The 141,331-nt window shown below is 40.6% G+C and overlaps 10 protein-coding genes across 13 annotated transcripts in view; 4 read left to right on the forward strand and 6 right to left on the reverse strand.

Moving 5' to 3' along the window:
* The first annotated feature begins 1,068 nt into the window (after nt 1-1,068).
* On the forward strand, nt 1,069-40,579 carry c1qtnf4 (C1q and TNF related 4). The gene is made up of 3 exons (XM_047581244.1): nt 1,069-1,219; nt 33,261-33,622; nt 35,170-40,579. The coding sequence occupies exons 2-3, from the start codon at nt 33,266-33,268 to the stop codon at nt 35,983-35,985; spliced, it is 1,173 nt and encodes a 390-aa protein (XP_047437200.1). The 5' UTR covers nt 1,069-1,219; nt 33,261-33,265; the 3' UTR covers nt 35,986-40,579.
* Nucleotides 40,580-42,588: 2,009 nt separating this feature from the next.
* On the reverse strand, nt 42,589-46,092 carry ndufs3 (NADH:ubiquinone oxidoreductase core subunit S3). Its single transcript, XM_047581464.1, has 7 exons — nt 45,991-46,092; nt 45,416-45,481; nt 45,192-45,289; nt 44,849-44,998; nt 43,454-43,579; nt 43,221-43,340; nt 42,589-42,848 (listed from the first exon to the last, which is right to left on the reverse strand). The coding sequence occupies exons 1-7, from the start codon at nt 46,043-46,045 to the stop codon at nt 42,678-42,680; spliced, it is 786 nt and encodes a 261-aa protein (XP_047437420.1). The 5' UTR covers nt 46,046-46,092; the 3' UTR covers nt 42,589-42,677.
* A 416-nt stretch (nt 46,093-46,508) lies between these two features.
* Nucleotides 46,509-50,504, reverse strand: ptpmt1 (protein tyrosine phosphatase mitochondrial 1). Its single transcript, XM_047581465.1, has 4 exons — nt 50,184-50,504; nt 48,701-48,781; nt 48,312-48,503; nt 46,509-47,427 (listed from the first exon to the last, which is right to left on the reverse strand). The coding sequence occupies exons 1-4, from the start codon at nt 50,328-50,330 to the stop codon at nt 47,299-47,301; spliced, it is 549 nt and encodes a 182-aa protein (XP_047437421.1). The 5' UTR covers nt 50,331-50,504; the 3' UTR covers nt 46,509-47,298.
* A 1,499-nt stretch (nt 50,505-52,003) lies between these two features.
* prc1b (protein regulator of cytokinesis 1b) lies at nt 52,004-60,848 on the reverse strand. 4 transcript variants are annotated; one of them, XM_047581388.1, is made up of 15 exons: nt 60,564-60,848; nt 60,189-60,321; nt 58,785-58,907; nt 57,938-58,171; nt 57,570-57,740; nt 57,321-57,470; nt 57,086-57,233; nt 56,867-57,003; nt 56,445-56,540; nt 55,938-56,084; nt 55,731-55,841; nt 55,515-55,628; nt 54,293-54,395; nt 54,049-54,083; nt 52,004-52,772 (listed from the first exon to the last, which is right to left on the reverse strand). In XM_047581388.1, exons 1-14 carry the CDS (start codon nt 60,572-60,574, stop codon nt 54,064-54,066), a joined length of 1,698 nt encoding a protein of 565 aa, XP_047437344.1. In that variant the 5' UTR covers nt 60,575-60,848; the 3' UTR covers nt 52,004-52,772; nt 54,049-54,063. The 4 variants fall into 4 exon arrangements, with proteins under 4 accessions (XP_047437344.1, XP_047437341.1, XP_047437343.1 ...); XM_047581385.1 differs by having other exon boundaries at nt 54,216-54,395; XM_047581387.1 differs by lacking the exon at nt 54,049-54,083.
* A 126-nt stretch (nt 60,849-60,974) lies between these two features.
* On the reverse strand, nt 60,975-73,265 carry vps33b (VPS33B late endosome and lysosome associated). The gene is made up of 24 exons (XM_047581383.1): nt 73,212-73,265; nt 72,768-72,916; nt 71,584-71,664; nt 71,424-71,485; nt 71,285-71,334; nt 70,753-70,820; nt 70,606-70,651; nt 70,419-70,513; nt 69,253-69,357; nt 68,676-68,766; nt 68,505-68,582; nt 67,112-67,185; nt 66,959-67,045; nt 65,975-66,065; nt 65,818-65,892; nt 65,398-65,462; nt 65,271-65,325; nt 65,133-65,179; nt 64,503-64,635; nt 64,317-64,390; nt 63,286-63,387; nt 63,094-63,169; nt 62,159-62,278; nt 60,975-61,248 (listed from the first exon to the last, which is right to left on the reverse strand). The coding sequence occupies exons 2-24, from the start codon at nt 72,864-72,866 to the stop codon at nt 61,169-61,171; spliced, it is 1,854 nt and encodes a 617-aa protein (XP_047437339.1). The 5' UTR covers nt 72,867-72,916; nt 73,212-73,265; the 3' UTR covers nt 60,975-61,168.
* A 1,749-nt stretch (nt 73,266-75,014) lies between these two features.
* hddc3 (HD domain containing 3) lies at nt 75,015-77,107 on the forward strand. The gene is made up of 4 exons (XM_047581052.1): nt 75,015-75,233; nt 76,166-76,221; nt 76,319-76,559; nt 76,717-77,107. The coding sequence occupies exons 1-4, from the start codon at nt 75,122-75,124 to the stop codon at nt 76,845-76,847; spliced, it is 540 nt and encodes a 179-aa protein (XP_047437008.1). The 5' UTR covers nt 75,015-75,121; the 3' UTR covers nt 76,848-77,107.
* A 161-nt stretch (nt 77,108-77,268) lies between these two features.
* Nucleotides 77,269-81,537, forward strand: mfap1 (microfibril associated protein 1). Its single transcript, XM_047581051.1, has 8 exons — nt 77,269-77,471; nt 78,349-78,565; nt 78,651-78,789; nt 78,885-79,072; nt 79,161-79,430; nt 79,540-79,699; nt 80,232-80,321; nt 81,029-81,537. Exons 1-8 carry the CDS (start codon nt 77,390-77,392, stop codon nt 81,206-81,208), a joined length of 1,326 nt encoding a protein of 441 aa, XP_047437007.1. The 5' UTR covers nt 77,269-77,389; the 3' UTR covers nt 81,209-81,537.
* Nucleotides 81,538-81,548: 11 nt separating this feature from the next.
* hypk (huntingtin interacting protein K) lies at nt 81,549-84,697 on the reverse strand. Its single transcript, XM_047581054.1, has 4 exons — nt 84,496-84,697; nt 83,221-83,276; nt 83,037-83,088; nt 81,549-81,785 (listed from the first exon to the last, which is right to left on the reverse strand). Exons 1-4 carry the CDS (start codon nt 84,655-84,657, stop codon nt 81,690-81,692), a joined length of 366 nt encoding a protein of 121 aa, XP_047437010.1. The 5' UTR covers nt 84,658-84,697; the 3' UTR covers nt 81,549-81,689.
* Nucleotides 84,698-91,451: 6,754 nt separating this feature from the next.
* On the forward strand, nt 91,452-115,765 carry serinc4 (serine incorporator 4). The gene is made up of 11 exons (XM_047580586.1): nt 91,452-91,921; nt 98,595-98,762; nt 101,626-101,804; nt 103,047-103,126; nt 103,391-103,484; nt 106,241-106,452; nt 106,886-106,981; nt 111,045-111,171; nt 111,252-111,364; nt 113,376-113,529; nt 113,600-115,765. The coding sequence occupies exons 1-11, from the start codon at nt 91,802-91,804 to the stop codon at nt 113,805-113,807; spliced, it is 1,551 nt and encodes a 516-aa protein (XP_047436542.1). The 5' UTR covers nt 91,452-91,801; the 3' UTR covers nt 113,808-115,765.
* Nucleotides 115,766-117,696: 1,931 nt separating this feature from the next.
* The window catches only part of adamtsl5 (ADAMTS like 5), a 39,484-nt gene continuing 15,849 nt past the window's right edge, over nt 117,697-141,331 (reverse strand). The window contains exons 3-14 of the mRNA XM_047580779.1: nt 137,925-138,097; nt 136,691-136,751; nt 136,036-136,141; nt 134,601-134,728; nt 131,785-131,834; nt 130,793-130,947; nt 125,341-125,427; nt 123,877-124,040; nt 122,034-122,259; nt 119,915-120,031; nt 118,812-118,883; nt 117,697-118,738 (exon numbers count right to left, since the gene is read on the reverse strand). Coding sequence (XP_047436735.1) covers nt 118,398-118,738; nt 118,812-118,883; nt 119,915-120,031; nt 122,034-122,259; nt 123,877-124,040; nt 125,341-125,427; nt 130,793-130,947; nt 131,785-131,834; nt 134,601-134,728; nt 136,036-136,141; nt 136,691-136,751; nt 137,925-138,097 — 1,680 coding nt within the window. The 3' untranslated portion in view covers nt 117,697-118,397. The remainder of the gene's footprint in view (nt 118,739-118,811; nt 118,884-119,914; nt 120,032-122,033; nt 122,260-123,876; nt 124,041-125,340; nt 125,428-130,792; nt 130,948-131,784; nt 131,835-134,600; nt 134,729-136,035; nt 136,142-136,690; nt 136,752-137,924; nt 138,098-141,331) is intronic.

The following is a 141,331-nucleotide window of genomic DNA, read 5'->3' on the forward strand; positions in this document are numbered from 1 at the left end:
CTGCGTGAAGTATGAAAATATCTTGTAAACAGAACAGTGTTGTCCGGAGCCCTTTTGGTGGCTTCACGCTCCATTACCTTCCCTGGTCGGAGCGAGACGCGCGGCGCCACTCGTGACATTAGATCTGTTTAGCCTCATTGCCTGGTCCACGCCGGCCACGGCACGGATAAAAATGTGAATTAAAAAAAAAATAAAGAGCACGCCAGCTCTGCCCTGGAAGCGTCCGGGAAGGAAGCCGGGATGCGTCGGAGCGCGGCAGCCAGCCAGCCGCTGGCCAAGAAAAAAACCAAAAGGCACATGAGGGATTTAGTCAAGTGCTCATTTAAATATGAGTGAGCAACAGACTGTGGAATTTGAATGAGATTATAAAGGGAGACGGGGGGTAGGATGAATTTCAATTTGAGAGCATTACATGTATTCTCTTTCTGTCTCCTCAAACTCCCCCTCCCCGCCTCACACCCCCCCTTCCCAGAGGTGAGATAATGACTCCCAACAATGAGCGGGAGGGAGGAAGTTGGCAGCGCTGTCGCCACATAGCGAAGCCCTACGGTTATTATGGCACGTCTGTTCCTCTTATTTATCTGTGAACACGCACACACACACGGAGAGGAAGACACCAGTAAACACAGGTGGATGCACACACACACACACACACACACACACACACACACACATTTACACACACCGTGGTTTAAGTTAACAGAGCATCATATCTGAGTGCATCCCTCCAGCGCACTGCAGTGGTACGCATTGCACCTCTAAAACCTCCTTATCAGATCTCAGCCTGCGTAGAATACATATATACACACAGTGTGTTGGTGTGTGTTTGTTTGTGTGGGAAGGTGTGTGAGGGGGAGGTGGGGGTGGGGGTGGGGGTGGAGGTGGGGGTGGGGGTGGGGGTTGCCGACTAATGCTTCTTCAAAGACAACATCAGCAGCAGCAGGTTGAGGGAAGACACTGGAGGAGGGAGAAGAGAGGAAAAACAGAGTGAAGGGGGGAAAAAGAGCAAAGAGGGTGAGGGAGGGAGGGAGGGAGGGAGAGCAGATTGAGAGAAATAGAGGGGAGGGTGGGCAGAGATAGAGAGAGAGAGAGTGTGTGTGTGAGAGAGAGCGTAAAGGAGGAGGGGAGGTTTATTCCAACAGCGCTGGTGAGACAGAAGTTTCATCTCTGCACCTCAACACGCAGCCTGGACAGATCCACCGTGCGAGCACACAAACAGGTGAGACATCTCTTCTTCCTCCTCCTCCTCCTTCTTCTCCTCCTCCTCTTTTACCCTTTGTGCATCCACAAATATAAAATGCCCGGCATGCAGGTGTGAAGGTGAACGCCGTGTGAGAGCGAAGAACTTGGTGGCTGTAGGTGTCAGCCTCAAGTTGGGAGTGTGCAGGCATCTCTGGAGGGTTCTGATGTGTCCTGAGGGAAGGACGTCAAAACACAAACAGTTCAGAATGAGCTAAAAAAAAAAAAAGATTTTTATTCCAGAAACACAAAGAAGGGTTGTAAAGTGAAGTGTGCGATGTTCATTTATCCTCTTCCTTAAGTGTTGCATGCTGGTTGTGTGTGCGTGCGTTCAGCAGTCGTGCCGCGTCTGAGCATCATGAATTATTTATCTGCAATGATCTCCAGAAACGGGCGATACCTCAACAGGGACACAGAGAGAGAGGATCGCATACGCTGCGATGAAGTCACCGGGTTAATACCGTATTGTGATAGCGCGGCCGGTGCAACGCGCGGAGCAGATGGAAACGACCTGCATCTTTCATACGTTCGGCTCAGCTCAGCCACACTTGCTTTTGTCTTGTTGTGAACCTCGGTGCCACGGTGGGCTGCAGCGTGCCAGAAACAGTGTGGAGATCCTATGGTTTATTTATCTGTCATTATCCGTGGCGGAGATACCCGAGAGGAATGTGTGTGTGTGGCGGCGGGAGGCTGTGAATGTGAGGCAGAGGTGATGAGACGTCTCTTATCTGGAGATGTTTTTTTCCTTTTCTCCGCAGTAAAGATACAGTATCTAAATCCACATCAGTGTTAAACGTGGCCACCGCGGGCTACACACTCATCCTCTGGGACGGAGAACGGAAAGTGTGTGTGTGCTCATTACACATTTTGGGAGTTGCATACGCTCGTGTTATTTACAGTGTGTGTGTGTGTTTGTGTGTTTGTGTGCGCATGCAGCTGCCTCTGCCCTCCGCTGTTGAAGGCTGATGTCGTGAGAGCAAAGAAAGAAAGAAAGAAAGCGAGAGTTCTGTGAACGAATACTCCACCAAAACTAACCTCTGTGAGCTGGAAAGTTTTCAGCTGTTGCATGCTTGGCATTTACTTGTAGAGCACTTTAATCGATTCAAATGTTGATCCAGAATCAAAAATCTTTGTTGAAACTTTTTTGTTTCTTTGCCAGTCAAACACAGACCTGTGATTTGTCTCCAGTGCATCTTGCTTTTTGTGCGTTTGTTGCTCATGATCAGTACCGCTGGAACAAACATTTAGATTGTCGATAACGTCTTGGAGCCTAAAAACACCTTAAACAAGTAGTAAAAACAGAGAGGAACACACTAAGAGCCAGATGACAAAACATGCTCACTGTGTGCTCTGGCTGCCTGCTGGTGCTGATCAATCCCAGTCATCGATCAGAGCGTTTCCATGACCACAGTAGTAAATAAACATTTAACTGTGCTCACAGCACTGAAGAAAGGAAGGACGGAAACGGGGCAGATGCAGCCTTGGATTGTCGTCACGCCGAAGGTTTCCTGGAGAGCAGTTTGGAAGATTCCAGCTGTCCCCATCTTGGCATCGACTGACTCCACAAAGCTCCAAACTAATAGACTGTGAAGGTTCTCAGTCATCCAAAAAATGCTGAGAGGAAGGCAACTGGACTTGGAGAGTTTCTTGCAGCAACACAATGATGTTATTGCTCCACCCCTCGTCCCTGTAGCCCCCGACGTCTCGTAACAACAACAACATCAGGCTACAGGCTTGTGATGTGCTGCATCAGATATTGACCTTTGTTGATTGGCTTAGTCCAATATATACTGTAATCTGGAATGTATATTTTTATATGGGTTGGTGTGCATGCTCCGCCTCTTCTTCTTCTTTTTTTTTGGCTGTAGCAGAAACAGCACCATGCATAGGGCTGGGTATTTGTCAGTCTTTCTACAACTAGATATGGTTTTACAGTGGATCTATCTTTAAGGAGAAATTCTCAACACGACGCCAAGGAAAAAAGATTGTTTTGTAAAAGGTGTGCTTCCAGTCCCCAAAGGTATGGATCCATTCATGACAATCGGCCTAAACGTGTAAAACTTATGCAGCTTCACCCAAAAATCGCATTCATGTGGACGTGGCCTTAAGGCTCATTTAAAGTGCTGCAGGACTTAAACGCTGGTGCAAACCTTTTTTACTTGTGTGCTCATCACTCTGGCTCACTCACTTTTCAACAATAGCGACTGAAACGTTTGTTGAAATTTCGGTGAAATTTCGCCGAAGACGAGTCATACAAATGTTTGTAGCCCCAAACCTCCTCACTTCACCTTTCCTTGATGTGTTCCGTCTTCATTCATGTCCAAAACAATCAATTAGAAAATTGCAGAGACGGAGAAGCCATAAATACCAAAGCCTTAAACACGCTACTACCAAGTGGACCAATCACAGCTGTTGTGGTTTGCATCGCTTCAGTGCATAGTTACATTTCTGGGGAGGGACACGTCAGGCTGCAGCGTAGCACCGGTTCTGCATACGGTCTGGGCTGTTCGGCAAGAATATGACTTCTGAATTTCAACAAAATAACTAATCAATAACTAATATATTTCAGATGACAGAAAAACTAAATAACTGTTGTTACATATACCAGGGGCTAAAAGTCTGCCTCATAATATGGACGTTTATGGAGATTGACTCGCTGTTGGAGCGAGCATCTAGTGGACATTAGAGGAACTGCAGGTTTCTTACACTTTTCGGCATCATTCGTTTTTAATTCTTTTATTGATATTTATATAAAAATTACCCAGAAGTGTGAAATTTTATTTTTCTGAAATGAACAGTGGCTCGAGCCGGTTCTTCAGAAAGTGAGGGGGAAAAAATCTAAAATAGCATGCACTGCCTCTGGTCACTGCAAGACCAGCTTGTCCAAATCTCATCAAAAAAAAACAAAAAACACTGCATCTGCTCAAGAAAGCAAGAAAAAGTGGAGAAGAATTCTTGGCAATTTACATTCAAGCTGAAGTCCCAATACCTTAGTCAGTCAGTCCCTCTCGTGCCGTAGCTGTAATTCTTTTGTAGTTCTCTTAGTTCTTCATTCCAGCTGTGACAGGTTTTACTTTCCCCAAGGGAGCTTGTTTAGATGATAATTTTCAAAACTTTTTCCATTTCATACAGCAATAATTTCTGATTCTGCTTTGTCTTTACTAACCAGAAGAAAACAGTCCTACCTGCAGGTTACACAGCAGAAAATGTGTTCCAGATGCCTCAGAGTAAATCAGATAATAAGAGTAATAAATGCTTAGCAGTGCACACCAGATGTTACTGAGTCATGAGCAGCAATGAGATTCTTTCATTCTTTAGCGTGATGTGGTGCAGACCAGCTACACCTGTTCCACCATTTTGATTTTCAAAAATTCATGTCTGAACATTGCTGTGCAAAGAGAGAATTGCAAATAATGAAATCCCAACGTCTTCAAACGAGTTCTTGCTAATTAGCGAAGTTACAGCTCGTTAAGAATTAATCCACTGAAATGACTGCTATCATATTTTTACACCAACCACAATCTAGTTATGAGGATAGAAGTTTAAATGAAGCAGAACAGTAATTGGCGACAAACTTATCGTCCCCCATGTGAGGACGCAGGGTCTCAGGAGGTTAAAACACCGGGTGCATCTCTATTTACTTGAATAAATCGAATCCATGAAGTTGATTTTTTTCGTATAAATGGCGGTGAGCCATGTTTAAAGAGAGCAAAAATTGAATTTCCTCATCGTTTAGCACCACACCGAAAGCTTGCTGGTATTCAGAACAAGTGAGACTTCAGAGTGAGACAGGAGCAGCTAATTATGTGAGCGACCTTCTCAAAGTCAGCTGGGGTTAGCAGCGGTTTGATCTTTGAAATACTTAGGAGCTGCAGAGAGAATCACTGCGAAAAGACTTTTGAAGAGCGAGACTATATTTAATCCATGCACACAGCAGCGCCGTGTTGACCATTTGGGCATTTATGGCCGGTGCAGTCAATAAAACAGGCAGGATGTTTTTATTTTAGCTAAGGCGGTTTATGCAGCACCAGAATACCCAGGTGGAGGTCTTCCCACTCTGTTCTTGCAGCTTGTGAAAGTGCAATACGGCGTCGTCCCACACGAACAGAATGAAACCAATCACCCGAGATTATCGACCGACCGCAGGTGAGCGCATCGCGGAACAGTGAACACAGAGAGCGTGAGTACAAAGAATGGTGTGAGGAGGAGGAGGAGAAGAAGGAGAAGAAGATGCAGTCAGATTATTTTAAACTTCACGCCTCAAGGTCTGGATCGCTGCGCGTGTCTGTCATAAACAAGTCACAGAAATAAAGCTCTGAGCAGAGGAGACGGTGACAGTTCTGCAGCAGAGGACGTCTTTGTGTCATCACCTGCTAATCCCTCTGTTGATGCACTAATCTGTCTATTGCAACACCCTGAAGATCACTCACGCCGATCATTCCTCAAACCTCAACGTTTCAATCAACGTCCCACAACTTAAAGTTGAACCTCTCGCTCATTTTCTCTCATCTGTCTCGGTAAATGGTGCTGAGTATTTCTGTTCCCTTTCTTTCCCAGAAGAATTGGAAGCGGAGTGAGAAATGTGTGATTTTTTCTGACGAGAGGACGGATTTCATTTGTCTTAGTTGTTGAAATGCACGAGGGATTGAATCCTCCTTGAATGTGGCGATGCTCCAGGTGTGGAATAACCTTAACCCCAGCCTCCTAACAGGCTGGGATGACAAACAAAGGCTTCTTCTTCTTCTTCTTCTTCTTCTCCACATCCTCATTGTGACATATGTGCAGATAAATCCGCAGCTACCGTGGTTTCATTTCGGTCAGGGACGAGTGCAAATTATGTAAAATTCAATGTGAGCAGAGTTAGAATGATGCAGATTCTGTGTGTTTTCAGAATCTGTCTCGCGATAAGTGCTGCATTCACACGATTAGTCACAAGTATGAGAACAAGACCCAGATTCTCTCAGGGATAACAGCCAGGCAGATTATAAACATGGTGCGACTGCATAAAGAGCCACTGGAAAAAATAATTAAAGGGAAGCGTGAGGGGAATGTTTGCACAGTTGTTGTTGTGCAGGTTGTGCACGAGTGTTTCACTCGTTTTGTCTTCCCATCAACGTCTTCTCAACTATTTAGCATATTCTGTACCCTTCTTTGCAGAATTCATGGGCTAGTAGACCACATTTATATAAAATGATGCAACATAAAGACAAATTTGATAGGAAGGTTGAATAGGATCTAAAGAAGAAGGCAGAGACTATATTGCGTTGACTGGGGAAAGCTGATCAGGAAAGGAGACAGAGGAGGTGAGTGTTGGAGTCATGACTGGTTGATGAGGTGATGAGGTGATAAAGTAGGTGAAAGGACAGAGAAGACATGTAGCCTGGTGTAATAAGTTACCAGTGTCGTAACAAGACATTTGTGTTTGATGACAGAGAAAGAAAAATATGCTTCAGCATCACCTGGACTGTTCTACATCCAATCAGAAGCATCTGTTCTAGCAAATTCAACCCCATGGTGCCAAGATGGCGTGTTTAACGTCACTGTTAAGGCTCATTTAAAGAACTAGACGGTGTAACCTATGTACATAGCTAAAGAAGCCTAAACCTCCTATTATTCTTCTGTCCATCACCATATAAAGCCCTGCTGAAATTATTTAATTGGTCTGGCAGATTCTTGCAGGATCATAATCAGTTACTAGTCTTTCTTAGGTATCCTCCATAAAACAAAGTGCTCTGAAGTCGCAAACTATGGACTTGCGTACTTGGTATTTTAGGCTTTACAAGTCCCATTCTGAAATATAGACCCTGGAGGACGGGAGGAATTGGAGCGGTGAAATGCGTTCTGGGATACCTACCTGTAACAAGTCCACGAGGTTACCTACTGATGCATTCTCAATAAAACGGATGGAGCAGTTGCACATCTGGATATTTAGACTCTACTTGGTCAGATGCAAGATTTGAACTGAGAAACTGTTTCTCCGTCAGGGACTGAAGACTTTTCACTGGTAAGGACTCGTTTTGTGGGCCGGGACAGTTTGGGCTCGTTTTTTCCAGCCTAGAGAGTGGAGACAGATAGGTGAACTGGGGCTAGGACAGGAAAAAGATTCACTCAATAACAGGACAAAGAATAGAAACTGGAGGGGAATAACTAAACACCGAGATCACTGTTTGTCCAAAGAGGCCTTCTGGGACGGCAGTGTTGATCGATTCCAGACTGAAGCGTCTTCATTTTAGCTGGACTGTCATAAAAATGTATTTACCGTCGGGGCTCAGAAAATAACAGGCAGAACTCATAAACAAAACTCCAGATCACCTTCACTGTTGTTTTCACAAGCAAAACAACACTTGGTGAGGACAAAGCAGACAGGAGAGAGCAGGGGAAGGCTGGGAACAAGGTGAGTGGTGAAGCAGGTCAAAGGGTTAAGGCATGAGTCAGTGGTCAGAAAACACACTGAGGGTATGGAAAAGCTTGAGAGAAGCAGGGTGGATTAATACTGTGGAGATGATTAGGGTGTGGAAACACGTGAGCAGGTGGGTGCAGTTTATCGTCTGTACTTCTGTTCTTGTAAAAATACAGTCGACATTTCAGGATGTGTAGTTTCCTGTGAAAAAATAAATAAATTATTGCCTTAATCCAACTTTAACTGGACAAATTAAGCACATGTAAACACGTTATTCGGACTAAAATCAGAGCTCTCCTTATCTGATTAAGACGCCCAGATAACGTGTATTGGAAATTGATTTTCTCCGGCGTGTATAAGCCTTAATTGGACTTTAACTGGACAACGCGTGTGCTCATGCTCCACAGTGTAGAAGAACCACCTGAGGGATAGCGCCATCTTATCTGCACCAGAAGTAGCACCAGATTAAAAACTGTACTATTTTGTTGATCTGTTGATCTGTTGTTGTCTGATTAACTCCTTCTGATCAGGTGGCATGAGGCAGTTTTACTCTTATTCTAGTTGAACACCAGTGTCCATGTAAATATGACAATTGTGAGCAATTGTGCGGATGCATTTCCTTCAGAGTAATACCTTAACTTTAATTCAACCTTGCAGAGCTGCAGTGGACTCCTGATCTTGTTTTTCTGTGGTTTTCAAGGTCTTTCCATCTCTGGAGAGCAGCCTGGTGATGAAAAAACTACTGATTCAGTCCGTCATCCTGGAGATTCAATAAACTCAATACTTGGTTTTGACGATTCAGTGTTTAAAAACCTGCAGGCTCATGAACTTAACGCCTCCAATTAACTTATTCTACTTCATTTAAACCCGTTGTCTTTGTTAGTGGACATTTTAGTCTGCCATCTGGTGGTAGCAAAGGGTCAGTACACTAGTCAGTAAAAACATGATTCATGGATTCATTCTACAGACGATCACAGGACAAAAGTGGATGAGGAACAAAACCCCATCAAGTTCTATGGTTAACATGTATTTATTTATCGTTATTAACATTTCTAGTTTGACATGACTCACAAATTTAATAAATTTCATCAATAGCTACGAGCTACAACCTTGTTAAGTAGCAAGTAGTTGTATGAGGACATTGGGACTTCATTGTTTGCAGTTCTGGTTTTGCTAAGTCATGTTCAGGTATTAAAATGCACAGTTTTTGTATTTTGTCACATATTGGGTGACATTATTATAATATAGATAAAGAAATAATCCCCATGTCCACATATGAGGACATTGTTTTTATTAAAAACGACTACTTCCTGTTGAAAGATGATGCTGATACAAATGATGATGATACAAAAGCTCAGGTCTCAGGAAGTTAATGAGAAACAGAAATAAGAAATTAAAAAAATAAATTAATGTCTTAATAGTGATAAAATTGTGTTTTTAAAAAATAGAGATGTTTCCAATCATAAATCTTGTTTTGCTGCACTGGGAACATTTCAGTTAACGTTTCATTTAAGTCAATAATTCATCTGCTTTTTGTTTTGTTTTGTTATGTTTTGGTTGATTATCCACCAAGAAATGACAGAATCCAGTGATAAAAACAGGCCAGATAATTCGCTAATGGATGTTTTTTAAATCTTACTTGTGTTTTAATCCAAGCATTTGTGCACGGTCCCCACAATCACTCACATAATGAGCAGGCAGCAGTTAGTTAGTCATCCAAGTCTGCTGCCTTGCTCTTGTATCATCTGTCAGTGGTGGATCGAACCCTGCCGCGTTTGCTGGAAAGACCGATACTCTCCCATCCTGTCTCCAGTTGTGGGAGGTTGAATTGACAGGACTGAAAGAGCAGCGTCCCTGCTCCAGGTTTCCTTTATTCTCACTCTGTGACAGGAGAAAGAAGACATTTACAGGGCAGGATTAGACTTCTTAGAGATGGGCCCCTTCGCCTGACAATTCTGGCTTACACCTCAAATCATATTTTTTTTTTCCTTTCATATTCTTTCCGTTTGTCATTCTGTGTTTCTCTCCATCACTGCCATGCAGCCGGTCCCCAGGCTGGTCCATGTGTCTACAGTTGAGCAGGCAGCTGACGGCACGGTGACAAGTGCTGAGGATGAGAAGCTGCGAGGGAGGGGAGGGGGGGGGGGGGGGGGGGGGGGGGGGGGGAAGAGAGAGGAAGAGGGACTAATGAGGGGGACAGCAGCAGCAGGGGTCTGTCACTGCACCTCTAGATAACAGCCCCCCTGACTCTCTTTGATATCCATCCCAAGTGACCAGGTCGCTACATCAGCTTGTAGCAGTGAAAAGGGGGTAGAGGTGCTTATTAGCCACCTCGGCTCTGTTTTTTTTTTTTTTCTTCCTTTTGTGCACTTGTAAAGGGAGGGAGGAGGAGGGAGGAGGAGGAGGAGGAGGAGGGGAAGCAGTGGAAGCTGTTGTCAAACCACAAATGGGTAAAAACAGAAAAGCAGAACTGAAAAAAAAAAATTCAATGTTGAGAAACGGTGAGAGGATGAACTCGTTTATTGCAAAAGATTATAAAACACGCTCACGTTCTCCCCTCAGCCCCATTCCACCTCCAACTGTTTTTATGAAAAATGCAGGATAGGGAACATGAGGAGCTGCAGGAGGATGCAGCAGGAAGACAGAGAGAGATATGATGTAGAAAATACCAAAACAACAACACTTGTGACCCACGATCCAACCCATTTATTTTAATAATGTGCACAGATATATTAACAATACGGCCTTGATAGATATTTCATTAAATTAAATAAAATGACAAAAAATATAATTGATTGTGTGGAATCTTTTGAATGTGATTTAAATAAATGTGTTAAATACAGAACACATAATAAACAATAATAATAATAATGATAAAAATGGCCAAAATTAAGAATTATTATTTATATGTCTTGGTGCGTTTACACTATGATCGACAAAAGCTATAACTTGTTCAGTGGCAGCAGTTAAATTGTCACCAGCTCTGTTTTCATTACAGTTTTTCTCTAAATAAAAGCAGCATTAAAGAAATTTCGAAGTTCAATTGCGCTTTGATTGTTATTTCTACTTTGTTTGTTTCTCGACTATTCTGGCATCCTGGGGCTGCTGTTGACCATTTTTGGATGTAACTGGTACAAGGACAAGTTAGTTAGTACCTTGCAGTTGTCCACCCAGTAGTAATTCGAAAAGCGTGCTTTCCTGCCAATATGGCGGCGTTGTAATTGCTGGTGCATCGTGACGTCATCTACCGGAGCTCTATAATCATTGTATATGTAGCATTAGATCATTTTGACAGTGTCACTGTAAAAGCAAATGGGTTGTAGCTTCTTCTTGCTTCCCGGCTCAATACAGATGTGAAAAGTTATTTCCTTTCATATACCTGCAGAAGGTTTGTAGCCTGGAAAATTGCTGTCGAGTCTCTCTGTTGGGAAGTGATGATGATCTGGCAAACATCTGCCCGACCAATCAAGTTGTTTGGGAGGAGCTTTATGCAACGATGGACAGAAAAGTGTCCATCCAAATGCCCAAATGCGTTGTCCAGTTAAAGTCTGATTAAGACGTATACATGTTGGAGAAAATCGATTTCCAATCGTATTATCTGGACGTCTTAATCAGATAAGGAGAACTATGACTTTAGTTGGAATAACGTGTTTACATGCACTTAAATGTCCAGTTAAAGTCGGATTAAGGCAATAATTAGTTTTATTTTTTCACGTGCATGTAAATGTACAGACTGCATATTTTTTTAATCCTTCTATTATTTTTGGGGTCAATTTGACCACATTCAATTTTTAATGTATCTAAATATATGATTAACATAATTTTTTTGCGTCATATTTATTGACTTTTCCTAATTTAATGGCGACATTGACCCAGACACTGCCCCCAAAATAATATATATTATTATCCCTGATAATAGTTTTTCACAATAAATGCTATAGATAACAAGAGTATGAACTTAGAAATGATATAAAGCGTCTCTTTCCAATTTTAAGTGAGATTTTATGATGGTCTGCGGGGATTTGTTTTATTTAAAGAGTTATTTTAGTAGTCAACAAATATAAAATACCTGAGGTAAACATTTTTTTAAATCATTTTGTGGAGGTTTAAATTGTTGCGGTCAAATTGATCCCAAGGATAAAAAGTGTAGATTTGAAGGTAATAAGAGGGTTAATGTCGGTGTGATGTGTCCAGGCTTTAACAGTAACCACTGCTCCAGTTGTGTTAACTTGAATATTTTATTGAATAAAACAGTTAAACATTTGAAATGGTGAGTCAGTTTTCACATTATATGAGCGGTTTGAATCCAGACAGCTGTACTGGCTGTCGTCTTGTTGCACAGGTCTCAGTCTTTCACTCTCTGGTTTTAGATCTCACACCTCGACTGTAACACATGACAGAGCATCTCACAGCGAACAAAGTGTCCTGATTGTCTTGGATGCCGGTTGTATAGACCGGAGCGGTGCAACGTGCCAACAGAAAATGGAACATCTAATTATTATTATTTTATTTTTTTTTTTAAACAGATCCCAGGCTGAAATCCCAGTCGTCTTTTATGAAATCTGTTTAAGGATGAGGGTTTTTAGTCAGCACAGAGAACTCAGTCCTAGTTTCTGCAGTTTGTCACAGATAAAACTTCGTATAAAACTTCTCTTTGGGAAAAAAAGGCCTATTAAGTGTGCTATAAAAGCATTTATAAATAAACTTTAAGGGCTACAAAGGGTGTTTTGACTCAGATTTGGACACCAGGTGGACGCCGTCACTTCTCTCGCCCAGGAACCTCTGATTCCTCCTGGCTCGCCATCACACATCTGATAATATGAGCTGTGCAGGAGCCAGCAAGGGACGTATCCTCTAAAGACATTTCTCTACAATAGAAATCTTTGCTCCATCTGCACCAAAGGGCGTAATCACTCAGGATCATCCTGGATTTCATGCATCCACTTTCCTAAGGCTGCACTGCACGCCCTAATAATGGGGCATCATCACAAGACCAGACTGAGCACTTTGATGTCTACCATCAGTCCAAGTGCACATTCTGATATTGACTTCTTGTCAAGGGTGTGAACTTTCATATTCACTCTCGCTCAGAAGGCCCTGCTTTGATTTGGCCGGCCCAGCAGGTAGGACCGTGACTGAGGTCGGCCTCCTGAAGCCTTTTGTGGGAAACGGAGCAGGTCTTATTGATCCTGACGGAAACAGTCATACGCTGTTCGAGCACATGCAAACATGAGCGACATTAATTCTGTCATCAGATTGATTAGAGGAAGCAGAAAGATGAAAAGTAGGAGTTTTGTTCCACTTCTAATGAGCCCTGGGAGGCTTTTTGACTTGGAATCAGTCATCCGGCACCTCTGAGAGAAGCAGGTAAAACACGCATTGATTTATATTCTTCTTTAAAGCGGCTGCGCTCGATAGATGTGAAAGGGCACTGAAGTCTGTCGGGAGGCTATGTGCTTAATATGCGAGTCCCACAGTGTGCTGCACTGTATTGACTTTTTTTTAGCCAAGCAGTGGTTAAAAAAAAAAAAAAAAAAAAAACACATCATTATGAACCAGTCAAATAAAGACTTGTTCATCTCAAACTAAACTTCTCTAGTGTCTCTGTAAATGTCAGTAGAGTTGAAATGTTTGTGAATGAACCGAATTTATTAACCGGCTCTTTAAATCATTTCTCTTCATTTAACGACTCTGTTTAAAACGGATGCAAACATAAGCTTCTCTCCAATAGAAAACACGTTGGTGAGATGTCTAAGTTTGAGTGATTCTGATCCAAATCTTCTCCCCAGTGAAGTATCTCCCTGATAAAGCGAGTTATCCTCAAGCTGGCATCATAAAAAGAAATAATTATCAGAATCAGGCAGTTCTATGAGAGGAATGGATCCACAGGTTTCTGATTCCCTTCAAAGAGCTGTAAATCCTATCTCTAAAAAGTTGATCCACTAGGAACAATGAAAGTCAGTATGAAAATATGTGAAACCCCTGCTCTAGACATATTTTACTTGCTTTGTTGAATCTGGTCATCTGGTGGTGGATGTGGTGCTAGAGATCAGTCAGGAAATTCATCCTCTGTGCACCATAAATACTTTCTACCAAATTATATGACCAAACTACTGAAGTCTTCCAACTGTTGAGATATTTTGAGACATTAACTGTAATACCAGGCAAAGAATGACGTGTAGCTGCACAATTTATCTGACTTACTATCACATGCGTTTTCTGTTTACAGCTGGTTTAGATCATGTTAGTGCTGCAAAAATAAGACCAAATGGTGCATTTCTTGGAACATTTTTCTTAGTTTTTCTTCTTCATGCTACAACTGACGCCAAAAAACCTGACGCCACTCATGAAGATTTGTTGAGTAGTTTGGGAAATCAGGAGGAAGCGGCAGGAACTTGGAGGAAAACGAGCAGATGTTGAAGTTGTACCATCTCATTTTATTCTGCAGGGGGCGATATTCTCAAAACTTCAAACAATTTCCAACAGCACTGGTAAAAATCGCCAAAGAAGAAGAAAGAAAGCGTTAATAAACAAGAAGGAATGGATAAAGAAACTAGGGGTGGGCGATACTGGGAATTTTATTATCGATCTGATGCCGAGTAAATACAGGGCTAGTATCGCCGATATCGATACCGATACTTTTTACTTGAAATGTCATGATCATTGAATAACTTTTAGTTAGTTGATTATGATAAAATACAGAACAAATAATTAAATATTTCCTATTTTACTACACACAATTGTTTTAGAAAGAAGTAATGTAAGTAATGTGTGTAAAATAAGAAAAAGGAACAATGTAACAAAAATATGAATATAACAATGCAAACAACACAACAACAGTGGAAAATACAGTCAGTAACAAAGTCAGTTGAGCAAAATAAGGAAACAAAAGCAAGAATGTAATAATAAATATAAAAATTGCTCAGAGAGCAATAATTTTAGTAACAGCATCAGCACCAGTTGTGTGATTCTGCTGTGATTCTAGGATCTGAGTATCAAACGTTTTACTACAGGTGAGGATGGAGAAGCTCCACGGACTTGGAGAGAAGCTGCATGAACTCTGCGAGGAGGAATTAACTGGACGTATAGAAGAGAAACTGGAACAAAAGTATCAATCTCACCAAAGCGATACTAACCTTGGTATCGAGACTATGAATATTTAGGTGGATACTCCCAGCCCTAAAAGAAACGTTTCATTTGAACGACAAGTTCAGCTTCAAAGGTTTGACGCTTTGTTCTCGTCCAGAGAACAAAGTTTTCTGCATTAACTATTGATGTGAAATGAGACGTGAACTGAACGGAGCTGAGATGTTAATTCAAATGATACAAACCTGAAAAATATCCCTGACAGGTGCATTTAAAACGGGTGTGAAGAGGTGCAATTAATTTGTGTTTTACCTGCGTTTACTATTAAAATTATGCACTTAATCAAAATGTTTTAAATCCACTCAAAGGCCATTTTTTTTATATCGGTGTTCAAACAGGGAGAAATCCACTCCACCTCTGTGTTTTCACCCACAGCTGCAGAAACCTCTCTCTCTGGTTACTGTTGCTATCACAACACTCTCAGTTTAACTGTATAATATGGATCAAGGTCAGATGAGAAATTGCTGAAATGCATTCTGTAAAATAATCACAAACCCATGCAGAGGTGGGCGGGTGGGCGGCTGAGGGGAGGAACGAGGCTGAACTCGCAGTGAGCTGTGTCTTTTTTATCTGAACGTGGAATATGTGGTGTGCACTGAGACGAGTTTCTGCTTTTAAGCTGAGCCCAGATCTGGTGGAACCGTGTAGAAACTGAAGCTCTTTATCATGTTTGCACAAATGCCAAAAAATCATAAATGTTTTGACATATTTGTTGACATATAAGTTGATGAGATGAAAACCTTTTTTTTTGTTCTGCAGTGGGGTAATTGCAGTAATTGCAACAGCAAACATAGGGGTAGAAAGAGTGGACTGTGTAAAAGATAAATATTAAGATAAAATAGAATAGAATTTAAAAAAATACATCACTATAGTTTATTAAGACATGTGTCTCTAGTTGCCTGATGAATAAAAGTCTTGCTTTCTGTTGACCTACCATCACTTCAAGCTTTAAATTGTCAAGGTTTTATGCAAACATTAAAACATTTTCTCTCTAACATGTACATACTGACATAAAACACACAAACAAAGCACTTATTTCTTAATGAACTTTTACCATACGACTTATTACAAGATTTATGTTGTGATAACTGAATTAAATAACTTACTTACTGGTCTAAATACAGATAAACAAGCAATTTGCAAACATAGTGGAATTCAGTGTTGCTACGCTAACAGTTAGCATCTGCCCTTGATGAGACGGGTTTATTTTGGGGTCAGAAAATCAAAGAATGATTCCCCTTGAGAAGTCAGACCAGCTTCCACACCAGCACATCTTTTGTTGGTCTGGAGTCTCTCCGTTGAGAACTGATTATTCTCATGCAGAGATCTGCTGGGCCAATCAACATCAACACAAATACCGAGTCCAAAAGTTTCCCAGCAGATCACTGAACTGTCTCAGGATGGTGAATGTTGTTCCCTTCTATAATCAGTGGTTTTAATGTTGTGGCTGATCGGTGTATCTGCAATGGCATACCACCAATTTGCATATGCATAGCGGTCTATGTCTTTCTTTCTTTTTTTTTTGTGAAAGCGACGCTGGAATGCTGCAGCTGAAATGTATATATATATATATATATATATATATATATACAGTGGGGGAAATAAGTATTTGATCCCCTGCTGAATTTGTAAGTTTGCCCACTTCCATAGAAATGATCAGACTCTGGTTTTTATGGTTGTTTACTGGTTATGGGTATAGACAGAATATCAATCGAAAATGCATAAAAAACACACAATCTAAAAGTTATAAATTGTTATGTATTTTATTAAGGGAAATAAGTATTTGATCCCAACAATTCACTTAGAATTCAGGCTCCTACAGATTGGCTGGTGCGCATGTGGCACACAGCTGTGCTCAGTCAACTAATTACCAATACTCCTGATCTTAACTCGTCATGTATATAAAGCACACCTGCTCTAAGAATCAGTTTCTTACATTCCAACTTCTGGGGACAGGGACAAGATTGTAGACCTGCACAAGGCTGGTATAGGTTACAAAACCATCAGCAAAAGGCTTGGTGAGAAGGTGACAACTATTGGTGCCATTATTCGCAAGTGGAAGACCCATAAAAGGACCATCAACTGTCCTCGGTCTGGAGCTCCAGCAAAATCTCGCCTCATGGAGTGAGGATGATGATGAGAAAGGTGAGGGAGCAGCCTAAAACAACACGGCAGGAGCTTGTTAATGATCTGGAAGCAGTTGGGACCTCCGTCACCAAGAAAACAGTTGGCAACACACTGCGCCGTTATGGATTGAACTCTTGCAGTGCCCGCAAGGTCCCCCTGCTCAAGAAGGCACATGTACAGGCCCGCCTTAAGTTTGCCAGTGAACATCTAAATGACTCAGAGAAGGCTTGGGAGAAAGTGCTGTGGTCTGACGAAACCAAAGTTGAGCTATTTGGCATTAACTCGACCCGCCGTGTTTGGAGGATGAAAAAACGTGAGTATGACCCAAAGAACACCATACCCACGGTTAAGCATGGAGGTGGAAACATCATGTTTTGGGGCTGTTTTTCAGCAAAGGGTACAGGGCAACTTCACCGCATTATGGGGCCAATGAATGCAGCCATGTACTGTAACATCTTGGACAAAAACCTTCTTTCCTCAGCAAGAACACTGAAGATGCCTCGTGGGTGGGTTTTCCAACATGACAATGACCCAAAACATACTGCCAGGACAACAAAGGAGTGGCTCAAGAAGAAGCATATTAAGGTCATGGAGTGGCCTAGTCAGTCTCCAGACCTTAACCCGATCGAAAACCTGTGGAGGGAGCTGAAGCTCCGAGTTTCCAAGAGGCAGCCAAGAAACTTGAAGGATTTAGAGACTGTCTGTAAAGATGAATGGGCCAAAATCCCTCCTGCGCTGTGTGCAAACCTGGTGACCAACTACAAGAAACGTCTCATCGCTGTGCTTGCCAACAAAGGTTTCTCTACAAAGTACTGACTTGTGTTGTGCTTGGGGATCAAATACTTATTTCCCTTAATAAAATACATAACAATTTATAACTTTTAGATTGTGTGTTTTTTATGCATTTTCGACTGATATTCTGTCTATACCCATAACCAGTAAACAACCATAAAAACCAGAGTCTGATCATTTCTATGGAAGTGGGCAAACTTACAAATTCAGCAGGGGATCAAATACTTATTTCCCCCACTGTATATAAATATATATTCATCATTTTGACCAACTTATTGTTTTCTACAGTGTTATTGTTAAAAACCTTAGAGGCCTTAGAGATGAAAGGCTTCCAATCATCCTCACGGCCGTTTTATTTTAGACCCAACGAAAAACAATGTCACTGTCGATTCCAAGACAGAAAACACTTCATCTCAGATTTAAAAGCTGAAGGATTTTGCTTCGAGGAAAAGATGGAAGACGATTCAGAGAATTGTAAGTTTTCGTGGCCGCGTATCGCTGATTATTCGTGTGGTTCAACGAGCATCCACTCTGCTTAAGACAAAGCGTCAGAGCCGGTGATTATTTCCTCATCGGGATCAAGCTGCTCTCCTCTCGTTTGGCGTCTGTGTGGCTTTCGGGGGCTGCGTGCTGCCGTTCCAGCCGGAGTCATTTTCAAAGGCGCTTTTTACTCGGATGGCAGTGGGAGAGGAGGATTCAGCAGCCTTCATCACTGGCCCCCCTTTATGTTGTGAGGATAGGCACTAGGTGGGGGAGCGTGAAGGGAGGGAGGGAGGGAGGGGGAAGCTGGCCTTGAGCTGGAGCTTCACAATAGACGTTTGTCCGAACTCATAAAGCAAAAGATGTTTCATCCTTTGAGAGCGAGCAAACACGGACACAAATGGAATCTAACGCCTTCAGTTCATGTTTCTGAGCGTGAACACAGGGATCTAATTCAAACATGGTGGCTCACTGCACTCAATTTTATTTTATTGACACTCAGCCTTTGGTCAATTAAAGAGTGTTTCACATTTCTGGATACAAATTTATACAATAAAAAGGTATATTCAAAAGGGACATTTAATCCCTTTTCATCCCCTTCAACCCTTTTCAATCTTTATACTATGGACAAACTCATCATGACGTCGCACATTGGATGCTGAACTTTGAAAATGAAGCCTGAAGTGGGCGGAGCCTGCGGTCGCCATGTTGGATGAGCTTTACGCTTGGACGTTGAGACCCGCCCACCCGATTCTCCGCTACGTGCTAGCTCAGGCTAACACCTGTCACTCACAGCAGGAACGCCCCTAATTATTCAGAATTTTAAATCTTAATAAAAAAAATTAATAGAATTCATCAATTGTCACGAATAGAGAAATGAACTATTGAGACCAAAATCGTTTTTGTAAAAGGCTTTAAACATGTTTAATAATGCTGTAACGTGGGGCTTTTTAACATGGGGGTCTATGGGGATTTTCTCCTTTGTGGAGCCTCTAGTGGCCACTCGATGAACTGCAGTTTTTTGTATTTCCACATAGGCTTCATTACTCAGACCTGGAGGTTACCGCCTGCTTTCAACCTTTCCTCTTGACCATTTTCATCCCATCTGCTCATCAGTTTTACATCCTGTCTCCTCCACCCCCTTTTCATCCCATTCCATCCGTGTCTATACCAATTATTCAAACTGAGGAATAGATATAAAGGGGTAGGAATTAAAAAAAAGTTTACTTCTTCCTATCCCTTCTTTTAACGGACCCCCTGTTGAAGACCTGTCGTTTAGGGAGCAATAGTCAGTCTGCGGTAAAGTCAGGGCTGTGACACACCCAGCAGAGGTTGTCAGTGAACTATTGTTTGTCATGAGTCTGACCTCGTCAACGGCTTTTTGTTCCACTTGAACGTGTTGAACCAGTGGCGGAGATTCTTCAGTCCGAGAGTTCACTCTGATTGGTTGTTCAGTTTTATCAAACCAGCGAACCAGCGAAACCAGATGAGGAACTCCTCATTTTTCATCTTCAGCTCATCTGCAGATATTTTCCTGATGACATCCTGAATGAATAAACCATAGACCATCTGCTCAGCGTGACTCAGGAGAGGCCAGATCTTTGTGCACAGCGGCCTGTATCTCTCCCTGTAGACTCCCAGGTGGTTTTAGTTTGACACTGTCGTGTGTTCAAGTGCAATTTCCGTGGCTCAGACGCAGGAGATGCTGCAGTCAGTCATTCGTTTTGGTGTTTCTGGGTCCTTAGCTTAAGTGTAAAGACGGCGGCACTTCCAGGATAGAACTCGCTCCAAAATGAAAAGATAATACAGATTTTTATCTATTTTTTGGTGCTTTTTACTTTGTGTGAGTGTGTCTGTATGTCTGGGCTTGATCTGACTTCATGCTCCATGTCTAAACATCTAAAGTGCTTAAAACATTTACGCAGTTCTGTATGTAATATTCTTCGAATCCCAATGGTGCATGAAAAAAATAAAATGAAAACAGAATCTTGTGCTTCATTTTATTTGTTCCTGTGCAGCTGAAAGTGAAGCACTGATGCAATATGATGAAAAAACAAGTGTGGATGTACCGGCTCCGCTACGTGTTTCTGGATTTTTTTCATACAGTTGTAGTTTCACATGCTGCAAGAGCATAGATGACAAAATGACTGCACAGGATCATGCAATCTGAACACACATAATCAGATGACATCACTGAACAACTAGTACACATAGAGGAGTGAAATGAACCCATTGAAATGAACATACAATGTGTGTACAAACTGATCTAACAGTGAGATTAAAGAGGTGTTTATGGAACCGTGGCATCTTTATCTCCTTGCCCCCCAGTATTTACGCTCAGCTAGGCCAAGTGTCCCCTGCGTTTAGCTCCATAATTACCGCACAATCATGAAATTTTAATCAACCTTTCTCATCTAACTATTCCTTTAAGGCAGCCCCAGCTGAATCGCCCCTTTGTATGTAAATGAAAGAGCATAAAAGTAGAGCCACGATTGTGTGTGTCCGCCCCTCGTGCAACGTGAGATGAGAGCGTCTTTGTTATTTTGGCTTCGGCGCAGGCTGCCTATACAATGCAACAATAGTTCTCTGTGAGGCTTTGATCTGATGAGGGAGGAAGGAGCGGTGGTGGTGGTGGTGGTGGTGGTGGTGGGAGTGGGGGGGTGAGATGTTCACGATGAGATTGAAAGAGCTACTTCAGGAACAGGTTTTATTTTCACTCAACCAAAGAGGCGGTGGGAGAAACTGAAGCGTGCTGTTTTCTAGAGTGATAAATGGACTGTTACTGGCTCCGCGTTCACCAAACATTTGAGCAACATTAGAGCACGGGCTGGTTCAGGCGATTAAACGTCAACCTTCAACCCCTCACGTAGCATGTAGGTGTGCAGCCACACAGCAAAAGGAATCCATGAGTCCACTACAGCTCGAGTCAACATTTGAGTTTTAAATAGTGGACAAATTAAGAGGAAAGTTGTTACGAATTCATATTTTATAGCTTATATATCTTACAAACCATATGTATTTTTCTTTTTCTAAATCTTTTTTATTCCTTTATATGTATATAGGTACGCAAACACATATACATACTGTCCACTCTTATTACTCGTAAATGGAAATGTTCACTCTGAACCAAACAATTAACCTGAGACCCTGCGTCCTCAAATGGGGACATTAGGTTTTAGGTTTGTGGCAGCTCAAACTGTTTGATTTAGACCTGTTGTCCACATAAGTGGACGCTTTAGTCTGCCATCTAGTGGTAGCAAAGGATCAGTACGACTAGTCGGCATAAGAAGATTGTTTAGTGTTTCAGCGGATTCGCTCTGCAGCGGATAACGAGACAAATGTGAACGAGGTTCAAAACGTCATCAAAATTTATGGTTGTAACTAAGATTTAACAAGATTTATCAGTAGTAATGAGCTACAACGTCATTAATTAGCAAGTACTAGTTTAAGGACATTGGGAATGTATTGTTTATAAGCCTGTTTTTGCACAGAAATGTTCAGATATTGAAATATATAGTTTCATATTTTATTATTAGTATATTATTATTTTTATTATTAGTTACACATTGAAGACATTGCTGTTTTTTTTTCCAATAATTACTTCCTGTTCAAAGATGATGTTTGGTTTTTATGCTTCTTACGTCCAAATCCCAAATGACTTTTGAAATTAAAAATGCACTGCAAACAAAAGCTCGGGTGACAGGAGGTTAATGTGGCACAAAAGCAAAACAATGATCTAAAATAGGATAAAAGGCTCCTCAGAGCTGCAACATAAAAATCAGTTTAATCGCTGTTAATATTTAATGTTTGGCGAAGAACTGGAAGCAGAATCGTCCCTCAACTCCAATCATCAGCCGGCGGATGACGGTTAAAACGCACTCCTGCGACATTCAGATGGTGACGCTGCAGCTTGCGCTCTGCAGCCGGAGGAAGTAGGAGGACGTATTAACAGGTTCAGAGCAGACTTAAAGGTAATATAAACTAGTAATCCTCAGCCAGCTGGTGAGAGCTGGAGAGTGGCTGTTTTGCTTCAGTCTGGGGGCTAATGTGTTTGTTATCACCTAGAGCAGATGGCCCAGCATGGAAGACACACACACACACACACACACACACACACACACACACACATGCACGACCACAAAATCATCTTAGTGCAAATAATACATGCACACGCCAACACAAAGATAAAAATACACACGGCACAAAAACACCTCTCGCAGAAACAACAAATGTTCTGTAAACTACTGAAAATGGTTCATTTCACACTAAAACCATATCTCCAAGCAAACATCTGGGAGTGAGTATTAAAATCTAACTCCTACTACGAATATGATAACTATTAAACTAACAGAAAATGACATATGTCACAGTAGTGTCACCTCAGTTGTGTAATAAACGTGTTTGTTCACCTACTTCACGGGATTCAAGACAGATCGAAGCAGCAGTTTATATCTTTAAAACGAGTCCTGTTTAGATGCTACTTCATCTTAAAATGAGTCGATGTGCACCAGTGTCCTCCTCGTTTTGTCCTTGTATACAGTGCATGATGAATGTAACTATCCTCATGCTGATCGTACAGGCGGCCATGATGTTTACAACACGCGCCGACACTGAGTGAATGAAAGATACCGAGGTTCTCAGTCATTCGGGTCGGGTCGGGTCAGGGGAGGTGACCATCTGCTGGATTTGTAGTCAGGGCAGCAGAGCTGAAGGAACACGAGCAGAATGATGCACTGAGAGTTTGTCTTTGTTCTTAGAGATAGAAAACCTTTCATCAAGACCTTTTAGACCTTGACTTGAATTTTGCTGTTTTAACAGAAGGCTCTCAGTCATCCAGGTCATGATATATTCAAAAAATAAATAAAGCTAAAGAATTGAAACTGGACTTGTAGAGTTTCATCCAAGTCTGAAAGACTGGTGGGGAATAGGAACATCAGTGAGTCGTGTTCAGAATAAACCTACATATCTATGGTCTGTTAAAGGAGCCATATTATGCAAAATTCACTTTATAAAGCTGTTCTAACAGTAATATGTGTCTCCATAGCCCATGTATGAGGCTCCAGATGTGAAAAAAGTCCCTCACGAGTTCGCTCCACTTTTTAGTAAATCTGTGCTCAAACAGGCAGATCTGAGATTTTTCCTTCTTGACGTCATGTGGGGAAATAAACTGGCTTTGACCCAACCCATGGTCATAAATCTGCTGTATCTTCTACCTGAGAAGGGCGTGGATGGGCGTGGCCAGACACAGCTCATTAGCATTTAAAGGTACAGACACAGAATCAGCCTGTTCTCAGTGGAACTCACTAAAGCCACTTTCTGACTCGATGAAATTCAGGACCAAGGCTGAATTTGGGGTAATACACTTTCAAAAAAATGATGTTGAACCCATGACAGATATATGAAAATGGTTGAAATAAGTATAATATGGGACCTTTAACCTCCTGTGATCCTGCGTCCTCATAGGGGGACGTTAAGTTTTTGGTTTGTGGCAGTTTCTTATTTTGCTTCATTTGAACTTTTATCCTCATAACTAGATACTAGTTGGTGTAAAAACATGATAGCGGTCACATAATAAAAGTATAATATGACACAAATTCTATCAATAGTAACAAGCTATAGCTTCTCTAATTAGCAAGTACTTGATTGTGAACGTTGGGACTTCATTCATAACCGTGTAAATACACCCAGCATGATCCAACACAGATCCAAAGGTTTGTGGTAAAATGGATGATATTTATCTTAATATTGGCAGGTTAATATGTGGACATTGAAGGAGAAAAGTGGAGCGTTGCTGTGTTGGGTTTGAAGTTCAGTAGTTCAGGTGCCAGTTAGCGAAACGTCAAACGTGGATTCAAAGATAAAACCAAGATCAGGACGTTACCACACCTGCAAAACATCAAAGTTAAAGATGCAGAAACCGAGATTCTTCTCATCTTAAATCTACACACCAGCACTAATCACCTCCAAAAAACATATATATAAATTTATTTCTATATTCAAGAAAGTGTCAATATCTTCTACTGTGGCCCATTTTTCTGCAGGAGCAGAGAGGCAGGAATGATTAATTATCAGAACAAATTAAGTTATTTTGAGACGAGCTAAATAACCAAGTTTGACAAGATGATTTATCTGAGACGGGAAAGAGGAGTTTAATCACCTTAAAACAAGATGTCAAGGATTTCTTTTGCGATGCATAGTCACACATGAGCAGAGGAAACACGCATATACCTGAAGATTATGTGTGTGTAAAGTACACCAATCAGCCACAACATTATGACCACTGAGAGGTGTCTGAAAATAACATTCGTCTTCATCGTTCCTTAGTCTTCTTTCTTTTCTCCCTCCATCTCAATCATCAGTTATTGATCAGTCCCCAGAGGAGGAGGAGGAGGAGGAGAAATCAGTCCTTCTCCTCCTTCATCTATTTATAGACGTGGGGCTGATCTCAGGGAGAGTCTCCCCCTGAAGCACCGATGTAACGGACACTGAGGGGTGATGCTTGATTTGACAACGAAGCAGTGAAACAGTGTGTAAGCGAATGGACCTGCCAATGTCCAGCCAGTCAAGACACTCACACTGACCCGCAAGAGTGTTTTTAAAATACAGTCGGACTTAAAAAATATTGATGGAGCTTTGGGACACTTTGAAAATCTGCTGTATAAACTCAAAAATGCATGAAGGTCAGTCTAAAAATAAGGATGGTTTTGAAATCCTCGACAGGCTGACCTTTCAGAGACAAAAGGGAAGAGGGGGGGTGTTGAACTGACGCATTTCTGCCGGCCTGAAAACACAAATAACCAGCGGTGTGTGTCTCTGCTGGACCCTCTGTCTCTTTCCCTAGAAGGGCACATCAATCCTCCAAGCCTGAGCTGACTGACTCAGAATGTCAAACACTGTTTGAATCACAGTCACGGAGATTTTGTAGATACCGGAGATCAGATGAGAGCGTTTCGTGGCTGAAATAATTATGCAGCTCCGGGCTGAGGGTGTTGAGTCTGATACTGGACAAACTGTATACTTCAAACCATTATATGTCTTTGAATTTTTTTATTTTATTTTATTTTATTTTCTGGTTCATTATTTTCTATTTTATTTTCTTTTCTATTTTTATTTTATTTTCTATTCTTTTATTTTATTTCATTTATTTATTTTAACTTCAGCCCCAGACAAGACCGATTTAAATTACATTCAAGGCAAATGTTTTCAGTAAAGCTGCAGCACTTCTTCTAATTTACATGCTTAATGCACATTCAGATCAATGTGCAGGTCCAGGGGCGCAGAAAAATCAATAACATGGACATATGAAGACTTTTTTTTCAGTGTTGTGAATGAAAAAATGAAAAAATGTCATTTTCATGGATAAAATCAAGGGTCACTTTGTTGCCCTTCTGTGGTAAAACTAAGTTAGGTTATATATTGATTCCATGATTTATTTATTTTATGCTTTAATTTCAGAGTAAAATGAGACATTTCAACAAAAAAGGAGTGTTGTAAAACTTTTGCCCGGTATATACTGAGATTTTTTTTTTTATTTTTCCGCACAACTGAAATGATGGAATTTCAAGCTCTTAACAACCATCATATTTTATTGAAATGAGAAGTTTATTTAAACCACAAGGCTGATTATATTCTATATTTTAGAACGTGAACTAAAATGAGGCCTGTTATAGATATTGTTTCATTGTGCTTGTAATTCGGTGATTAATCCAAAAGTTATTAGGTTTTATGTAGGATCTCTGTAACTTCACTCCCTCAGTCTGCATACGTGAACGTACTGTACTGCAAATAAAAAGCAATATGCATTTCTAAATGGGTTAAACTCTGAAACTGTGCAGGACGCACAACTAATTAGTGAAATGTTTTTAGTTTTTCTACTTTGCATGCTTTAATTCGGCTCCACTCTTCTCCGCTCGGGTCGGCTCGGCTCTATTGCTGCTCTCCCGTGGGTGCTCATTACCGAACGGGCTTGTTTGATCTGTTCTCTCATTGCTGTTTGAACCTGAAGCTCCACTCTGTCTCTGTGACGAGTTAAAAGTGCTGCCATTACCCAGATAAACAAACACTGCTCCTTAATGCAAGCTGCCATCGTACACGAACCAGCTTAACTGCTGCAATGCCAGTTTTGTACATTTCTTTTTTTTAATTATTATTTTTTTTAACACTATAGAGAAAAAAAAATTACGATGCATGACAGAAAACGTGAGCTGGTGCTTCAGCAGTTCTTGCTCTTGCAGAACGGATTCCTCCCCCTGCTGCAGCGGGACCGGTAATCAGACACAAACGATCAGTTGTGCCCCAGCGCCCTAAGTACGATTAACGGCTATAATTAGTTTCCATTTAAAGAGGTCGATTTAGCATAAACATACGAGAGGAACATTTAGTTACGACAGTAAATAACTCCGAGGCCTCTGCAGCAACACAGTGAAACTGGAAAACTAGAGCTGCAGAGGACAATAAAGATACAGAACACACGACATGAGGTGACATGGCTGGATATTTATAGTAAATAATACAACAACCAAGAAAAATCCCAACAGGAAGCAACAGTCTGACATGTTTTCAGCTGCCAGAATTATTCCTGAAGGTAACACCAGTGCCTCAAAGTGCAGGTTTTAACTGTTGTTTTCTGAAGCTAACTCAGACGTGAAGAAGGAGAATGACATGAGGCCGACTCAATAATCAATTGTTTTTAATAATCTGCTTGTAATTTTGATCCTTTTCTTTCTGTTTGTCTTCATTTTCTGTTTGAACGAGGGCTGGACGATACCGGGAATATGGGTATCGATCCGATACCAAGTAAATACCGGACGAATATCGCAGATACTGATACTTTTTCTTGAAACGTTATACTTGATATTTCACTTGTCATCATTGAATAACTTCATAACTTCATCTCTAGTTAGTTGATTATGATAACAATTAAATAATTCCCCTTTTAGTACACACAGTTATTTTAGAAAAGTCATTAGTGCAAAATAAGAAAAAGGAACAATGTAACAAAAATATGAATATAACAATGTAAACCACACAACAACAGTGGAAAATAAAGTCAGTTATAAAGTTGGTTGAGTAAATAAGGAAACAAAAGCAACAATGTTATAATAAATATAAAAGTTACTCAGTGAGTGAAACGTTGCCTCATTAATTTTCCACCAAAGTAGTGAGTCTGTATCCAGTGTAATTATCTTTTCGTCCAAGTACAGACACATTTCACTAACAGCATCAGCACCAGTTGTGTGATGCTGCTGTGATTCTAGGATCTTATTATCCACCTTTTACTACAGGTGAGGATGGAGAAGCTCCACAGACTTGGAGAGAAGCTGCATGAACTCTGTGACAAGTAATACGCTGGACGTATAGAAGAGAAACTGGAACAAAAGTATCGATCTCATCATGCTAGTATCGATCCGATACAGATACTGACCTTGGTCGCTATTTAGATAGATATTCCCAGCCCTACTTTTAACTGTGTAACTGTATTTTGTATTTGCTACTGCCTCTCATGGTCAGGACTCTTTGAAAAAGCGGCTCTTAACCTGAACAGTAACCGTCCTGGTTAAATAACAGATCTGACAAAAAATAATAATAATTAATAAATAAATAGTTTAGAGATGAAACATGAATATCAATATGCAAGGTGAATGTTTTTTGGTTCGACTCCAAGAGCGACACTGAGCTGAATTCCTGCATCAAGTCCTTTAACAGTTTACTGATTAGAAAACTCTATTTGGGAAATAAAGGGACAATGCACATTAATGCACATTAATCAACACTACAGTGTACATGTAAATATGCCAGATTATATATAATACTAGTTTCCAGTGATGGGAAAGTTACTTCAAAAATGTAATGCATTACTTATCACTTGTGACTGTAATGCTAACAACAGAACAATATAATGGAGCAGTTATGGCTCATGGTTTAATACATATTGTCATAGAGATCCTGTAAATTTAGGTGCATTCATTTTGAAATGAATATTGCTAGAAGTTACTACTAAATATTGTAACTGAACACCTAAAGAAAGCTGCACCACGCTACATGTTTCCTTAAATTACTTTTCTTTACTGTCTCGTGAGGTGCAGAGATCTGCAGTCATCTTCTCCACAGTCAGCTGTTCTCTAGCACTTTTCCAGGTTCTGTGTCTGTTTTGAAGTTTCCAGTTTTATTTTGTCAGGTTTCCCATCTGTCGTGTCTCCTTGTGCTTTGTCATGTCTGTCTGTCGCATGTTTTGTGTTTCCTGTTTTATTTTGTCAAAGTTTCCAGGTTTCCTGTCTTGTGCCTCGTTGTCTCTTGATTATTTATTGGTTTCACCTGTGTTGATTGTCCTGATCTGTTTCACCTGTGTCTTGTCAGCCCTGAGCCTCTTGTGTATATAAAGCTCTGCCTTTCCCTTTGTTTCTGGTTGCATCTTTAATGTTAGATCCATGTTGCCACGTCTTGTTCCATGTTATCATGTTACTTTGCCACGTTTGATGATTCATTTTGATTTTGGATTTTCCTGCCTTTCCTGTTTAAAAAGAACGACACATCACATGTGAGAAATGTTTTAATGAACCAAAAGAAAGAGATAAAAAGTTAAAGAAAGTTAATAGTGATATAGAAGGAATCACATGATGATGTCTTCAGACGGCCCTTAAAGGTTTCCCTTATAGAGGCAGGTAGGCTGTTCCACACCAAACTTCCTTTATAAAACATCACATTCTGACCAAACGAGGTTCTTTAAACAGAACCTCGGAACATACAGCTCAACAGAACATACAGAACAGAACATACAGCTCTGCTGGACTGAGTAGTTGACGCAGTTGTGTCCTATTGAAAATTAACTTAAATGTTAAACTTTGGGGTTTGGATCAAATGTTGGATATTTAGAATCAGAAAAAAATGTATTTATCCCTGAGGGGCGAAGAGCAGCACATACAAAATAAAGAGCAAGAGAAAAAAATCGCAAAGTTAGTGGAGAAAAGCAGCATATTGTGTGCAATGACAGGCTGCTGCCAGTAACACAAGAGTGAAATGAATTGTGGCAAATAATATAAAAAGCAATACATAAAAAATGTAAAACAGCAGATGACAATAAATACAGAATAAAGTGACATTATAATTAAAAGTGACATTGTGATATTGCACATGCAATAAGTTATTGTAACAGTCTTAGAGTTCAGGAGGAGAACAACACAGGGAACAAAGGTTGTTCTCCTCCTCTGGGTCTTAGAGGCTGGACAGCGGAACATGCAACCAGATGACAGCAGCTCAGATGCTGGGAACAGAGTTTGCACTGAGTCACTGGGAATTCGACGCTTAGCCTGCTGTTCGTACACAGAGCTCAGGTGGTGAGCAGGAAGTCCAGTAACTTAGAGCACACCTTCACCTGTCCTGTACAGTTACGGAGTGATACCAGCAGCACACGGAGAAAGCTAAAACACTTTCAGTGTAGTAGTAGTAGTGTTGTCCTGTCTGAATCCATAGCTGGGCGTGCATCTCCCCAAAACATTTTACTGCCACATAAACCCAAATGCTCTGATTGACTCTGCAGATCTTTGCAGGAACATAATCGGTTCCCAACGGAGAGACTCCAGACAAACTTTACACCACAAACAATTTGGAGATCGGAAGTTATTTGTGTTGTTTCTCTGCTGGCTGTAAAATAAATTGCCCCACTAGGGGATAATAAAGTTTACTAAGTCTAAGTTGGTCTGTGCTCCATTCTACCATTCAACAGCACGAAGATGCAGCAGTGACACATGTTGGTGCATAAAATGATTCAGATTAGATTCAAATAAAGGTGCGAGAATAAAACAGAATCTACTTTACGACAACATCGGCTGTAGGGACGACGGCGTGGGTCTAACGATCCACCGCCGTGGCCCGGATTGATTATCTCGGCAGCCATTAGACGGATGGTGTGAAAATTGGCACAGACGTTAATGAGAGGATTAATGAGAGGACAGGGAAGAGGTGGCTCATACGAGGCCGTTTAACGATGTCAGGTCTCACGTGGCAGCGGGGACAGAAAGAAAAATAGCATTTAAAAATCATGTCATCGTGCTCCATTGTTCGCGTCCGAGCTCCCGGCTCCTTTCTCACCTCGGCTCATGGGAACCGGTAATAGTGTGAAGTGGGTGTGAATGCTTGTCGGGTTCAGAATGCGACAGAATTTGACTAAAAGGCGTGTGTGGAGAAAATCACTTTCTGATTATAATCGACCATCTGAATAGAAGTCCTGGAGAAATGCACTGGCAGCTCAAACTTTCCTCTAGTATCTCCAACCGACTTTAACTTTTGATTTTAAGTTGATGCAGAGGCTACATCGAAAATACACACACCTACACAGACCCTGGTGTGGAGGAACTTGCCTGGACTCAACCTGATAGAACATCTGTGGGATGAATTAGATGAAGCCTCCTCATCCAACATCACTGTCTTATTTTTATTAGTTTATTGAATTGCTTTATTTATTTTTCTGGTTCTATATAATCTTGGTATTATTGTAATTTCTGTACATGCCTTTATTTTATGAATATGTTGGACAAAATCCTGTGTGCTGTGACAGTTGGTGTGAACATGCGTCCAAGGAAAATTTAATAAAGATAATTTTGAAAGAAAAAATTATTTTGGAAGAAAGAAAGAATTGGGACAATGCACATTAATCAAATGCACAAATGTTAAATTTCAGCCAGACAGGTACACAACACAGACACCAGGGGCCTGCAAAGCATCCAGTATTTGTATTTGTTTTAGTTACGCTTCTAATTTAGGATATGAAAGTGTCAAAATAAGTATTTTTTAATTATCCATCATAATAATTATGGATGTAGATGCAGCACTGGTTGGTGTTTTGTATTAAATGCAGCTAGTAGAGGGGATTCAGGTTGACTTGAAGGGGCAGAACATGACTATTTTGAATGTAATGATGATTTGGTTCTTGTGGGAGATAATAGGGGCGACTCAGTAGATGGGGAAGTTAGAGGTTCGATCCCCAGAATGTGCCACATAGGGAAATGTCTTTAAGCAAGACACAGAACCTCCGTGACTGCAAAGCGCTTTGACTACCAATAGGTAGAAAAGTGCTATATAAAAGCAAAACCATTTACCAATAGACAATAGTCCACTAAAATGTCAATTTATCAGTTGAATTAAAATTTATAAAAAATAATTGCATCATGCACTAAACTCAGTGTGCAAATGTTAGCGAGCTAACCATTAAAAACCTGCCTTTAATCATCACCGTACATTTAGCTCAGAGGGTCACGGTGCTCCAGCACGTTAGCGTGGCCGTTAGCGTGGCTGTGGACTCTTGCTTTCTGATTAAGTATCTTAATAAGCAGTTCCATAATACACCATGTCTCATGTATTTCATAAATGACATAACAAGGCTGATGAACTGCAGTGAAAAACCGCGGCATCATCAGAACACGGAGGCCGCTCCTGTGGGTCTCTGAACATGATAAACTGTGTCCTTTTGTTTCCACGGCGCTTTGAAAACGCTGACAGCTCCACCTGTGTGTGTGTGTGTGTGTGTGTGTGTGTCTACTTCCTGTTGGTTCATTAGAGGAGGACAACAAGACAATGAGAGACCTTGTCTCCGCTGATAAAAGACACACAGGGATAGCCTGTGCGCTTTGTCTTGCAGGTTGTTTATTGACGCCCGTTGTTCTGATGTGCAAATGTGCGTTTGCTGTAATATGTGAGACATGTGTTGAGGGTCTGTGTGGTTTATTTAATTTGTTTTATGGCCAAAATTCAACTTTTAATCACGTTTCTTTGCATTATTGAAAAAAATATATGTTTAAAAAACTATTAAAATATAGTATAAAATGTGATATATTACTTAAAATAAGTACAATAATCTGCCAATAGTTCAGGTAATTATGACTATATAACATTTTTTAATCAGGCAAATATATCAAATAAATGTTTAGACAAAAATAAAGGTAGATTCATATCAATACCACTAACATTTTTATCTTATAATGTATGTATAGTAAATGCTAGTGCCATCATTTTCAAATAAGGTTATATGTTAGGTAACATATCTTAAGACCAGGACAACTATCGACTAATGTAATAATAATCTGTCCCCAATGCAGCGTTTTGTCAACCCGTCCATCCACCCTTAACTCCTCCCTATACCAACTTTTTGCCAGATTCCTCTTGTCGCATGTCTTCGCACTCTTCCCACATTTTCTGTCTTTGCTGCAAAACTCCAGAAAAAGGTAAACAAATAAATATGCGCATAATTCATATTTCACGTCTACCTCCCTGTGGTCGTTTTGCATCTCTTTGTGGCATTAATGCACGCCTTTTATCGCTGCTTTGTGTTTGTTTTTATATCATTTGATCCGATCACTTGGGCCTTTGAGTCTATGTCTGGGTTGACCCGTTCATTAATATTAAAAATAACCTTTCTGGGACAGTGAGAGAAGCTCATTAGTCGTCTCTTTGTGTCTCTTCTGTGATTCTCTTGCAGCTGTTGCTTTGTAATTCATCTTTAGTCCTTGCATCTATTTTTCATTGGTTTGTGTCTTTTTTTTTTGATCACTTGATTGACTTTGCATTAGCTTCAAACATATCTGGCCTTGGGCCGCCCTCTCTTCTTGTGTCTCTGGGAACTGTGCCCGTTAATTTTCAGATCAAACCAACAACAATCAACAGGAAAAACTAGAGAAACTTTTCTACTAAAAAAACCCAAAACAAAATGTGATGTGTCTCCAAACATAATGATCTGTAATGAGGATTGTTAGTGCGTGAAATAATGTATTTCACGGGACAGTGATTCTGCAGTGTGGAAATTAATGAAACTATTAGTACAGAAGCTACAATCACCGGGAAACAAAACTAATAAACAGAGTCCTCAGGCAGCCACGAGATGGTGGAACTAATGCCGAATCATGTGGAGTGAAATTTATTAAATCGTCTTCAGATGCTGCATCATAAGAGAAAACGCAGGCAGCCATGCTGGATCTGTTCCAGTTTGCCTGGTGATCCGTGCTGCATCTCCTTAAAGGTCATATCACACTAAAACTGTTCCATCAAACCCATTTCTGTCTCTTTTTTTTCTCAAACTTCTCTGCAGACGCGATGCTGCTCCCATCGAGCGTGCTGATTGGCCTGCTGTGCCTGAGTCACGCAGCCGGCGTGGCGGGCTTCGCCCGTCTGCTGGACGACGTCGAGCTCCGCTCAGCTTTCTCCGTGGCGCGCACCAACAGCATGGAGGGCGGCCCGAAGATGACGGTGACCTTTGACACCGTCTACGTCAACATCGGAGGGGATTTTGACACCAAGGCCGGTTTGTTTCGCTGTCGCATCCCCGGGGCCTACTACTTCTCCTTCACGGTGGGAAAGTTTCCGCATAAGGACCTGTCCGTGATGCTGATGAAGAACAGGAACGAGGTGCAGGCCATAGTGTATGAGGAGAACGCTGGAGAGGAGAGGAAGGTGAGTCCCAGGCGTCTGAAACACTGCTCTGAAACGTACATGTCACTTTTGTCCAAGCCAATGTTTTCAAATCCTGAGATGTTGGACATGATATAATGAAGAAAACTGTCTGGCTCCATCTCTGTATTTGAAACAAGTGGCATTGAGCTCCCCCTCTACCTCGTCCTCAAAGCAGATTGGAGGATTTAAGGATGTACAGTAGGTCTACTGTGCAAAAGATTTAGGCAGGTGTGGGGAAAATGCTGTAAACTGAGAATGCTTTTATAAATATAAATACTGATTTTTATCAAATTACAAAGTCACATCAATATTTGGAGTTACTACCCTTTGCCTTCAAACCAGCATCAATCCTTATACACTTGCACAAAGTCAGGGATTTTGTAGGATTGTAACCTCAGTGGTCACTCAACGAACCTTGACCGACTGCAGCAGGTGAAAAACACATCAAGCTTATTTGAAATGTCCAGCAGAGACATCACCTCAGAACTGTCAGAAACCAGTGGCACCCAGTTTCACCATCTACTGTCTGGAGAAGTCTGGACACAGGTGGTCTTCATGAAGGAAATTGCAGCCAAAAATCCATCCCTCTGAAATGGAAACAAGACCAAGAGACTCAGCTATGTATGAAAACATAGGAGCTGGGCTCAGAAACATGGCAGCAGGTGATCTGGACTGATGAGTCAACATGTGAGATATCTGTAGCAGAAGTCAGTTTGTTCACAGAAGGGCTGGAGAGAGCTACAATAATGAGTGTCTGCAGGCAACAGTGAAGCATGGTGGAGGCTCCTGGAAAGTCTGGGGCTGCATTTCTGCAAATGGAGCTGGAGATTAGGTCGGGATTAATGGTCCTCAATGCTGAGAAATACAGACAGATACTTATCCATCATCAGTATCATCAGGGAGGAGGATGATTGGTCCCAAATTTATTCTGCAGCAGGACAAAGAGCCCAAACATCCAGCCTAGGTCACTAAGAACTATCTTCAGAGTAAAGAAGAACAAGAAGTCCTGGAAGTGTTGGCATGGTCCCCCCAGAGCCCCGATCTTAACATCATGTAGTGAGTCTGGGATTATATGAAGAGAGAGAAGGATTTAAGGAAGATCTCTGGTTAGTTCTCCAAGATGTTTGGAACAACCTACCAGCCGAGTTCCTTCAAAAACTGTGTCCAAGTAGAAGAACTGATGCTGCCTGGAAGGCAAAGGGTGGTCACACCAGATATTGATTTGATTTAGATTTCTCTTCTGTTCACTGCATTTTGTGAACTCATCAAAATAAACTATTAAGCATTCTTAGTTTACAGCATTTTTCCACAGCTGCCTAAAACCTTTGCACAGCACTGTATATTTATTCTCTAAAGAGTTCACGGTGTCTCTTACAGAGAGGGTGTTTGTGTTGAGGTGGGGAATGAAAGCAGAACAGAGGGGATTATTCCCCTTGAACGAAGAGCAGCGCGAGGCAGATGACTGGATTATGCGTCCGTGCCTGATGTAAAACAGGCCGCGATATGACTGCGTGGCTGGGATAATAAAGTCTTGCCTCAATCCTCAGGTGCAGAGCCAGAGTGTGATGCTGCAGCTGGAGTTTGGTGACACCGTCTGGCTCCGTCTCCATGGCGACCCCCGCTACGCGCTCTACAGCAACACCGGACACTACACCACCTTCAACGGCTACCTCGTCTACCCCGACGTCTACGGCTACCAGACGCACCACCATCAGGACCACCCCGCCTACAGCTCCCAGCAGCCCCAGCAGGACGCCGGCCTCCTGCAGGGCGCTAACCAGGCCACGGAGCAGGTCAAGCCTGCGACAAAGGACACGGTGAAGGAGCAGGAGCTGCAGCAGAGAGAAGACGACGAAGAGGATGAGGACGAGGAGGAAGAGGATGACCAGAGGTCCGCCTTCTCCGTGGGTCGCACCCAAAGCATCGTGGGAGTGAACCAAGCGGGGCTGCCGCAGCACCAGCCGGTCAGCTTCGACACGGCGTTCGTAAACATCGGCGAGGACTTCAACGTGACGGAGGGCGTGTTCAACTGCCGCGTCCCGGGCGCGTACTACTTCTCCTTCAACGTGGGCAAGCTGCCCCAGAAGACGCTGTCCGTCAAGCTCATGAAGAACCGCCTGGAGGTGCAGGCGATGATCTACGACGACAGCCAGGGCGAGAAGGCTCTGCAGAGCCAGAGCCTGATGCTGTCGCTGAAGCCAGGAGACACCGTCTGGCTCTACTCCCACCAGAGAGACGGGTTCGGAGCCTACAGCAACCACGCCAAGTACATCACCTTCACCGGCTTCCTGGTTTACCCGGACTTCCCCGCCGCCTCAACCGCCGTCACCAGCAGCCAACCACACGCAGACAAGAAGCCATAGCTGCAGCGCGCCGGCTACGGACTGAACGTTGTGACTGGAATTCATGCAAGACGGAGACGTCTGAAAGTCGAACAGGAAGCGCTGGGCAGTTTCTGAGTCACACTGAATGCTGCTTCGTGGATGTCTTCCCTCTTTATATGAATTCCTTCACAAAGTCACGAGGACCTTGGACTTGGAGTGTAAAAGAAAATCTCTTCAATTTTCAGCAAATGGCTTCCCAGGATGTGACTCCATCACACTCAAATGTGAACGTTTCACCTCGTAATGACACATCGGTCTTTACCTACTCACCTCAAGGCCCCCGTTTAAGTTGTTACCTGTAATGCCTTTTCTACAGCTCAAAAAATAATACCTGTGTCTGCTTATAGTGCATTTAATGATCAACGCACCTCAGCCCCCAGGAGATGCACAGGACGTGAGCGAACAAAGACTGAGAATTTATTTATTGTTATTATCACGACAACAAACACAAGTTCCAACAGTAACTATTAATAACTGATCTACATAGAGGCATGAGTTTCACTCACAACACTGTAATTGTTTGCACAGATTAAATATGTGACTAAAAATGGCTGCAGTTTCAAGCCCTGAAAAATATGAAACGAGGCGACTTAAAGTGAAGAAATCATTACTTAGTGATCGGAATGATGTGAGAGTAACTGAATGTGTCAGATCATTTCATAATTGCTGTAAAACGTAAAAACAAATGATGTGTTTAATGTTCAAAATCTGCTTAAAATTAAAATACTCAATTAAGTTCATTAAAGTTGTCCCTAAGTGGTTCAGTCTGAAAACTCAGGTTTATTATTTGAGCTGTAGATGAGGCAGAATCCCTCCATTCATTCAGTGGCACATTGAAGGTGAGGTGGAAAATCACAGAATTCCCATTTTTAGGTGAAATATTCCTTAAAGTGCATTTGTTATCCCTGTTAAAGACTTGGTGTTTCTGCTCCGTGCGTCTCCAGAGTCACGTCCAGCGACATGGACTCTGTGTCCATGTGTCTTTCTTTTTCTTCCTTTTGGGAGTTTGGTGTTTCTCATCCCGACTTCGGCCGCAGCAGGAGCAGAGGACGGTGGGACAAAAAAAGATAAATAAATAAATAATAATGATGATGAAAAAAAAAAAAAAAAAGCTGGCATGGTTTTGGAAGTGTGCAGGACTCCATATCCGTCCCACTGTTGACCACATGCCATCTCCGGGTCTGCGGGGATGTGGAGCGTAATTTGATTTCTAATTCTAGCGGCGTTTAATTCATGTCTTCAGATGGCGGCCACTGTGGGGGAAAATTGAATTGCTTCTCCTGGGGGCCGCTGAAATATGCATGTCTGTTTAATTTCACACCACCAGGAAAATAGATGACGCTCTTCAAATTGTGATGAACCCTGACTTTATGAAATCACCTCCTCGGCTGGAGAGGAGGCACATGAAGTGATGCTTCTCTGTTATTGAACATTAACTTTTTTTTTATTATTATTATTATTACAATTAACTGGTTGTGAATTTATGAGAAGATAATTTCTGATATGAACTGTGGCCGCTGCAGACCTGTGTGCTACAAACAGGTCAATTTATGAAGCAGTTTAGCGTCGAACTGTTTTTTTTTTTAAAGAAAACATACTTTTAACACACAGTTAAAACAGGTTGTTTCCTTCATTTCATTGTGTCACTCAAAGAAAAACGCATCCAAAGTTACACTAATCAGTATATTTTTGTGTTGATGATGACTGTGTGAAGTGTTAAGGGTCTGCCTGGTTAACTGCCTGCCTGCTTTACTGTTCAGTCCCAGCAATATTCAAACACAACAGGGAGCTTTTTTTTTTTTATGTTAGTGTATAAAGTTAGTTAAAGTGTTCGCATTTAACAGATGAGTGGTGGCTGAAAAAAAAGGGCAGCAAGTTTTATGTTAATTTACCATTTACCAGACAGATGTTTGCCACTGCATTAAAGTGTTTCTCTCTGCAGTTGGTGGCAAAAAAAAAACAAAAACAAAAAAAAAACGCACACAGACAAAAACATTAAACATCTGCAAGTGGTGGAGACCAAAAACAGAGCAAAAAAATTTATGTTAATCAGCATTTAACAGCCAGATGTTTGCCACTGTAGCTGATGGAGACTAAAAACAGGGTTAAACGTATAGATTGTTTATGAGCATTAAGCAGCCACGCTTGTCCTTCTGCAGGTGGTGGAGACAAAAGCAACTAATTAACCATTAAAGAGTTTCTCTCTGCAGTTGGTGGTGACTCAAAAACACAAAAAAAAACATTAAAAATCTAGTTTCAGGAGCCAGGTGTTTAACTCTGTATTCAGAGACCAAAACAGAGCAACAAATTCCGATTTAATTAGCATTTAACAGCCTGATCTTAGCCACTGTCGATGGTGGAGACCAAAAAAAAGAGCTAAACATTTAGTTTTAAGAGCCAGGTGTTTTACTCTAGTTGCGTTTATGGAGAGAAACTTAACTCAAATGATACTGTTTGCTAATGTTGCTCTGCTCAGTGTTTAAAGGAGGAACTGTCTGTTCATCATTAATGAAATTATATGTTGACATTGTGTTATGTTTACAGATTGCTCCTCTGGGATGAAACTAATCAGTTATTCTATATATATATATATATATAGATATATATATATATATACACACACACACACAGAGTCCCCCCATAACAAGCACTGACATGAGTGTATCTTCTTATTGGTAATTAACAAACTCTTTAAAACTGAGATAAATATAATAATTCAAACTAACGCACTAGTGGAGAGTCAGGCCTGACGCTGCAGAGCTATTTTGTGTCTGGGATCAGGATTATGTGCACTAGTGAAAACTAATGTATTCTAATAAAAGAGTCCTGCACGGAATCTATCATGAAGGTTCTGGTGTTCAGCATTAATTTAAAAGAACTCAGAGAGCAGCTGCTGGTTGAGCTGTGTTTTTATTTTGGAGGTTGTGGTTTGTAGATCTGATGAATTGTGTTGTTCCTGTTATTTTGACAAGCCCAGGGCTACATTAAATATCTATGAAGACTATGAAGCTGATCCAGTTTAAAAGAAACCCCAAACTCCGTCCTCTATAGTTTAATTATAATTTCTGATGTTGTTTCAACATCAAGTCAAGATTAGAACATGTAGGTCTGTTACACTGAAATTAATTCACTAGTGTACCTAATGTTTTGGCAAGTGAATGTATATGTGCAACTCAGATTGTTAAATGAATAGTTTCATCCTCTACAGGAGTGAAATCTGTAGTTAATCACGACTAAATGTGATTTCAAACAAGCTTGGAAAGGACGACATATACAAACCTTAAATGTTTATAAATCTGAGGAGAACAAAAACTATTAAAACATTTGTCTTTCCTTTTCCTCAGATTATGTATCATGGACATAGAGGTGAGCAAAGAGTCAGAGATCAGGTTTGGTTTGAGCATAAACAATAGGAACGGATGGATTTCTGATCGAACAGGCAAATGAGGAAAATGAAGAGTCAAAGTGAGCAGCAGCAGAAGACAAATCAAAGCTTCAGCAGAACGATAGTGATCAGGGGAGTAATGGTAAAAAAAAAATACAAGAAAAACTGAAACTGTGTTTAATATTCAGCCGAATCTGCTCCAGTTTCCAGCCTAACAACTCGGAGCTCGGTCTCTGAGTGGTGTGAAAAGTAGTTCACAAGTTAAAAATAGTTGCTGCTGAGTTTTGCAAAAGGCAAAATGAGGTCTCTTTCTTTCTTTCTCTCTGTGTGTGTGTATTCGGTTTGAAACGAAACCTGAAAATGTGGGTTTAAACTCGAGCCAGAACTGTGGCCAGAAAAAAAAAGTCCTAAAAGTCTCCACCTCACTGTGATCTCTCTGTGGCGCCGAGGAAAATGGACTCACACCTTCTCTGGAAAGCTAATAACCGTCAGCGGGTCTCTGGCTTCAGGCTCCTCTTCAACAATTTCCTGTCCTTTACGAGCTGGAGTGACTCTAACAAAGTGACTACATTCACTTTTTTTTTATTATTTATTTTTCTTCCACCGTACACCGTTATACTGCGAGAGTGCGCTTTCTCCGTTTGCATCAGTTTTAATTTCAGAAAATCTGAACCCGTCTGCAAACTGCACAGCGCTCCGGGTGTGTAAAGCGTTGTTTGAGTACATGGGCCAATCGTACGCTCAGCTCAGAAGAACTTGTGTGATGCATGCACGTAAACTACAAAAAGAAAAAAAGAAAAAACACAAAGATTTAAAAAAGATGCCGTCTCATGATTGTCGGAGTAGCTTCGCGGGCCTCGGTCGACGCCTGCTAACTGTGTATTTTTATTGAAATGTGAATTACCTGTACAGTATTTGACGGTACGTCTGGATGTTTTCTGGTTTGTGCTTCTCTGTTTCTGATAGAAAACCTGTGGAGCAGACGTGGGTCAAAACGTGCTTCGTTGTTTTGCTTGGGAATAAAACGAGGAGAAAATAATACAGAAAATAAGATCAAAAGATCCTGCCGAAGGTTTTGACCCGCGGCTCGTGTCGACTCTTTGATATGTTTTGATTATTTCTTACGTGTGAACCGAATGCTTCAATGAAAATGTTTGACAAAATAAAACTGAAAACGTTCAGACTGGACTGGACTGTTTCTGTGATGACGATGGAGGATGGAAGTTTATCTCTTAATTTGTTTTATATTCTGTGCTGCAGCGCCGCCTGCTGGCTGATTCATAGGCCACAGATACAGAATCACAAAGAAATCTGGATCCGATTAAATGAATCTTTATGCAGCGTGACAAGTTTGAATAAGTTCTCTATATGACCAAAAATATGTGGACAGACTGCAGCTGAGTCAATATATAATTGAGGGACCAAGTCCATGATATATATCCCTAGATTTTTATTAAAAGTAGAAAAACTAATAATGCTCTTATGTTTATTATAATCATGTCTTTACAAAATCTATAATTATTTGTGATTTGAAACAATCAATTATTAATAAAAAAAATGACTAAATATCACTAAAATCTCAACTAAATAACTGTCTGAGTCTAATAACAACCACCTTCTAAGTAGCTAAACAATAATAAAAATGAACTTATTCAAAATTTTGTTAAGTTGAGATAATCATGGCAGATTTTTCTTTTTTGGAAATAAATCACCATTTATATGGAAAATAACAAGTTGTGTCTGTGTCTTAGAAATCACTTTCAGCTGATTTACTCATTACAAACACATGAAACCTCTCCAGGAAGTGAGTTAAATCAAAATGACATGAGCTGCTCCAAGGTTTGTTCTTCCTCCTCTTTATTGGTTATTTAATGTAAAGTAGTGGATTTATCACATGTCAACGTTGTTACTATAATATATTTATGAGTAACTTTCAGTTTCAATTTACTCAGTTGTATAAATAATATTTAGAAGGATCTGGTTATATATCATGGTTATATATGTTGATTTCAGGCCTGAAAACAGACAAAATGTGATGAACTATGATAAACTCAAAAATCCCAGTTATATATTGACCCATATATATTTAAAAAAAAAGCAATTTAATAACACAGCTCCATTAATTTGACAATATGTGCAAGGAAACAGCAGCAAATACAGAAATCCACTGTAAATGATAAATCTCTCCAGAGCCCCTCATATAATATAAATCAAATAAAAACAGAATCCAATGGTTTGCACACATTTTCCAACATATATTCAGTTGACTTTTTTATTTGTTGGAAATGTTGACTCATTTTTAATTGGCTGCCTGCAGCCTGTTCAGGAGAAGCTGTGACGGGGCCTTGTTTACCTCTGAGTTACATCATCTTTCCACAAGCGCTGGGGAACTGAGGACACTGGTAACTGAAGCCTTGTAGGTGGAATTCCTTCCCATTCTCGCTTGTTGTACGACTTTAGTTGCTGAACAGTTTTCAGAATGTGCCACACATTTTTTTTTCTACAACATGCAGAATGTGTCTGGGTAGTGGCTTCCTGAAATAAACCCGATGTTGATTGGACGGCAGCATTGTGTTCCAGTAACGGTGCCTTCACAGACGCCATGAGCACTAACACGTTCCCTACATCATCACTGGCTTTTGGCCTCTTTTAATAACAGTCTGGACGGTCCTTTTCCTGTCTAGGACAGAGGACACAACGTCCATGATTTTGACATGTGGACTCGTCAACACATTTTTCTGCTTTAGTCCGTATCAGATTAGTTCAGAAGAAGCCAGCGCTGTTTCAGGGTGTTATTTATGTGTCTTTCTCTTTGAATGGCAGAGTTTTAACTTGCACTTGTAGATGTAGCGACAACAGTTTTCTGACAATAGTTTTCTCAGGTGTCCATCCTTCATAGAACGAAGGCGTCTGAGGGATTAAAGCTCACGGGCGTTTAATGTTGGTTATCAGCCTTCATGCTGTATATATCTTGTAATAGTTCTTGAAGCTCAGGTTTTGTGTTAATGCTTTCAGAAAATGGATCAAGTTTTCAGAAACTGTGTTTTAGCAACTGAGAAAAACTGTAAATCATTTGAATGGCATCTGTTTGAGATGGTGAATCTTAACTGGATGTAATGAAAGGGTTTAAAGCTCACAGTATAAACGTCACACTGAAAGTCTTCACTCGTTATTCCAAATAAAAACAGCCACAAAAATAATTTACAGACTTCTTTTATTAGTAGTTTTATTTACATAAATATCGGGGCGTCCCAGAACGACACAGACAGGTGGAACCGAGGGGACATCACTTCTTCTCGGGGGCCTTGTCGCCGGCCTCCAGTTTGGGTGCGGCCTCTTTGGGCTCTCGGTAGGCGGGGAAAACCTCCCAGGGCGTGTTCAGGTCAAACTTCCTGAACTCCTGCGACAGCTCCACGGGCTCGGCCACCACGCGCTTCAACTCGTCGTCGTAACGCACCTGCAGCAGGAAACGGGATTTAGTTATAGTTAGTTCCACCTTAAATGTCTGATTTCAGTCTGGTCTCTATGTATGTTGGTCCTTCGTAGTGCAGGAAACCGATATGATTTATGATCCAGTGATATTTACTGTTAGGACATTCCTTGAACTCGGACTGAAAAGGGGGAAAAAAGGGTTGTACAGGAATTTGCGAGACACCGTTTCAGACCAGACCATTTTCAATGTAGTGCTTCCGAACACACACGGTGCAACTGTGTCCCTCCAAGGTGAAGAGGCAGAACAAGAGGACTCGTGCTGTCGTCCTACAGAAAAACTAGACCTTCTATCCGGCAGCGTCTCATGTTGCAGAGGAAGAGGAAGTGTTGAGCTCACCTCCACGTATCCTGACAGAGGGAAGTCCTTCCTGAAGGGGTGACCCTCGAAGCCGTAGTCTGTCAGAATGCGCCTCAGGTCCGGGTGGTTGGCGAAGAAAACGCCAAACATGTCCCACACCTGTGAAAAGACCCGTCAGTCTGTCTGTGCTGCTTCCAGTGTGAAGGACACGAGCATTGGCTTGAACGCCGCTCTGATGAGAGAGCGTGCGGATGCTTCGGAGCGTGACTCACCTCCCTCTCGTACCAGTTGGCAGCCATGTGGACGGGGACGGCCGAGTCCACCGGTGTTAACTCGTCTGTGTACGTCTTGACGCGCAGACGAGAGTTGTAGCGCAGCGACAGCAGGTTGTAGACGATCTGTAAACAAACACGAATGATCACTGCAGGAACATTTAAGCAGCTTGTTTTTACATCTTAAATGATCAAAAAACTGTCATTTAAGAGAGAATAAAGAACAGGATTTTCTTGCTGCTGGATCTGATCTTAAATAAACCAGATGTCCTCTTGTTGACTAGATTCAGTTCAATGAATCCTTCTGTCAGAGTTAAAGTAGTGTAGAGTCGGTCTGGAATATTTTTCTCCTTGAGAAAACATCCCCGTTGCCTAATTTACAAATTCCTGTTGTTTCAATGACTTCAGTTTCAGTCAGATGATTTTGGTTCTTCTTCTTCTACTTCTTCTTCTTCTTAGATGTTTGGCAGTTTTGATTTTAACCAACCACCGTTAAAATGAGGAAGAATGTGTTGCTACAAGGATGAGGTAAAAAACTGAAATAAATACAAAGCATCAGGCTTAGATACCGATCCAATCATTTTAAAAATCTCCGGATTGTCCCCAGTAAGTTTGTTGTTTTGGTGCAACCTTTTATTTTTTTGTAGTTGGTGAATCAAGTTGATAATATTGAAGGATGATCTCCTACAACCACGTCACCAAACACCCTCATTCCATAATTTACTAACTACTGTCTGACTGACTTCATTTTCCAGGAGAAACTTCTTCCACACAGAACTGAGTGATTTTGGTTCTTCTTCTGGGATTTTTTATTTTTGCAGCTTTGACACAAGCCAACTGTTCTTAAAACTGAAGAGGAAGAAGAAGCTACTGTGATGTTGTTTTGATTTATAGGAGAACTAAAATATATGACTATGAAATGATCTCAGCCAAGCCTGATCATGATTAGATCATCTTAAAGTATCTTTATCAGCCTGATATCGATCACATGACAGCGGGACAAGTCCAGTAAAGACACCTCATCTGTAACCGTAGCAACAACCAACCAGTCTTTTACAACTGAAGAAGCAACTTGGATGAAATGTCTTCAAGAAACTCAGCTTGTTTTTGGATAAACACTGACTAGAGTGACTGAGGCAGGTCCACAGCTCCTTAATAGTTGTGTCACACATTATTAGACACAGCCGGCCACTCGTTACAACTCGACATGATTGTGGTTGCGTTGTCTCATTTATTTGGAGCAACACTTTAACAAGGAACTGATTTGACAAAATCACAAATCTGTCTCCAAAGCTGCGCATTAGTTAAATGACATGTTTGTGTGTGTGTGTGTGTATTTGTGTGTGTGTGTGTGTGTGTGTGTGTGTGTGTGTGTGTGTGGTGCTTCGGTTTTACCTCGAAGCGGTTCTGCCGTGTCGGGATGTCGACAGCCGTCAGGTCGATCATGTTCCTGAACTGGGCGTTGGTGTGGTCCCTCAGGAAGGTCAGGACCGGGATCACTCCGTCAGGATGGATCATCACCTCCAGCTCGTTGTAACAAGTCACCTACACAAACACACATTTCCCACTGAATTTAACAACTGTAATCGTTACCAGGAGGATTATACGTAAGATTACTGTCTTTTAACAACAGCTGGGATTTACAGACAGTACAGTAATGGATGTGTGCTGGGTAATGCTACTACAACAGTATCATTAGAAAGTAAGGACGGCCTCTCTACCAGGAAAATGCACTGACCTGGACCTGCTGGACGTATTTAGGCATCATCTCAGCCACATATTCTCCAAACGCTGCCAGCTGGTTGTGAGTGACAGAATCTTTGGGCCTGACAGTGGCTGCAGGAGAGAGCAAAGGAGATATTTAATTTAACTTTTTGTGTCTGTGGCTTATGTCAGACAGGTCAGTGGTAGAGTTAACAGCTACCTTGTTATATTAACAGTGTTGGTTTAGTGTGTACTCACGGCTGGACTCGGTGGTGGAGCTCTGAAGCCGGGTCTGCTGCTGGAGGAGACACGAACTTCTTGCAACTGGGAGACAAGAAGCAGGAGAATAAAGAAGCAATACAGACTAGCTCTCCTCTAACATCCGCTCAAAACACATCGTGTTATGAAATAATAACATTACACATTAGTTATATATCTCATATATTATGGACACATACAATCTCATGTGTAATCCATATTTCTCAATACATTTTTATATACTGGCATATTGTATATGCCGTACACGCACAGACACAAATATGTGAGACTTTATATTTAGCCGATATAATAAATTGCATATGTCCATCTTATATATTGACATAACAGTCAGTCACAATATCAACACTCGCCGTCCATCCTTGCTGCCATTCAACTATTCGGTTCTGTAATGGCTAACGTTAGCATTAGCTAGCTCGAAGGTCAACCCCGAGACGCTAGTCGGTTGAAAATAACACAACGTATTCTTCAAATGCGTGCAAACGGACGTGGAGCAAGTTAAATCCCCTCGGCGAAGGTTCAGTGTGAACGCAGCTGAGTTTTTTTAGCCGACTTACTGTTATAGCTCCTTCCGAGTCCTCCGCGGACAAACCGCATCAACGACGCCGCCATGTTTGTTCTGGGAGTCGCTTTTCCTCGGGCTGTAAGAGGCGGCTGTTGGCGGGATGACGCCTCCTGGTGGACGGAGGGACGAACAACACCCTTATGTGACTTAGACTTTAATGATCCACAGGAGAAATATTTGGTCGTGGGAGCTTAGTTGTTGGTAGAGTATGGTAAAAAACCGCCAACATCTCTTTGGTTTTGGATGCAAAAGAGTAGCATCTAAAAAGTAATTGCCAGTGGAACGGATTATAAATCAATTTAATATTTATTTTGTCATTTTACAAAACCAAACTGACCAAATTTTGAAATGAATGTAAAAAAAAAAACAAGACTAACATTCAGTTTTCCACAGAATAGTTTTACAGCTAAAAAGAAAACCAGATTGAGTGACTTTAAAATTTGATATTGACAGATACCTGTAAAAAATCTGCATGAAATCAGTCTCTCACACAAATATACAAACTAACACTGAGACATTAATGCACAAGTTTATTATCTGACAACCGACTGTGGACTAGTCAGAAATAAATCACAGCATGCAAAACGATCACCCACTCGTCCTCACAGATAATTTCTGAGGTATTTTTCTGACTTTATTTCATTCAAAGCATCTTCGTGCATAAAGAACCCCCTCAGCTTGCATTGAGTATACTTTTTTTACTGCATCTTTTTCTACACACATGCATTTGTAAGTAAATACCAAAAATGCTGGAAATAAATAAGAATAACCATTAGTGTGTAACACGTCACACATTTATTTAACATCACTGTCAGCAATGAGGCACCGTGGGAACATACTAGAAATGTAAAATAAAATGTCTTAATAAAGACAGTGAGTCTAAAATGTCCATGTCCAGACTGCAGCTCACAAGAGCAGCCTTTTGTTATTAAAGACACATGTGAACAGAACTGAAGTGTTGTTTATTTGGAAGAATTTTTGGCTGAACATAGTGATGGGGCTGGAAAAAAACATCACCAGACACAGGGAATGTGTTTCTGTCAACATAATTTTGAGCTTCAAGTTAAAAATGATTTGAATGTCTTTCGTCTAACTGATTTGTCATTGATTAACTTAAATAAAATAACTTGATAACTTGTTTGACATTCACTCTTCAGTAGTTGAGTATGATGTTGAGCTGGACTCTCTGAAGAGACGGCCCAGTGTGTCCCAGGTCAGCGTGGCTTTGATCAAGGCTCTGAGGTCAGTCTTCCAGCATCAGCGGGAACATAACAGGGTCCGATCAGCCCCTCGAACTCTCTCAGCTGGACTGTCCACACACCTGCTGGTAATATTTCTTCAGCATCTCCAGCTGAGCGGAGCGAACCAGGATGTGTGGGCGAACCGACGCCAGCTTCTGACAGGCCTCCTCCGGAGTCCAGCAGTGTAACTGTGAGCGGGAGAAGCACAGTCGCAATCAGAAAACCTCCTACCCTGACTCTGACTGAACAAACAGGAACGTGTGTGTGTCTGTGTGTGTGTGTGTCAGGCTGCATCCTGCTGCCATCAAGTAGTGTCATTGCTATGGGGGTGGGGGGGCTGGTCTGGTCTAGGTGGGTGCAACATGTCTAAGTAACAGCAGAACAATGAATTGTCACAAGATGGTTTAAATGTTATATACATGTCAGTGGTTTTAATGTTGTGGCTGATCGGTGTGTGAGTGGCCCTGAAGCTCAGTGTTGATAGTCACTCAATGAAAACAACACTGTTCTGTCTGGGAAGGACCAGACGAACTAGTCTGAAATCCCTGTGACGTTATGAAAGCTTTAAATGTTCCAGATGCCACTCAGCGAGCGTTATTTTCCCTCCACAATATTCTATTATACTTAGAGATTTTTATTCATATTTCATATGATTTTTATTGTTTCTATATGCACAATATTAATTGACAAAAGTTGGATTACACACAATGCTTTTAAAAACTGCATTTACAACCCTCATGGTCCCATGGGACTGTTTTACGGAGCGGTTGGCACGGCAGCTGGTGGTCACAAATATGTCACACCCTGTTTCTATAGCAATGCAGAATGAAACTTGCATCAACATTATATTAACTACCTGAAATGACAGAAACCAGCATTAAAAAAAATATATTTGACGTGTATTTTAGTGTTTTAGTTCGGCCCAAGCCCCTCCCACTAACATGGAGGAGGCGGAGCTTATGACCTATACTGCGGCCTGTCACCAGGGGGCGCTCTACTTTAGAGGAGCCGTTCCACCCATTTATCTTCATACGTTCTATGGTTAGAAGCGGTGTCACAGTGATGCACTGACCCGTATGAGGTACGCCGCGGCCAGCGTGGCGCTGCGGGAGCGTCCGGCCTTACAGTGGACGTACACGCTGCTTCCTTGCTGTCTGTGCTGCAGAGCAAACTCCACACCCCTGTGCAGCTTCTCCAGGCTGGGGACGCCGGTGAGGTCCACTGTGCTCAGCCTCAGCTGCTCCACGCCTGCGGCCTGCCACTCCTGCACCCAACACCAACACTCAGTCTGGTTTTATAGCTGGATTCTGGTCGTCATTTCCAACCAGAAACGGTTTTAAATATTAACCCAAATCTAAGAAGAGTCTGAGGAAATTTATAAAGGATAATAAAACTGTATAAGACAATATTTTTATCTTTTATTACATACAATACACGAGAAGTCAAACAAGTTAAACTCACCTCGGCTGAGTTGCAGAAATACGCGGTCTCATACTTCTCGTTCATGGTGATAACTCCTCGAATGTTTTCTGTTTCTACCAGCTGCAACACAACAAACCTCACACATCAGATCTCACAGCACACAGCAGTTGGCAGCTTTGGCCAAAAGATACACTGTGCGTTAGTCAAAGTGCATCATGTTGTGTCCACAAGACACAACATGATGCACTTTGACTGACGTACAGTACGATCCCACTTCCCTAGAACATAAAAATAAAACTGAAAATAGATGAAATGTCAAGGATGACACGAACAAAAATCCCCAAACTGGGTCCTAATTACAAAGCAGAAAAAGAACACAGTTGAAGACATTATTTAGGGCCACAACTGAGGGCTGTTTGCATTATGGACTAATTAGACTTTAACTAATACTTAGAAGTAAATCAAACAGTGTTTTTGTCTGAAATCCCCAAACAAAAGCTTTAGAGCATCTTTAAACAGTTTCTACCCTCAGTGTCTCTTGATTTGTTTACTTTACACTTATTTAGTGATTTCTATTAAGAGAAAGTCATGAAGTATGAATTTAATGCAATTTGTTTTATCCTGAAAGACATTTCACACCCAGGACACGGGGTGTGAAAACAAGGACAGACAGACTGAGGGACAGTTTCTACAACTGGGTCATAGCCCTGCTGAACAAAAACAGCCAAAACAATCGTGTCATTTGAGCCACAACGTTTCACTTTCATGAAAATAATGACTGTGCAATAAGCTTTTTTCCTTTTCCCCAAGCAGAAGTGCAATATTATACAGTCCTGTTTACATTCTAATTTATTTATATAATGTCATTTTTAGTTTGTTTGTTGTACATGCCTTGTCTAGTTTAGTTATTTATTGAATATTTATCTTTTGCACTGATGGGAGAGCTGCGCCCCAATTTCGTTGTGCAATATATATTGTTATATGCTACCGTGCAACGACAATAAAGACTCTAATCTCTAATCTTAAATCTTGAATCTATCTGCACTTATTTCAGGTGTTGGTTATACTACACCTATCATCAGACTATTTCCTGTGGAACATTAATGAATTGGAAAACTATTAATCAAACCTCAACAAACAAATATAATTAAAGTATCAGATCTTCTATTTTTGTTTATCCTCATGTATTTATTTCCACTTAACCATGATCTGACTCAACCGAGTCAAGGTATTTTGACATTTTGAATTTTGTAACATGTTAATTCAGTAAGTTAATGGTTATCCTTCCCAGGCTCTCTCTGTTCAACATCAATTAAAATCCTTTTCATAAGCTTAGAAAGATTTAGAAATTATTTAATTTATAGTTTAATTCCTGATAAAATGTTACACAATAACAATATAATCACTTATAAATACGCACCGCCCCTCAGCTCATGCTCCTGGTTTGTAGTTTTCTAAGTTCTGTTGTTGTTAGAGAGTATTAAAGAGTGTTACCGGAGAGTCTAGTGTCGGACAGTCTCACCTGTTTGGTCATGGATCTGAAGGGCAGAGCTCCGAGAACCACCGTCTCGTCCACTCGGTCGAACCACCGCCTGGAAGACACCTTCTCCAAAACAACATTGTAGGCTAACGTCGGGTAAAAGAGTATCCTAGCTAGCGCTCCGGACATGACTGAGCTGGTTTTATTTCACAAACTAAAAAACAAAAAAAATAATCAGGTTCTATTCCCTTTCAGCCTTTCATTACTATTCTCTGTTGTTGTTGTGTTCTGAGACCTGTGTGACCCAGAGACTGTTTTAAGTCTCATCTGTCACCGGGTAACATGTGTGCGTCAAGGATGAGTTCCAATTTCCGGTTCCGGTGCTGCCAGCGAGACTTCCGCTTACGATCCTTCAGAATAAAAGTTGTGATTTCAATAAATACAATAAATAGCGTTAATAATTTATTTAACACCAGATCCGAACACAATACTAACAACTCAGAACAAAACGAAATAATTATTAACATCTATATTGACGAAGATGTCTGTTTGAAGCATACAAATGTGTTGCAGGTTTTATTTTGAAAGCGGGACGTTTCTGCCCCAAATCCAACTTTTAACAGCGGTTTTTATCACATGGAACTCATCATTTCCCTTTTCTCTTAAAATCAATGCGGATTTATTGACATTCTCAGAGTCTATTATACAAGCACGGTATTCAGGTCACTAAGTCAAGAAACTAAAAAAGGAATGAGTCCATAAGATGGATACTTTGGACTGACACAGTTATTACATTTTATTTTCCACTAAAATGTACATTGTTTCACGCAGATTTTTAACAGTTAAACACAATCTGAATCAAACCAAATCCAAATTTTATAATCTTTTAATGCATTAAGTTAAAACTCCGGCTTATACACAGTTAATCTCATGTCTCTATCTCAGTTCCAACATCATTGATCAGTTTATGTAATTTGATTGAATTAGATTTTCTAAAGAGAAGAAAATAAATATATGCGTCAGTGTGTTTGTCTGGAACCCCTTACTTTAAACCCATGTACTTATTTCTTATTTAGATAAACAGAAAAACTCCTGGATGATGTAAATTTTCAAATCTTTGCTTGATGATTCACAAATATCAGTTTTCTTTGCGTAAAGCTGTTGTTAAAAGCTCACATACATTCTCCTATAATGGTGTCTTTAAACAGAACACAAGATTACTAAGTTAATCAAGTTGTAGCTTTCCATAAGATTAAACAAAACAATGTTTTATCATCATTGATTAAATTAACTTGATGTTAATTTACCTGTGGATTGTTAATCAACATTTTCTAACTCTGCCTTTCTGGTAAGAAGATTTATGTTTCTAGTTTAAATCAGATGAGGTGTTGAGTTTTTCAGATCTTGAAACACTGATTCCCATAATTTGCCATATTGCATGGCACTGATGGCTTTTAGCTCTGAGAAGTGAAACCGCTGCATACGAGGGTTATCACGGTCCAACGGGTAAATGGTTAAACTTCAGTCGGGGAATGTGCTGACACAGAGGCCACATCTAAACCGTGGCTCGCATTTTGTTGACTTTGTTTATTTAGGCTGTAAGAGCCAAAATACTTGACATGCAAGTAAAGCACATAATTATTTTTATACCCTATAAAACTTCCTGGAAGACAAATCAGATTCACTCACACCTCATGAACTGTTTGAAGCTGCACTGGTTGAAAAACCTGAGAACAGAAGGTCAAATTATTCTTAACACCAGTATGGATGTTTTAGTTAATACATAAAACCTTTAAATACAAAACTAACCACCATCAGAAAGTCTCCACGTTTGTTTCCTTTGAACAAATATTTTAGAAAAGTTGGAGTGAAAATGCATTTATTATATTTTGACAAGCGTTTCCAAATCAGCCATGATAGTGAATCTGTGTGATTTATCTACATTTAAACGAATATGTAGCACAAATATATGGCATTCAAGCGTCTTCACCGCCCAACATCTGTGTGAACCTGTGGAGCTTCTACGAAGAGAACAAGGAGAAATATATAGAAATATATACACAAATACATACATTTATAAAAACAGATTTGGCTGGAACAGTGTGAGTCCGCATATAAAAAATACACCACCCATTGCAATATATTTTCTAAAAATAAAAAAGAAGGTGCCATGTATTCTTAATACATTTTGGTCTGTAACCCCAGATTGCATAACTTCAGAAAGACATACTTTCTTTTGTCTTTATAAAAAAAAAAAACAATGTGCAGGATAATGTACAGAGAACAATTTAGATATTTCAATAACTGGAAAATTAGACAGTAGTGTTAGTTTACTAACATATTTTTTTTGCCCTCCTGCAGATGGTGATAAACTGGGATCAGACTTTGAGAGATGAGTCTTTTCCCTCATTTATCTCCATCTTAACACTTAATATATTATTACCTTCATTTACATATAAAAGCGGTGAAAGGTAGTGATCCTCTAAGGACGAGGTCAGAGCTTAACTGGAAGGGTGCTGATACTAGGAGCCGACCGGGACAGTGCAGAGGTCAGAGGTTGTTGGTGTTGGTGGTGGTAGAGTTCAGGACGTCGTGCTGGATCTTGGCGTTAGAGGTCTTGGACAGGTCTCGCTGTGGATGAAGACAAACAGGTTAAAGGTTGATGAGACACTTATCATCATCATGTCACACTGTGGTGACTGTTATGTAAGAAGAAGGCACAGTCACACAGACAAACAAACAGATGAAGATAAAAATAAATGCAGCTCATGTAAGTCAGTGAGCAGCAGCAGCAGCAGCAACAACGTGAAGCGTAGCATTAGTTCAGGCTGGTCTGCAGGGTGCATGTGATAAAATACCCAACTTTACATCAGCTATAAACATGATGGTTCATGAAATGGACATTTAAACTACATCAGGACTTAACAGGACTCACATAATCACATAATTAAGGCCCTGACTGCTATGACTGACAGGTGGGTGTCCCTGCTGGTCGCATCATATGGGGAGACGTCTTTGAACCAAACATAAGCTCTCTCTCATCACTAATCTCTCAGTGCTTTTACATGCACAGCTTAACGGAGCTATGCTCCAAATTTGATTTTCTGCATGTGGTCCTTGTCCCAACACAAAAAAATGGAATACCAGACGGGAACATCTCCTCCTCCTCCTCCACACTAGATGGCGATATGAATCCCTTTCTGATTAATTCTGATTAAGCGTATACATGACGGAGAAAACTGATTTCCAATCACATTATCCGTGCATCTCAATCAGATGAGGAGAGCTCTGATTTTAGTTGGAGTTGGACATGTTTACATGCACTTAAGTTGTCTAGTTAAAGTCAGATTAAGGCAATAATTTGTTTTGTTTTTTTAATTTTTCATGTGCATGAAAACATACTGATGATGAGCCACATTATCAAAGCGTATGAATGATTTTAGAAAAATGAAAGGATGGTAGGAGGAAGCTGGGATAGTAGTGCAGGCTGTGAGAGTGTCGGTTTGTGGGGCCAAGATTAGGTCAGTGTCACGATGTTGGATGTTGTGTGACTACAGAGAGGACGATAAAATATGTGGCTAAACCTTTTTCCTTGCTGGATGGAATGAAGTGAAACGTCACATACTCATGACAAAAGGTAAAATAATAGCCACCATGATAAGTTCAGAGTTTACAGAGCTCCTAAATCATGTTTCAGTGTTCACCTGAAACTCATGGACCTGCTAGTTGATCTGGACTTCCTGGAACTGAACACTTCATGTCTCATGAGTGTCTGCTAACGCTTGAAAGCTAAAAACATCCGGCTAACCGTCTGTTTAAGGGTTATTTTATTCCTTGATTAGAGGCATGCAGTTTAAATGAAAAGACATTAGTGAGGATTACACGAGATTTCAGGACACAAACACACCTTGACTGAACAGATTCAGTGTTGACCAAGTCCCTCTAAAATATAAATTTACATCATTAGCATTTGTTCATCATCGTCCTCCTCCTCCTCCACAATAAGCTTGAATGTGTTATTGCATCGAAGCAGAGGAGAAAAAAAAAAATATTAGAAACAAAAGTGTAAATTACCACAAACTCTGAATATGTGCTGGCAACAGAGGCTATGCTGAAGTTACGCTGTGGACTAGCAGGGGTCAGCAACGCACCACTCAGAGGGGTCCCCTTCGACTGGGCCACATTCTCCTTGTTGCAGCTCTGGAGCCTCGGATGAGGTGGTTTACATCCACCCGGCGTCCGCGCTGCCGGAGTCTGATGAAGGAAGGAGTCACATCAGAGGAACAGAAAGAATCAAAAGAATCAACCCACATGTCATCAGAATGAACTGAAGAATTAAAGTACATAAAGAAGTGAGCTACAAAAGCCAGAAATTATTTCAGCAAAGTTTTCTGCTTTGGACGTTCAGGCAAATTATTGGAAACGATCAGATTGAGCAAGTAGTTAAATCCTGATTTGCCGATCTGCATCTGGATGTACTTTAAAATCAATCAAAAGATTTTAGTTTAATTTTATTTTTCTCAGTTATACATCTATACTTGTAGTTTTACCCTGGGAGCTGTGTGTAATTATTACTGTAGTACTTTTTTTTTAAACCACTGGCTGTAAGTGCAAAAATACATTTCATTGTGCATTATACTATGAATCTTATCTTAACATGTTCTGTAACTGATAACTCCCTGTTATTCATGTTAATGCTGCTCCATCCACATTTTTACACCTTATCATTTATCCCTCCCATGTATATAGTGTGTATTTACTTCTGTTTCTTGTCGATTTGCACTTATGTCTATGAATTGTTGTGTTGCTGCTTTGCTTTGATTGTGCATATTAGGTGTGTGCCACGCCCAGGAGGTGATTGGTGGGAAGGCCCCGGTCCTGGCTCGTGATTAGCGGCAGCAGCACCTGTATGTATATGTGTATATATATATATATATATGTGTATATATATATATATGTGTATATATATATATATGTATATATATATGAAGCCAAGATGGCGGCATTCCTTATCTCCTTTTCCCAACCGGCCACAGCTTTGCACGTTTGTTTGATTATTAGTTAGTTTCCTTGGAGTAGTAGGAGTGAACTGCCAGTTTTGTTACCTCCGTTTCTCCTGTTTATGTAGTTAGGTATGTAGCTAAGTGTTTGCTCATTTGTTCGGGTTTATTAGTTTATCTGTTTTATTTCTAGGTAGGATAGTTTGGTTTGTTATTGTGGCCTTAGTCCATCCCGAAGTTCACTCACCTTTACTTTGTTTCATTTTTGTAAATAAACATAAGTAGCATTGTGGTGTCCCTACTTAGGACTTGGGGAAGATGGGGCCTAATCATGTCGTGTCCTCGACAACAGTCTTAAAAAAATGAAACCAACCTTATTTGCAGAGAGGGGGAGGCGGGGCACAGGAGAGCGACAGACGGTCCCGCCAAAGACGGAGCGCATGGTGCTGTTAGAGGTGGCACTAGAAATGCTGGAGGTTGCATTAAACTGATAAGAGAGACGGGACGTGGGTTAGTACTGAAAGGAAATGAAGTGTCTATTAAAGGTAGGTTTTATACTTTCTAGATTTAAGTAAAAACAGAAACTCACCTTTCTGGATTTATTTGGGGTGTTCGTGCCGAGCAATCTGCGTTTGGTTGGGGTTCGTACCGCTGTCCCGTACAGCATGTCCTCCTCCGTCTGTTTGCTCTTCTTCAGGTGCTGTTAGGATTTTATACAGAGGAGGTGTCAGTGCGTTTCTTAGAAAAGCATCATGATATGATTATGACTGACATTAAAAAAAATCATCTTGTTCACCCTTTCTAGTTTCTCCTGTTCCTTCTCGACTCGGTGCAGCTCCCACTGCTCTTCCACGTACTGCAGAAACTTCTGGCTGTTTACTAGAAACTCTCGGCCCTGCTCGCTTTCCCACTCGTCAATCTGGGCTTTTAATTTCTTCTCAAGCTTTATAAAAAAACAAAAAACATTCAGCCACTGAGTTTAGATTAAGAATAACAAAATGTTTCTCTTTGTCTTGGTGCAGATAGAACAGTTACGAATATGTTTGATGAACTATTCCTTTCCAATGCATGTTATGGACAACCTCAGATTTCTTAAGTAAAAGAAGTGCACTGCAGTCTGTCTACTGTCGTAGTGACAGGATGGAACATGTGCAATTAAGGAAAAGACTTTAATTTGATTTAAAAACTGTGAAAAATTCTTTACAAACAGCTAGAGTGTCTAATCTCGCCCGCAGCATAAATATGAATATGGATGAAAACGTTAGACACTCCTGCTTTTAGAAGCTAAAGGTTCATGTCTCACCTTTGGCAGACTTTTGTGCAGCTCAGATCTCTGTTTCTCCTCCTTGAGCAGGTTTCCTCCTCTGTTTGTGAATCTCGTCGGATCTGTGGCTTTTTTCTATGAATGACAAAGATCACGATTATCCAGGTGAGTAGCCAGAATATGAGTCTGATAAAAGCCATTTGAATAGTTGTGTCTCAACCAACAGAGAAAAAATAAATATGTGGGTAGTGCTGCAACAAATCAGAGCAATTGAGTTGGGAACAAACTGGATTTCATGACATTGTCAGGAGTTGACAATGACAAGTAGCAGAGATAAGTCTTTCCAAAATAATATAGCATTAATAATTTGAAACTAAATTTGTGACAAATGTCTGTTTATTGCATGATTAACTACTGATGTTGTTTGATCAGTAATTTACTACAAACAGCCGTGTCCTCACCTCCAGTTCCAGGAACAGTCTCCAGCTTTCTTCCCATCTGTGGACCCCGTCGAACAGTTCTTTGTGATCTTCATAATGCTGCTTCAGGCGCTGGATCTCAGCATCGTGTAGACTCAACAGGTCCTCAGTAAATTCCTCTAGAAACAGTCAATTACAGTGTTAGAAAACAAAACAATAATACATAACACCGATTCATCAAAGTCAAACAGGAGAACAAACCGCTAAAATACGGTGCAAAGGCCTGCCGCTGGTCCGTGCTGTAGAAACACTTCTCCCAAAACACGGCGATCTCAGAGCGGATGGCGTCTGTGACGTTGCGGATGTTCAGCAGTTTTAAATCCTCCAGACGCTGCACTTCTGCTTGTAGCTGTGGAGGAACGATAACGTGTGAACTGAACAGCAGGATGAACCAACCAGGAAATCAGCAGCACAGAGACGGGAACATTTTACTCACCGCTTCCAGGTTCCTCTTCTTGGATGAGACCATGTGCTCGTTGAAAACCTCCCTCTCCTCCTGGGGAACCTGCAGTCGGTCCCACAGCCGCTGGATCTTTTCCCGGTGACTCTCGCACATCGCCTCGTTCTCCACCTTGCGTTCCTCCAGCTGCAACATCGATAACACAAAGATAAGTCATAAGTCAGTAACTCAGCACGTGGTTATCAGCTTAAATCTAAAGTTGTGTTATTAAAACAATGATCTTACCTGACAAAGAAGCAGCTTCAGTGAAGTAATATTGTCTCTGGAAAGGCAAAAAGAGTCCTCGTCCTCACAGACGACGTCCTTCTCAAAGCTGGTCTCAGGTATGTGGTCCAGCTCTCCCATGTACAAGATGATCTGCCTCTTGATGTCAGTGAACTCAGCGTATCTCTTTGCCTGTTAACATGAAGCAGAATACCTCAGACGTGTAGGACAAGAGTTTGTGGGTTTATAAAGTGATCTGCAGCCTTTTTCTGGAGGACAAATCTTAGCGAATTAAACTTCTTCTTGTTCTTAATTATTAAATAAAGCTTTCCCAGTGATGAAGACACCAGAACGTGAGGTGATGCGGTCGTGACTAAGGGAGCTCGGACCTTCTCTGCGTTCTGGTGGGCGATGTGCTGGGAGAAGCTCTCCAGTTGCTCCAGCGAGGGAACGGAGTCCGGGGCGATGCCGTAGGGCATGGAGCACAGGATGTCGCACAGGTCCTGGTCCTGATCCAACAGAGCCTTCAGCTGCTGCATCCGCTGAGTCTTCTCCTTCAGCAGAGCCTCCATCTGCGTGCGGATGTTCTTCTCCTGCTGCAGCATGCTGATGCCGTCCTCCTCCTGAGGATAATACACAGGATAATAACAAAAACACATTTTAAGAAGTGCCACAATTGTTCATAGAGCCCTTCTTTTGAATCACATTTCTGATTTTATTCATTTTTATTATTATTTTCTTTGTCTGTTTGTAACCGACTTACATGTCATTTACTTTATTTTCCCCTTGACTATTACATATTATTACTTTAGTGATGTATTTAATTTATGTTTCTCTTCATCTAATCCTGTCGTCTCTACATTATTATTATTTTTTTATTTCTTATTCTTCATGTTGTAGCTGTTCTCTGCCAATTTTTTGTCCCTATTCTCACAGTGTTTGTTTTTGTCTGCAAAAAAATCATTTAAAAGGATTGTTAAAATTCCTCAAGCCATTTTCATTTACCACTAAAAATCACAGAGTTTCTTAAGCAACATACTGTGAGTAATACTGTTAATGGTTAATACTGTGGATAGTTACAGTAAAGGAAATGTAGGCAGTTGCTGTCGTCTGCTACTGGTGGTGTTGTGGAATCTGACGTCTAGTGTTTGAAGGAATAATCCACAGAGCTCATACTTGTTCTTCAGTAAAAAAAAATAAATAAATAAAAGTAAAAAGTAAATTTGTCGCCGTTACCTCAAACACAGGAAGTTGAAGTTCCAAGCAGAGTTTCTCCATCTCTGTCCTACATGTTTGAATGCTTTGTATGAGTCTCTTCTTCAGAGATTCTTCTTCTTTGATCATCATTTCCAGTAAATTCTGTTGGAAATGTACAGTGAATCAAATCAAACATGCTGGATGTTGGACACACAAGGAATATCAACTTATAATCCCACAACATAACCGCTGACAATTCTCAAAAACAGAAGGAGCAGAACTGGGTAAATGTTGACTAAAAGCAAACAAAAGCGGGACAATACAGGCTTGGGACAAGTACAGCAAGGATCAGTATGAGGAATGACCTGCAAACACTGATGAAAGGAACATGCAGTGTTTTTACTCAGCTGTAGAAAACATAAAATGTGAATTTTTGCACTACTTTCTGATTGTTTTTACTGTCTTTATTATCATCTCTAACCACCAGTTTTAAGGAGAAACAAGGATTTATAATTATCAAAAGCTGCTAATTACAAAACACTGCAGAAACACAGAGAAAGTTAATTAAAAGAATGAACAAGAAGCTGCAGTAGATTTGTAAAAATAAATAAATAAAAGCAAGTTTTTGCCAATAAACTTATTTTCCTACACTTTATTAAGTCCCTGTCAGTACATTTCTTGGTTTCCCGTTTCTGATATTCAAATGAAAAGATCCCCTTGTGAAATTATATTAACAAATATCCTTTATTCTGACCTGGACAAAGCAGATGACAGCGTTTTAACCAACTGGATTAACCAACGTTTGTTCTTAACACTAGCATACTTTGGATAGGAGCTACTGCTGTAATGAAAAGTAATTTCACCCTGGGACCAATAAAGTAATTCTGATTATGTAAGAACATTTTACAGAAGACAGAGGTACAAATTTATCACACAAAACCAAGAAACTTTATTTCCAACAGCAGAGAAGCCTGGATTCTTGGTCAATATATCGAGTCTTGTCAGGAGTTTTACTTAGTTATTTAATTCTGTAAACCACTCCTTAAGATTATGCAAATAACTACAAGTGTTCTTATTCACTCTGTCTTGTTTTCTTATCAGCAATGATACAGTGACCTTGTATTTTTGCAGTGTCTTGTCCTGCTGCTGTTACACAAAACTCATCACTGATTTTCACCTTAAATCATTTGAAACCCCCCGGACCAAAACCCAGATGACCTCTAAAGACGTCTAGTTTCACCTAAAATGATTTCCTTTTGTGAGTAGCACCCCCCACCCAGCTCAAACATACACACCCAAACCCCATCCATCCACTCAATCATTCATTCATTCATGACTTCGGATCAAAGATTAAACCTGCACCGAAACCCCACAGGTGCCGAAGTGAGATATTTACACGTTTAGAGTTTATTGCTGTTGTCTTTACCACATGCCAAACCTTACCTTGATGTGGTTCTTGACCACATTGGTTCTCTGGAGCCTTTGGTCCTCGGGGATGCCGATCTCCTCCCAAATGTCCTTCAGGTGGCACAGCGCTTTATTCAGGCACGACACAGACTCCGCTGCGAGCACCTCGCTAGTGGTGGAAAGCACACATCAGATCACTTTTTTACTAATACATCATTTCCATTACACACGTGTTCGAGTCGCTGGTGACATTAAAACCAAACACAAAAACCACTCATCCACCGGCCGACCGTTGTTGACGTTATCTGGCTAACAGTTAGCTAGTTGCTAACACACCTAACGTTCGCTAAAAATGTCAAAAAAAAAAAGCGTTTCTTCACAAACAATAACCGAAAAAAAAAAACACCTTACCTCTTTCTCATTTTGAATTCCAGACTCGTTTGCGATGATAGGTAGAGACAGTGTAACGTTAAAGCCTGAACTTGTCAGAGAGAAGGTACAGGTCGGTCTCCTCCTCGGTGTCTGCTCTGACAGTTTACAGTTCAAAATACGCGTTCCGCAGCGTTCTGCTCTCTGATTGGCTGGTTGATCAGGGTGCGCTTGCTGTGCCACACCATATCGAGCCGCCCGGGAGTTTCTTCCGTTGACGATGCGAAGGAACCGCCCAGTCCTCGAGTTGCTCATGAGCTAAACAAACACACCGGTGTCCGTGCCGGGTGCGGTAATGTAATTTGGCATTAATAGAGCTGTTGTTATTTTTAGACTGAGTGAGCACATCAACCGGTAAATCCCTTCTAAATAACTACATAATAGAACAGCGACAACTGTATTAAAACATTTATTCACTTGTTTACATCTTTACGTTAATGTTGTAGTTGTAGGAAACAGGCCAGAAGCGAGCGTTTCTCCACCTGTAATAGTAGAGTTTGAGGGAGCGCATGCCACCAGGCTGCAGGAATGTGTTCATAATTGTCCATTTGAATAAGTTTCCAGGTGTCACATCATTGGCTGCAGCTTCATACATGGTTGTCCAGCAGAGCCTCTAAAAGTCTTGAACTGTTTGTAATTGCAGTGGTTACCACGATGAATTTATAACCTGCGACAAGAAAACAGAGACGTTTGTTAAAATGCTATTTGAACCTATTTCCAGGTCTTTGAATGGTGTTAATTTGTAAATCAGTCACAATAACAATAATTTGGTACAGCTTTCACTTTTTTAAATAATATTATGTAGTAAAATGTCTCCTGTGGGAGAATGAAGATATATTATATCCTATCTTAAAATTAGCTCAATCTCCATGTGTTTTATTGAAAGACATGTCCCTGTGTTAAATCAGCTTTACGCTTTACATTGTAAAAAAAATAATAAAAAAGAAATAACAGAATGTCTTTAGTGTCCTTGTGCACATGCAATGACATTAAAATAACAGACGTTCACAATGCAAACACAGCAAAGCTATACAAGTATTAAAAGCTATTGAAAAATGGTAAATGATAAAACCTTTCAAATTAAAGTGAAAATGTCATCTTGCTGTATTTTTGGTGCCAAAACCTAAAAGTCAAAAATACTAACTGGAAATCACCAGCCACTGACAGTTGTAGACAACTTTGGTTTGGCAATTAAACGAGTAGGGGTCGGTGATGTGTGCCATCAAGTCAGCTTTTTAAAATAACACTCACAATCTCGAGGAGTGAGTGTATTAATATATTTTCTAAAAAATGTGTTTTCCTCACCCACCTCAGCCAAACCAGTCCGTTGAAATATGCTAACCACCGTTGGCTACTGTGTTTGAGACGTTTTGCCTCCAGTTAAGCCCCGCCCCTCAAAAAATGCCACATTATTTACAAACCATGAAAGGGTCTATACTCAGAGTGATTACTAAGAATTAGGGCATTGATAAAGTACTTCTAATGAATCATCATTAGTGGCTTTCATCTGTTAGATTTTTAGTCTGACGGTCAGGACAGCAGAACTGAAGCTGAAGCAACACCAACGACATTTTTACCTTTCTCTCTGCCGAGGAAACGAAGAGCTGAAATCTCAGAGAAGGTGCATCCGCCGAGGAACATGACCAGAATGATGCGCTGAGAGTCGGTCTTTGCTCCCGAATCACCTCCGTTGGCTCCTGATGAGACAGAGACTCTGTAAAAACCACTGATGGACAAACCTATGAAGCCTGAAGTGGGCAGAGCCATGTTGGATGAACTTTACTCTGACGACACTCGGGTACTCCAAATATGTGTTGGGGTGGAGCTAAAGCAGCTAGGGGTCATGAATAGTGAAAAAAACTGTTGAAACTAAAATCGTTTTTTGTACCAGGCTGTAAACATGTGTAATAATGCTGTAACGTTGGTCTTTTTAACATGGGGGGTCTATGGGGATTTGCTTTCTTTTGGAGCCTCTAGTGGCCACTAGATGAACTGCAGCTTTTTGCACTGCTGCATGGGATTCATCACTCAGACCTGGAGGTTTCCGCCTCATCAAAATCTGTAGATGTGCATTTTTCTATTGTAAAAATTACTTCAGCTTTCTCATATTATATAACGTATTTATGTTTGTGTGTCATCCAGGTAAAATAGATGCAATTTTGGCGCACTGCTGTCTGCTGTTCAGTTCTGGGTGTTGTGTTCTGTCCTCTACTCTTACTTAAACAGTGGACAAATTAAGAATAGCATACTGAAAATTGCAAATTAATTGCAGTCTTCTATGTAATTTTCACACTTTGCAAAGATTTGTCAGGTTGTATGTTTGACACCCCTGGCCTACAACTACTAGAGATCTGTAGAAGGACAATGACAGACAATTTTACCGTTTGTAACCTGGGAATTTATGGACCCAACAGGACGGACCCCAACAAAGACCCATCAACCCAGAAGTCTGTTATAACTTTGTGGTAATATATAGGAGTTAATATAGGAGTAGTAATATACAGTATAGCACCTGTTACTGCGAAGTCATGTCCATTCAGTAGCCTGGTGACTTCTTCAAGCCCCGTCCAACCGTCTCTCTCCAGCACCTACGTGACCACACACCGAGGGGAAACATTTAAAAAGATGTAAACAGAGCTCTAATAATTTCACTGGTTTCCTCCACAGGTCACTGGCAGTTAATGAATCCTGCAGGTTAACTCACCTGTTTAATCAGTTGGCAGCTCAGAGGGACGTAGGCACCGCTGAAGATGTAGGCCATGTCTCGTGGGACGCGCAGGTCGTACTCTTCGTCGGTCTTTGGCACCTTTCAACAGTTAACAAAGTTGTGAAGCTTTGAGACTGAAAACAGTATATGCTGCTTTTTATGGGAAGAGAAATAGTAAAGCTAATTTACTCACACAGCTGCTTTAAAATATGGTAAATGCATGTGCATAATGCAAACAAATACAGATGATATTTTTTTTGTTTATTGTTGTTTCAATATGTTGGTTCTCAACGCTGTTGGTATCAAAGTCAACACTGTTTCCTGAGTTAGGTTTCAAGTTTAACCATTTTTGTCAGTGAAGAACTTTCAAGTACACTGGCTTTAAATAAACATGAAGCATGGCAACAACAATTTTGTCTTGTAATAAAAAAGCTCAGCCTTCATCAGTGGATCACTGGCACCAAAATGACCCAATACTCAAAATCTCTTATGTATTTTTTTATATTTTGTCTGTGACTGTACTAAAAGAAATTGCACTTGAAGAAGTAAGAGTTTATATTAATGCAATATTTCACAAATGCATGGGGTGTCCGAAAACTTTTTTCCAACACTGTATGTATAACTGTGCATGTGACAAATAAAACTTATCTTATCATACCGTAACGTATTGTATCATATCTTGTAGTATCTTATTGTATCTTGTAATAATGTATCTTACGATATAATTTCCTATAGTATCTTATGGTATCGTACGTATCGTATCGTATTGTATCATATCGTATATATCGTATCGTATCGTATCGTATATCGTATCGTATCGTATGGTATCGTATGGTATCATATCATATGGTATCGTATCGTATAGTATCGTATAGTATTGTATAGTATCGTATATCGTATCGTATATCGTATCGTATATCGTATCGTATCGTATCGTATCGTATCGTATGGTATCGTATCGTATAGTATCGTATAGTATTGTATAGTATCGTATATCGTATCGTATATCGTATCTTATCGTATCTTACCAAGTTTAGTTTTCTGCTCAGGGCTCTGAAATGGCTCTTCTTTGCCAGAGAAGAAAAGGCATCTGTCAGTTTTCCTGAAAAGACGGAAGCAATAAGACGGAGGTTTGTGCACTTTGTGGCATTGGTACAGATGTCGAGAGAAATACTGTTTTAAGGAAGAGACTAAACACATGATGCTGGTGTTACCTCCCGTTTTGTCGTTGACGAGTTTGCCCACTTTGCTCTCCATGACGGTGAGCGTCTCCCCCGGCTGCTGCTCCACCAGGAGCCCCAGCTGCCTCAGGTTGGCAAGTGTGAGCAGATGTTCCACCCCGTAGCTCTGGAACGAGGTCCACAAAGGTTACACCTCAGCAAAATGAGTGAAAGGGTGAAATATTCCATATGTTCCATATAACGGACGTCAGGGGATCGTTAGGAAGTAAGATCAATGTGTGTAGGTTTGTGTCGCAGTATTTTCTGCCTCTGGAGCCCTGAACCAACTGGGTCTTAATGAAACAATGAGGATCAATCAAGAGGGAATAGTAAAAAAAAAAGGAGTTCTGTTACCCTCTGTAGTTTAGGTAGAAAAAGATCTGACCCTACATTAGCACGTTCCACTAGGGTCCAAGCCCATTGGATCAGTACCTTTAATAAGATAACCCAAATTTCCCACTCATCTACTGGAAATATCTGATACTCACACTGTGTTACCTCAAGCCTATGTTTGTGACTACAATATTTGGAGTGTATAATGTTATGCCTGATCAGTGTAGAATAGTTTATATATATATATATATATAAAAACATTAAATAGTGTAATAAAAGTAAAAGACTCACCTGTAGATACTGTGCTTTTAATGAGCGGTAATCTTTTGGCAGGAGTCCTGTAATTAAAATGTTTAATTAATTAATTAATTACTTAAATAAACAACATGAGAATAATCCCGAGTTTTGAAATAATGAAAGTTAATTCACCGTTTTCCGTTATAGACAGAAGACAAAGCAGCCTCAGACTTTCTATCATAGAGACCTGGAGAGAATAAAAACAGATTATAGGAAACAAATCAGAACTGACCATTTACTCCTGTTTACGCCAACTCACCTGTCTGTTAATGTGCTCCTCTATGTAAGAAATACATTCACGGATGTCGAATCCTTCAAGAAGAGCTGGGAGAACATAAAAGAAATAAATAAATAAAGATTTGCATTAATCAGTAAAAATAAAAAAAACTGTGGATTTTATCTTTTTAAATTATTCTTGGTGTATTATTTTGCTTTTTTCCCATATTCATATTATAGCACCTTCATGTGTATATAGTAGATATTAACTTAGATTTCTTATAGAATCGTATTTATGCAAATCATGGTGTTTAAATAGTTTTGCTTATACTATTTATTTAATTTTATTTTATTATTATTTTATTATTGCGTGGCATCACTAGCAATAAATAAGTCTCACAGCTTAACTAATTAACACATTTAACTGAAACTGGAATATCTGGAGGGAGTAAATTATTCTCACAGTGTTCTGTCTTCAGCAGCTCCTGAAAATCCTGTTTAGTTTTCTTCTTCATTATCGATTCACTGGCACCGATGTCTGAAAGAGACGAGCTCCGTCAATATCACCGGGAATATGTGATGAACATGTTAATTAGCTGAATGCTAAAGGGGAAACTCACGTAGGCTAAGGAGCCGATGTTCCTGCTTTAATCCTTTAAGTTCCTCCGACACGAACGTCTTCATCTGCTTTATGTCCATCCCCTGACGCTTCTGTGGAAATAAACAGAGGAAAAAAGACTAAATGTTTCAGCTGCTGAGCTCTCACTTTCAAAAAAACACAAGGAACAAGGTTCTATATTATGAAAATAATACAAGATTTTATTCGTGGTACCTTCCAAAACACTCACCTTACAAAAAAAGACTAATGCATAAAACATCACAAAATATACGATAGAAATAAAAACTAGTTTAAAAGTGAGTAGAAATGTTTTAATGGAGTAAGAGAGGTGGAAGGTGGAAGAGTAAAAGTCAGAGGAAGTGGTTGAATAAGTTGGATGTCAGATGACACAGATACTTGATCAGTTTGGGATCTAGTCTAAGTCAGGTCAACACCTTGTTTCAGATTCATACAACTTTATTAATCCCATTGGATAGTTTGCATATTATTACACAATCCACATGTGACAGGAGCAGATAAAAGTAGAATAGCAGAATCGAGTAAAGTGTAAAATGCCAAGGAACACACGAATCAATGGACAATAAATAGATGAAACTAAACTAAACTAAACTTAAAAAAGATCACATAGTCCCTAAACGTCACTATAATACATTATGATGTCATGCAAGCTTTTTGTCCTGTTGTTTTTAATTGTTCCTAACATGTTTCTATGCATGTGTCAGGCTGCCTCCTGCGGCCATCAATGAGTGTCATTGCTATGAGGTGGGGGGGCTGGTCTGGTCTAGGTGGGTGCTACATGTCTAAGTAACATCCACATGAATGAACACCAGGTCCAAAAGTTTCCTAGCAGAACGTTTAATTGTCAGAAGATGGTTTAAATGTTATTCACTTCACTGGTCAGTGGTCATAATGTTGTGGCAGTTGAAATGACGAACCACAGGTGAATTGTTAAGTCACTGTGTGACCGTCAGAAACATTCACTCACATCATACGCAGTCTGCAGATTCCTGGCCTTCTGACTGAGAATGCCGAAGACGTTGGAGAAATGCTCGTTTCTGATTTCACCGAAGACCTACGAGACAAACGGACGTTTAACGAGTCTGCAGACGTGTTCACACGTTTAAAAAACCAGCCGTACCTTATCCTGAGAGGTCAGCATGACTTTCACGCTTTTATCCGAGGACGTGACGTCCGGTCCAAACTCCACGCATCCTGCAGCACAAAGGATGTGATGAGACGACTGCACCTGATCATCATTTATGCTTGAAATTATACCTAAATGAATTATTTAACAATCTAAAGAATGAAGTATTTTTACTTTATAGTTTTTATATTTTTTCCCCATCAGGACCTGAGGGCTTTGATTTCTTTGGTAAATCTACATCAAACCAGCTAAAGAGGAAAATCTCAGCTTCTCTGATCAGTTCAGATTTATTGAAATTCATTTTGCAGCAGGCGTCAGAGACACAGTGGACGAGGACGACATCAGAACAACAATAAGAGTAAAAAACTAATAATAATAATTAAAAAATACTGTTAATAAAACGTGACACATTAAAGTGAAAGGCAGAAGTGCAAACAATGCATAAAGTGCACAGCACTAAGAAACGAGGAGTAAAAACTATGTATAAAATAAGTATGAATAAGTGCAGAGCATGAAAGACGTAGCTTTGGGAGTTCAGACGAGCTTAGCCCAGAAAAATCATCCCTTCCTGCTGCTGTTTGGCTCCACAATGAACACTCGTAATATGTGCAACATTATTACACCTCAAGGTTCAACACTCACCATTTCACTACTTATCCTGTAGGGGGCATAACCCTGTACAATATCCGGCAGTTATTATCTGTGCAATTCAATACTTTTTGTTGCAATTTAATATGTGCCAATACTTGAATATTGTTTATTCTTTTTTAATTATTATTCATCTTTTAAACAGTCCACTCTTGATTCTTGTTACTTTTCTGCTCCTATGTTTGCTGTTGCAAATTACAACTGTGTGACAAATAAAGGTTTATTCTATTCTATTCTGGGAAGCAGAGTCCTTGTTGTTGGGATCCTGAAGCAGCAGCCAGAAGGAGAGTTGACCTCCTTATAAAGTGTCTTGTCTATAATAAGTAACAATAATAAGTTCAGCCTTATTCTTTAAAAGCTTATAATAAACATCCTGGAGCTGGTTTTGCTGCACTCCTATCACTTACTTGCAGTTTTGTTGAGGTTTGTCAGCCTGTTCTTCTGTTTCTGACACTGAGTCTTGTAAAACTAAACTTTCTCTGATGTCTCATCCTAAATGTGATGGAGCCAGACTCAATTCTTAGGAGTTCCTCAAAAGATGAGATGCTACTCTTCTGTCCATCGCCACACAAACAGTCTGAATGACCCAGCAGAGAGACTCAACTTTCAGCCACATCTCTAGTGTCTGCGTGAGTTTTTGTATATTTATATCCAAAGTGTTTTGTATTTTGTGTTTGCATTCTCTTTAGATGAGACAACAACTAGAAAACAACAATGTTGAATATTAACTGACACTCACCACATTTAATTTTAAATATGTCGTCCACGAGTCCTTCATAAACGACCTGCGAGCACAGAGGAGTGACAAAGTCCACGTCTGCAACGACAGTGAAGAGGTTAGGACGGCGAGGGGGGGGAGGAAAGCACAACGCAGGATGTGATGAGAGAAGGATGAAGGACGACCTCCTACCTCTGTCGATGAGAAAAACCTTCCCTATTTCAGCCTGTCGAGTCTTTTGTTCTCCCTCTTCCACCTGCTCCCGCCACGACTCGTACACCATCTGATGTCAGACAGACAGAATTTATCCCTGTGCACTTTGTCTCTGCACATTAGATTAAATGTAACGCTAGGAACAGCGTTGTTGTAATATGTAGAACCAAGCAGGATAATGAGCTGAATTTTCCTGCTCTCAAACTGTCTGGCAATAATCTTGAGGTCTGTAGGATTAAATACCTCAGACCTTCATATCTGATTAACCAAACAAATGAAGGTGACCGTGTTCAAAGCATATTACACACTGCTTCACACCAACCATCTGTGGTGTAGCTACAAAAGACCGAGCATGCAGAGGCTGCAGGTAGCACACAATCCTTTAAAAACACCCAGAGAGTAGACGGACCCGCCAGATGTTTGTCACTGCAGGAGTGAGCACATTTAAAGCACCTTTAAGAGGGTTCAGTCTGAGGATGCACTGGCTGAAATGTTCATGCATAAACCGATTTATTGTATTTAAACTGGAATGAAGTTTCCTTCAGTCATTCTGCACCTTGGAACAACGTCCGATCCCGTAGAGTTTGGAGAAGGGGCCGTAAAGAGAGTGAAGGAGGTGCAGAGCGCTGCCAGCCGTCCTCACCCAGCGCTGGTCTCCTGCCTGAAAAAATAAAAGGTTTCATCAGCACCACTCAGTTATTTGTTCTGATCAAATAGAAAGAAACCGTTTCAGAGTAACGACGTGGACTCATTTGATTCTTTCTAGAGTTTTTCAGGATGTTCTTGGATGAAGAAAGAAATAAAATATTTTACACCCTGACACACCTTGGTGCCTTTAGTGACCTTCACTGACTGTCACAAGATCTGACATGTTGAGTTGGTTAATCAGTTGCAATGTGGTGTCTTTTTTCCACACAGTTTTCTGATGTTTCGTTCACAGACTTCTCTCGTTTTTATTTATTTCCATGTATTTATTTATCAGATTTCTTTGTTGGGACTAATAACTAATAACTCTCATTATTAAGCGTCAGGATAAAATGTCAGAAACTACGAGTTGTTTATGCTTTTGTAAAATAAGATGTCCAAAAGGCACAGTACATGTATATTATAGTTACAGTTTTTATACAGTTATTTTCATGTCTGTAGTGTTTGCTCAACTTCAAGGTGATGAGGGTGGGATAGAGTTTCCTCATTGCTCTTAAATTCCTCAGTGTTTTTAAAATTTTCGTATCTGTGTGTGCACGTCTGAGTCTGCTCTTAGGTCTATTGTTTTGTGTTTTTATGTAAAGCACTTTGGGCTGCGTCTTCTGTATGAAAAGTGCTCAATAAATGAAGTTTGATTGATTGATTGATTGACTGATAACAGTGCAGCTCGCTCCCATGAGGCCAGAATAGATCGCTTTGTTTAGTTTTCTTTATATGTCGATTATACAGTAGTCAGGTATGTTTATGTTTATGGCAGTTGCACAGTTACCCTACTGCTGCACATGTTTGAAATGTATATTTGATTAGGTTAATATTGAATACAAAACACTAATAATGATGTATATTTATAAGTAGCACTGGGCCGAGTTAAATATAGAACACATGTAGTAGGTAGGTGGTTCCTACTTAATCTCTCATCAGTCTAAAAAATGTTGAAGACTTCTGCTTCTGCTGTCCGTCTTAAGGGATGAAACAACGTATCGGTTAATGACTCCAGATCTATTTTCGTGTCATTACCAGGAAGTTGTCTGGAAAGAACTCCGGCAGCTCCAGACTGACGATGTCTTCGTCCAGTGGAAGGAGGTAGAAAGCCCATTCGTCAGTGGTCACGTCTGTACGAAGAGGAGGAAAAAAAATGACTTTAACTCGTTCTGATTAATGTTTCTGGTACAAACAGCATAAAAGCAAAACGAGAAACGCTCACCACCAAAGATCCCCTGCTCCTCCAACACAGCTTCACAGGCGTAGAACTGGACAACAAAGAAAGGTCAGAGGGTAAATATCCACAAGAAGCTCATCTAACACAAGGGACAACACAACAACACAACAGCAGAACAGCAGCGGGAAATACCTTCTGAGGAGTAAAGATTATCTTGTATCTTCTAAACTTTCCCACCGCCTTGTCTGCATTGGCCACATCTGGAACAAAGAGGAATAAAAGCGTGAAATAGTTGAGGTTACTTTTTTTTAGGTAAACTGCACATAGGTATTGTTTAAAGCTACTGATCAAGTCATATTTTACCTACAAAATACAGATAATATACTGCACAACTGATTTTGGATTACTGTAATTATGTCACAATTTGCGTTATAGGAAAAATTCAAACTGTTAATGAAAGCTGAGACATTTCACTTTACAGTCAATAAGTTGTCACTGTGGTAATTTCACGTACGCTCTTATAATATATAGTAAATGTAAATAACTGGCAGATATTTAAAGCTGCAGGTATTCGAAAAAAAAAGAAAAAGAAATGGGCAAAAGAGCTCCCTCACAGGACATAATCTGACCTTTATTTCTCTGTGTTTTTATTTTGCATATATGTGGATCCATCTTTAATTAGGATTACTAATTATTAATGATAGTGATAAGTTAAACTACTCACCACAAATCCACTTCACTGTTTGTATTCTTGGCCGGATCAAAAAACAGAGCCTGCAAAAAAAGAGAAAAAGCTGAACGTTGGCAGACATCAGGTGTTTGTGTGTTAAAATTCTGTGTTGGTGTGAAAATGATTCGCTCACTGATCTGAGGTGCTGATAACAGGTTTGTGTTCCACTTTGTAGAGTTTGTCGACTTCGTGTTGCTGCCGAAGAAAAAAAAAAACAGATAAAGATACAAAGCGTTTACTGGAGGAGAGAGTTTGTCTGAAGAGTCGGGAGAGTATGATGTGATGTGATTCACCTTCAGCGTTGACACATTAGCGATACGATCCAGAGGACTCATCAAGTCTGCCTCAATGAACAGGTCTTTCTTCCCTGGGAGCTGGACGATAAGAGAGAATATGTAGGACATGCACCAAAGACACACAATATGCTTTCAGTCGTCCTCAGCGAAATAAAAGATTGTATATCTATCTCCGTAATAAACAATATATTTAGATTTAACTCTGATGTTTGCGTTACTCCGCTTTAAAAAATAATTGATTGTCAGGTAATGAATAAGGAACAGCTATCATTTCTTTCCTCTGCCATGTTTACACGTTGGATCAATGGGACGTGACATTTCCTCGAATTCCCCAGACGGTTGTGCCGACTGATGGTAAATGATTGAGTGAGTAAAAAGAGTATGATCATCTGAAACAGAAATCTCTGCCATGCAAATATAAAACGCCACAGTGCCAGAGTCAAAGACAGAGCTCTTTGTCCTCACATTGATCAGTGTATGTTTTTTTTTTTTTGTCACACCCTTCATCCTGCTGTTGACAGAAAATGCCAATTTCAAAGTGAAAATCTGTCAGTTAAGCATTAAAAACAGCTCCCAGATTTAAATCAACACGAGCAAACTGCTGCAATAAAACAAAACCTCCTGTTAAAAACATGTAAACTATAAACGTCGCCGTCGCCCCCACGAGGCGGCTTCACTTCTGGCGTCAGTGAGACTTAAAGTAATCAATCCTGACATTGGATCTGCACCCGTGGGTTTGTAGCCCGGTACCCAAACCTGCCAGTTCATTAGGTACACTAAGGAAAACATTTCAACAGAACAGTCCTGCGCTAAACCTTCTCTTCGGTAACATCACAGAACTTTGTTCCTCAGAAAAATAATAATAATAACACAGAATAAAAACCCAGGGTGTGTGACAAACACAGCTTACAAACTAACTATAAATCTGTATATGCCATACATTACACAACAAATAAACAGAGAGATTTCCATGAAGGTTCTGGTAATAATAATACAGAATATATTCACAGAAAGACAACAGACACTCCACACTGACAGGTTACTACTACTACTACTACTACTACTACTACTACTACTGCAGTGTCATACTGTTTGCATGCCTTACATGCCACATTACTAGTAAAGTTTCTGCAGTAGAAACCAGGTGTCAGTCAAACTAATAAAAGGTGACTTGTTCCTACCTGTTCCAGCAGGTAGATGAGCTGATCTCTGGCCAGTCTCTTCAACAGGGAGAAGTCAGGGAGCTCCGGGGAATCTCTCCTGCTGGCACCGTGAGCCATCGTGGACCAACAACAACGACGTGGACAACGGGGCAACTCCCACTCATCCGCTGGAAAAGAAGAATATTCATGCAGTATCCTAAAAACACAACATGCAACAGCAGGGAGACTGCACACAACAGAGAAATACACAAGAAAAGACTAAATTCATCAACCAACTAGCTACGTTAGCTCACAGGCTAAAAACAAATCTGTCACATTACATCTATATTTACAACGGTGCTAAAATGCTGACAGTGCTGTGAAATACTCCCCCCAACAAAAATTAAAATAGATAACACAAGACAAGGGATGTGCGAGTCTTGAAACATCCTCAAAATGCGTTAAATTAGTGTTAGCCTTTACCTGCTTCCGTAGCTAAGTAGGCGGAATGGTTCTCATCGTCAGCGGCAGTTTCCAGTCGGACGCCACAGAAGGACGGACCGCTGCAGATGTGTTGAAGACACAGTTTGCCGGTAACACCCACAGTATAAACAGTCAGTGGTAACGCCACAGAAAAATATATTGGTGCTGTAAAACTGAACTAAAGATCTTCAGAGATGTTTCCAAGGATGCAGGAACTAAAGAAAATATGTCTGTGTACAAAGTGGAACTTATTCTGATTAACTCTGGAGACGCTAGAGAGTAAAGAGTGAAGGAGAGGCACATCGTTAGACCTATTTTAGGGGTGAAGCCTCCCTAAAATATTAATATATTCTTAAGCCCCCCTAAATAATTTGTCATTGCTTTATTTTTTATTTATTTATTCTTTCTTTCTTTTCTTATTACAAAAAAAGTACAGACAAATTAAATGTAAAGTGGCCAGAATTTGACTTTAAATAAATAACTTTAGAAATAATTCTACATGATAACTTAGATATGATCATAAATCTATCCATTTCCCTTCACTTCATTGCGTAAGGTAGAGCGAGCTCTTTCAGTACGTCATTATCAATCCATTCCACTTGTTCCTACAGAGTGCAACCACATCGCTGACACATCACTGATTGTAATAATAATGACAAATAAATTCTCATTTATTTGTCATTATTAGCTGTTAAAGTTTGTGCCCACGTGCTACGTTCGCGCACATCCTGTGCATCTCCTGGGGGCTGAGCCTCCCCTGTCCTTTAAACCTAGTGATTGCATCTGACAGTAAGGCAACACTTACAAGCACTGAATCTTCCTGCAGACAAGATATCATCTTCAAAATGCATAATATAATATAAAAACTGTGCAAATGTTATATGACTGTGTGCTTTATTTGGGTTCCTGCCCATGTACAATTGTATAATTACACAAAATCTATTTTATTTTTATTTTTTTGACATACCTGACCATGATTGTGAGCTACTCCTCCTCAGGTGGAAGCTTAATTAGCCTGTGTTTCCTGTGTTTCTTTTTCAAGGAACCCTGTGTGCCTTTCTATGAAGGCACTCGTCCCACCAAAACTGTCCCTCCTGCGTTTGTGCTCTGTTGGAGAGCGATGAGCATTTTTCCTCGTTACATTGTCTTTTTGTGTTTTAGTGAACCTCATTTCATGGGTTAATGTAAATATACGTGTCTGTGTTGTGTCCACATTTTGTGTGTTCGCTGTAAGTTGAGTATTATTAATTTTGTTTCATCTTTATCGTCAGATGATAAAGCTGCTTGAAACAGCCGTGATTGGTGTCCTATATAATTACATCAGTTACAGAAGCATTGAGGCAAATGAGGATGTTAACAAACTGGTTAAGCAAGCACTGACATTTCAAACAATAAGCATGGACATATCGTTAAGTAAGGAGCAGGGGGAAGTAATAATTAAGAAAGAAGTACATAAAACTTGGCAAGAACATTGGGATATGAATGACACTGGAAGACACCTTTATAATATACGAAAAAACAGGTTAGAACCGTAAATAAGAGGCAGTCTTCACTCGGGACAGGATTCAGGACACATTGGATCAAAAAGCAAAATCACAAAATAGGAAAACACGCAACTGGTGCATGTACTCACTGTAATAATGAAGAATTTACCCAACACGCACTGGTTGAGTGTTAGGTCGTTAAGGCAGAGAAGAACAAATTGAAAACAACAGGGCAGAAAGCGAAGTCATCTAATCCGCTGACCACAGTCCAGTCCAGTAGGTGGCGGTGTTTCACCTTTGAGTTGGTTCTCAGCCGCCGATCAAACCACAAGAAGATGAAGAAGAATTAGTAGCAGCCAAGGAGAGATCGAAACCACCTGACGCCGTCTCTCAGTCACTCATAGGACACGCGTAACTTTACTAAAAATGAATTCAGACGCGACTTTATTGTTGGAAACTGTTCACTTTGCCGCAGAGAAACATCGCAGCCAGAGACGGAAGGATCCGGAACAGACGCCGTACATTAATCACCCAGTTGGTAGGTAGGAGACTCTGGTTTGATGCCTTCACCTGCAGCTCGTACATTACTTAACTCTAAATGAAGCCACCTTGGGTTTTAAGACATTCTCTGGAGTTAAACTTTCACTATCGAGGGGTTTGGGCTCTTGAAACTTGCAGGTGTGTTGTACCTGAACTGTACTTCTTATGTATACTTGTGTTTTTCATTGATTCTTATCATTTTATGCCATTAAAGAGTCGCAGTGTGTGTTTGAACTTGGCTCGTCGTGGGGAAACACATGCAACAAACTAACAATAATAAATAAAACATACACAACTGTTTCCTTAAACAGCAAATCACTGTAAATAATTATAGCATAACTCCTGTAGAATCTCACTGATCGACCTTCAGTTGGAAATAGATATGATTACGTGGCTTTATTTCGTTTCTAACTATATATTCTTATTCTCTATAACATTTGTTATGAAAAAAAAAAGTCATCACAACTATTATCAAGAATAATCTGATCTGTTATTCGTATATTTAGAGATGTAAATGATGATATGTATCCGGATTGATTGACTTATTATCATTCAGGTGTACAAGAAGTGGGCACACTGGCTCATCACAGTATTAAAATATACGGTATACTGACTGTGTATAAAAGTGGGGTATTAGTACCAGTGCAAATGAAGTACTCTGTAGTAATAGTAGTGCAAATAAAGGACTCTGTGGTATTAATAGTGCAGAATACAGGATGACACAGAAGGAATGTGTCGTGTCAAATTATGATGGCATCTGTTTGTAAGACCGGTTTGTTTAGACTTTAATTGTAAGTTGAATTTGAGGAGCAGAGGAAATGAAAGGTAACTTGAAACCACCTTCAAATGTCTCAGTATCACATAACTTCCAGAAAATCCTGAGAACAGTTTTGTTCAATCTCCTCCTTCTTTCTCTGTGTTTATTTTAAGGCGTAGCGAGAATCCTCAGCCACGAAGGAGGAGTCACAGACATCGAGGTTTTACAAGTAAGTAACCAGCTCTCACCCGTCGGTTATGGTTAAGTGCGCGTTGCCTTGTATCGCTGAGCTTACCCGCTGTCCCCCTCCGCCTCCCCCCTTGCAGGCTGCTCTGCTTCACGACACCGTGGAGGACACGGACACCACTCCCTCGGAGCTGGAGGCGAAGTTCGGGCCCAGCGTGGCTCGTATTGTTCAGGAGGTGACGGATGACAAAACTCTGTCCAAGCAGGAGAGGAAGCGTCAGCAGGTGGAACATGCGCCTCACTGCAGCCGCCAGGCCAAGCTGGTGAAACTGGCGGATAAACTGTACAACCTGAGGGACCTGAACCGATGCACACCTGTCGGTCAGTACCACTGCTCTCATACTGGAACCTAGTCAGGGTTATATGCGCTTATTTTTTTTAGTTTACCACAACAATTTGATAAAAGTTGTCTGTGAAGGTGAGGTTTAAAATTGTTGTCTTACCATACGTTGTGTGTGTCTGTGTGTGTTTTTTCCAGGCTGGACAGCGGAGCGGGTCCAGGAGTATTTCGTTTGGGCCTCTGAGGTGGTGAGAGGCCTGAAAGGAACCAACTCGGCTCTGGAGGAGAAGCTGGAGGAGCTGTTCAAGCAGAGAGGAGTCCAGCTCTGACGGAACAGTGGAGAATGGACTCTTTAAATCACAAATTTAAGACATTTTAATTTATAAATCAACTATGTGTATATTCATTGGTGTGGCCTTTATTTGTATTTATATCTATGTATATTCAGGGTTGTGAAATTGATGGTATGTGGTCAGGTGACTGATGTGATGGAGCGTCGTATTTCTGTATAAACGCACAGATTCTCTCTGATAGGGTGGCTGTAAAGAAATACTCAGTAAATAATAAACATTTGCATTTTTTTACCTGACGTTGTAATGTATCTCTTATTACTTTAGACTTTAATGCAACTTTATTTAAACTTTATTAAATTTATTTTTTTTAAAAAAAAGCTACATCTGATTTAGCGTTACATTCAAGTGTCTCCGTCTCCTCGAGCGGAAGGCGCCGTCGGAAGAAATCCACTTCCGGTCCGTTCGTAAATTGTGTTGTACTTCCGTTTGATTGCACCGTTGGGACGAGCTCGTTGTTGTCCCAGTTGAAGACTCGTTTTTACTTCTCCTCTCGGTTGTAAATCGTCGGCCAGGCAGCCATGTCTAGCCGAGACGCGCTCAACATGAAGGTGCCGCCGATCCAGTCCACGGCCGGAGCCGTGCCGGTCCGGAACGAGAAAGGTGAGACGTAGCCGCTAAGTTAGCTAGCAGGCGGCTAGTCGGTTGCTAAACAAGCTATGTTGGTTACACAAAACAGTTCCATACGTTTATTATTGATTTAATAAATGTTCTCATTAAGATTAGGAGCCAATATGAAATATGGAGAAAGTTTCTCAAACGGTGAGATATGAGTGTCCGCATAGTTGTGGGCAGATTCAGGATCAATACAGAAACACAAACCATTAAAGGTGATTATAAAGCAGTTAGAAATTCGCTTAAGAGCGTGTTGCAATTATATTTACGTCTGCAGCCAATTTAACTAACGAGTGTTGTTGGTGGACATTATTTTCTGCAGGATAAATGCAGAATAGTAGTAATACCAGAGGTTTATTTAGTGTCATGTTAATCAACATGTACAGATGGATGGAGAGACAGATGGATGGATAGATGTTCCATTTGTCCTTCAGAGGAAAATGGTTTCTACAGTCTGTACAACAAATCATTTCACAAAACAAAAACACAAGTAACATAAGCCATGTGTCCTCCCATGACATCAAGACAAGAATTGCGCCACCACATACATGCACATATACGAGCAGTTAATGTTTTACTGGAAATATACAGTGATTTATTGATTACTGGGGATGTTTTGGGGGGAATTACTTTATTTATCAAATTATTTTCTCAATTATTTCCCCACCAGACTTTCCCAGATACTTAGTTGACTTCTTGTTGACTTCTACTTGTTTTGTCAGTTAGTTAATTCTAATAAAAATATTTCCCTGATAGTTGGTTAATCTCTGTTGGAATTTTGGATCGAATTTCAAAAACCTAGATGGTTCATCCTAGGATTAAAAGGTCTGTAATATAGTCTGCTAAACTATTATTTTTGTTCCAGGTGAGCTCTCCATGGAGAAGGTGAAGGTGAAGAGGTATGTGTCAGGCAAACGTCCCGACTACGCGCCGATGGAGTCGTCAGATGAGGAAGAGGAGGACTTCCAGTTCGTGAAGAAGGGAAAGGAAGCGGAGCCAGAGGTGGAGCTGGAGGAGGAGGAGGTCTCGGACCCACGTCTGAAACGTTTGCTCAACCGTGTCTCTGAGGACGTGGAAGAGAGGTATAAGAGAGAGAGTGTAAAAGAAAATGTTTGTAGGGATGAAACTCTGACTTGACTGAAATGCTTCTCATGTATTTGTCGTCAGGCTCGCCAGACACAGACAGATCGCTGAGCCCGAGGTTGTGGCTGAGAGCAGCGAGGACTCTGATGAAGGCACGTGGCACCCAGAGCGCGAGGAGAGCAGCGAGGACGAAGAGGAGGAAGAGGAAGAAGTGGACGATGAGGTTGATTTAATTCAACGCTCACATTTCTGACAGCGTTTGGTTTTCTGTTTTCTTAAAATAGCTTTTTTTAACGCTCATGTCATGATTGCGTGCAGGAAATCGAGAGGAGACGAGCGATGATGCGTCAACGCGCCGTGGAGAGAAAGAACGAGGAGATGGAAGTCATGGAGGTGGAGGAGGAAGGGAAGTCTGGGGAGGAGTCAGAGTCTGAGTCTGAATACGAAGAATACACAGACAGCGAGGATGAAGCAGAGCCAAGACTCAAACCTGTCTTCATTCGCAAGTATGAAGTTAATCAACAAGTTCCTAAAAGATAAAAAAGATTAAAGCTTTATTATCATGTTAATGTGCGTCGTGTGTTCGTCCCACAGAAAGGACCGAGTGACGGTGGCCGAGCGCGAAGCGGAAGAGCTGAAGCAGAGGGAGCTGGAGGCGGAGGCCAAGAAGCAGGCGGAGGAGCGGCGGCGCTACACGCTCAAGATCGTGGAGGAGGAGGCGAAGAAGGAGTTTGAGGAGAACCGGCGCACGCTGGCCGCTCTGGACGCTCTGGACACGGACGGAGAGAACGAGGAGGAAGAGTACGAGGCCTGGAAGGTCAGAGAGCTGAAGCGGATCAAGAGGGACAGAGAGGCCAGAGAAGCGTAAGTGAACGAGGATCTGACACATTTTAGCAGCTTCCAGAGAGCTCGCTGCTGCTGTCGCTGGTGAGGAGGGATAATTACAGTAATGAGTGTTTTGTTCGTTTCCCAGCATGGAGAAGGAGAAGGCTGAAATTGAGCGATTCCACAACTTGACGGAGGAAGAGCGCAGAGCTGAGCTCCGCAACAGTGGCAAACAAGTCACCAACAAAGCTTCCAAAGGCAAATACAAGTTCCTCCAGAAGTACTATCACAGAGGAGCCTTCTTCATGGTGAGTCCCTGTTATCTCAGCGCGTCTATTTTCATTTGCTCATAAAGCAAAACACTTATTCAAAACAGAAAAAGAACTAAAAAATAATTAATACATTAATTAAAAAACACCCGAGGTGTAAATAATGTGGAGCCATAATTATGTAAATGTTCTTGTCACATCTATTTTATCAAAGGACTTTTCAGACCTTCATTCAACATCAAATTGTGAACCTGCCTCAGTCATTAAATATGATTCTCAGCAGATCCACTACTTTCCATAGAGGAGTGGTCTGCAGGTTTACTTAACATGCATGGAACCATAATTATGTAAATATTTTAAGACCACTTTAAGTCTGGACTTAGAGACTTCGCCTTGGCTTTATTGATCCCTTTGGGATGTTTCCCTCCAGGGAAATTATATTCTGATGTACAACATCCAATAAACTCTAAAATATCTGAGGTTGGATCAGTCAAACTCGGCCTCTTTGCACGTGTCTTAATTGAAGTTTGATTTTATGGCCGTAAGTGATCGTGTGTTGTTTCTGTTCCAGGACGAGGAGGAGGACGTTTACAAGAGGGACTTCAGCTCTCCTACGCTGGAGGATCACTTCAACAAAACCATCTTACCCAAAGTCATGCAGGTCAGTCGAAGAAAGACTCAGACTCTCTGGAATCTGTTTGAACCGATTCAGATCAGATTTAGTTTCTAGTAGAGGTGAAGCCATATATGTATTTGTATTGAACCGTTTTGATACAGGCCTGTGCGCCGGTGACTTCCCTGAACGGAAGTTGTGTGCGTTTATTTTCCACCTGCTGCTACACGTACGGCCCATGTGCATCATGGCTACTGCCAGCGATAAACCGGAGCTTTAGACCGTCTCTGGTCGCTGGTTAAATATTGTAACGGAGAAAGACAAGTGGATAAAACGAGGGCAGTAGCCGACACTGTTCAGCTCAGATTGGGTACGTTTCCGGAACCCAAGTGTGAATATCGGTGCTTATTTATTACCAGGCAGCTCTTTGCAATAGTATTATTATATAAATTATTGGTTTGCAAATCAAACAAGCACATTTAGGTTTTGCATGTTGTTCCCATACTTTACCAGAAATGTACCGTGACCTCAGAACTGAAGTACGAATCAAACCGTGATTTGTCTGTATCATTACACCTCTAGTTTCTAGTGTCTTCAAGTTATTTTCACAAGCTTTGACCGACTCATTAGGTTTGAGGAGGTTTAAGGAGAAAACGACTCGTCTGATTAGTATAAGGAAACTCATGTATTTATCCTAAGGTAGTTAATGTATTGAATTTAATTTCACTCTCTGACCCATTTTCTTCCCCTTCTAGGTCAAAAACTTTGGCCGGTCCGGACGCACCAAGTACACCCACCTGGTGGACCAGGACACCACGTCCTTCGACTCGGCCTGGGCCCAGGAGAGCGCTCAGAACAGCAAGTTCTTCAAGCAGAAGGCGGCGGGCGTGAGGGACGTGTTCGACCGGCCCACGGTGAAGAAGAGGAAGACTTAAGAGGCGCTTCAACAGGACACGGTGCAGCTTTAGAGACTGAGCAGAGATTTAGCTGCTTCCTGATGACACGTTTTCTTTTCCTGGACTTAATGTTGTGGAAGGGAAGCAACAAATCGATCGGTGCACCATCACATTTCTATCAAAGTCCAGCTGTTAAAATGGCTCGAGATACTTCCTCCAGTTTGAGGCTGTGTTGTGAAGTAATTTTGTAAATAATCCGCTCGTAACGTGACCTCGTAAATTGAGCCTCGCGCAGATTTTCCTTCTTTCCAGATATTGTAACTTGACGTTTGAATAAAAGCCGTATTTTTGTTGTTTTTACACACAAACAAGACGAAAGCAGACTGTTAACTTTTATTTAAAAAAAAAAGAAAGAAAGAAAACAAAAACACCACAAGAGTTCAGCCTGACTGATCTGATCTGATGAGACCTGGGTTGGAAAAGAAAAAGAGAAGCAGTCCAGTGTGTACGAGCTGTTTGTTCAGTTGGTCAGAGCCACCAGAGCCTCCACCACGTTGCCCATGTGTTCCCTCAGACTGCGCTCGGCCACCACCCGCGAGATCTCCATCTCTGACATCTGCACAAGGACAAGGGAGAGAACATCAGAGTGTGAGTCAGAGTACAGCTTAAATAACCAGCTTAAGAAAAGTGAGGGCGGCACGATTCTGGACAAAATGATTATCATGGTTATTAATCATGTCAGGGAAAACACCAGTATTTTTATTGCACTACTTTTAAACAAACAATATTCGGCGCAAAAATAAAATTTACTGGGGTTGATGATGGACACGGAGGTGAATCGTCAGCTTTGGGCTACATACATTCCTCGTACTTTGGAGTGTGGTGGTGTTTTTTGTGTTTGTTTTTTTAGGAGATTGATCAGATTAGTTGTGTTACCTTGTGGGTCAGACACAAATCTGCTGCTCTCTGCATATAACTTGTTCTTGTTTTACGTCATTTAAACACGTCCATGATGACTTGCTCTCATTAAGACACTGGGTAACACACACACTTGTTTGTTATTTAAGCAGCTTAATGAAGCCTGAACCAAGCGTTCGCCCCCTGGTGGTTTAAAATTTTAAACGTTAATACCGAAGATGATCCAATTTATTATTTATCGTGGCAGCAAAAAATGTGATCAGATAAAATTTGATTAATTATGCAGCTCTAACTGGAACACATTCAAAAACAATTGTGATTATAATTTGTGGCCAAACATGTATAGACATATTACTTTTTCCCATTTATTCTAATCAAGTCCAGAATTACTTTTACTTCTATCAACATAAGATGCAAACTTTACACAAACCAGATTTTACTGCCTCTTATCGTGTTCTGATATTAGATCTGTTTCACTTGTTAACTTCCTGCATTAATTTCTAATCATCTCAGAGATTTATAACAGAGGTCAGATATGTTGGACATAGAGTCTCTATTAATCCCATTGGATAAATATTATCATATTATATTTATGGACATATTCAAGGCAAATGGCGGTGAACTTAATGCTAACGCTGTGTGCTACTGTGTTGTGCATGTTGTGGATCTAGTTGAAATTGTTGTAAACAAGTGGCTCAGTGGGGCTGAAACATGAACACAGGTCCATAAAGAATTTATTTCCTCTATTTAGAAATTAAAAGAACTAATTCACAATGAACTGAGGCACCGAGTGTAAGATAAACATCAGCGTTAGAGCTGCTATGGTTTAATCGTCTACAGTAGGTTGTTGGTGTGTACAGACATTTAGTGTATCTGCAACATGGATGTTTTTATATTAAAACAGAAACAGAACAACAGGCGCTAAGATCCAAGAGGGAAATAAACTTACGATGAGCTCGACGTCCTCTTTCTTGATGGTTACTTTGGCTAATTCCTTTTCTCTGAAAGCACCAAGGAGAAAAACAGTTCATATCAGAGATGTTTAAGATCCAAAATCTGGTGAAAACTGATTTTTAAACAAGTAGCCCACATTAAAAGTTAAATGTATATAAATAAATAAGGGTGAATCTTACCTCTCTTGTTTGGCCTTTTGTTCTCGTGACCTCCTGTCTCCGATCACTGACATGGCCTGAAAACACAAACTCCCATCAAAATCTACTTCAGCTTAAATTTGATTTCGTACTCGCACAATTTTTACCAGTCATAAGTCTGGACACATCTCCTCGTTCAATTGTTTTTGTTTTCTACATTATAGATCAATACTTAAGACAATAAAACTATGAAGAAACAAATATGTTTTATTTCTTAGATTTATTTTGCTTTGATGACTCTTTTCTCAATGAGTCTCATGAGGTCGTCACCTGGAACGGTTTTAAATTAACAGATTTGTGTAATTTGTGATTAAAGCTAGAGTTGGTCCACAGTTCTCTGCTGTTCTAATCCTTGCTATGCCAAAAACCACTCAACCAAGTAAAGTGAAACAATAATACATCATCACTTAAAGACTTGAAGGTCAATCAGTCCAGAAATATTCAAGAAATCTGATAAAAGAATAAATAATGAACAGTGCAGAAATGTGCACATCTTACACTGCAAAAACCTAAATAAAGAGAAGATTGTTAACTGTCTATCTAGATAATTCTTCTTACCAGGCAGTTTTTATGTGTTGTTTTAAATTCTATATATTGCATAAAATTAAGCTATTACAACTTAAATTATATTTTCTTACTGGTTCTTTAAGTTGATGCTTAAATTAATTCTACAGGTTTTAGATCAACACAGAGAAGTCTGACAAAACTACTTTGTCAGACTTATAAAGTTTTAATTATTACATATATTGAGATATTAGAAATAGACAATGAACAAATGCAATTAATTGATTTGTCTTACAGCGATTAAATATGACCATAAATGTAATATAGTACAGATTAGTGACGGTATTGACTGTGAAGTGTCAACTACTGTTTTGTTCATATTTTCCTTGTATCAACACCAAACTACTTATTTTTAGTCTAAAACCACTAATGTCGGAGATATATCTGTGGGTTATTTGATGTTAGATTATCTCTCTGAGTTTTTACAGTGTAAAAATAGCTAAGTAGCTAAAACAGCAGTTAGCCACTGGGCACCGTTACCCAGTCATTAAATCTCATTAAAACTCTCTGTTAGCATGACGTGCAAAATATGAAAACTACGTATGAACCAAAGCATGAAGCTAAATACGCAGCTAACTAGATAATTGTCGTGGTTATGTAGTTATCTAGGAGTCAGACATCATGACCGGACAGTGGAGCCGCACATACGGGGCCGCATGTTTCCGGTGCTAACGTTAGCCGAGAAACTCTCACCGTTTCTAAGTCGGAGCTGGAGATTTCCTTCTCCTCCGCATAGTCCGTGACTCTCTCCAGGTCCGCGGCTCCGCTGTCATGTTTCCGAGGCTTCTCCGCCGGCTTCCCGGTGCAGTTTTCCTCGGCTTCCAGGTCCAAGTCGACATCTCCCTCAGCCGCCATGTTTGCTCCAGTGAGGCCCGGAACGAAGAGAAAGGTTCCGCCAAACGACGGAGGGAATTCAGGGAAGTACCGGAAGACATTTTATTATTTATCTAATTTTTACAAGTATTATTCTAAATAAAATTACTTATCTGTAGAAAACTGTTCAGTAAGTACTACGTTTTAGATGTTGAAAGATGCAAATAAATAAATAAATAATCATATTTCTTCCCATGTTGGGAAACTAAGAGAATATAAGTGAAGAAGACTCCTGCACATAAATGTCACAGCTTTAACTTCTTCTTCCTAAGTCCTGCATAAACTGGTATGTTTCATTTAAAGTATTTTTTAAACTATTAAAAAGACATATTTTATGTAACTGGATATTATTATAACTGTGTTTTTCTGTATTGTCATTCATGACTTGTTAATTATGGAGGACGGACTCTGCATAATTAAAAATAAATAAATAAGTAGCATTTATGGCATATATTTATTTATTTGATTATTTATGTCATATATCTGTAGGTATTTTTTTAACTTTTAATTATGGCAGATTTGATCTTCCATAGTTTATACAGCAGACTCCATTTATAGGAACCCACAGAAGGAGAAAAACATTACAAAGTATTTTTATTTGCTATTTACTAATAAACAGAAAGTTAAAGAAAAGCACTAAATAAAAATACTGGATGTTCCATATTTTCACATCTGGCTGTTTCAGTAGGAACTATTTGAATTTCATTCTTTAATAACTTCATGTGTTTTTACACTGAATGCGTAGTATAGTTTTATTATTTTTATGGCTTGTCGTCTTTGTCGTTGTGATGTTTAATATGTAGAAAAATTTGAAATAAATTGTGGAAGAATCCATCTTGATCGCTTATAAACTCACCAACAAAAAGAAAATATCCCATAAAAATCCCACCCCAACACCAGAGATTACGTTGCTGAATCGATTATTATTAATGGAAAATCTTGACAATAAAGAAAATAAATTAAATATATGAGGACACAATGAGCATGTACAGATTTGATTTGTACAGGTTTGAGACAACAAATCATCTAATCATTCTGCTGTTTTGAGAGTTAATGAGAAATAACAACAATAACTGGATTATGTGGCCCTCCTATCTGTCCGGATTACCAAACCACTTTTTTTTTCTCTTCCTCGTTCTATTCCTGTCCTGTCCTCCTGTCTTATAAGAGGTTTACACGTGCCCCTGCCCCTGCACAGATTTCCAGAGTCTCCAGACCTTTCTAACGCTTTTGTGTACCTGAGACGTGATGTCACCGCGCTGGTTTCAGCCTCAGGTCAGACTCTGACTCTGCAGGACACAAACTATATGCAAACGGTGCATTCTATAAAAAATATATATATATATTGCTGATATTACTGCTATAAAAATATATTTTAGAATTTTTGTATATTTTCAGTGTTTTTTTAGTATTAGTGTTTTAACTTTAGCTTGTAAAACTTTGTAAATAATACACTGTTTTGTATATAATTGTGTTCGTTTGCGCTGACATATTCTATTCTATTCTATTCTATTCTATTCTATTCTATTCTATTCTATTCTATTCTATGCACATGAACCTCAGAATATCTTGGAGTAAAGACACAGCTTTAACTTCCTCTTTATTTCCTCTTTAACTTCCTCCATATTTGCAAATGCAAAGTGTTTGTAAGCATTTAAATGTTACCATTTTATAATTGGGTTTTTACTTTATTGTCATTTGTCGCCTGTTCATACAGCAGACTCCATTTATAGGAACTTTGCGCTCATTTGTTTGTGTTTGTCATGTGGAGTATTCTATGAAATATGATTTAAAATGTTATTTAAATGAGAGAAATACAAAAAGTCATGGTCATATCTTCTTTTATAGAACACAACTGCATGTAGTTTGTATTTGATCAGTTTGGGATCTAGTGAATTTGGAGGCTAGGTTTTAAGGTATTTTTGAGTTGTCTCTAAAGTGTTGTTGTGTGTGTGTCTGTGTCAGGCTGCATCCTGCTGCCATCAAGGAGTGTCATTACTATGGGATGGGGGTGTCTGGTCTGGTCTTGGTCTAGGTGGGTGCTACATGTCTAAGTAACATCCACATGAATAAATACCAGGTCCAAAAGTTTCCCACCAGGACACTGAATTGTCACAAGTGGTTTTAATGTTGTGGCTGATCGGTGTATTTCAAAGGATGAAGGCAGGACTGTCCACATACTTTTGAGAATGTAGTTGTAGCACTATTGAACTGTATTGTGTTGTGTTTTAGTCAGTGGACTGAGTCATAATAACAGAAACACTTTTAATTTTCTTAATTCTGAAAAGCTACATTCTGCAAAATAAGCCTCAGTTGAATTCTAACGTCGTTTCTGTCGTGGAGGAGGATTTAGGGACCAAATATTTTGTCGAGTGAACTTATATTTTAATAGTAAACTCCTAATAATCTCCTCAGAAGAAGATGTTGTGGACGGAGTCAGGTCAGAGTCTCTGAATGACTACATTGTGTAATCCTCTCATATACCCACCCTTTAAACAAGCTTTAAAAAATGTCGTCCGGTAAGAGTCCTGACTGAACAATGAATAGATCATTTTTCTTTCTTTTTTTTGTGTGTCTAAACAAGGCTTGGACTTGAGCCAACTGTCATTGCGCAAGCCTATTGAAACCATAGATTGAGCGCTTTCACCCAGGCGCCGATTTGCATTCGCTAATTTGCTTTTGTTTGTTCCTGTTTGGCACTTCCTCCTCTCCCACAAGGCAGCAGCAATTATCTGAGAGTGAAAGGGGCCCCCAGGAATGCCGGGCCGGGCCGCGGCCGACTGGAACGCGTGTTTACCACCGAGGGTTTACAGCATGTCGGAGCAGATGACACAAACTCAAAGAAAGGATAAGACGTGAAGTAAAGTTTGGGTATTTTTTTAGCTCGTTGGTACAGTTTTACTCTTGAAACTTGTTACAAATGTATTATTCTGATTGTTTAAGATCAAGGACTCGCTTAAAATGACACAATTTATTCTATTCTTTTAAGTTAGATTTTTTTACAGCACATTAAAGGAATTAATAATTTATAAATATCACTGTTTTTGCATCACATGCACCATCGTATTTGCGTCAATAGGTCAAACCCTCCATTAGAAATATTTCAAGTTATGCTGTAAACACAGGCAGCGGTGGTGGTGTTAGTGGCTTCGTGTCTCGTTTTGATAATTTTGCATATTTTTGATGTAATTTCCTTCATTTCTTTAATATATTTGTCGTATTCTTCTGTCTACTTTTGGTCATTTTGCTCAATTAATGGTTATTGTGTGTCTTTATTCAGGCCTTCGTGGTCATTTTGTCCTTCTTTGTTATTCTACATGTGTTTGTGTCTTAGTGGAGTTAGTTTGGCTTTTTACCAAAGCAGTTTTTAGAATGACTTTAGAATAATCTCCACTGTGTCACAGTCTGGTTTGTGCAGAGTTACAGGGTCTGTGAAGGATTGCAAGGCACATATAGGCTGTGGGAAATTAAATGCCAATTAAAATTCCAGAGCAGCAGGAAATCTTGCATTAAATTTACTGGAAACTCAAACAAAGGATAATACATGAAGTAAAGTTTGTTTTTGTTTTTTTAGCTTAGTGATACGGTTTTAATCCTAAAACTTGTTATATAATGTATTTTTCTGGTTCTATTCGTGGTCGTCTCAAATGTCTTTGTGTTCATTCTACATGTTTGTGTGTAACTGGATCAGTCTGGTATCTTATTTTAGTGATTCGCTGTCTCAGTTTGATAATTTTGCATGTGTCAGTGGTAAGTTTGTGTCTTTTATCACACCTTTGCAAGTGTCATTCCGTTCATTTGGGTTTTTTTGCTTCACTTTGTGGTTGTTTTTTGTCTCATTTAAGTTGTTTTGCACGTCACTTTTGGTCATTTTGTGTCTTTTATCATCATTTTTCACGTCTTTATGGTGAAAGGAGGCGTCATTCTGATCATTGTCCATTTATTTCTGGTGTTTTTGCGTCTCAATCAATCAATCAAACTTTATTTATAGAACACTTTTCATACAAAGGATGCATCCCCAAGTGCTTAACATAAAAAAATAAATAAAACAATAGACCAAGTGACACACACACATGCACGGACGCACACGTTCACACACAGACATGAAAATTTAAGAAACACTGAAGAATTTAAGAGCACTGAGGAAACTCTATCCCACCATCACCTCCTTGAAGTTGTGGAAACACTAGAGACATAAAAACAACTATGTAGACTATATAATAAATAATAATAAATAAAATACAATTAATGTATACTAAAAAATAATAATGATAAAATTTGTTAAAAATCCAACTAAAAAGGTAAAATGTTAAATAAATAAGTAAATAAAATAAAATAGCAAAGCTAAAAAAAATGAATAAATAAATAAATAAATTTAGAAAATCAGTTAAAATCAGGCAAATGATGATAATGTATATATATACACACACCTACATATAAAATCATAAAATAAATAAATACACTAAAAGGAAAATAAAATCGAGTTGAAAGCAGGACTAAAAAGGTCAGTCTTTAGTTTGCTTTTAAAATGTCTCTGAAGTGCTTTACTTAGGTTTATTGTTCATTAATGTCTTGCTTCTCTTCATGTTTGTCTCAAATATCTTTGTGGTCATTTTACGTCTCAATTTGTGCTGCATTTTCGTCTCATTATGAAGGAATTTGTGAGTTTTAGGTGTGAGCTACACAGAGTCCATCCCTTTCATTCATAGCTGCTCCTCTGCTGCCTCCAGAGCCTCAGACTTCCAGACTAATCCTACAACCCTAGAAGGTTCTCGGGGAGTCCAAGCCTCTTAGCCTGAACCCAACTAACCTCTGACGTTTCCTCTTCTTTAAACTCTTTGTTGCTACCGAGCTCCCTGGAGGTAAATCTGGCCGGATCAGATCCTCTGAAGTATTACTGTAGGATTTCTGGCACGGGCCAATGTTTTCCAACATGCAGGTGAAGAGTTACCAGGCTATAAACGACTCGGCCAGATAAAGCGGTTAAATATAACGTCGCAGATGGATACGCTCTGTTTTTTCCTGCAAAACTTCAGATGCACAACAGACTTGTTCCACTGCAGTTAATTCCAGTTCTCCAAAGAACACAAACACCTCATGTCATTCATAAAAGGATGATTTTAGTCCCAATAATGTAATTACATTAGGCATATTAACGTTGTTTTTGAGGCCATGGACCCCAAAGACATGAAGTAGGGACCCTCTACCTATTATATGTGTTTTATATTAAACTAGACCTAGTGCTGTTGTTAAATATACATTATTATTATTAAAATATGTTTGATTCGTTTTTAAGGTGTATTTAAAGAAATTTAAATTTGTGGGTGGAAATTGAAAAATAAAAATAAATATATATATATATATAAAAATGTCTAACCAACCAAAGCTTGTGCGACCCCCCTGCAGTACCTCCGCAGACCCCTAGGGGTCACAGACCCTATGTTGAAGACCCATAAACTAAAGGAAGTTCTACAGTAGGTTTTTATCAACTGATAATATCTGCTGCAGTTTGATAAGCAGGATATTATTTTTTGAGAATTGTGACCTTAGTTATTGCACACATTCAGTTTTATCATAATAATTTATTCTGTGTATTAAGTTGTGCAGTATTATTATTAAGTTTATTACATCGTTGTTTCTCATAATCAGCTCCTGCACTTTATTTCCATGTGCATCATTTCAGTGTTTATCGATGATCTCCTCATTCATAGAGTCATTTTAGTTTCTACTTGTCTTTGTTTTTGGTGGGACAGTTAGCGGGGGGTGAGGGGGGCGGTTTCCCTGTGCTTGTGTAATCGAGGTATAAAGTTGTGTTTATTATTATCCTATCGTGTTGGTGTTGATTGGACTTAAACCCTGTAACCTGCATAACACCCAGAGCCCAGAGCGTCTGGAGGCAGCATTAATGACAGTTAAATGTAGGATAATGTGCGCGATGCAGCACTGGGTCAAATCTGACTCTGTGTCTCTGTGTGTCTGAAGGTCAACCCGACCGAGAGGAGGAGGAGGAGGAGGAGGAGGAGGAGGAGGAGGAGCAGGGCTGAACCATGACAGGATTATCCTGGCGCTCCGCCCTGCACGCTAACCCAAATCTAATCTGACTCTCTCCTCATGCACTCAGCGCTTTTACACCAGAGACGCTCATCTCATTTCACTGCTGCATGTTTCTGCAAGACTCTTCTCTAGGTGCACGAATTTAACGGCCTTTACACGACTATCAACCTCCCGTACAAAAACATTCAATGAATTATTAGCAAATATGTCTGCAGCTGCATCAACTTCTTCTTTTTTACCAAAGCAGTTTTAAGTGTAAAAGGCACATTCAGGCTGTGGGAAATGACGTGCAAATTAAAACTCCAGAGCAGCAGGAAAGTTTGCATTAAATTTATTGGAACGTTTGTGAGTTCCTTTAAGATTTCAAGTCATTTTCTTTCAGAAAAGTTCAAAATCTAATCTAATCTAATAAACCTGCAGGAGTTGCACGAGAACAACGAGCCAAAAGTTGAAAATGCTAAACTTTCACATCAGGCCTCAGCATCCAGAAATCACATGGGGTGAATCTTTACTTTTCTAAATCTGGATTAAACACGAGTATTGTCCAGTCCCATTGAACTGTGCGGCCTGTGCAGCTCTTGGGGGAAGGGACGGGGAGGGACAGATGGGAGTAACACATGGTCCCTGTCGGCCTCCTCCTCCTCCTCCTCCTCCCTTCACAAACTCTCTGACTAATCTGACCGGGTAGGACGAGGCGGGGGTGGGTGGGGGGGTGGATGTGGGAAGGAGCCGGGCATTCGCCACCACATCTCCCTCTTTTCTGGCAGCACCCAACACAGCCGCTGAGCCAAAGTGCGCAGGGTATGGGCAAAAAAACAACTTGTCCCCCCCCTCCGAGGCTGGACTGAACCCGGCTCTCATGCTGACGGCTGCAGGGGAGCCCAGTCGGACCAGATTCACTCCTAATCCTGCACCAGGAGCACGTCAGGACGACCTAGCCGGACTTTGTGGTTTTACTTTTTTGCTCTGGTTTTCAAAACAGGCCCGTTAGAGGTCGGAGCCCGGCCTCTCTGAGGATGCCGTCCCTGCCTGCGCTTTGAGGAAAGAAAGAGCCGTCTCCGCTGGGAAGCCCATGGCCAAATGTAGGGTGGTGGTGGCCGATGAAAAGCAGTTCAGGGGCACGATGTCGGCCACTCAGGGGATGAACCGCAGCGGCGTCTACAACTACTTCCTCAACATGGTGGCCTATCAGGTGAGAGCTGAGGAGAAGCGATGGCAGCTGGACTCTCTGCTGTCACTTTAGTTCTGACAGGACACGATGAGAGTGTTTTAAAAATCATTCCACGTATTGTTTAGGGAAACTTAGAGATGATCTGCGTCCAGTGGTGCAAGGAGATGAACTGTGGGCTGCTTCAGTGTCGAGTGACGTGGCAACTAAAAAGTAAAAATACTCAGTGACATGTAGATTTATTAAAAGGTGGCGGTTTTTATAAGAGCTGCTCTGATTTGTTGGAGTCCAGAGGAAAACGTGATGTTGTTGTTGCACAGAAAATAATCTGTGTTATATAATTATGTATTATACGGTTGAGTAATTATTTGTGTAAAGCTCTGACAGGTCATAGTGACACATGTTCAGACTAGACAACTTTCAGAGATCCCTTAAACGGTTTAGAAGTTCATGTTTTCTACATAAAAACTAGTAGTTAAGTAAACAGAATAATACTTAGACATGACGTGTGTCTGGTGCTGAGAGAAGAAGAATTTTAGGTTAAAAATACTAAAGTGTGTCTGTAGGTGGTCAGTCCTCCTGGTCATGGTCTTTATATAAAAGATCTTCTGACTATCAGCTCATATTGAAGCATATTTTAGATGAGACGACTCTCAGAGATCAAGTCTTTAGTTTGTGTTTTGTAAAAATAACACACTAGTTGTGTAACTGTAGTGGAGTAAACAGATTAATATGTGTTTCTGCAATAAAAGAACAGTTCAGTTATGTTTAAGTTTAAGTCTAATACTTGGAGATGATATTTCAGTGAAGATAAATTAAAAAGTAAAAATACTCAGTTCCATATTGAGAGAAAACGTGTGTCTGCTGATCCTCTGTCGTCCAGGTGCTCGTCTGTATAAGAGCTGCTCTCACTTGTTGGAGTTTAGGGAAAAACATTATTTTGTTGCACAGAAAATAATCTTCGTGTTATATAAGGATATATATTTCTAATGTCGTATCAGGTCATAGTGAAGCAAGTTCAGACAAGACGACTTCCTACCAGAGATCCCTGAAATCATTTAGAAGCTCATGTTTCGTACATAAAAAAAAAATAAGTAGTTGTGTAACTGTAGTGGAGAAAACAGAATAATATGTGATTGTGTGATAAAAAATGATACATCTGAATTTTATGTTACTTCAGTGAAGTCAAATAGCAACAGGACAAATTAAAAAAATAAAAATACTCAGTTAAAAGTTTATTTCATTTATGTAGCACCTTAACAGCAACGAGCATTTGCACCAAAGTGCTTCACATTCAACGTGTCATATAAAACATGTAAAATACAAGTGTTAAATTGTGTCTGTAGATTCTTAGGTGAAGGTCTTTATATAAAAGATCTTCTGACTATCAGGTCATATTGAAGAATATTTTAGACAAAACGACTTTCAGAGCTCAAAACTTTAACACCGTTGTGTTGCTTTTCATCTAAAAAAAGAATAAGGCAGCAGGTGGAACTTTGATTTATTTTTTTTAATAGATATAATAATGGTTCTTAAAACAACTAACACTGGCACATTTAATATTAAGTTGATTAATGTGCACTGTCATTTTAAATAATATATATATGAAAAATGAAAGTAAAGTAAAGTACGGTGTGTCTTTCTGAAATGGAAGAACTGATTAATTATGTAAAAGTAAACTGATACATGAACATGAAGGCGACTTCAGTGAAGTAAAGAGGCAACGTGACAAATTAAAAAGTGAAACTTTTAAAAGCACTTTTAAAAGGAAAAGTGAGTCTGAAGATTCTCAGTCGTCCTGGTGATGGTGAACTTAACAGGTGATTTAAGGAAATGAGTTCTCTTGAGTTTCTCTGAGATGTTTCATGTCTCGTCTCAAAAGCTTTTTTCAGTTCTTGGTCTCAGGTCGTGTCAGAACTATAATTTATATTCTTCTATCCCTGGATTATTGTTGATGTGTGAGCAGCTTTTTCAGGTAATAGTGAGGAAGTTTATAGACAGGATAACTCTCTGGGATCCTTATAGATTAATTGCATGAAATAAAATACCTGTTGTGTGATTGTAGTGGTGTTAAAAGTAGAAGGTGTGTCTTTCTGAAATGAAGTGACGTTCTAGGACACATAGACAAGTGTTGACTACACAACTACTAATATATGAAGTTTGCAACATATTCCATTCATTCATTGTGTCAGAGTGGTGTTGACTCAAGTTTACGGTTAATTTTTAGGTGACTCTTCAGCTTTTTAGACTTTAGAAAGTTCTTATGGCGGCAGGACGAGAACATCTGTGAAAGGCTTGTTCTTTAAAAATGGACGGATTGAAAGGATGCAGTTTTATTTGTGCTGTAGGAGACAAAACAAATATAATAGACACATCGAACCTGACCAGGAGACGACCTTGTTGGTCCCTGTCTCTGGTCCTGTCAATCCCAGTCAAGTCAGAGACCAGAGAATTGTGGGAAATGCGGTGAACTCCCGTGTGTGTCACCATCCTGTAATTACCACCAGTGACCACAGGGGCCGTTGTTCTGCAGAAGTTCATAGATGCAGAAATGTTTTGTGTATTAATTAATGCTTGTTTTTGATCAGTTAATCAGGTTTAATTTTAAGACTGTAAAACCTTTTTTTTTTGTTTAATTTTTGCGAGTTAATTAATTTAATATTTAATGAGAGGGGAAAGATAACCAGTGATGAGAACCACAAAACACAAAATAGAAATATATGCAGATAAAGTAATGAAATGATACATTTTAATTAAGATGAAAGTTGCATTAAAAAACAAAACAACAACATAAATTTATATGAATTGAACATCCATAATTACCTCCCATATAAACTAATTTCTGTGTATTATTGCATGTGAGTTGGTCACAACATTTCTGTCTTAATATATAGTTTATAAAAATCTCTTCCTTGTGAACTTTGATCTACTTTATAAAGATATTTAAGTGCAGCTTGTGTGAGTATCTCACATAAAAAATTTAGTTTTATGAAACGATATAAACACAAACGTTCCCAAATCTGAATGAAAGGAAGCAGAAAGAAGAATAATCTGATATAATCTGACCTTTTACCCCAAGAAATTTACAAGGAACTTAAATTAAACAACAACAGCAACACAATAAGTAGCAAAATAATGATAACAATAAAATAAAATGAACTAAAATAGGAATCGGCCAACGCTGACTGTCATGTTTCCATTTTAGTTCCCAAGAACAAACTCCATCATACAAACAAAACAAAAACAACAACAAAAAGTTTTTTTCATGACGACACAATGGGCAGGACAATCAAACATATTTCATTATATTTCCTTAACAAACCGGCTTTAATTGCTCTTTTAAATGTAGATTTTCATTTGGATTCTTTGGTTTCTTTGTTCAGATTAGAACAGACATTAGATTCTATAGGTTTAGTCCTGAATACTGGACTAAATAGAAATTAATTTAAAGGTTTGAAGCTAAAGTCAACTGAAATGCGGAGACCTTTTCACGGTGCATAACAAAGATAAATTTGGATCAGTCGTGCATTAAGGATGTGTATCATGCAGGATTAGCGCTCAGATTAGCCTCTTGAATACCTGGAAGATGCAGGAGCTCTGATAAGCATCTACAAGCAAATAGCTGGAGTGCGTCCTAGATTATGTGTGTGGAACATTAACCCGACTCTCTCTGATTGGTTGGACTGTGTCGTGCATTTAACTTAACAAAATACTTCAGGTTCAGGCTGTAACAACAACAAGCTGCAGTTTGACCTGGATCTGCCGCATGACGCACTTTACTATTCAGTTGTTTTTAAATACGAGCAGTTGTTCAGTGTTGATGCCAGATTAAATCTCTCTCTCGCTCCCTGCAACAACTTAATTCAGTGACTATTAATCCTGCAACATAAACTTTAAACTAGGCCACGGACGGACGTCTCGCTGTCTGCAAGACGGCTCAGCAGAGCTAATGCTAATTTATGCTTTAAATATGAGCATCTGTGAGTGTTTTCTCACCTGAAGCTTTCACACGATGAACGTCTCTTAACGAGCAGATGCTCACCTGTGATTGGAGGAATCTGTTTTCATCCTGTTCGGACTGTGTTGTAAAGTAACGGAATGTTGCACAGCAATCAGCCACAACATTATGACCACTGACAGGAGAAACATCGACCATCTGGTGACAATTCAGTGTTCTGCTGGGAAACTTTTGGACCTGGTCTTCATTAGTGTGGATGTTACTTAGACATGTAGCACCCACCTAGACCAGACCAGACCAGACACCCCCCCACCCCATAGCAATGAGACTCCATGACGACAGGAGGCAGGCACACACCAAAACGGTTTAGGAACAACTTAAAAAAAACATGAAGAACAGCACAAGGTGTTGACCTGGCCTCCAAATTCACTAGATCTCAAAGAGATCAAGGATTTGTGGGATGATCCACAGAGGACCCTCCCCTCAAACACCCCCCCACACTAACAACATTATGTAGCCAGATGCCACAGGACACCCTCAGAAGGTCCATGTCCATTCTTTGATGACTGTTTTGGAGATTTTCAGGTGGACAGTTGCTCCTCCCCACCATTTTTTTTTTTTAATACTGAAGAAGCTTCTTGGATTAAACCGTGACCTAGTTTACTTTTCAGTATTCAGAACGTGACCTCTCTCTGTGGACATTTCATCGACTAATTCTTTCTAAACCGTTTCCAAAGTCCTGCACGGTGACCGATGTTGGCCGTGACCTCTCAGCCTTGACTTCAGGTTATTGTCTCCAGTCAAGATGGAAACTTTCAAAAACTGTTTCCCCTCATTTGGATGCAGTCAGAATGCAGACACCAACCAAAGCTAACGTATGCATAGGAGATTAGCTCTCAAAAGAAAGATAAAGATGAAAAGAAACTATCAACAAAGAGTTGCTGAATAATCTGATTCCCTGCAGCTGCAGCCACATGAGCAGTCAGTGGAGAAACTGTGGATTAAGTGAACAGCTCTCATTAAAGACACGGACGTGTTGCAGCAAACTGTCCCTTTAATCGTAGTCCACAGCAGCAGTGACTGTGCACGATTAAAGATCTATTTTCGTTCAGTCTTCCCTTCACAGAGAAGACGCTGGATTATCTCCTCTGTATTATCCATCAGATTATAATTTGCACGTGACGAGGAATAACATGTACTGGATTCATGTCTGCTGTGACGTTCGCCTGCGGACGTGCTCAGAAACCATCCTGTACCTGTACCTGAAGTCCCCGACCATGAAAGTCACCAGAGTAAAGCAGAGAGTCTTTCACCCACTCATCCTCTCGTGGCCCCGATAAAACCAGACAGACCTTCGGACTGCGAGCGTCCGACAGATGTGCACGCGAGTTTTTTCCTCCTTAGATTTAGTACGGGATCATCCACAGCCCTGATTTATCCCATTCACAACCAGCCAGATGCTGCTGGACTCATCAGTTTAATCTGAAACCAACTGCACCGCAGCCAAATGGACTTCCACATGTCCCTCTGCTCTGCTTTACTTTTAAGACATAAGACATCATTAGAATTAGAATTAGACAAGAATAAAAACAATAATAAAACTTGAAAGAATATATAAAATATACAAAAAATAACAGGACTCTAGAAAATATATAGAGTAAAATAGAAATATAAGGACATTCTGTATATAGGGAATTTAAAAAAATGCTAATATAATATAACTGGTAAGATTTTAAAATGTAGACAGTGAAGTAGTTTGTTCAAGATAATTTTCAAGCCTTTCCACATTCCACCGTGTTTCTGAAGCCAGGAAGTTTTATTTAACGTTGTTTCCTTGAAAGGTCAGAGAAAGGGCTCATTTACCAAAATATTAAGTACAGAAGATAGAAGAATTTTGTAAGATAGATAGATAGATAGATAGATAGATAGATAGATAGATAGATAGATAGATAGATAGATAGATAGATAGATAGATAGATAGATAGATAGATAGATAGATAGATAAGAAAAGGGCACCGTTCTAATGTAACAGTCCTGCTCTAAATCCTAAATCCATCACTGGTTTAATATTTGGTTGAAACAGAATCAGGGGGTAAACGAGGTGATTCAATTTGGAGGATTCAAGGATTCAAGGATATTTATTTGTCATTTGCATCAACACAGAAACATGAGATGGAAGGAAATGATGCACTTATTATTACCCATAGTAACTATAATATATATGTACTAAGTAAAACAGTATAGATGAATAAATACTATAGATAAGAATAAAGATAAATAAAATTAAAGATGAATAAAGTGGAAATATCAATAAAAATGGAAACAGAGCAGCGTGGATTTGTGCAAGTTTGTTTAAGGAAAATGTGCAAAGGTGGAGGAGTTGATAAACTGAACCGAAGTTCCCCCCAAAGGCACAAGAGAGACCTACACAATATTAGGAAGGTGGTCATAATGTTATGCCTGATCGGTGTATATCAGACAGACCACCTCTGTGTGAAGTAACAATACAGGATATAAGAAGAAATGTGCTGCTCTGGGTGAGAATATTTTCTGAATGAAGCAGAGAAGTTGGTAGTTTTGTGCCTTAAACATCATAAAAGTGGTTCTTAGCTCAACAACATCATTCAATTTTAAAGTATTAAAGGTTGGGAAAGTGAAGTAGACGTATTTTAGTGTATTTCTATGTCGATGTGTATGAGTGTGGCTCATGTTCGTGTCTTGTTGTCTTCCTCTCCTCAGATATGCTGCTGCTGTGGACCGGCCCCCTGCTCCCTCTGCTGTGCCTTCTGCCCCCCGGTCAAATCCTCCACCAGCACCCGGGTCATGTACACCCTCTTCCACATCATGAGCTGCGCCGTCTCCTGCCTCATGCTGTCCCGCACCGTCTCCGAGCTCGTCAGGGAAAACGTGAGTGGGGCCTTCGTGGGGCAGGGAACCGTATTTGGTAACTTAGGCGCAATGTTTTGAATTGCTTTAGATGGTCTGATGTGGTCTACGAGGTCCAGCTCTGCAGGGACACTGAGCACAACTGATTTATTAGGAACCATGAAGAAAAGTCTGAATGGTCTAATGCTCTAATACAGGTTTATATCTGTTTACCAATTAATTTACCAATTAAATTCATTAATCTGGATTTTTTTCCACGAAAAAAAGTCTTCTGATGTCCTACAATAACAATAAAAATGCAATAATAATTATAATAATATATTAATATTATAATTATATACTACTACTACTAATAATAATAATAATAATATATAATATCACAATAATGCAATAATATATATATTTTTTTGAATTTCCAAGTATTTCGATGCCCTTTAAAGAGTTTAAAGGAATCTTCTGAAATATGCACCGATCAGCCATAACATTATGACCTCATATTGTATAGTTCTGCCTTGTGACGCAGGTTAAATGGAGTAAGCTATTTTTTAAAAAAAGATGAGTTCTGAGTCTGGATTTGAAGCGTGTCAGAGAGTCTATGTTTTGAAAGGATAGTCTGATGGTGGAGCAGATGGTGCAATAAGAATAGAATAGAATGGACTTTATTGTCATTGTTTAACTCAGCATACAACGAAATTGGAGAGAGAACATCTCTCCTCCAGTGCAAGAACAAGAACGCAGACAAGAACACTTCTAGAATCTATAAATACATAAATACGATATATTTAGGAGGTTTCGTATAGTTGGAAAAGTTCAGACACATATGAAGGATCTTGAAGGATCTTGTGTTCAAGCCAGTGGAGCTGCTAAAGAACTGGGGTCACGTGGTTCCATGAAGGGCTGCAGGGTTTTGGACCAGGTGACGTTTATGGAGACATTTGAAAGTAGACCAAAAAACAACAACAAATAAAAGGAGTTAAAGTAGAGTTTGTACTGTCACTCGATGGCCACCGTCATTCACTTCTCCTCTCAGGGGTTTTAATGATGTGGTTGATCGGTGTAGTTTTCACATTCATCTGTCAAGGTGCTTTTAGTTTGACTGACAAACACACAGGATGGTAAAAAACAACAACAAACAAAAAACACAAAAACAACAAAAAAAAAAACAACCGAGACAATGATGCAAACAAGGATACAAAAGAAAAGAAAAACAAGCTGATGAAAGAAAAGAAATGATGAAAGGTCTCGAACCGATCTTGGATGAGCAGGTTTAAAATGAGATGAGATTACATGACATAAGAGTCCACGGTTAAAATAATAAAAAGTAATAAGAGCAGAATAAAATAAAAAAAAATGAAATGATCAAACAATAAAACTACAATAAAAAATATTAAAATGACCATAAAAGTATAAAACTAATGAAAACATCTTAGACATAAAAATGAAATAATATTAAAAAATAAAAAACAGCAGGACAGCATCATAGGTTGAACAGTTTACTCTTTAAAACAGGATTATTTAGAAAATATCCCTAAAATATAAATCCTTTTTCCATTTTTTTTCTTGGCTCTACTCTTTGGAAACAGCTTAAATCAAAGTATTTTAGATCGTTATCAGAACATGATGATGTGAAGTCTCTGTCTGGGCTCTGGCAGCACAAAAATAAACAAAAACTGATTTATTACATTCACCAATCAACCAGAACTGAGAGCATTAAAGTAGAGGTTCCTTCTATGAAGAGGAGAGTGTGCAGTGACGTCACAGCCCCAGGACCACGCCCCCTCTGAGCGGCAAAACATGGTGGAACGTTTCAGTAAATACGGAGAAACCAGGAAAAATGTGGATTATCGGATCAAATTAAGGACTCAACAATGATCAATAAGAACTAGTATGGATTTAGAAAAGTGGATTAACCTCAGTTTCAGTTAGTTTAACTTAGTTTTAGTTCATTTCAGTTAAATAATAAAATAATAAAAGATGCTAAGAGCTTTACTGAGAAGTAACGTTAGACATAAAATACTGTAGCATTAAAAATTTATTGTTGGAACTGAAATAGTTACATGCACAAACTTATCTGACAGCTCTCTAGAACGTAACTTAAGAAATAACTTAAGGTTTGACTTCGTCAGAAAATACAGCATAAATTAAAATTACCTGCATAAAGTATGTAAATAAAGAGGTTATTCAGCTGGTGCTGAACCGTTTAACAACCATTATTTTCCACTGTGTTCTTATGCAAGTTTATTTTAGTTTAGTAGTGAGTTCCCGGAGAGCGAAATGGTTTTACCCTAAATTTTGATAATGTAGTATATTAAATCTGAACCTAAAATTACTAATTCATTCATTCATTCATTCATTCATTGGTTGTAATGAGTGGTCGACTTAACATGAATTATCCAGAGTCAAGAATAATTTTCATGAGAAGACGACAAAAAAAAGGAGAAGATGAAAAAATAAGATGAAGGAGAAGAAAAAACAAGAGAAAGAAAAATAAGGTGAAGGAGAAGACGAAGAAGAGGATAAAAAGAAGATGGAAAAAGGTGAATATGAGGATGAGGATCAAGATAAAGATGACGAAGCAGAAGAGGAAAATGAAGATGAGGAAGATTTGAGATGCACTGAATCAATCATGCTGGTAAAAAAAAAAGTATTGTGTCACTTCTATATTACTCAGGAACAAAAAAAAAAAAGAGAGAAATGCATCGTCATATTTTGACCACCCCCATGTTAGTCAGTGCACTAGGCTTAATCACAGAAACACTTGTAGTTCACCACAAACTCCAAACTGATGATGCAGTTGCATTATCACCTGCCTGATGCCGTTTCAACATAAACATAAGAACTTTAGAACCTGTTCCCGTCCTGAGGTAAATGTGTGTTGTTTCAGGTGCCTTTCTTCAACATGGTGTGCGACCAGGCGCACGGCGGGGGCCACTGCGAGATGCTGGTGGGCTACTCGGCCGTCTACAGAGTCTGCTTCGGCACGTCCTGCTTCTACCTGATGATGGCGATCTTCCTCATAGACGTGAAGTCCAGCCAGGACTTCAGGGCGCTCATCCACAACGGGTCGGTCCCATTCGTCTGGACCTGGTCTCTGTGTATATTTAGAGCAGACCTGATCCCGTACACAAAGGTTTTCCGATACTTCTCTGCAGTCTGGGCGGGGAAAGTGTTTTCCCCTCAGCTCACCTGCCGCTCTATTTAAAGCTCACACTTTCCATCGCAGCACAGTCGATTAGAGCTGTGACGTGGCCGGGATTAGGATTTGACACAGTGTGGACCGCTGCTCCTCTCCACCACAAATCTACTCACCGGAGTCTTAATGGTGCAGCGGTGAACGGCTGCAGAGGTCCAAGGTCTTATAACGGTCTGGACGGGGTCAGCGAGTGACCCAGTGCCGCTGGATCCCTGGATCCCTCGTAAAGGACAAACAGAGCAGAGGTTCAGACTGAAACTCATTTAAATGTTTTGGTTTGATTAAAGATTCAAACTCAGAAAACTGCACCGACAACAAATCAGCTTCTTGCAGCAACATGTAAAATGTTTTCCAGAAATCCATTGAAATCAACTAGTTATTTCTGAACAAAAATAAAATACAGTAAAATAAAATGACTGAAGATCCAAACCCTGAGACACTGTTTATTTCATGTAAATTAGACTGTACATTTTTTCTAATTTTTACTTCTACCTCATTCTCATTTTATTTTATTTTATTTTACTCTTATGTCTATGTCTTGTTCACATATGTTCTTTTCTTGTCTCATGTCTGTTGGATAAAATGAACTCCCTACGGGGATCAATAAATCTTAAATCTTAAATTAATCTTAATTAAACTCAGCAAAAACTGAGACTTTATTAATCCACAAGGGAAATGACTTGGTCACAGAAGCTCAGTCGTGAATAAAATACACCCTTGAGAACGACAAGTAAAATGAAAAACAGGTGAAGAAAGTTAAAAAAATAAATAAATAAACAGAATAAGATAAACTGTGCGTATGTGCAAGTCTTCAATAAATAAAATAGATGTAAATATGCACCAAATGTGTAGGACGGATACATGATTAGGTGCAGTAAAATCATTGACACGAATAAGATTAACTTATCTGATCAACAAAACAATAAAATAGACTCAAAAAATTGGTTTAAATGTCTTAAATCGAGCAGAAGTGTTTGCACGTGCAGGTTTGTTCACTTAAAGAACAACTCACATGAAAACTAGAGACAAAACTAGGAAGGTAAACAAACAAAACATAGTCTAACCTATTAGCTCACACTGAACATCACGTCTGACTTTCGTTTCTCACGCAGGTTCTGGTTCCTGAAGTTCATCACTCTGCTGGCGATGTGCACCGCTGCCTTCTTCATCCCCACAGAGTCCTTCTTACACGGTGAGACAATAATATATATATATATAATATAATAATAATCATTCACCTGGAAATGAGGCGCAGTTCCTCCTGAATCCTTGTAGAGGGCAGCAGAGCTCCGCTCCTGGTCTCTCTCCTCCTGCAGCCGATTCATTATTGGCCCATAAATCTCTGCGGTTTGGTTTCACTTTGTTTGGCAGCGATAAAAGTGACGCTGATACAAGGCCGATACCTGAACATGATTTATGATCCCCAGCGTCTCTCTCTCCCTCTCTCCTCTCTCAGCCTGGCATTATGTCGGCGTGGTGGGAGGATTCGCCTTCATCCTCATCCAGCTCATCCTCATCACGGCTTTCGCTCACACGTGGAACAAGAACTGGTGAGTTCCAATAAATAAATAAATACATAAATAGTATGAATCAGTTTAACATCGTATACGCCCCAGCGCCATAAAGGAATGAGTGTCACCATTAAGCCTGAGTCATGACCTCCACCACAGCCACAGCCAACACTTAAACTGAAATAAACCGGAACATAACATCCGCTTCGGAGCTCGCCAGCGCTCTCGTGACTGAAAGGGAGCAAACGCCTGCAGAGGAACAGCTCAACATCTGGTTGTAGAACAGAACAACAGGCTTTTACTGTTTATACGTCAGCATCTCGACACTGATGCGGTGAATAATTTGCTCCACAAAGTTTTACATTCGTGTACTTATTCTTGCAATCTTCTGGGGTTTTTTTTTTCCCCTAGTGACAGTTTGGAAACTTTTAATAACAAGGAAAATGGGCGTAATGTCTGAGGAGACAGTTAAAACAACCTGTTTCTGCAGCATGTTAGAGACGTACGGCTACGAATCGAGTGTTTCTCAAAGAAGTCGTCTTTCCTTTAATGCCGCTCGAGGGTGTGAAGGCGACTCAGGATCGACCACAACCTTTAAGATCATAAAACATCAGCAAAATATTCACCGGTGTGAATCCTGTAAAACTTTCTGAGGAACGTGAATGGTTCTCCCAGACCTCATACTGTGTATATGCATTTACACGCATTATTAAACGCACCTGCTGTATACGTTTAAATATAAATATATAAAGTATTTATTTATAGAGAGAGAAGTCACCGACTGCAGCCGAGTCTCCCTCTGATTCATCTCGTCTCCAGCAGAACCATCCACTTTAAACCGTTCAGACCGACTTCAGCAGCATCTGTCCTGAACAGGCCGGCAGATGTTTAAACATGAGAAGCAGCTTTTTCAGTCAGAACCGTGTTTATGCGTCATTTGCGTTTCTCAGTTAGTGGCTTTAATACAGAGCTGTCGTCATCATCCTGCGGTTTTTCTTACCTTCCTTCTTTTTTCTCCTTTTATTCATTAAGTTACAGTTTGATGAGAGAATGGAAGTTTTATAGAAGTTTTTTTCCTCTTTGGAGAGTTATATTTATACTATATTTATACTATATACTACTGTAACGCTGCAAAAGTCCCCACAGTGGAATCATTTATCTTATCTTAAATCAATCAGTCAAAGTGCTTTACAACAAAGCCATAAAACAACACATAAAATCAATACATAAAAACACAACTGGAAAGTGCTACAGTGCTGCAGGGTGTTAAAAGATAAGAATAATAAAATACAACTAAAGACCAGGCTGCCCTAGTCGACAGCGACAGCTTTATCGTCTATAAAATGTTAGAAATGTGTTAGATTATCATTATAATTTGCCCCAGACAATAATATCGTTCATAATTGGAACCTTGCATGTAATTGGATACAACCTCCAACCAACCAGAGCCACTTTGGTGTCCGTTACCGTGGTAACCAGATGACGTGTGTGATGATGTCACTGCGGTCCATCGCTGCACAAATGATTTGTTTGGTCCAGCAGATCTTTGCCAGATTATAATCAGTTCGACTTAGTAGAAAATATTTCCCAAAACGCACAAATATTTACTTGACTGTTAAACACGAGAATTGATTCGATGGAGTAACTGGACCCAGATTTAACGTAATTGTTATCAGGTTCAGACGCCTCCATGGATGATGCGCCCGTCTCTTTCCTTCCCTCCCTGTTGATGAGTCAACGCCTGCATCATTTCTCGCCCTCGTTTCGTTTTCAGAGACGTGCTCCAGATGTTATTCACCGCGTCCAGCTGTCAGTCTCTGAACTCCGCCGCACGGCAGAGTCGTGGCTGCGTCAGCTAAGAGGATTTATTCATTCAGGACCTTTTCCAAAGCAAATGCACATAACAAGAAAATCGTCTTACAGTACAGTGTAGAGAGGTTTTCATCTACACTCGACCCTCCCACCCTCAAACCGTCTCACCCGTCTGGGTTTGCAGGTCAGAATAAGGACTCTGAAGGTTTTCTTTTCATCATCTGCTCATAGTTTTTTGAATGTGCCTCCATTACTGCACAGCTGGAATTTACTACAGAGGCTACAGCAGAAGAACTTCACGTTTTTACTGTTACACATGATTAAAGCCGCCGCTGGTTGGATTTCTGCTTGTGCCACTGACACACTTTAAATCCGACCCAGTGCTGCAGAAACACGTGCAGTTGTAGGATGCAATCATATTAAAAAAAAAGATTTTTTCATTTTTTTATGCATGGACAGAATGTTAACGTGCTAATGCAAAAACTGCACTCGCTAACAATGTGTTTTTTGCAGCGTTGTCATTGGTGAGAAAATGAGACAAATGGGATCAAAACGCTAAAAAACTTTTGGTATCGGTATCGTCGATACCAGCCTGAATTTTACTCAGTATTGAATCAGAAAGGAGGAAATCAGTGGTGTCCAACATCACTAACTAAACCATAAACCATGACTGCGCATGTTGTTGGTAACAGTGCAGGATTCACGTGTAGCTGAAACCCTACACTGTAAAAAAAACTGTAATATAACAGAATTTTACTGTATATTTACAGTTTTTAAAATTAAATGTTAAAAGCAACATAAAAATAAACCAAATCTTATGAAAATTACAACTATAAACTGTTTTTTAATTATGGGAAATTACCATATTTTTATGAGAAAGTAATTTCTGTTATTTCACAGTATTTTTTTGGCGCCAGAAGATAAACGTTTTTTTAGATTTTTTTTTTTTTTACAGTGTACCTCTCTCTCTCTCTCTCTCTCAGGTTGACGGGGGCGGCGGAAAACAAGCGCTGGTACCTGGCGGTGACGTGCGCCACCCTCTTCTTCTACACCATCGCCACCATGGCCTTCACCTTCATGTACAAGTACTACACGCACCCCATCGCCTGCCACTTCAACAAGGCGCTGCTGTGGATCAACCTGGGGCTGTGCGGCCTCATGTCCTTCATAGCCGTCACGCCGTGCGTGAAGCAGAGTGAGTCGCTCTGTCATCGATTCTCGGGCCGCGAAATAACACTTAGTCACGTACGGCGGAGCCGACATCCACCTGTTAAGAGCCGCTGATTATAATAGTTAGATGTGAGCTGACATTACCTGGAGTCACCGGGTTTGTCTGCACACGTCGGGGGTTTTATGACTGAAACATGCAGCTGTTTACAGAGGTTTACTGTTGCTGCAATAATCCAAAATGCAAAACAATTTCTTCTGCAACTCCACCTTGTTTATCTCATCCTAGACGTTTGCAGATTAAGACTCTACATTAGCTTTGCCAGGTGAAAGTCTTGTATCTGCAGAAAACTGTATGTGCACTTGCAGATGTTGCATTAAGGTAGCGGTTGTGTGTTTGTGTTTGTGTGTTTGTGTATTGTGCATTCTGACCGTGTCTTGTCCCTCTCTCGTCTCTGCAGAGCAGCCTCGGTCCGGCCTCCTTCAGGCCTCCATCATCAGCTGTTACGTCATGTACCTCACGTTCTCCGCGCTGTCCAGCCGACCGCCAGAGAAAGGTACTGATCGTCCCGAAGCTTCACAGAGACACGGGACAGCGCGGGGACACAAAACAATACGTTCAGAAACTGTGACATTAATTAACTTGTCATGGGACATGAACTTTAACTGTCATTGCACAAAACAAATTTAGTTTGGTTTTCTCTCTCTTCTTTAAAGGGAATAATATATTAAACATATACTATATATAAATATAAAATAGATAATAAAAGCTCTTTCATCTACAATATAAATAAGAGGAAAAGGGAAGAAGAAGGAGAAAGAAATAAGAATATTAAAAATACAAAGAGGAAGAAAAAACGAGAGAAGAAGAAGAAGAGGAAATAAAAGAATCAGAACAAAGCGTCTCCTTAAGTTTCTCTTTCTCTTCTCACCAGTAATCAGAATATTTAAGTTGTGTCCCTTTTTTTTCTAAACCATAATTGTGTGCGTATCAGATACCAGCTCTGTTATTGTTAAACTTAAGACCTTAAACTGAAGCACCCACTCACGCAATCCTCCTTTAATTTACCTTTATTTTCCTTCCCTCCTAATGACTCACCTGTTGGCTCCAGGTGAAACAAAGCGCCTCCACACGGCTCAGAGGCCCCCACGTCTTATCCAGGGTTTACATCTAAATCACACATGCAAATATAGATGCACTCACACACATAGAGTCACAGATAATCTGGGATGAGATGTGCTCTGACATGCTGCCCGCTGGGCCGGTGGCCTGTGGTGGTGGTGAGGCCAGACTGAAGGATATTTGTTTCACATTCCTCCCGGATGCATTGACAGCTTAATGGCGCAGCCTCCCGGTGTCGGTGGACGAACGAGGCGTCGCACGGCGCGTTGTGATGCTCGCGTTTCCTCGTGCACACACACACCACACACCGAGCTGTCAGCCGCTTTGATTCAGGCGGATCAGATAACGTCAGAGTCGCTCGAAGGGGGAAAAACTGAGGCTGGATTCGCTGCACTCGCCAGTTCATTAGGAACAGAGAGGCTGTGTTTTTATTCTGGAGGATGAGGTTTGCAGAACTAGTGAATTGTACCTGTTCCTATTATTTTTAGTCAGTGGACTAAATAATAGAAACTTTCAATTTAATCCAGTATCTTTCTGACGCTTTTTCATTAGAGCTACAGTTTAGTGCAGGACTCATTATTATTATTATTATTATTATTAGAATTCATTGGTGTACCTAATGTTTTGGCATATGCGTGTATATTTTCTATATTGCCTATTTCTACAGACGTCTCGAGTTTTTATGTCTAAAACTTTAACATTAATTGACTCTTAATGGAAGAAGAAGATGAAGGGGAATGTGTTCTTAATGTACACTCAGTTGCCACTTTATTAGGTACACCTGCGCAATTGCTTGTTAGCACAAATAACTAATCAGCCAATCACATGGCTGCAATTCAGTGCATTTATTCATGTAGAGGTGATCAAGACGACTAGTTGAAGTTTAAACTGAGCATCAGAACGAGGAAGAACGAGGATTTAAGTGACTCTGAACCTGGTATGAAACAGAAACAGAAACTGGTCTGATCTACTGGGATTTTCACACACAACCACCGACTTTTTTAATGGAAACATTTTTAATTTCACTGTTGGATCAGTTAATTTACATCTATGTGGAAATGTTTTCACCTTCTTGGTTCGGATGTTTATGCTTTTGTAAAACTTCGTAGTACACAGACCCCAGGAAGAGCTAGTGAGCATCCGGATAAAGAAGAAAAACAACAGCAAATTATTATTATTATTATTATTATTTTGCATTGAGCTTCTCCTGCTAATTTAAACGCTATAATGAACAAGCTCACGATAAACCAGACAGACTGTTTAAAGTGTAGTTCTCCTTTAGTTCCATCTCTCATCTTAAAAGTTCATCATCTTGAAGGTTCAGTTCTGCTCCTCTTCCAGCCTTTCTTTGCATTTTGAACAGCGCTGACATAATCTACAGTAAATGTGTGTGTGTGTGTGTGTGTGTGTGTGTGTGTGTGTGTGTCTGTGTGTGTGAGTGTGTGTGTGTGTGTGTGTGAGTCCTGCAGCAGAGCAGGACACTGTTGCGACTTGTTGAGAAAATATGTGCCCTGAATGTGTTACAAAAACACCTTTTCACCACCGGCCGAGAGCCGCACACGAAGACGCTCAGTCAGTCATTCAGTCAGTGACGCAGCTTCACACAGTCTGAGTCTCTGCGCCGCTTCAAAATGTTTAATTCCCTCCTCGGTTTCTCTCAGCTCCTTTTAATTCACGGCTCCTCCACCTGACGGGGGAACGTGTCCAGAGGGGGAGAGCAGTGCGATCCGTCCTCATCACTGTCTTCTCAGGTCTTTGTTTGTCTGCTCTGTCCCCGGAAGGTTGATTCTGCTCTATGAGCTCACCCCGACAAACACACACACACACACACACACTGACAAACACACACACACACACACACACACACACACTGACTAATCTTCGTGTTTGTGAGAGGACAAATTAGTCTGGAGAGTGATAGAAAAGGAAAAGACACAGCTCAAAGAGCACGGCGTGTTCTCCCTCTCCTGACAGCTCTTGACCTGTAATTGCACGTTTTAGTTGTAGATGTTTGACTTTTAAAGAGACGTTTGTGGTTTTTAGGTTTGAGATTAGTCCGAGGGTTCAGCTTAGTGTCCCAGTCAGACATTTATCCTTTCAAAGACAGTATAAGTACAGATGTGTGTGTGTTAAGGTGCGAGTCCTGTTATTAGCCGGTGTTTTCTCTGAGTTCCTTTCCAACCACAACACAAAAACAAGAGGCCGGACCTGAAAACTGTGTGTGTGTGCGAGTGTTTTGCGAGTGTTTCGCGAGGCAGCGCTCGGCACATGCATGTGCATGTGCGAGAGCATGCGGCGCATATTTGTGAGAACTCGGTGTTCCCCCCCGAGAGTGTCCAGAGGGCGAGTGTTTGAGGAGAGAAGGAGCTGCAGCCGAGGCCCCTTTTTTACAAGAAAGGAAGGAATTTCCCCGGAAATGAAACGAAAAAAGGAGGAAAGAAGTGAACAAAGTGACACTTGACCTGTAACTTGTTACTGACCAAAAAATCAAATCACAGTGAGTTCAGTGAGTAAACGTCGGCTCCAGAGAAACGTTGTGTTTCCGTTGTGTTTCCGTGTTACGGAGAAAATGACCTTCAGGCTGCGGCTCCAACAGGAGAAAAGAGATGAATTCTGGGAAAAATGGGATTTTTATGCGTCACACAATGACTCTAATATCTTTTTCATTTTGTTTTATTTCTTTATTTCCGATAATCTCATTTGGTTTGTGCATGTTCGAAAATAATAGTAATAAAAATAAATAATAATAATAATAATAAATGAAAATGTTGCAGGAATGATGTTGAGGAAAAACAACTTTTTATTTATTTATTTATTCATTATTTATTTGCTGAAGCAAACTGCAAAAACAGCTTTAAAACAAAATATTCTCATATTTAATCAAATCATCTTTTATTAAGAAAAGAAAAAAAAGCTGCCGACGGGTTCAGTTCTTGTCTCAACACAACAACATATAAGACGTATTTCTCTGACTCAAGGGTTTGTTTTTTTGCAGTGAGTGGAGCTAATTTGCGGATTAAAAAGTGTCACAGGTTCAGACTTTAAATAGCAAAAATTCAATTTGTGCCAGAAGCTGTTGCCTGCGCCGACAAGTTCAGACAAAGAAGCTCATTTAACGTGAACATTTTCAATATAATTCAATATAATTACAGTGAATCAGAAGCACATGAAGGGAGGTTTCTGCTCAGAAATGAAACTCAATATAAATGTTTTCCAACAGTTTTGCAAGTGAGAGACTCATTTTATATGTTTCTTAGTATCTGTAGTTTGTTCCTGAGTTAATAAAAGTTTATTTTCAGCCAATAATCAATTTCATAATTATCCAACCTGAACAGCTCTCGAGCAAATATTGTGACTAACCCATCACTTTATTTTATTTTATTTTTTTCTGTTCTGCTTCTGTTTCCCGTCTTGGTTTATATTCTTCGATATAAACCAGTGTCGGACAGTTTCCCGTAGTAAAACGTCTCTTCTTGTCTTGTTGTTTTGTGTGTCAGTTGTGTACCAGGGCATGAACATGACCGTGTGCTACCCCAGCGTGGGACAGGACGGCATCCAGAACGAAGGCAACGCCGTCGCCATAATCGGAGCTGCCATCATGTACTGCTGCGTCCTGTTTGCTTGGTGAGTCAACGCTAAATACTGTTTTTACCGGAGGGATTCTGTGCAGATCAGATGTTTTAAAGATCTAATTTCTCTCCCAGTAACGAAGCGTCGTACCTGGCTGAGGTGTTCGGGCCGTTTTGGATGATCAAAGTTTACCGCTACGAGTTCCAGAAAGCCACCTGCTGCTTCTGCTGCCCGGAGGAAGAAGAAGGTACTGCACCACGCGCCATAAATATATATATATATATATATATATGTATACAAAATAACTAATCAACCAAAGAGTGCAACACCCCTGCAGTACCTCTGCCGTCCCCCTAGGGGTCGCGGACCCCCTGTTGAAAACCTGTGGTTCACACAAACAAAGTTTCCCAGCAGAACGCTGACCTGACACAAGATGGTTTAAATGTTATTTACGTCTCCTGTCAGTGGTCATAATGTTATGGCTTATTGGTGTATTTGCACAGCACACACACATCTAAAACATTCATTAGGCTTCTATCTGTTGCAAACTGTGGAAAAAAAAAGAAAATGTTCTGCAGAGAATTCTCCTAAAACCCGAATCACGTTGGCGCATCTTAAAACTCGTAACCAGAAAACGCTGCGTCGTAAAAAGACATAACTCAGAACACGGAGAAGGAACCGATCTGGAATAATAGCTGGAGATGACGTGAGCACATTTGGACGTTGTGACTGTGTAATTTTCCTCTTAAGCAGGATTTGCGGTTTTTACCTTTGACATTACGAAACGTCCCGACGGGAGCCGACGCTGGACCTGACGCAGCCTGTTTGTGTCTGAAATCCTCCGTGTGGTTGCATCATGTTTGGCTCAGTGGATCAGAGGCGACACAGTCTGTCTGTTTACTACTGCAGCGTCTGCTGCACCTGTCGGATGGAGCGCGTCCAGACGCTCAGACTCACACTGACGTACACATCCACTTCATTTCCTCTAGAGCCTCTGAGTGATGTGTTCCTGCTCTGGTTCTCTAGAGAACGTGGTTCAGTGTCGTCCAGACCAAGAACACGAGCAGCTCGAGTTTAGTCGTTAAAACTAACGACGTTTCAGCCGCAGTTTAAGCATCAAACCTGATGGAACCGACATCATCACCCTTAAAAATAAAGGTTCAAGTTGGAACCAAATTCGGTTCTTCCCATTGATGCCAAAGGGGAACCTTTAAGAGTTCTGCAAGGAGCCTTTTGCCTATTGGTTCTTTAGAGAATCATCATTATCCAGTTCTTTAAAGAACTAAAAGTGGTTCTTTGTATTGATGCCATAGGGGAACCTTTAACTGCAAGGAACCTTTTGCCAATTGGTTCTTTAGAGAATCATTGTTATCATTATTCAGTTCTTTAGGAACCCTTTAAAGTTCTGCAAGGAACCTTTTGCCTAATAGTTCTTTAAAGAACCATTGTTATCCAGTTCTTTGAAGAACCAAAAGTGGTTCTTCGCATTGATGCCATAGGAGAACCTTTTAAAGTTCTGCAAGGAGCATTTTGCCTACTGGTTCCTTAAAAAACCATTATTATCCAGTTCTTTAAGGGAACCTTTTAAAGTTCTGCAAGGAACCTTTTGCCTACTGGTTCCTTAGAGAACCATCATTATCCAGTTCTTTAAGGGAACCTTTTAAAGTTCTGCAAGGAACCTTTTGCCAGTCGATCCTTTAAAAAAAAACATCATTATCTGGTTCTTTAAAGAACTAAAAATGGTTCTTCGCATTGATGCCATAAGAGAACCTTTTAAAGTTCTGCAAGGAACCTCTTCTTTAAAGAACCATCATTATCCGGTTCTTTAGAGAACTAAAAGTGGTTCTTCGTATTTATGCCATAAGAGAACCTTTTAACGTTCTGCCAGGAACCTTTTGCCTCTTGGTTCTTCAAAGAACTATTTGTCATCCTGTTTTTCATAGAACCTTATTTAGTTCTTAATGGAACCTTAATTAAAGAACCATGTATGGTTCCACATACAACCTTTGATCGAGGGGTACTCTGAAGAACCTGTTGCTAAAAACAAAATTAAAAACATATAAATGTTAAAAACTTTACTTTCCTCAAACTCATCTACTCACACAAACCCACAAATACAACAAAAACAAAAAATTAATTCATCTTTTCACAACAGAAAACATTTGATGAGCATCCTCAGCCTCTGCTCCACAGCCTCAGAACATCTGATCCACACGTTCTCTGACATAAAAGAGTGTGATGTTGTTTCCACGTTGCAGTCGAGGAGGAGTTCGAGGTCGACGACGACAACAAAGGCTGCCAGAAGGTGATTCACAACGAGACGCAGCGCGTCGCCTACAGCTACTTCTTCTTCCACTTCGTCTTCTTCTTGGCGTCGCTCTACGTCATGATGACCCTCACCAACTGGTTCAGGTCGGTTCCGTCTCCAGACGTTTTGCTTCTTGCGTTCCTTCTGTGTAACCGTGGCTTGTCCCCCCTCCAGCTACGAGTCAGCGGTGCTGGAAACCACCTTCACCCACGGCAGCTGGTCTACGTTCTGGGTGAAGATGTCGTCGTGCTGGGCCTGCGTCCTCCTCTACCTCTGGCTGCTGCTGGGGCCTCTGTGCAGCTGTCAGTCCGAATCCAGGCCGCGGCGCTCGCGCATCAAACGCCGCTCGGCGTCTTCGCGCCACGTCACCGTCAGCGTCTGAGGCGCATGTGGGGGGGCGGGGGCGGGGCCAGGGCGGGGGGGTTTAATGGGACGTGCCGCGATGTGGACAAGGGGTCGGGGGACTCGGAGCCTCCCCTCCGCAGGGGGAGGCTGTCAGGGATGGATGCCGCTGGGGTCGGAGGTCAGAGACTCACGCAGCTTTGAGAAAAGAACCCGACGTCAAAGGCCCCGACGCCCGTGAAATTAAACCGCTAACAAAAGACTGTGGTTTTTGGAAACACACTTACTTACAGTACGAATTGCCAAAGGGATCAGAAGGAGTGAGCTCTCACTCGGTAAGAAGCTGGAAAGACGGATACGTTTCTAAAGTTTGACCGTTTGATTTTAGTAGTATTTTGTTTTTTTTTTATTTAGACTTTTTAATGTTCTAGATTTTTGCTGTAATGTTGCTGCAGAGGAACACGCCCCCAAAAACATTAAAAAAAAAAAAACTTCCTTTAAATGCAGAATCTGCCCTGAATCAGAGTCTGGTCAAGTCTCTGACCGCAGACAAACAGTCCAAGGTTGTTGAGCATGAGCAAATCTTTCTTTTAACAGGCGCAGACACAGATACCGACACGTTCGTCTGGTTTCGATCATGAATGATAATGTTTACGGTGGCTTCTCTGCCACAAACATGACTGAAGATGTTCTTTCTGGTTCCGTTTGAATCCCACAGACAAGTTTAGCATTTTTTTTTTAAACATGCACAGTCTGTCTTTTTTAAAAACTTAAATATTCTAGATTCAAATGTGCATTTTAATAATCAGCTACTAGTTCATGCAAACCTTGAAAAATTCCGTAGCCGTTTGTCCAGTGAGTCCTGTAAATATCTCCTTAAATTTCTTTTTGTGCACATTTAGTCCAACGTTATTCATCACGGAGCTTTAGCCTGGATAGCTTAGCTGTGGATGCAACCTTCTCCTCCATGTTTCCAGTCTTTATGCTAAGCTAAAGCTAATATACTCACAGTTATAGCCCTGCACACGTGTAAAAAAAATAATGATCTGCTGCAAAATGTGTCCAAAAATAATAAAGAAACCAGAAAACGCATAAAGAGAAACTGCAAATTCATTCATGAAGTCCCAGCTTCCGACTCTTTTTTATTTTCCAAAGCCAAAGAAAGATTTGTTCATGTGTTTAAAATAAAACCGGAAAGTGTTTGAGATCATCTCTGCATTGTGGGATTCATCCCTAAATGGAAAAGGTTTACTAGAGCGAGAGGCAGCTAAACAGAGACGCAGCATCGACGCGTTAAACGCCGCGTTGCTAAAAAAATGCACGCTAGCATTGTGTCGCTTTACAGTGCATCATTCACTTCTATGCTGATCGCTAACGTCCAGATAGAATGAATATTTGTTTACATTTTGTTTTGCATTTGTTACTCAATTAAAAAAAAAAAAAAAATGAAACCAAGAGTGCTTAAAAAAAAAAAAAAAAAAAAGTACTAAACCAGTTTGAGACGGGATAGAAGCTTCCTGCCTCCGAGTCGACTGTCTGTGATGACGTTCATACAGTTAATGAGCAGTAGTCCGGCTACACAGAGCACAGCCACACCGATCAGCCACAACATTACGACCAGCACAGAGAACAGGAGAAGTGAATGACGTCGAGTTCTGCTGGGAAACGTTTGGACCTGGCAACGTTTTTTGGACACGTTGTACAAACCTAGACCAGACCAGGCCTCTAAATTCACTAGATCCCAAACTGATCAAGTATCTGTGGGAGGATCCAAAGAGGCCCCTCCCCTCCAAAGGCCCCTCCCCCTAACAACACCCCCTATAGGCCCCCGTCTGTTCTCACCTACACAATATTAGGAAGGTGGTCATAATGTTATGCCTGATCGGTGTGTATTACCTGCAGTTTAATGTAGTTTTTTCCGTTGTAGTAGATGTGAAGTTTCCTTCCTTGTTCTCTCATTCTTTATCTTTTTTTGTAAATACATTGTTTTCTTATAAATGTTTGTGTCGTCTCGTCTGGTTTGTTCATCACAATAATTCACTTAGTGGCTCGTTATTATTATTATTATTCACACGCTGTGACATGAAAAACCTTTTTAGCTGTGAGGTTTCAGAGAGGATGTGATATTTCATAACACAAAGTTTAACTGAACATTTAACAAGCAAAACAATTACAGTCAAATTACACTTAATATATTTGCAGCTAATTTGTGCCACACAATAAAATACTGTATATTTAGAAACAAGACCTGATTCAACGCACACTAAAAAAAAACAATAATGAGCACAATGACATTCATTACACAAGCGACACACATGAGTAAAGTATTATGATTTAAGCTTATTATTTCTTTCTTATACATAAATACATTGTTGTTAGATACTGCACAGGTTAGAGATAAAAGAAAAATCCACCTTTCTGATCCAAATCCTTTCATTCAGTATCGACAGATACTTTTACACATTTCCCACGATGCATTTCAGGAACCCAATGAGAGGAAATGTGCACAATGTGCAGGTCCGGACTCGAGATGTGAAGTTATTATTTGGATAATGTCGTGCAGATGTAGTTTTCTATCCTCAGTTGTTGTGTTTACGTGGACAGAAAAAAGAGACGGAGGTTTAACCTTTAATGACCCTGTTAACTCTCGATGTTTCTCTCTGGTTGTTGGAATAAATCCGTTCTCTCTGAGCACGTTCGCTCCACGCGGAGAAAAAACATCAGGAGTTTCAGAAACATGAAGGTAGAAAAACAAAGATGAACCAAAGCTGGAATCAATGAGGACAGAAGACGTGGAGACGTCTTGGTTCATCTTCAAATAAAGATTTATGATAAACATTTTGTCAGTAAAGGTCAAAGGTGATACTTGAACACATATGTGAATTCTTGTAGTGTCGTTTTTAGATTTTATCCTGACATTGAATCTATCCCTCACACAGAAGCAGCTTTATTAATGAAAGTGTCCAGATCATCAGGATGAGGATGATACATGATTCCAGTTTGAACTAATTCCTCTTGTTTAGTTCTGGGTATAAACACAGACGCATGTTTGTCTTGTTGGTTATGTTGCTGAATTGGTTTTTGGACAGTTCTCTGACACAGAATTAACAGGATTATGATCAGAGAAGTTAAATTATAACTTTTAGTTAATGTTTCAGGTTTGTTAGTAAATATGAAACCAGTTAGTGTGTTGGAGCTTTGTTCTAGGTGGGATTTATCTGTTTTTCCTCTTGGATTTGTCCCATGAGTCCACATTAAAGTAAGTAAACGCTCACTACTGTGATTGTAAATCTAGATGTTGTGTTACCAGACTCATGTTCTGATAAGATCTGATGTCAGGCTGTTGTGTTGGAACAATCAGAATCAGTTATTTCAGCCATTTTTCCAGCTCTTTGTCAAATTTCCATCGATGCACAGATCATGTCTGCGATGTTCCTCCACAGGAGCAGAAGCAGTGAAGAGACAGGACCAGATCTACTGAAGGTCACGTGTATAAAAACGTGTGCAAACTCACTGAATAAGATTTACAAACTGATTTACTAACAGCGCGAACCAAGCGTGGCTTCTTTCAGAGCTGCATCCAGTTACTTTACCTCCATGAATATGAAATATGGGGAGTTTACAAGCATTTTTTCTTGTGCTGGGAGGAGAAAAGGCAAATATATGAATTTAGCACATGCAAAGCGACTGAAAGCAACGTTGCTCATAGAGACTGTGTCTATATTTAACACGTCTCTGTTTGTCCTGTGTGTAATTGTGCACACGTGGCTGTTATTGTAGCATCTAAACATCAGCCCATGAAACACATTCTTCTTTTATTCGGTGAACATCCAAACGGATCAGATGTATCCAATAAATAACTCGCGTGTTTGAGCTCATCGTGGTAAGAATTATATTCAGATGTTTTTTTTTTTTTTGCTTTAACTCCATCATGTGTCTCTTCAGCTGACACCTGATGTAACGGTGAAAACCAGCAGCGCATGAAAAACACTCATTTACATGCGTCTGTCATTTACGCAACCAGTCTTAGTAAATCTCTGACAAACCACCGCTCCAGCCCACACGCAAAATTCTAGATTGCACACGCAATTTGGGATCTTCTAGATTCGTCCCATAATTTAATCAGTAGCTCGGTTTTAAATCCCCCCCAGGAAAACAAATCTCTTACACCTGATGTCTTGGGTGGCGCAGACAGTTGCTGCCGTAATAAACCCACAGCTTCTAAATTATGGAGTCAGCTTGTTTTTGTGACAGTGTGTCTATGTAGGAAAACATTTAGGTGGATTTTTCTTTTACCTTAACACACAAAAATACGATACAAAAAAAATAAAGGCAAAAAAAAAAAGGCTGTTTCAGTCCTTGTTCTTCTCTTTGGTATGTGTTTAAAGGTGGACACACGCGTCCACCTAAAGTGCTCTATATGGTACAGTAAGCTGGTCAGGCTTTTAAATAAATGTCTTTTTCTTTTTGGTTTCTGAACGTGTTTCAGTCGAGGCTGGAGGAAACTCTCTAAACGATCCGGTGCCACGATCAAAGTCATCAGGCTCTGATGTCTGATGTGAAGCCTTGTGAGTGAATGAATGAGTGAATGAATGAATGAATGAATGAATGAGGCTTCGCTCTGCGCCTCTCACGCTCGTCCCCTCAGCTCCGCCGGACGCTTGGGTCCCCGGTTGCTGCAGAGCCTTTCGAGCGGCCGCAGCTGCTCGTCCTCCCTGGGCCGGTAAGGCACCACGTAGCTGTCCTCCTCCAGCAGGATGCGGTTCAGCGTGTGCTCGTAGTTGATGTGGCGACGCACCATGAAGACGTACTGCTTCCCCACGTCCAGGTGAGGGCAGTCGCAGACGTTGGGCACCCACAGGAACTCCCTGTGCTCCAGGCGGAAGCGGTTCCGGTAGGTGTGGATCATCTGGACGTCGTAGCGCGTCTCCTCGCCCCTGTACAGCTTCCCCAGGACTCGGGCCCGGAAAACTAAACAGGAAACAGACGCATTTCAATTCTCGTGTCACATGCTTCTGATAAAACAGCAATTGTTCTGTCTTACCAAAGTCCTTCTGACAGTACTGTCTCTGGCGTTCGCGCCGGCCTTTTACTCGCTGGCATTTCCCACAGTGCCCTGCAGGATGAACACATGTGTTCACATGATATTATCGTCTCATTAACAGACGCCTCGGCTGAAGAAGGAGATGTTATGTTACAGACGGCAGCACGTGATAAGGTGAGGTGAGGTTTAAGGAGCAAATAGCAAAGTAGGGACGTTTCTTTCCAGAGAATTAAACAACAAACTGTTAATATGAAATCCATGTTTTAAGGAGCAATAATTCACCTCTGCATACATTTTAAATGCACTCATTAGTATGAAGGAAAAACTGTCCAAAATACCAGTGAGAACTGATAAGAAAAACAGAGAAGGAACTAATGACTGAAGGAAAACGGAAAAATCATGCAGAAAAACACAAAAAGAATCCAGGTCAGACACTCAAATGGGTTTGAAAAACAACAAAACAATAAAAGTCATGAATTAGTGACTCCAGCTCGTTGAATTAAAGACGTTTTACTTTTTCAAACCCAATTTTTCTGCAGGATTTTTCCATTTCCCTTTAATTAATTCCCTTTCCAGTGCACCACTGGTTTGAGAGACACCAGCAGACATTTAGTTATATATTTAAGTGAGGACCTTTCACATATTGACAGATGTTGGCGATAACACTTTTAGATCAGTTAATGGTGGAAATAAGACATTTATTTCATCATAGCACATCCCCCCATAGAGTTACACTGTAAAATCTTCCCTCTGATGCAGCAAACATGGCGCCATGATTAAAGTTGGACAGACTCTCTCTAATATACGACTCTGGTTCTGACCATCTGCTGAAAGATTTCTTGTTCTTGTTGTGGCTGAATCTTTATAAATGTGGGTTCTCGCGCCTAAATCACTGCACACTGGAATGTTTTCCCCTGCTAGACCCGACATCCAGAGACATGCAGCCTGATCTGATCTTTCAACAGCAAAGCAAGCAATCAAATTTCTGCACCGCATCTAATGTTCGTTGGTTAGTTGGGTTTAGCTGGTCGGGGTGAGGGTGGGGGTGAGGGTGGGGGTGAGGGTGGGGGTGGGGGTGGGGGTGAGGGTGGGGGTGAACGTACTTCCAGGTGAGGGCTGAGGGAGGAGGTTCCTGTGGTTCTCCTCCCGCTCCAGACGAGGCAGGATGGGCTGGTGGTCGTGGTGAGGAGACTGTCTCGGAGGCTTCACCGGCCTTAACACTAGAAGACACAAAGAAGATTTATTTTTTATCATTTTACACCATTTTACACTTTCATTGCATGAAAATAATTCATTTTGCATGGTAAAAAGATACGCGCATACAGTTCCTTGTGTTTTAAACAAATGTCATCTTGACCTCACTGTGTTCTGCCCCGACGTGCACGGCCTCAAAAGTCCACATTGTTGCCTAACAAACACTCTTCTGGCAACTTTGGCAAAGAAATCCACTCAGGGCTAAACGTTTCCAGAGAGGCTACTTAGATTTATTACACCGCTGGATGGAGTCCGACAGAAGGCATAAGTCCCGGGGCCGCGTGCAGATCCTCATGTGAATACGAGGATTCTGGGAGACACTGGGGCACATGTGCAGTGCAGGTTTATCACCAGAGACAAACCAGCTGCATTCCTCTGCAGCAGCAGCAGCAGCAGGAGGAACCAGGTCAGCCTGCAGATAAACTATTTTAAATGACCTGAAGATGGATCTGTTTCAAACCCGCTGTACGACACGCGGTACAAGTGTTTTCACTCACGGTGCCTGAATGGATCCTCTCAGGTCTGTGTGGTCTCACTGTGCAGAGCCACTGTCACGTCTTATCATCCTCATCACAACGTGACCGAGGACACGCGAGAAGCTGTGTCCTCGGTTTATCTGAAACCATGTTGGTAGAAAAATCCGGACTATATTCTAAATGCAGCTGCAGAAAATAGAGTGAATTCATATGCATGTGCAGAATTTATCTTTGCACAGCAGTAAACGGCTCAATCACCACCAGAAGAGAACATCATGAATGTAGGAACACAACCCAAGAAAATCAAAGAGAAGCGTCTTTTTAAACCTACTGAGACTTTGTTTCATGCTGCCTCTCATCTCAGTGATAATGTTTAGTTTACATGTGACCTATAATTTCTTCTGCAACCAGGCTGTGCAAGGTGTGTTGTTTTTCTGGAAACAAAAGTTAACTAAAAATTTAAAAAAAAAGACATGAACCTAAACTGTCTGTGAAGTTTCTGAGCCATGACATCATCTAAAAATATGTGGCATAATGGCCAGAATCTAATAAACACGACAATAATATAACACAGAAACGTCGTCTTTGATCAAAATGCCCAGAAAACTCAACAGTTTCATGACAACTGAGCCCTGGATCTTTAGACATACTTAAAAGCTCTTAATGGTAAAAGTAATGTTGTTTCATACTTTTATTGGATCTTTGTGAATCTTCTCAAATCTGCAGAGATCTTCACCCTTTGCTCTCTTTTAAACAGCTGATGTGGCCCACGTTTAATTCATTAATTGATTAATTGGTCCCGTTACCAATTAGATGTAGTCGTTCTTTATTACTACTTAACTACTTGGATCTCCTAATATAAAAAAGTGTGTAGTAGTGTAAGGCCTCTGTCCTTGTTAGAAACTGGAATTTTACTTTAACGGACGTGTTTCTGAAACTGTCTCTTCACCTTCAACGTTTTTGACAAAATAAATAGAAGCTTCTCGCTGTGCGTTGGACATTCAGACTGAAAATAGAACATCTTAAAAGACAGTGGAGGGGCATCGCGTCAGGGACTGATGATAAAACAATATGCGAGCACTGGTTTAAGTGACTGTTTGTGTTTGGAGGCTTTGGAAACACCGTTACACTTCACTGTGGTTCATAATACAGGGTTTTATAACTCTGGACGGAGACCAAGTGATGCCTGTTAGAGTGTGGTCGAATGACACTGGTTTATATCGGAGCAAAAGTTAAGTCAAGTGCAACTTGTGTTTTTTTTTCTTTCCTCCAGAAGCCTGGGGCTGCACAGAGCACAGTGGCCTCTTTGAAACCAATGACACGGTCGCGTTTGATGCATCTCTGCTTAAACTCGGCCTGAGGCTTCTTCCAAACATCAATGGAGACGTGACTGACAAAGTTAGAACTCATTAACTGCTTTTAAACTCCATAGATGCTTTTCATCTATGGATGCACTTCAGGGTGATTAGATGAAGCTGGGGGCGGGTCTTACTCCAGAGCGGTCGGGTGGTGCTGGGGGGAGGCTGGGTGGTGGTTCTGCTGCTGCTGGTGCTGGTGGTGGTGGTGGTGGATGGAGTGGTGGGTTGTTCCCAGGGGAGGTAGCTGGCAGTGTGGTGAGGCTGACGCAGGGGGCTCCTCCGCCCGTGGTACAGGTCGTACTGGTCCGGAGGAAGCCAGTACTCGTACTCGATCCCTGGGTTTTTGTCCGTCGCTAGAACCTGAACACAAGAAATAAAACATAAAAGAAACATTTACAGTCTTTTATTTGATCCCAGTTCAAGACCTTTAACGTCTGTCACCTCCTATGTTGGATAAACCTTATTTCTCAGAGGCTATTTGAGGATTCGTGTCACCTAATTATGGTATGAATGAAAGTTAAACTGGAAGAATGTGATCAGTCTGAGTCGTTGGCGCTGCAGAAACACTTTTACAGAGAAACTTTTCCTTCACTTTAGGTCAACAACAACAGTCTCTAGTCCGGCATCCACTAAATTCCATTAAATAAAATGGAAGTTGATCTATTTATAAAGAGTAAACTCAGGATGCTTCCTCAGCCCAGAAGCCCCAGAAAAAGCACTAAGAACTTTGGACATTCCTGTTTTTTAGCTAGTAGCAGATCTTCTAGTGTGATTGATGAAGAATGAACTTTTAATCGCAAATATTTAGTTCGTTGTTTAGTTTTTAAGACGTGACCCGAAGCAAATGAGAGGTCGAACACTATCAGAAGTTTTGGATACGGTCCAATATGAAGAACACACAACGTGTATTAAAGGTTCCTTCTGCTGCGTTTACATGTCATAGTCGGTTTAGCATCAAAACCATGACCAGACCAACCTACAAGGCTTCACTTCTCACTTGTATCAGATTCTTATACGGAAATAAGTATATAAAGTGGAAAATAAATTAATTTTATTTATTTATGCAACAATAAACTTGAACTTTTTGGACAAAAATCTGATGAAATGAAGATGGAACTGACCACATTGTTAATGCAGTAGTATTTTCTTGCACATAACGAGGCTTTGGACATGAACATTCCCATCTTCCCAGGTTTTTGCAGAATTGGTCCTGGTGTCCATCACGTGTATTTTGTCCTTGTGCTCTTATAAAGTAACTAAATAAAACATGGGATTGACCAGATCCACATAAAGGAAATAAATGAAATCAACACTTGCTTATTTAAAAATATAAGATAATTATGAAGTTCTCCCAAGATTGTGGTTAACCCCAGAGTGTTTTCATTAGGGTTTGATTACGGGCTAAGAAATGAGTCCAAGTCCCCCGTGAAGACATCATGATGGATATTATATTCATTGCTATTATGTAGAAGGCATCGGAAAAGAAAAAGGGAACCATTGTTTCACAAATCAGAGACTCGTGTTCTTGCGGCGCTGCAATAGTTAGCAGCTGTTTCTCTGCAGAGCCAGGCCTGAAATACTGGTTGAGGTCCTGAATGAACATTATTTACTTGAACCTGGTGTTTTTTCTCGATGGTAACAATAAGCAGAAAACCTTCAGTCCTTCTTATAGCACAAACATGGCCTCAGTTAAGTGTGCATGGTTTTAATATATAAGAAAATACAGGTACATCATCTGCAAACAATTTAACTTTATGACAGGTTTATGATGACGACAAAATTAACAAAAGCTGTTGCATGTTAGCAAAACTTTAGCTCCTGAGATTTTGCTTTTAATTACAAGCAGATTGTAGGTGAATCAAACAGCCTGTCACCAAATCACTGTCAGAAAATAATCACAGGTTCCTTCAGTTCTCTCCTGTGAAGGTTCAAACTGATGACGGCTGCAGATGTTTTCTGATCTTTAGGGACTCTTACCATCAGGTGGAGGTCTTCCTTGGTCGGTCCTGGCACCTCGAAGCTCTCCCAGGTGTCTGCAGAGCGCCGGTACAGCAGCTTGGTCCCGGCCACGTTATACTCGCCCGGAACGCTGATTTTCCAGTTGCCGTTGATCACAAACTGGGAGCGACCGTTCTGCAGGGCTGCAGGAGGAAGAGAACGGGCCGGATAGAAGTTACTGGTTACACAGAATTGACATTTATGTGGATGATGATTGGTTGGCCTGGCTTGTAGATATACACCAATCAGCCACAACATTATGACCACTGACAGGAGAAGTAACACATTGTGACAATTCAGTGTTCTGCTGGGAAACTTCTGAACCTGGTATTCATTCAAGTGGATGTTACTTAGACATGTAGCACCCACCTAGACCAGACCAGACACCCCCCACACAATAGCACTGACCCCATCCCCAGCAGGATGCAACCACAAAAACTCTGCAGGAACAACAAAACTGACCTGGCCTCCAGATTCAAACTGATCAAGTATCTGTGGGATGATCCACAGAGGTCCCGCCCCTCAAAGGCCCCCCCACTAACAACACAGGACACCCTCGGAAGGCCCATGTCCATTCCCTGATGAGTCACAATAGTTTTGGAGGCACCTACACAACACTAGAGAGGTGGTCATAATGTTATGGCTGATCAGTGTAACTGCCACTTTAAAAAAAAAAAGAAGCACTTTAGATAAAAAGATCAGGCAGCTAATAAAATACAATAAAAGGAAATCAAAGAACTAGCAAAACAAAAAGGTAATAAAACGGATCATAAATCCACCACTCAACTAAATTTATTGTTATTGGAGCCGATAACAGAAAATAGGCCGGGGGAAGAAGATCGGAGTGGGTGTAAGGTTGTGTTGCGTCTTCAGAACGCGGCTCTAAATTTTACTGATAGACCAGGAAAGAAATTCAAGAGCTGGACACAGCGACTGGTTCCCGTAAGCAACCTGGCAGCGATGTTCTGAACCAACGATGGTAACAATTTAAAAATCCACACAACCACCGAGTCGAGTTAAGGTAAAAAAAGAAGAATATTCCAGCTGGCTCCATCACGGCAGCTGTCCGTCCTGAGAGCAGGGAGAGGGATTTTCCATGACATGCGATGGAAACAAGTACTTTCACCTGTCTGGCCCCAGTGGTCAGATAAAGCCCTTATGAGTGTCCCTTTTCAAAACCACAGTATGTGCCATTTATTTCAGAGCGGCCTGTTTTATTCTGGCCTCATAAACAAGGTTGAGAATAGATGCCCTTGGTTGTTGTGTTGCCTGGAAAACACACAGCGGGTGCAGAGACCAGACGGGAGTACTGAGACCCTCCTGTTTCTAGGGGAAGTCCATAAATTTGTTTTTAATGTGGTTGTTTTACTCTGACGTGATGATTAATATGATTCTTCTGTATTAACTTGAAGCTAAAGCACAGCCAGATGTTCTGAATCTTACCGAGATAATTCCTGCTGTTATCGGTGACTCGGATGTGAGTGGCTCCGGCTGGTATCATGGCCACCTCGTTGTATCCGAAAGGCCCCCCTGAAACAAAAACAGAGACGGGGAGTCGTGAGTTTGGATTTTAACGTCAGTTTCCTTTATCTTTAACTGCTTCGCATGATTAAAGGAAAAAGTCTGTTTCTGCTTTTTTTACGATCCAGGGACACGAGAGATGCTCTGAAAGCAACTTTAATACGAAGTGAAACGAGGCCAAGAAGAGAAAAAGCCTCTCGTGTGCTTATTTTGAGTCTAAATGAAGCGGAGCATTAAGAGTGGGTCAGACTAATCCCTGGAGAGTGTCCGTTACGTTGCAGAGATCATTCTGGGTTCACCTGTGAGACAGTGTTTATATTCATGTGGTCCAAAATAAAGAACATGTTCCCTCCAGTGAGTTCACGCCGTATTAACTACTCACAGGGAACACGACCGTGACCAGACTAACCTACTAAGGATCGACATTTTTGACCCAGATCAGCCAGAAATTAACCACAACTCTGGAGCTGGTTTCAGTTGTTTTATTTAAATCAGTGGTTCCCAAACTGGCGTCTGGGTCCCACATGGGCTGCACCAAAACCTGTCTGATCTTAGTTCAACATCAGTTTTCACCTGTTACATGTACAATATTCAGGGACTAAAGTATCTCCAGCACCATGTTGGATCTCCAGCGTGTGGTATTGAATCAACATTTAGAAGAAAAAAAACTTGTTGATGTGCAATATTGTCAGGAATGAGAGTAATGCAGCTTTCCCTCTCCAAACTAACATCACTGATGCTGCATTCAAAACGACTCGGGGAAAAAAAAATGAGCTTCGAGTTGTGAAACTCAGAAATTACTGCTTTCAAAATAATAAAAAAAATACCTTCTGCACATATTTTAATGTTCAGCAAATGGTGACGATAAATCAAACTTATTTATTTCTCCCCAGAGTTAACCTCCTAACTGCAAACAAACTTCATTTGTTAGTTTTATGCAACAGTAAACTTTGCTTTGGTTTTAGGGGGCGGTTTTCTAGTCCTGGTCCTTGTTGCTCTGAAGATGCTCATGTGACGTTACTGATCGGTTTATCAGGCTGGGAGACGTTGCATCGATCCAAAGTATCGATAGAATCAATACCACAGTGGTATCGGTATCAGATCGATACTTATGTGATGGAATCGATACTTCAGTTTCAGTTTTTCTAATCTAGGTTCAGTATTAACTGTCATTACTGCTCCTCTTCCTCTGTTTGGTGCTATTTTACAGCTTTAGACCAAATATTATTATTATTATTTATTATGCTATTTTTGTTATACTTTTGACCTTGTTACATTTGTGATATTGTTATATTTCTATAGTAATATATTGTTGATCTTGTTATTTTTTGACCTAAATAAAAACTATTTTTATTTGTCGACAATTTCTGTCCTGTGTTTTGTGATTATAATCATGAAATAAAAACAAAATCATTCGAGCATCACGATTATTATTATTTTTTTGAATGTTTTTTAAAATTTGGTTATTGATGATGCAAACATGAAACTAGTTTCTTTTCTACGTCAAAAGTATCGGTATCAGTATCGGCAATACCCTGTATTTACTTACTTGGTACCGGATCGATACCAAATTTTGCAGCATCGCCCAGATCATGATCTGAATATCTCTTCTTCTGTTGCACTTGTGCATTAAATCTATCTCTTGCAGCCTCTGATGAACCACTTTAAAACGGCAGATTTCAGGCTCTACTATGATCTGACTGCAAGAAATCACAGCAATTACAGAAATTACAGCAAGGTTGCAAAATACTGCACCGCTCATATGGTTTGCGTATAGTTACAGAGTTTGTACAGTTAAGTTCACGTTCATTGTGTTTTACTTCACTGGACGGCTGGTTATAAAACTAAACTGTCCTCATTTTACACCCTGGACATGTCTGAGACACTGACCTGTTTACCTTGAATGAACCTGGTGGACGACATTAAACCGCTAAGTGCCAGATAAGGGACAAATGAGTCATGATTAACTTCAGAATTCAAGATAATCAAAGCTAATGCCTTTTATCAGGTATCAGAAAAGGACATATGAATCCTTTAAAGATTAAATACACTGATAAGGAAGCAGGTATCACCAGTATTTATTTTATTACACATTCTACAATAAAAGGTTTGGGTTACCCACTAATGTTCCTGTAAGAAGCCTCCACCAGTTGCTTAGAACTGCTACGTGGATGTAACGTCTCGAAGAAACGAGTCCAGTTGCCCTTGTTTCAGCTTGTTCTGGAAATACCATGTCATTAAACCCCTTCTTATATCTTCTTAGTGGAACATTTTTGACTTGTCTTTGCAGGCTACACACTTGGTATCAATTCCAGCTTGTTAGCTTGAAGTTACAGCCAATACACACGCATATATATATATATGCATGTATACAGAATATATACTGTGCTGCAGAACTTTTCTAAAATGGGATCATTTGTAGTATCTCTGGATTCACATGAATGTACCTACAGGGTAACACACGTCAGCATCAGGTGGTGAAACAGCTTCATGAAACCCTAAACCTCCAGATGCACTTGTTCTTAAAATGAAACGTTGCTACTGTGGCTCAGCACTTTTAGAGCTATGAACTTTATCCAAGACTAATCTCTAAACCGCCATTTATCAGCAGTCAGTTAGTGATCATCGATCGGTATCACTGTGTTTATCTGAGGCAGGTTGTGCTTCGCATCACGTCGCCGTCGTGATGGTTTTATTATCTGTCATTACCCAAGAATCAGCCTCCTCGATGTCAGCAATGTTTAACTGAGATAGATGGTTTAAAACCGTCGGCTCACGGGCACAAAGAGATGAATGACATTTATGAACGAGCCGAAATCGCAAACCATTCATTGCAGAGTGATATTTCACCCGTGAGCCAAACCAGGCCGAGGCAGGGACAGCTCTATGGTCCTCCCGCTGCTCCGCGCTGAAAAGCAGCTGCATCCATCACAGCCTCTGAAGGCCGTGTAACGTCGGTTGCTCCTGCTTACCCGTGTCACGGAGAAACTATGCGCAAGGTTCATCGGCAGGGCTGCAGCTACATGAAGATGTAGGGTCGTGACGGAGGAAGTGTCAGAGTCACAGACAGACGGCGATGAGCTTGAGGCCACATGACCTCGGGAGGAGCGCTGCCCTCCGCCTGCTCCACCTCCGCTGGGAAACACAGCTGCAAGGAGGAGAGGAAAAAACCTCTCCCCAAGGCCGCGGAGGCGCCCAAACAAAGCGGCCATTATCAGCCTGTTTTCTCCTTCGCTCAATCTGAGCCATTACGCCTCTTACGGTACTTTATCTGTCAGCTCTGCTCGGCCTGCACGCTGAGCCGTGTGAAGAGGCCGCTGTTAGAAACGAGGCCGGGGCCAAGACGCCACAACAGAGGTTGTTCTGTTTGTCTGTGCACATGTGCGTCCACGACGTGTTGCAGCTCGGTGCGTTTCTCAAATCATCCTCGACATTTGTAAAACAAAAGTGCATTACTCAAAACAATTTGTACAAACGGCAAAAGGATTTCCAGAAAAAGAACAGCCTCCTGCTCAAAATCCTTAGTTCATCTCTTAAAAATAAATATGAACAGGTCACTGCCTTCAGAATGACAAGTCCTGGTGTCATCGTGTACAGATAACACAGTCAAATTAGTCATGTTGTATAACAGTGGACTCTGGAGGGATGTGACCTAAGAAAGAAAAGAAAAAACTAAAGTAGAAATGTGAACATGGGGCAGTCTCCTTAAGGAGATCTGCTGTTTTTGCCCACCCACCTTTGTGTATTATTGTTTATCATTGTTGTTGTTTGCACTTCCGACGTACATTCATAAAGACGAAGCAGTAAACAGTTAAAAGATGTGCAGAAAAGATCAAAAAGCTTAAAGGACTCATAAGCAGCCCCCCCCTCTTAAACCTATAAATATTATGCTTAACACCCCCCCACCACCACCTCATGTCCCACCTCCACACGCACACATAAAAACACACACATGCACATCTTCATGTCATACACGTAGATATATCACAATGTAGCATTAAACAATACTTACATAACTAATGGAAAGAAACACAATAATAGTATAATATGCACTGACGTCACTGCTGCCCGAGGCCACGCCCCCCTGAGCGGCAAGAACACGGTGAAACCGGGAATAATGTGGATTATCAGATCAAATTAAGGACTATCAGGCTCCACGATGATCCGTATAAAGTAGTATGGATTTGGAAAAGTGGATTAGTCTCAGTTTCAGTTAGTTTCAGGTCATTTCAGTTCTGATAAATATAGCTGAATAAAAGATGCTAACGCTAAGAGCTTCACTGAGAAGTAATTCCAGTTGTTTTAAACTAATGCTGCTAATCTCAAACTCAACTGTCGCTCAGTGGCCGTAACCACGGAGACGTGGCTGGCTGTGACGTCACAGGCATAACCCTCTATACAAAGGTGACTAAGAACATCTGTAGGGATTTATTGAGCTTGGTCTTAAACGTATTTAAAGAGTTTTCATTTCATTCCAAATATCATTGATAGACAAAGGGGAATTTAGCAGCAGAGGTTCTACAGAAAGGAATGTGTAAATCATTCTTTTCTTCTAGTAAGATGTGCAGGATAATGAGAGTTAGACTCAAAGTAACTTTGAAACAAAAAGGTAGAGATGCAGGACGGCAAATGCCTTTGTACATGTAACTGTTTAAATAATAGTGTAGTTTGAAGTAATAAAGAAGAGTTTGTGGCAATTCTTGTCAGTAATCCATATACATATTTTCTGCCAGAGGGTTCTCTTGTTAAGAAGTTATTCATAGGGCTGGACGATACTGGGTATCGATCCAATACCAAGTAAATACAGGACTAGTATCGCAGATACAGTTAAGATAAGATAATACCTTATTGATCTCCATAGGGGATACTGGTGATACTTTTACTGAATAACTAAACACAGGACAAATATTTTAGTCAAATAAACCTGCTTCCATTAACTCATTACAATATAAAACAATTTAACAGAAGAAAAATGAAATAATTCCCCTTTTACTACACACAATTGTTTTAGAAAAAAAGTGCAAAATAAAAAAATTGTGTAATTGTCTTTTCTTCCAAGCACTGATTCCATTTCAATAACAGCATCAGTTCCAGTTGTGTGACACTGATTCTAGGATCTGAGTATCAAACTCTGTCCATATCCACCTTTTACAACAGGTGAGGATGGAGAAGCTCCACACACTTGGAGAGAAGCTGCATGAACTCTGTGAGGAGGAATTTACTGCTAGTATCGATTCGATAGCGATACTAGCCTTGGTGTCGACACGATCGATATTTACATTGATATGCCCTGGTCTACTTATTTGCATTTAGTCTTGATGTGAACTGAGCAGTGAACTGAGCAGTGAACTGAGCAGTGAACTGAGCAGTGAACTGAGCAGGGAGCTGAGCAGGGAGCTGAGCAGGGAGCTGAGCAGGGAGCTGAGCAGTGAACTGAGCAGGGAGCTGAGCAGGGAGCTGAGCAGGGAGCTGAGCAGTGAACTGAGCAGGGAGCTGAGCAGGGAGCTGAGCAGGGAGCTGAGCAGGGAGCTGAGCAGGGAGCGGAGACGCTGATAAAAGTAACACAAACTTTAAAAACATCTCTTCCAGCCACATCTAAAGCACATGTATACATATAAAAGTGCAATTAATCCGCGCCAAATAATGAGTCATGCAATAGCTCACGATTAAATATTTTGATCTTTTTCTTGAGCCCCAGTAAATACATGTCAATATTGATACTTGGATCTCTCTACCATCTGAAGGTTTAGTTTGCTTACTTTCAGTTTACACTACATTTCAAAGCAAACGGAGTCGAGACGAGCAGTCTGGTTTAACGCGCTCATCGTCCAGAGTGCGTCCTAACCTGTTCTTCTTCTTTTCTGATGCAATATACCGTGTGTGGGCAAAACCATGGGAAACTTTGCAGACTTCCTTGCATCACATTAGTCTGTGAAGGTACCTCTGAGGGTAGAAAAGGTTTCGGTGGCATCGAGCCAGAATGGCCCCGGAGAACTTTATGTTCTTCCTCCTCCTCCTCCTTCCTGAAATCTTAACCACTGTAATTTTGGACCCGTTGTTGGCTGATGTTCCTCCTGGACGGCAGCCAAGTGCTTTTCTTTGGCTAAACTGTTACCATGGTTAATCTTCACTTTATCAGTGAGCAATAAGCTTGAATGACACTTGAGTGGGAAAACACAAAAGGGGACCTGGGCAGATTCATCTCAGTGATGTTTGTGTGTGTGTCGGTTGTGGGGTTTGTCTGTTCTGGCTGCCAGTACAGTTCTTCGAGTGGATGATAATGCTGATGCTGTGTGCTGTGGTGGTGTGTGGTCTTGATGTGGGAGGCGTGTGATGTTGTGCCACTCCTAGCGCAGCAGGTGGTGCATGGGGTCCTCCTGCTGCTTCGAGCCCAGGACGGAGTCACAGCCGGGGGTCTGTACGACACACAGATGTGCACAGCTGTTCAGGGAACGACAGTTTCATCTGGTTCAAGGTCTCGTTTCACACGTTTGTCCAAGTTGAGAAGCTTCTAACCTTTTTCTTTTTAGCCATACAGTCGCCGGGGCCTCAACTCAATTCTCTTCTCTTATTTGCTCTCCTCTGTCATTTCCCCTCTCTCACAAACATTTACTTTCCAGAAAAACAGCGCCTCGGGGCCTCGAGGAGGGGATCGGAGGGCCGTGTCTGTAAACGTTAAAATGCCAAAGCGGAGAGCGTGCGGGACGGGCCGGATGGTTTATGGCGTGTGGAGGATCTCGTTGCTAGTGGCTCGCTCTGGTCTGCAACTCTCTGCAGAGGAGGCCAATCAACGCGGCGGTTTCTCAGGCAAGAGAGCAACAACCTAGGGAACTTATAATCAGTCCCTGAAGCCCCTTAAAAGCAAAACACTCTGCAGCATCTGGGTGTGCAGCAGGAAATGAAGCCTCTGGGAGAGGGGCTGCAGGACACCGCAAACTCACAAGCACACAGGAAATATAACCAGAGAGTACAAAGTTATTCTTTCACTGCACAGGACTTGGGGTTAACTGTATTATTTATGGAATAACTTCAGTTGAACTAAATCTGGTGACAACAAAAAATCAAGTTAAAGACTTTAGATAAATTAGAAACTGCCTGACAACATCTTAGAACCCTTTATGAACAACTCATACATCCACAGGACCCAAAGTCACAAGTCACAACTGTGTTGAAGGCACAAGGGAAACCTACACAATATTAGGAAGGTGGTCATAATGTTATGCCTGATTGGTGTATGATCACATCAGAATATCATAATATGAGCCTGCTCGCTAACACTTACTAGAGTCTTGGACTGATGAGCTGGACACATATTGAAGACATTCCCTCGGCTCTAATAACTTTTTCCACAAACATCTGAAGATTTTATAAAAGAAAGTCACAGAGGTCACAGTCTATTTGATCGCCATAATCTAAACCTGTAAGAAGACTCCTTTATTTACAGTTTAATTAGTACCAAGATAATCCTCAGAATGAAACTTCGTGAATTTGCAGCACATTTTTCCACACCAGTGAAATATTACTATATAGCTTTTGTTGAAATATAATTATGTTGTTCTTTGACCAGACGCCTCAAAATCAGAGAATTATAAAACGGGCTTAAACGGAAAAATATAATATAATTTTGCAGCGTTAATGAAAAACGTTCTGAGCGACACACACACATGCAGAAATGTGTTGTGCAGCCTGATCCTAATTTGAGACCTGCAGTCCTCCAGACCAGCTGTTTCCTGGTGCACTGACCCCGGCCGGTCCAAGCTTACGGGCCATAAATCCACTTATTTACACTACGTCCCACATGTAAGCATGAACAAACACACGCACACACACGTATGTAAACACAAACACGCAGTAAAAATAGCTGTGACTCCGCACAGACCCTGTTCACGCTGCAGGACCGAGCGGATCCGTTGTGGAGCTGTGCAGACTGTGATGCTAACTGAAGCCTGCAGTCCACACTGATGAGTGCACTCTGGACCTAACACACAGCGTGGAGTTCACTTCTCCAGGGAGCTGCAGTCAGAGTGGTCAACATCATTTATACCACGGGAGGGTGGGACCGAAACACGCTGGGCTCCATCCAGCCTCATTTCTGAAATCTCCATCATAGATCACACAGCTGCAGACTGGTGACAGGTCATTATGTTCCTGCTTATTTTCTCCACAGACGGGTGACTGACGGCTGCAAAACCTTCAGGGTTTAAATAAACACAAATAATCAGCCAAAGCAGCGGAGTCCTTCCTGTGCAGAGTTTACATGTTCTCCCTGTTCTCCCAGGGTCAAAAGACACGGTGTTAACTGGTGATTCTAACCCGACTATGGATGTGCAAGTGAAGATTAATGGCTGTTTGTCTTTCTGTGTAATCCTGTGACATAGGGTGACCTGTCCAGTACGTACCCCACCTCTCACCCAACGATAGCTGGGATAGTCAAGTCCTTCCCTCTATTGAGACGTAGTTTTTCCTTGGTGCTTCTGACTCTGAGTTGTGTTATTATTGCTTGTTATTGACGCTACACACGCTTTTATTGTGCGCCTGCATCTGTACTACATGCAATGGCAATAAAGTTGTATCTAACCTTATCTAATCTACTTGATATTTGTGATAATTTAGTTGCTGCCATAAAAAGTGTAGCTGTGGAGGCCAGATTCGTACCACTTCCACTACCACTTATAAAACATTAGCCTTTTCAAGCTGCACTGAAATAGCGTGAAAGTCAGGCCATATTTCTGCAGCCAGAGAAGTTGTTGTCTCTCTGTTGGGAACTGATTCAGCTCCTGCAAAGAACTTCCCGGTCAGTCCAGTCCTGTGGGCAGAGCTTCATGTAGTGATGGATAGAAGACGGACATCCAAGTAGTCGTAAACGTCTTTAGAGAGACATGGAGTTGAATGTGCTTCCAACCAAAGGGCTGTGATTAGTTGTAGCATCATCCAATTTCCTCTATCCAAACGCAAATTTAACAGGATCAGGGGCTCAGTCGTGTCAGAGACAAACTTACAAAAATCTAGCAACTCTGGCACTTTTTTCACATTAGTATTTTGGTTACAGGCTTAACTTGTTTAGTTTGCATTAGAGGGTACTGTGTGCGTAGCCAAGTTAGCCGACATTACGCTTTTAAACAAGCCTCACCGACCCGAGTCAATCGTCCCAGACTGATGCGGTGATGTTGCCACTCACTCACCAGACAGCGTCCATTGACACACACGGCTCCAGACTCCTGGCTGCAGGCGGTGCCATCGAGCACGCGGCCAAAGTTGTAGTAGAAGTTGTGCCCCAGGGCCAGACAGCTGAGCTCACAGGGGTTAGAGCCTGGCAGGGAAGAGCTTCAGTCAGTGGCTCATTAGTTTATCACAGGGACACAGGCAGGGTACAACAAAAGAACAGACAGAGAGAGGAGGAGACAATCTCACACATGTGACGGAGAAAAGCAAAAAGCATTTCAAAGGTTTCCTTTAGGATTAGTTTTGCCAGACAGGATCCTTTATCCTCTATGGACTTTTCATTCAAAAAACTTTGTGCCTCTGAACTCCTTCTCAGAATTGGTGAATTTAAATATATAAGTAAATTAATTGGTAATGACAAAAGACAATTAGGTTACATAACAATTCTGCTAATATGGAATAACTGAATGCATATGTTTAGATCAGATTTTAATGTATTAAATAATCAATTTGTGAATGAAAAAAATTCCCTGCAAATGTCAGCAGACATTTTAGAAACGGCTGCCAAAAGCCTGCTAATGACTGCAGAGAATGGGTAGATCCAGCAGGGGGCAGGTGACAGGAATCAAGTACTTTACAACAGGGGTCCTCAATGTTTTTCAGACCAAGGATCCTCAGACTAAAAAGAGATTAAGTAGGGACCCCACCTACTATTTATTCTATATTAAACTCAGCCTAGTGTTATTTATAATACACATTATTAGTAGCATTTTGCATTCAACATTAAGCTTTTCAAATAATACACAGGTTCAAATAATCATTTGTTTTATATCAAACATGTGCGACAGTAGGGTGGCCGTGCAACTGGGAACTGAATAGGATCTCAGTGGGGAACCTGACGGAGTCAGCGTGTAATATGATTGGCTCGGCAGCGATAGGGGCGGGGCCTACTGAGACAGCTCCTGTATCTCTGAATGAGTGAAGTAGTGACTGATAGATAACGTCCCTTTACTAAAATATGTTGGATTCATGTTAATGTGTATTTAAAGAATTTTGTGGTTGGAAATAAAAAAAATTGAATTAAATTAAATCTAATCAACCAAAGACTTTGCGACCTCTCCCTGCAGCACCTCTGTGCACCCCCTGGGGGATCCCTGTTGAACATCTCTGGTTTACAACACGTATTTCGGGCAAATACTGATTATGCTGAAGTCTCAGAAACTCATGCATCACATATGATACACTTTGCATTATAGTACCAGAGTCAGAATTAAAGTATTCCCTAGTCCCTAGTCTTAGGATTTGATCACACTTCTTCTTGTAAACTTACGACAACACTTTTATAAGTCTGTATCTGTATATAATGATGTTAAAGTGCAAAGAAATGTAGGACTTTCTTGTGTGAAGGCCTAGAATAAAGGCTTTTATTTCCAAACAAGTCTTTGTCTCTCTAACCTCCGTGAAACGTGGTCCATCTGAAGGAGTTTCCAGCCACCAGCGGTCTGTCGTTGAAGGCAGCGCACTGCATCTCTCGGAAGTCCTCCGAGCCGGGAGGACACTCCTGCACAAACAAGAAGTACGCACACGCTATAAAGACGTATGTATGTATGATCCTCAATGATCCTCCACAAATCTTAAAGTCATAATTTACCTTGACCCGAAAGAACATTCATCAAAATATCCTAAATGTTGTTTTTATCTCTTTCTTTATCATAAGGCATAGAAAGGGAATAAATCAGGATTTATGTCCCCTTCATTAAGCTCCGAGCTTAAAATGTACAAACATGCACATGCATTCAAACTTGCTTTGACACGCTGGTTCAATGAGCGGGTTTTTCCATTAATAAATACGGAACCACAGTGACTGACTGTCTCTGACCTCACAACACGTTTCAGCACAGTAGCAGCTCTAAAAGCCGACTTAAACCCTCAGAGTTCAGCCCGGTGACGTTGATGCGTCTGCGAAATTCCAGCTCACACCCTGCAATCCGTCGGCCGAACACACCTCAGTGAGCAACTTGCAAGGCAAACATCAGCCATTGTTCTAAAACAGTCTGCGCCGAACGTCACTTTTTCCTACGGTGTGAAAAGCTTTAAACTCAAAACGAACCTTCGTGTTGCAGATCTTGTATTGTCTGGGATCTCCTGCACATGGTCCACCCACTGGGTTCCTAGGAAACGGAAAGGACATTTACATTATATTTAAATTGCTTGCATTAAAGTTGGGACTCTATAAATGTTTGATCAATCAATATAGAGCCACGTGTGGATGAAAGCATCTTCAAAATCAATACATGTAACTATTTAACTATTTCACAAGAGGTTAGGAGAAGTGTTCCTGAGACAAATGAGGGTAAAATGAATGAGAAAAACATTTTTATTGACTATAAAACCTTGAATGAATAAAACAGAATAGAGGGTATGCACGTGACGTCACAGCCAGCGAAGTCTCCATGGTTACGGCGTGAGTGTTAAAACGTGACAGTTGAACACGGAGATTAGCAGCATTAGTTTGAATCATAGGCTTTAATAACATCTAAATTGTAAAATTAATTTAAAAATGGAGTAGAGATGCTTTTGGATGAACCGACAGATTTGAAAAACAGACAAAGATATATTTTTTTTTAAGATATCTGCAAGAAAAGGAAAAACTGGTTATCAGGCACACAGAAAATAATCTTGGTGTTTTTTTTTATTTTTTTTTGTTGAAGTCATACCTTAAGTTAATTCTTAAGTTGTCCTTTTAACGCCCGGTCAGATGCTACAGTATTGTATTGCTAACGTTACTTAGCTAAACTCGTAGCGTTAGCATCTTTCATTTAGCTAACGTTACATTTATCATAACTGAAACGACCTAAACCTAAATGAAACCAGCTGAAACTGAGGCTAATCCACTTTTCCCAATCCACACTAGTTTATACGGATCATTGTCGAGTCCAGTTGTCCTAAATTTCATCTGATTATCCACACTTTTCCCGGTCTGGCTGTAGTTGCTGATACTTTTCGCCATGTTTTGCCACTCAAGGGGGCGTGGCCGTGCGGCGGTGACGTCATTGCGTACCCTCAATAGAATAGAATAGAATAGAATAGAATAGAATAGAATAGAATAGAATAGAATAGCTTCTCCTTTGCAGTGCAAAATAACAAAAGTACACAAGTATTTACAAGCTAAATTTAAAATTGAATTAATAGTCAAATAAAGTCAGTTTTTGGTTCATTGGCCAATAAATCTAAATTCAAATTCAAAATCTGCCCATAAAACTAACCCTCAATGCCATTTTTTAGTATTTAGTTTTATTGTATATGGGTTCTATCTGTATATATCTATATATGTGCTGGGTCACCTGGTGATGCAGGTGCGTGTCCGCACTGAGGCTCCGCCCCCGCAGCTGCGCGAGCACACGGACCAGCCGCTCCACGTCGCCCACTCGTTTCTGAAGTGCAGCTGCCTCCGTGCGCGCGCGGGACGTCCCGGCGTGGACTCGGAAGAGAGACCCCACGTGGAACCCCAGGAGGCCTGACAGGTAAGGGGGGGGGGGACAGGTAAGTGACACGAAGAAGAAGAAGAACAGAACAAGGACCGAGGCTGGACATGGATGGTTCCAGGAAAACTACCATTACATTATGACCACCTTCCTACTATTGTGTAGGTCTCCCTTGTGGTGACTCAGAGGATGGACATGGGCCTTCTGAGGGTGTTGAATGTTGTTGGTGGGGGTCAGGTCAACACCTTGTGCTGTTCCTCATGTTTTTTGAGTTGTTCCTAAAGTTTTTTTTTTGGCTGCATCCTTCACTAATCAGTCTGACTGATTTTCACGGTGCCTTTCATTTCTTTAAATGTCGTACTTCTTGGGCAAACACCACCTCTCTGCTCTCGTCTGTAATTGCTTTCTGCAGAGATGTCGTGACGTGTTCAGAGCCGTCAGGTGCAAAAGGAAACTGTCATCACGATCCCTGCACGTAAGGAAGAGACTGTGAAAGGATGGGGGGGTAAAAAAAAAGATGTGTAGGAGGAAGGGGAGGGGGGGGGGGGGGATACGCACGACTTCCAACGAAACCCACTTTATTTGTAGCCAAGAATCCAGCTACGCCGATAAATCAATCCAAAGAGTCGGTGGTATCGAAAAACAACGGGCGACCTGGTGAACTTAAAGCGGATCTTGAGCATCAGAGCCCAACAATAAAAGTGATTAGAGAAATCTCGCTGGCGCTCCTCAAACACATTCCACAGTTTGTGCCCTGGAGGAGGAGGAGGAGGAGGAGGAGGAGGAGGAGGAGGAGGAGGAGGAATGAAACTGGCAGCGTTCCCACCAGCTCCTCGTACAGGAGCTCCGGGACGCACACACACATTTGTACAACTATCTCTGACCCTAAAACCAAGTCTTGACCCTCGAACAGCCTCATGAAGAAGAAGTGAGGACCGGCTAAAATGTCCTCACTTCGCACAAATGTCCTCACTCCAGTGGTGTTAAAACTCTCACAAACACACACACTTTTAACTCTTTGTACACTCGACTGACTTTCTATCACGAAGTCGTCTGGAGAATCAGGTGAAGAGGAGCAAAGAGAAAGACTGAGGGTTTGATCAAAGCCACAAACTAAAGTTATAGTGCACATCCTTCAGTTTCCTGGTCTGCTAAATATTTCAGTCTGAATCAAAGGAAATATATATAAAAACATATTGTTCCTTATGAAGAAATTAAGGCTGAAGTGCAAATTAAATAATTTACCTAAAATATAAGGTGAATATCCAAGAATAAAACGCTGCGTTTGAGTTAAACAGAGTTGGAAAAAGTGAGATTTTAACAGAGAGAGAGGTTTTAAGAACCTGAGAGAAATAAAATCTGTACATTAAGGGGTTAAAGCGCCTCGTCTCATTTCCTCATTCATTTACAAATGTATGCAGAGGGATGACTCCGCGTGTAATCAGATCATCTGTAGAGCAGCAGAGCGTGGTGTAAGGAGGATGTTTCTGTCATGTTCTGCACTTGATTTGTTGTGCACAGAAAAAAAGAACTAAAACGAGTATTAATTTAAAATCTGCCAGGTCGGTTTTATCAGTTTAAAATGACTGTGTCTTGTATTAAATATGTATAATTTAACATTAAAACTAGATTCATCCTTGACACGCAAATGTCAAATCAAGAATTTTTACTCGTCATAATCTGTAGAAAACACAATTTTTATCATATTTTGTTAAAAAATAAGAGGGAAAATACTATAATGACACAAACAGGTAACTGTCCTAAAACATTCCTTCATCTCAGCACAAAGAAGATCCTGACGCAGTGACACCGACCACACAAGATGTTGTGGTTTTAGTGTTATTATCATTACAATGCATTCACTCATTCATATCATCTTCCCTCATTTTCTCCTGTGCACCATCTCTTTCCTGTTGCAGTGATGACAGACGTAACTAAAAGACCCATCAACAACTAAAATATTAGAAAAATCTTCTGTTTACGAGTGAAATCAATCAGTTGTAAATTGCAAAAAAACTCTAAACATGCTGATGTTGCAGATGCAGCAGTAACTGACTTAATTATTCCAATCAAACCTTTTCAAACCCTTCTAATGGACATTTAAAAGTTTGTAAAGATATTAAATATGTTCAGTTTAATTTAGGGTAAATGAAAAAATATATTTAAAAAAATGCACCTTCTTTAATTTCTTTCTGGTCACTGTTGTGCTGCTATCTTATCCTATCTTATCTTATCTTATCTTATCTTATCTTATCTTATCTTATCTTATCTTATCTTATCTTATCTTATCTCATCTTATCTTAATTTAGTTTATTACTGTGAAACAGATGTTGTCACAGTAATTTACTGTGATATATTTACAGTAAATTACTCAAGAATTACTGTAAAAGTCATTAAATTATTAGCCAATAATGGACTGTAAATTTACGGTAAAATTTAATAGAAAGCATCATTTTTCACTGTTGTACCTAATGATTTGACCAGTGAATGAATGAATCTGCCTGCATGTTATTATCTATAAATCTCTAATAATAAAACTCTCTCATGCAAAACCTCAAGACAAACCAACTCTATTTTTAACTACTGACATTTTCACAGGATTTTTTTTTATAGTTACGACAAGAAGCAAAACCACAGAGGACCGAGTGAGACTCTGAGACGTTATGTCTCTGTCTCCGTCTGCTGTGACTCTCCATCATTTTTCTGTGGCAGGGTCACCTGAGGTTACCCTCATTAGTGTTGACGCCGCTCAAATTAGCGTTGATAACAGTTGGAGATGGCTTTGGCCGGCTTTCTAGATTAATGAAAGCGACCTCTGACCTTTACACTACCCTTCTCGTCCCCCAACCCCACCCCACCCCCCCACACAAGGGGAAAAAAACTCCATGCAAAAAAAAAAAAAACCTGCAGAGAGGACGAGCACAAAACAAACAGTCAGATTCCTTTGACCTTTCAGTCCGACCTGCAGGTGAACAGAGTGTAATGTCTGACTTTCCCATCATTGTCTCCCATCTGTCAGCAGACGAGCCCCCCCCCCCTCCCTCCCTCACCCCCTCACCTCCACCCCTCCCTGTCTACAGAGTCAGTCTGGAGCTGACAGGCACGACTGGAAAAACCTCTCCACCCTGAAGGCAACTGGTGAAAAGAGAGATCCATAATCAAACAATGACAGCACATAGGCTGACACGCAGGAAAGAACTAAAATAAGAATTAAAGTTGTTTCCTGAAGTAACAGACCTGCACTTAATCCTAATTATGTTTAATTT

Source organism: Mugil cephalus, chromosome 3 (assembly GCF_022458985.1).
Source record: "Mugil cephalus isolate CIBA_MC_2020 chromosome 3, CIBA_Mcephalus_1.1, whole genome shotgun sequence".
NCBI classification, from domain to species: domain Eukaryota; kingdom Metazoa; phylum Chordata; class Actinopteri; order Mugiliformes; family Mugilidae; genus Mugil; species Mugil cephalus.

What these genes read in the sequence shown, in the direction of transcription:
- ptpmt1 (XM_047581465.1), bottom strand. Translation starts at nt 50,330, where the DNA reads ATGTCCGGAGCGCTAGCTAGGATACTCTTTTACCCGACGTTAGCCTAC. An exon ending in ATTTCTGCAACTCAGCCGAG is followed by an intron (nt 48,504 to 48,700) that starts GTGAGTTTAACT and finishes TGTTGGGTGCAG; the next exon opens with GAGTGGCAGGCCGCAGGCGT. An exon ending in CCGCGGCGTACCTCATACGG is followed by an intron (nt 47,428 to 48,311) that starts GTCAGTGCATCA and finishes TCCCGCTCACAG; the next exon opens with TTACACTGCTGGACTCCGGA.
- mfap1 (XM_047581051.1), top strand. Translation starts at nt 77,390, where the DNA reads ATGTCTAGCCGAGACGCGCTCAACATGAAGGTGCCGCCGATCCAGTCC. An exon ending in TCTGAGGACGTGGAAGAGAG is followed by an intron (nt 78,566 to 78,650) that starts GTATAAGAGAGA and finishes ATTTGTCGTCAG; the next exon opens with GCTCGCCAGACACAGACAGA. An exon ending in TCTTACCCAAAGTCATGCAG is followed by an intron (nt 80,322 to 81,028) that starts GTCAGTCGAAGA and finishes TTCCCCTTCTAG; the next exon opens with GTCAAAAACTTTGGCCGGTC.
- c1qtnf4 (XM_047581244.1), top strand. Translation starts at nt 33,266, where the DNA reads ATGCTGCTCCCATCGAGCGTGCTGATTGGCCTGCTGTGCCTGAGTCAC. An exon ending in ACGCTGGAGAGGAGAGGAAG is followed by an intron (nt 33,623 to 35,169) that starts GTGAGTCCCAGG and finishes CTCAATCCTCAG; the next exon opens with GTGCAGAGCCAGAGTGTGAT.
- ndufs3 (XM_047581464.1), bottom strand. Translation starts at nt 46,045, where the DNA reads ATGGCGGCGTCGTTGATGCGGTTTGTCCGCGGAGGACTCGGAAGGAGC. An exon ending in AATACGTCCAGCAGGTCCAG is followed by an intron (nt 44,999 to 45,191) that starts GTCAGTGCATTT and finishes GTGTTTGTGTAG; the next exon opens with GTGACTTGTTACAACGAGCT. An exon ending in CTCTGTCAGGATACGTGGAG is followed by an intron (nt 42,849 to 43,220) that starts GTGAGCTCAACA and finishes TTCCTGCTGCAG; the next exon opens with GTGCGTTACGACGACGAGTT.
- vps33b (XM_047581383.1), bottom strand. Translation starts at nt 72,866, where the DNA reads ATGGCTCACGGTGCCAGCAGGAGAGATTCCCCGGAGCTCCCTGACTTC. An exon ending in ACATCGGCTCCTTAGCCTAC is followed by an intron (nt 65,893 to 65,974) that starts GTGAGTTTCCCC and finishes CGTCTCTTTCAG; the next exon opens with ACATCGGTGCCAGTGAATCG. An exon ending in TCTGTCTATAACGGAAAACG is followed by an intron (nt 65,180 to 65,270) that starts GTGAATTAACTT and finishes TTTTAATTACAG; the next exon opens with GACTCCTGCCAAAAGATTAC.
- hypk (XM_047581054.1), bottom strand. Translation starts at nt 84,657, where the DNA reads ATGGCGGCTGAGGGAGATGTCGACTTGGACCTGGAAGCCGAGGAAAAC. An exon ending in CCAGCTCCGACTTAGAAACG is followed by an intron (nt 83,277 to 84,495) that starts GTGAGAGTTTCT and finishes TTGTGTTTTCAG; the next exon opens with GCCATGTCAGTGATCGGAGA. An exon ending in AAGAGGACGTCGAGCTCATC is followed by an intron (nt 81,786 to 83,036) that starts GTAAGTTTATTT and finishes GTCCTTGTGCAG; the next exon opens with ATGTCAGAGATGGAGATCTC.
- hddc3 (XM_047581052.1), top strand. Translation starts at nt 75,122, where the DNA reads ATGAATTCAGACGCGACTTTATTGTTGGAAACTGTTCACTTTGCCGCA. An exon ending in CAGACATCGAGGTTTTACAA is followed by an intron (nt 76,222 to 76,318) that starts GTAAGTAACCAG and finishes CCCCCCTTGCAG; the next exon opens with GCTGCTCTGCTTCACGACAC. An exon ending in GAACCGATGCACACCTGTCG is followed by an intron (nt 76,560 to 76,716) that starts GTCAGTACCACT and finishes TGTTTTTTCCAG; the next exon opens with GCTGGACAGCGGAGCGGGTC.
- serinc4 (XM_047580586.1), top strand. Translation starts at nt 91,802, where the DNA reads ATGGCCAAATGTAGGGTGGTGGTGGCCGATGAAAAGCAGTTCAGGGGC. An exon ending in TCAACATGGTGGCCTATCAG is followed by an intron (nt 91,922 to 98,594) that starts GTGAGAGCTGAG and finishes TCCTCTCCTCAG; the next exon opens with ATATGCTGCTGCTGTGGACC. An exon ending in ACCCTCACCAACTGGTTCAG is followed by an intron (nt 113,530 to 113,599) that starts GTCGGTTCCGTC and finishes TCCCCCCTCCAG; the next exon opens with CTACGAGTCAGCGGTGCTGG.
- prc1b (XM_047581385.1), bottom strand. An exon ending in CTTTGCACCGTATTTTAGCG is followed by an intron (nt 57,004 to 57,085) that starts GTTTGTTCTCCT and finishes GACTGTTTCTAG; the next exon opens with AGGAATTTACTGAGGACCTG. An exon ending in TGCACAAAAGTCTGCCAAAG is followed by an intron (nt 56,085 to 56,444) that starts GTGAGACATGAA and finishes TTTTTTATAAAG; the next exon opens with CTTGAGAAGAAATTAAAAGC.